General features: G+C 33.3%; 1 protein-coding gene and 1 pseudogene across 1 annotated transcript; one reads left to right on the top strand and one right to left on the bottom strand.

The window, feature by feature from the left end:
* Window positions 1-30,696: 30,696 nt before the first annotated feature.
* Window positions 30,697-95,762, bottom strand: LOC123667973 (homeobox protein invected-like). The gene is made up of 5 exons (XM_045601799.1): window positions 94,730-95,762; window positions 93,711-93,785; window positions 36,070-36,075; window positions 31,555-31,658; window positions 30,697-31,073 (listed from the first exon to the last, which is right to left on the bottom strand). Exons 1-5 carry the CDS (start codon window positions 95,760-95,762, stop codon window positions 30,810-30,812), a joined length of 1,482 nt encoding a protein of 493 aa, XP_045457755.1. The 3' UTR covers window positions 30,697-30,809.
* Window positions 74,209-74,327, top strand: LOC123668024 (annotated as a pseudogene).
* Window positions 95,763-144,179: the final 48,417 nt, after the last annotated feature.

Here is a 144,179-nt window from a genome sequence, read left to right as displayed (position 1 = left end):
CCACACTTGGGATATCTCGTTTCCAACAAAAAAAGAATTATCAAAATCGCTCATAAACGACGAAGTTATCCCCGAACATACATAAAAAAAAATTATATAAAGTCGAATCGAGAAACCAAAACAAAAAAGGAGGCTTTTTTCCCTCAAAATTCAATCTCGTCAAATGAGCACTTATCTTTATTTGATCTAAATCCATAGTGCAGCAGTATTGTGATCCTGTGGTGGGTAAGGTGGCTAAAATTTCAGAGGGTCGAGGATTGGCAACGCGCTTGGCAATCAATAATTTTAACAGTTAGAAAAATTATTTCCAAATTTTACGCTTTATCGATAAATTTTTATATATATATTTCTTGTGTGCGTGTGTATGTCACTGAAGTCCTCCTAGACTTCTTCGGCTTCACCGATTTTGATGAAATTTTTTGCGTGAGTTCAATGGGATTCGAGGATGGTTTAGGTCCATTGGAAAATGTTTATTTAACTAATTTTTCATTTATAAGTAGTTGTTAATTTTGGAATGTTTTACATTGGATCCGGTAGACTGCGCTACCATCGCAGCATCAAATATTAAATATTATTCTATTTTAATTTCAGTTTGTCCCGACAGTTGGTGCTGCGATCAAATTGAGAAAAATATTTGAAATGTTGTGTTATGGCAAAACAACGTTTGCGGGGTCAGCTAGTTTATTTATATTATTTAATGCACTAAGTAATTTTACAATAGTAATTATAATAGAGGAAGTTGGCAGTGGCGAACTTATCTCTACTAGAAATCTCTTCCATTCAACCCACGGTAGTGAGAAGTTATATGAAAGTGGGGCAAAGTAGTGCAGAAATAGAAGAATAACAGATATTACAATATTTTAAAGTAATTCCACCAAAATAAATTTTAAAATTTTTCCAAAAGGTCGCGGTTACGAAACCAAACTAGCAACGTTTATTTTGCAGTAAAAAATAATTATGTTTGTTCCAATTAAATGTGTTAAAAAAAAAACATTAAACTGTCATTAACTTTGCTAGTAATAATATGTGAACATTATTCATTATATCAAGGTAGCCGATGTCAATTAATTCCAAAACCACACGTTAAATCTCGATCGAATTAGAATATGACCACATGGCAAGCATCAGCTTTCAATTGCAAAATGAATGTTCAAAATCGTTACACCCAGTATGTCATGAAATGCAAACATAAAAAACTACAGACAAATACGCTTTGGTATTGTGGTGGGTGAGTGAAACACCGCGGTTTGCGGGTTCGATTCCCGCTCAGGATGGATATTTGTGTTCTTTACGGTTTGGATATCTGTCTATGTGGGTCCCACCGTGAACGTATGTTCATGACACTTTGTATGTAGCTTACCGATGGCGGAATAACCATCCAAATGTTGGGTTTGAAATACACAGGCCGGATGGGCAGCAGCATCTTCGGTGCGATGAAGCCAGTCTTGCGATCACCAACCCGCCTGCGTTCAAACCATTTTTGGCGCGAACTTGTGGAGGCCTATGTCCAGCAAGAGACTGCGCTATAGGCTGAAGTGTGAAGTGCCTTTGTATGGCCTGTCTGAATTAAATATTTTTTTTGCAACATGTTTCAGTATTATGAAATAATTAATAATTCCGACAAATTACAGAGTGAAAGAGAGAGAGTGAACCAGTAAATTTTCAATTTGTGATTATTAATAGATAATAGATGTACATATAAAATTGGTGAAATTGACTATTATGTGAAGGGGGCGTTGGAATTTTGTTTATTTGTAAAAGAGGTGGTGGTCCATAAAAGGTTGGGAATCTATGCAGTTGACGAATATACCTCGCCCACTATTAGGATATCAAAATCAAAATCAAAAATCAAAATCAAAAATAGCTTTATTCAAATAGGCTCCAAGAGCACTTTCGAATCGTCATTTTACAAATTAAAACTTTAGAAATTAATTATTATTTTTGTAAAAGTGAAGCTACCACCGATTCGGAATGTAGATTCTGCAGAGAAGAATCGGCAAGAAACTCCGCAGGTAACTCCGTACAAAGTCCGCAGTTAAATTGCGGTACAACCCCTTTTTACAACATAAGGTTCAATTCTTCTAGAATTGAGCCGAAAGAAAAAAATCCAAAATATTCAAAAACCAGAATAGATCAAATGCTAAAAGTCTTTGAACAATTAGTCCCAGGTTCGATTCCGAGTAGTGAACAGTTAAATCACTACACGCGTATGAGTTATAACGTTGGTATGATTTATTTTGACGTTCGTTATTTATTATACGTTTCAAAAATAGTGCCGACTATTTACATCTGTACGCAAGTTCATGTTATTTTGAGCCAATTTCTGATGTTGCTGATAAATTTATCTAGACCATAAGTTGATGATAGACTACATATCTTTATTGGCAGGCACGGATAATAATATAATACACGTATCTGATAGAAGATGTGGAGTTTAAAAAACATACTCTTATATGTTAGATATCGTTATGTCAAATAACTATCTAAAAGTCTATCAGCAACATTTAAATGTGCTTTTAAATTGTAATTACATACGTGTTAAAGTAGCTAAAATTAAAGTAATAAATGTAATACTGTACAGCATCTACTAATGATAAAACTGTTACAGGTTCAATTAATTCCGCACACGTTGGAGATATTTCGAATGAAAATATTTTAGGAATCTCTATAACTCTTAATGAAATAAAAACTCTTGTTTAAAAAAACTAAGTCGGCAAACAAGCGTACGGCTCACCTGATGGTAAGCGATGACCGTAGCGTATAGATGTCTGCAATATCAGAAGCATTACAAGCGCGTTGTCGACCTTATCCCCAATCCCCTTGGAGCTTTCAACCTCAACCTTGCTCACACAGGAACACAACACTGCTTGAAAGCAGTATTATTTATCTGTGATCTTCTGTAAGGCCCACTGTGCCCTATCTAAGTATAAATATGTATCTATTTATCTATATAAATATATTTTTTACACACACACAGCAGTCTGCTGCTAGGGTAAACAACTAAAGCTCAAATATTAAGAAGAGGCTTATGCCCAGCTGTTGGACGTATACAGACTGAATATCAAATACAATAAAAAAAGTAAAATATAAAATTATTAACTTACTGATAAAAAGCCTTTAAAAACACCGCACTTCGCCCTAAACGTATCAAAACATCGTGACCGATGTGTGTGTCTATCTCATTACAACATAACTCCTTAACTACCAAACATACAAAAAAAAAACTAAAACAAGAACATCATTTCTCCAAACAGGAGACGTTAAAACGTTATGAACACATCAATATTGGTACAGCATTCATGACCGATCATCGGAAGTAATGTTTGATCGGGAAACTCGACGCGTGCTAATGAGTAAACTGTATCATTTTTAGTTTAGCAATTATTACCTCCTAAGTGCTTCAGAATGCGAGCTTTTTAAGTGTTTAATTGTTTTATTAGAACTTTTAGGTTTTATACAGACTGTTGTAGGAAAAGATGATATACAGCTGTTCAAAAAAAATGTATGTTTGTCTGTTACAATAATATTGGGAACTACAGATATAATTTTACCTTTTTTCACAGTTAGGTTCCTATGAGTTACAGTACGAGGTCTAACGGCCTATCGCCCTCCTCAATTATTCTTCGAATTGATTGCACATACACACAGACGCGGTATTCTTAAATATTTTGATGTCATGTTGTAATTTTCTATAATTATAAACATTGTAGAGTTAATCAATTAAAGTTTTATTTTGTTATGTAAACATTGAAAACAATAATAAATTACCGATTAACGAAATCGTAACGAAAATTTTATTTTTAATAAAAAGCATACTTTACTGTAAGCCTGAATTATGTTGATAATATTATTTTATAACAAGCTTTAAGTAAAAAAAAAAAAAAATACAATCGAATTGAGAACCTTCTCTTTTTTTGGAAGTCGGTTAATTGTTACGTAAATAAAGCCTCAATCTCTGTTGAAAAATAATAAGTAGAGTATAATAATGCGCTAATAATATAAATTTTGCAAGACAAATATACTTTAAACTAAATAAAAAAAAATTAATAATAATAATAATGGGCGTTTATTTCAGACGTGAACATTCATAGTGTATTAGTGTGTTAGTAATAATATTTACTTATAATCTATGTCAGTTATCGTTAGTAAGATGATAATAAAATAAAATAATCATTTTAGTTGGCCCGTCATTGTTTCTATCCAATATTTTTTTTTTTTTAATAATAAATCCACGAATTTTTTTAACGATTCGTAAAAAAGAAAATAAATTTAAAAAATAACTATTTATATATTAATACGTGAAGCAAAAACTTTGTACCTCTTTTTACGTGAAATTGCGCGGACGGAGGAGTATGAATTTTCGCTCACTTATAGTTTATATAGCGAAGGAGTGCAGAATACTTAATATTTCTTTTTAATTATGCATATTTTTTTTTTATGTTACTAGGTCGGCAAACAAGCGTACGGCTCACCTGATGGTAAGCGATTACCGTAGCTTATAGACGCCTGCACCAGAAGCATCGCAAGCGCGTTGCCGACCCAATCCCCAATCCCCCCAGGAGCTCTGGTCACCTTACTCACCAACAGGAACACAATACTGCTTGAAAACAGTATTATTTAGCTGTGATCTTCTGTAAGGTCGAGGTACTACCCCAGTCGGGCTGCTCCATATTTTGAGCAGGAAATTCCTGCTGTGCCCTACCTCAGTTACAGTACAATCAATAAATAAAAAACATTACATACACTACCATGTTGAAACACACACACACATGAATACACACACGCACACACACGCACATATATATATATATATATATATATATATATATATATATACCTATATATTACTCTTTTGTTTAGTGTTCAAACTTATAATTTAAATTAATTATGGTTGAGTTTCGACCACTGAGCGTCCAGTAGTTTCATTAAAATCGCTATATAAGTAATTTTTAAAATATGAATTAGTTAGAATATCTATTTTCTTACACAAATTAAAACTATATATTTTCTTTTTTAAACATCTGTTATATATTAGGAGTACATTTATTTGAATTTTATTCATAATTAATATTTAAATTGGAGCGCAGTAAATAACGATTTATTAAATGTTAATAAATAATTAATTATCAAAGAAATGATATGACTTATATGTAAAGCTTTACAATATAATAAGTTTAGTTCGAAACGAAAGCACAACTCTGCAAGAGCTGGACCACACACGAAGCATACGACAGAATCGGGTGGATATTACTAAAATTATTTTATTTGGTTATTTTTTATAGCAATAGGTCGTAAAAAAAACGGCTTACTTGATGGTAAGCGAATACCGTAGCTTGTAACGCTTGAAGCATCGCAAGCACGTTGTCGACCCTACCCCCAAACCTTCATAGAAGCTCTAGTCACCTTACTCACCAACAGGACAACACTGCTTGAAAGCAGTATTATTTAGTTTTGATCTTCAAATATCAATATAAAATCCAATATTTTAATAATTGTTAGAATTACAAGTTTAAATACTAACATTTGATTGTGATCCTTACTCATGATAAGAAAATTATTCGCCATACCACAATATAGGAGCGTAGTGAATTAATCTCCAACCCTTCTCCTGTATCAGATTATATGCCAAACGGTGGGACGTATATAGGATAATTATGTAATAAACATAGTATATGTAAGAAAATATATCGCTGAATTATATGCTCAAAATTCGAGAACAATTAGACCGATTCTAGCCGAGGTTTCCGTTAACTTTTTGGAACAAAGTTCCTTACGGCAGGCAGGATACTAAAACCGTAAGAAAGATATATAACGGAAGTGACGTAATATTAGTCACACGACTGTATAATATGACGTTTGTAAAACTAAAATATTACTAGTAAACTTTTTTTAAAATCATTTATGTAATTTTATACTGTCGACAAAAATAAATAAAGCCATATGTTTTTTTATTTCACTTAATAGTTTGAATTATTATTATTATTATTATTTTGTTTGATTTATTTTATTTTACGGTATTTGTTATTTTCTAAAATAAATTTCCTAAATACTTTTATATACTTAATTAAAAACCAATCAACAAAAAAAAAAAAAATCAAGAACTAGAAAATATATATAAAATTCAACATTTTTTTTCAAATTGTTCTGCTTCTATACTATCCGAAGGAACTTCGTTCCTATCTGTTTAATATATTGGTTATTGGTATGCAAAGAAAAATTAAGAAAAACTTGGGCGGGTAGTTGAAAAATTTCGAACGAAAACGTAACGATTTAAACTGTATTCATACGATATTCCGTCTTTACTCGTTTGTAGGTTCGTAAACACCTACACGGAGAAAGAAGCCATGTATATGTCGGCACCTGTGCTGTCGTAGGCAAATTAGCAAGAGATTTACAAACAACAGACGCACCACTTAGCATATCGTTCGATATTCACCTACCCTCACTCATTCTATTACTCGAGTCATTCGGACGTGTATAAAACGTCCGAAGCAACCGCGGCTAAGGCAGAGCTGGCTCTAGCTTGGCACGGTGGATTTCTTGTATCCTGCTAGTAGCTTAACCTAGACTCTTTCAATAATTAATTTGTCCAAACGAATTAATTGTTACATATTATTATATTACGATCTATAATTTAGCGAGGTAGAGCGGACAACTCGAGCACTCAAGGTGAGCGTTGATGTACACCTCATAGTGTGCCTCCTTAAACCTACACCTAGGTCGCAAGTCCTAACTGCTCTGAGTTTTTCCCTCTGCCACTCGATGGAATCGACACCCGCGCGGTTAATCCATCGAATGGTAAAAAGTTAGTCTTGACCCCCTTTCCGTTAACTAATAACTACCTTGTGTTAATTATTATCTTACATTGTAATTAATCAGTGTGTCCACCTTACTTCGTACACATTGTTTAAGAGTATGTTGATGCAAAATGACTTTTCTGTTGTATCAGAAAGTAAAAAATTAAAATAATAAATAATATGATAGTCTTATCCATATTATACCTACTTCAGTCAGTAATACCACTAATGACGCGACCGGGCGATGCTTGCATTATATTCAATACTCAATTTATTTTATGACATGATATGATATTGTCAAAGTGACATTTTATTTACATAATGATTCTCACCCGCGGCTTCGTCTGCGTTGATTTCTAGTTGATATTCACATTGAAATTATATCTCGTAATTAATTTAGATTTTTTTGTTGAATGTTTTTTTTAAATATAATACAAGTATTTTTTAAGGATATTAATTGTATTATATTAAATCACAAATTAGAATATCCACCGGATAGCGAAACCGACCGACATAGTCAATAGAATTTTATGTATTTTGCATATTTTTATGTAAGATCATCACTACAGCCTATACAGTCCACTGCTGGACATAGGCCTCCACAAGTTTACGCCAAAAATAACGTGAACTTATGTGTTTTGCCCATAGTCACCATGCTGGGCAGGCGGGTTGGTGACCGCAGTACTGGCTTTGTCGCACCGAAGACGCTGCTGCCCGTCTTCAGCCTGTGTGTTTCAAAGCCAGCAGTTGGATGGTTATCCCGCCATCGGTCGGCTTCTTAAGTTCCAAGGTGGTTGTGGAACCTTGTTATCCCTTAGTCGCCTCTTACGACACCCATGGGAAGAGATGGGGTGGCTAAATTCTTTAGTGCCGTAGCCACACAGCATCGATTATTAAGTAATGTAAGATATTATTACTAAATTAATAACAAATTTTATTTATTTTATTTATTTATAAAAAAACAAATAAATAATTGTGTTTGCTCGCAAACGAAAAAAAAATAACAAACTCACTAGTCATCACTACGATTTTCGAGGGCTCCCTTCGATTTCAGTAAGACCTCATCATCAGATCCTGGTTTCCTTATCATGGTACCACCCCTAGGATATCTCGTTTCCAACAAAAAAAGAATTATCAAAATCGGTTCATAAACGACGAAGTTATCCCCGAATATACATAAATATGTATATACACGGTCAAACTCCTCCTTTTTTGAAGTCGGCTAAAAACAGTTTTAAAATATTAACTGTGAAGTTTCTTGCCGATTCTTCTCTGCAGAAGCTACACTTTGAGTTAGTACACTTTACTTTTAACTATAATAAAATTAATTTACTAAGAACAATATAATTTTATATATTACTTAATATAACATAATACGACAACGACACTAACGCATTAGGATAATATCCTGTAATGTTAGATGTAGGATGGAATAAATAAATACATAAATAAATAAATAAATAAATAAATAATAATCATCATGATTTCAGCCTATCACAGTCCACTGCTGGACATAAGCCTCCACAAGTTCGCGCCAAAAATGGCGTGAAGTCATGTGTTTTGCCTATAGTAACCACGCTGGGCAGGCGGGTTGGTGACCGCAGGGCTGGCTTTTTGCACCGAAGACGCTGCTGCCCGTCTTCGGCCTGTGTATTTCAAAGCCAATAGTTGGATGCTTATCCCGCCACCGGTCGGCTTTTTGAGTTCCAAGGTTGTAGTGAAATTGTGTTATCCCATAGTCGCCTCTTACGACAGCCACGGGAAGAGAGGGGGTGGTTATATTCTTCATTGCCGTAACCACACAGCAATACGTAATCGAAAGTAAACTGAAATTATAAATGTTTATTTGTGTACATACAAACATACCTGGCGAACTTTGTACGGACATTTTTCGGTCGATTTTATCTTTGAAGTAAATCTTCCTTACGCATGCTTGACTTGGGGAGTAACCTGGTGAATGCGTGACGAGAGCGTTACAAAAAGTGTGATCGGTTTAGGCGAACGGAAGTTTAGAGGGAGAATATAAGTTAGTGAAGAAAGAAAGAAAGAGAGTTAACTTCAGTCATGTGGTCTAAAGCACATTGGTTTTTTAAATTGTATTTCCGTTAGTTTATTGATTTAGATTAAAGGTTACCAATAGCGCCAAAACTGCAATCGAATTACAATTTCACGTGTAATGGAGAAGATAGAAGGGGATTTTTCTGAGGTCGAGGTAACAACCTCAATAGGGTTCTAAGACCATTGAAATAGTGGGTATTTCTTGGCTAGTCCATAACCTAGATTTTGATTGATTGGTTTAATGGCTTTCAGTTGTGCCAAAGTAGCACGGTTGATTCCACCAATGTCACGTAGAGTGGAGAACACACGAAGGAGATTAATTGGTCGGTGCAGTAGAGATAACATCATCATCATCATCATTACAGCCTGTACAGTCCACTGCTGGACATAGGCCTCCACAAGTTTACGCCAAAAATAACGTGAACTCATGTGTTTTGCCCATAGTCACCACGCTGGGCAGGCGGGTTGGTGACCGCAGTACTGGCTTTGTCGCACCGAAGACGCTGCTGCCCGTTTTCGGCCTGTGTATTTCAAAGCCAGCAGTTGGATGGTTATCCCGCCATCGGTCGGCTTAGGCAGTAGAGATAACAGTCTCTATTTAATTTTGAAAACAGGCGAAATAGTCAGACTTTCATTGTTACACCATAACCTAAAACAACACAAACATTTAATGTTAAACTAAGACTACAGCTGTTAGTAACTAAACTATTACAAACTAATTACACTAGGACAGACACATGATTTATTTATAACTTAATAACCTAGATTTTAATTTTCTGTCTTTAAACCTGACATTGACAAACGCGTAAGAAAAGGTTATTAAATTCGGTGCAGACGTTTGGAAGTTACGCGCGTACATACATTTCGGAATTACATTTTTGAAGTTATACTTCTTGTGGAGCATCAGGGAAAAATAATGAAAGAAAAAAATTATGATGCACTCACATACCGTCAGAAAAAAACCGACACCCTGAAGTTAGCTAGTCAACGAAGAAGTTAGCGTAGCTTCTTACGTGCGTACATAAGTACACACACGCACTTTTTGATTTTTATAGATTAAAAGAATAATTATAGAAAATTACGTTCAGTATTCTGTTTTTAATATTAATCATAAAGTTTTTCATTTAAATCTATTCGGTAGTTTCGATGTGCTGCTGTCAAGGTACAGACAGACTGACAAAAATGGAAGAGGAGTTTAGTTTTTATTTCAGCATCAATCACAGAACTTTCAAAAGATTTTTTTGTTATTTTCAGTGTTTAGAATTGAATAAATTATTGAAATAATTTAAAAAGTATATCGACAAAGTTAACAGATAAAATTAACAAAAATAAACAGCTACCTAAGCTCTAAAAAAATTTTACTAATCACTTTTATTTTTAGCCAATATTCATTATAAGTACCCATAACTATTGACTAGCCCGTTGGCGCTGTTTGTTGTGACCCTACTTTTTGCTCCGAGGGTTGTGGGTTCGATTCCTACCCCGAGTTTGGGTGTAATATAAATATTTATATAGTATATATTTATATATATTTATTTCCTTATTTAACTATATTGTAAAAGTTATATACTTCAAATAATAAAATGACGTTTACAGTCGTTGGTCTGACTGAAAATCTGGTACTGGAACTGACTGCAGTACTTACTAAGTTAAACCTAGTTTTCATACAGGAAGAATCTTGAAAAAAATCATAAAGAAACAAGCGGAAGAGCAGTCATCTGCAACACCAGAAGCATCGCAATCTCATTGCCCACCTTACCCCCCCCCACACCCTTTCCAGGAGCTCTCTACCTTACTCACCACAGGAACACAACACTGCGTGAAAGCAGTATTATTTAGCTGTGATCTTTTGTAAGGTCGAGGTACTTCCCCAGTTGGGCTGCTCCAGATTTTGAGCAGGAAATTTCCTCATAACCTACTCCACCACCTTACCTTTCAAAACAAGCCATTCACAAACTACCGCTAATAACATGTTCGTGTGTATGCAAACATTGTCCGTCCGTCTGTCCACCTTGTTTCGGAGGTAATCAAAGCAGCACTTGATCAGTCAGACATATTATCATACTACGATTATCCACGGCGAGGCGTTAAGCTAACAGTGGGGGAACACACGGGAGAATAAAGTGGGCGTTCACGTTGTAAGCAATAATTGCGTTTAGTTTAAAATAAATAACTGACTTCAATATAAATCGACGAGTAATAAAATGTGAACAATTACAACGTAATCGTAGTTAATCGAACTTAAACACTACTTGTCAGATATCGCTTAAATTTAAATGGGATCACATCACATTACAGTCGAATTGAGCACCTTTTTTTAAGTCGGTTTTAATAATCAAAACATTTATATACAATATGAATAATAAAGTTGGAATTGTTGAATTATCGGCACATATTATGATAGGGATGTTTACAGCGCTAGATCCAGGCAGGTCCCAATAAAGCCAGATTCCGTCGCGTACGAATATTGGGAAGCTGGAAACCGTACTTAAAGCAAGCTCTTGATGGAAAAATCTTGGCCACTTGGTGATGTCTGTGCAAGTACTCAGTGTTAGCAAGTGCGGAACAATCCGAAAGCACATGCCTGAGTAAGTCATTGAGATGACGACAGGCTCGAAGTCAGGAATGCCATCCTTCGGGATGTACCTTCGTTTTCACCAAAAAGGTCTCCGAATCACAACCACTGCAAACAGGCCTCACTGTCTACGTAAAGCGCGTAGATGGCCTTGTAAAACCATTCGTGCAGTTCTTTCTCCATCCATACGGTCTCCCGGTCATAGGTGCTCAGTACAACCGGTTTCTGCCAATCCTCTTTGGCAAAGGATAGTGAAGTGAGTTCTTTGTCACACACTTTTAATCATTTTTTTCATCATTTCATATTATTATTTTATATTTTATATTATTATTTTATATTTAGTTATTATTATTATTATTATTAAATAAAAATTATAGTGCGTTGCGTTCACGCCTGTTCCCCGTGTGTTTCCGAGTCCCCAGTAAGGCGAGTACAATCGAATCAAAAAATGTATTGCTCCACTATTACCGTCGTGTAGCGCGATATGTCGCTTTGATACTCGACTCGCGAACGATTTTGATACTTTAACAATTTATTTAAATTTTTATTGGTATTTATTTTTAAAGTAAAACCTCTTTACGCATGCTTGATTTGGGGAGTACGCTGGTGAATTTATGACTAGAGCGTTACGAAAAGTGTGATCGGGTGAGGTGAACGGAAGTTGAGAGGGAGTTATGTTAGTGAAGATAGAAAGAGAGAGAGTTACGTTTTGTAAGTTATACTTCAGTCGTGTGGTCTAAAACACTCGTTTTTTTTAAAGTTATGTTTACTTAAGGGATGTATGTTTTTTTAGGTTTTAATATAAATATGTTTTTCTTTAGATTTAAACTGTGCTTTTAATTGACATAAGCACGAAACTAATTTAATTAATGATATATACATACTAAATTAATTTAAATTTCAATCAATGTCATGATAATAGCATCTTAGAAGGTAAGCTAGACTTTTGTATGATTTTTTACAGCTTATTTTGCCAAAAGCAATTTATATATCGAAAAATCTATAAAATTCTAAGTTCTAATTTTTGAAAAACCTTCAAAATTCTAAATTCAACTATCAATAAACTATGACAATTCTAAATCCAAACATGTAAAGCCTAGAACATTCAAAAATTCAAAATCGAAAAAAAAAATCGCGAAAGAGAAAAAAACTATCAAGACTAACTAAGCGCTATCAAAGAACACGAATACCGCATCAACTTGGGTGGTCCAACTATATCAGATATTTCTGTCTTTTCCTAACATATTGCCATCGTAATAAGCTATCCCTTTCACTCTCGTCAAAGATTATGACAATTGCTAATTTAGATTTTTCAAATGAAAATCGTTTAAATTGTAAATAGATGCGTTCTACCTTTTTTTTCATAAATAATATATTTTTTAAAGATAGATATAGACAAAATATTTTTTTTTTATGTATCCGAAGCGGAATTTTATTATTTTTAAGCTTGCGTTCAGAAAATTACTATACAATAAAAATGTTTATTGTGTACCTAGTATTATAATTGTATTGTTATTGTTGTTCAGTGGTTGACCGATGATTTCATAATGATACTGTTTTATTCACTACTGAATAAGATAACTAAAAATAAACAATATTTATAAAGTCACTTGAGATAAAATATGTGTTTTTTGTTGATCTTAAACTATGTATATCTTTAAATATTAAAAATATGACTTACGCCGAGTCGCACGAAACAAAATTAAAATTTAAGTAGAGATTAAACTAATTTAATCACAAGAATTTCATACAATTCTTGCGATTAAATTAGTTTAATCACTACTTAAATTTTAATTTCTATTTGTGCAACTCGGCGTTAATCAGTCAAAAGCATCGAAAGCGCGTTGCCGGCCCTACCACCGACTTTGTCCTGGAGCTCTCTACCTTACTCACCACGGGAACACAACACTGCTTGAGTGTTATTTAGCTGAGATTTTCTCTTAGGTTGAGGTACTTCTCCAGTCAAGCTACTCCCTATTTTGAGGAGGATTTTCCCTACCTCAATAGTAAGGAAAAATTGGTACTAAATATACCTTTTAATGCCTTGTATCATATCTACGTACTTACTCTTTGATATTCACCTTATATCGTTAGCCTTTTTCGATACGCCTGTCCTTTTCACTCTTATATATCTCTTATCTTCCGTCTCGCTCACACACTTGCACTTGTGACCTCTCACAGCCATCTTCTATCTCTGTCACTCGTATGTGAGTAATTTTCTCTCTCTCTCTTCGTATCTTACGGAATGTGATTTTTTATTTCTTAATTCTAACTCATTACTAACTGATAATACGATATTTGAGTTTTTTTTTTGTTTTTTCTTTTTAAAAGTGTGATATTTTTCATGCTACTGTAATCTGACCATACGACTGAAATAAAACTTTATAACTAACTTATACCTCCCTCTCAAATTCCGTTCACCTGGCCTGATCACATTTTTCGTAACGCTCTCGTCACGCATTCACCAGCTTACTTCCTAAGTCAAGCGTGCTTCAAAAAGTTTTGCTTTAAAAATGTTGGATTTGGAATCGCTGTGCTGCTTCATAGTGGATTATAGTCGTATACTGAGAAAGTTTGTTTACAACGCTGTCATTTCTAACCTTCCCTAACACTAATTTAAAGAAATACGAAAAAGAGTAAAAAATGAATTGATAATATATAAAACTCAGTGCAGGTTGAAACGCGCGGATATTTAATATATTTGGACGTCAAGGGTTCTGATCTGGTGTAATATTTCAAAAGGTTCCACTGACGTCACCAGTCGTGGGTTCGATTCCCGCTCTAACGGCTGTACATAATTGTAACTGTTTCAATATATTTTTTAGTCTCAATCTTTATCTCGGCGCCTCGGAGAGCACGTTAAGCTGCCGGTCCCGGTCATTATCATATACACATGATAGCGATCATTACTCACAGTAGAAATATGTTCGCCACCCCACAGTGAAGCAGCGTGGTGGATTAAGCACAACAGTATGCTTTAGAATTTTTTTCGAGACAATCTTTTGACAGTGTAATATTTAATATCACAAAACGAGATGAACTTTTTAAATGAAATCTTCTGAAAATTCAGTATCCACATAACGTGTGACATAGTAACGTATTTGCGGGAGTGGATTGTTTTGTTGACAGTCGTCGGTTCTGGTCCAGTATTCCAGGATTCCGGGTCCGTTTTGGCACTAGATTACTATCAAGCTAATTTTCAATGGGTAGCGTCATCGTGATAAGACGCCCAACACTTCGCTGTACGAAAACCCTCGATTGTGGTACACAGTTTTTTGAAGTACATTTACTAATTGTTATTATGACACCAGGCCAAAAAATAAAATAATAGGTACTTATTTATTGTTTTTAAATTCCTATATTATTCCAGTACCTTTTTATGATTTTTTTATATAACTAGGTCGGCAAAGAAGTGTACGGCTCACCTGATGGTAAGCGATTACCGTAGCTTATAGATATACCAACCCTATCTCCAATTCCCCCTAAGAGATCTGGTCATCTTACTCACCAACAGGAACACAACACTTTTATGTCACTAGGTTGGGAAACAAGCGTATGGCTCACCTGATGGTAAGCGATTACCGTAGCTTATAGACGCCTGCAACACCAGAAGCATCGCAAGTGCGTTGCCGACCCAATCCCCAATCCCCCCAGGAGCTCTGGTCACCTTACTCACCAATAGGAACACAATACTGCTTGAATACAGCATTATCTAGCTGTGATCTTCTGTAAGGTCGAGGTACTTCCCCAGTAGGGCCGCTCCAGATTTTGAGCAGGAAGTAAATTAACTACTATTCCTAATATGAAAAAAGAAAAACTTAAAATTTACGAGATAATTGATAATTAGCTAAATGACTTCATTGTCAGTTGATGTAATTTCTTGCATTAATCAAGAAAAAACTAAAATTCAATATTTATTATGATACGTTGGCGCAACGGTCACAGCACTAGTTTGCGGGTGATGCGCTGGCGGTCGCGCGTTCTATGCCCGCACATGACAAACATTTGTATTGGTCATACAGATGTTTGACGTGGTCTAGTTGTTTCTGCAGTCCTTGTGAGTCTCCCCACCGTACCTCGGAGAGCACGTTCACCTCATGTACACCTGATAGCGGTTGTTACTCGAAGTAGGGAATATATCCGAAAACCTGCAGAGGAGCAGCGTGGTGGATTAAGCTCTGATCCTTCTCCTACATGGGGAAAGAAGCTTATGCCCAGCAGTGGGATATACCGGATATAACAGGCTGAAGCGAGTAATATTTATTTATTTCAATGATTACTCATATAATGTCCACCATCCAACTGCTGGCTTTGAAATACACAGGCCGAAGACGGGCAGCAGCGTCTTCGGTGCGACAAAGCCAGTACTGCGGTCACCAACCCGCCTGCCCAGCGTGGTGACTATGGGCAACACACATGAGTTCACGTTATTTTTGGCGTAAACTTGTGGAGGCCTATGTCCAGCAGTGGACTGTATAGGCTGTAATGATGACTCATATAATGTGTTTATATTTTCATTAATTTTAATACTTTTTGGATTATTTACAAATTGGTTAAGGGGCTATCCATAACTACGACACACGAATTTCACGATTTTCAGACACCTCCCCCGTCCTAGTCACAGATGGTAAATTTTGAGATCCCCTACCTAGTGTTATGTAATTTTATAATTTTACGCAAATTTTTATTCGTTAAATTAAAATATTAGTTTCGATATTATTTTTATCACCCCTTGAACTATTTTTCAGTAAAATGAACATCAATTCAATATTTTGATTCCCAGTACTAACTAACAATTAGATATATTATTAAAGTAGTGACCTCTGTCCGTCCATATTTTATTACACGATAAGTAATCACCAACATATCATATACTTAAACCTTCTCCGGAACACGTTGCATCTTATGGTGTAAGTATTATTCCAATCGGTTCAGTAGTTTTCGCAGTATAACTGAACTAAAAACCGGCTCTCCATTTACTAGTATCATCATCATCATTACAGCTTATACAGTCCACTGCTGGACATAAGCCTCCACAAGTTTACGCCAAAAATAACGTGAACTCATGTGTTTTGCCCATAGTCACCACGCTGGGCAGGCGGGTTTCTCACCGCAGTAATGGCTTTGTCACACCGAAGACGCTGCTGCCCGTCTTCGGCCTGTGTATTTCAAAGCCAGCAGTTGGATGGTTATCCCGCCACCGGTCGGCTTTTTAGGTTCCAAGGTGGTAGCGGAACTGTGTTATCCCTTAGTCGCCTCTTACGACACCCACAGGACGAGAGGGGGTTGCTATATTCTTTAGTACCGTAGCCACACAGTATTATTTTGTAATACAGTATTATTGATTTACTAGTATATATTACATTATTTTTATTTAAATTACTTTACCGAACAATAAGTTACATAAAATATGTTTATTTTCAATTTTAACAGTTTTAAACAAGCATACTCTATTAATATTATTAATATTACTACAGGTAATAAAAAACTCACACAAAGCTCACATCTCAACTAAAACCAAAATCAACTCTTAAAGCTCGTACTGATAACGCTAAGATCAATTAACCTGATAACGTTCGTGACGGCTATATTGTGACAGCTTGACAGGTGTGCCAGAGCCGGTCACGGACGAACACTTGTGACATGACATGACATTTATTATATACACACCTATATTATTAGGGACAATAGACTAGCTAAAGATAGTACTGATTTTTTTTATTCACACACACACTTCAGCCTATTGCAGTCCACTGCTGGACATAGGCCTCAACAGGTTCGCGCCAATAATCGCGTGAACTCATGGGTTTTACCCATAGTCACCACGCTGGGCAGGCGGGTTGGTGACCGCAGGGCTGGCTTTGTCGCACCGAAGACACTGCTGCCCGTCTTCGGCCTGTGTATTTCAAAGCCAGCAGTTGAATGGTTGTTACTATAGCAAATAAACAAATAAATACATATAAAACAATTTTATTCATACAGATTCAAATAATAATTACAGATATAGGACTCTGTTCTCTTGTTGTACTGATTTAAGTCGTAGCGTGAAGTTTTATAGCTTATTTTATAAATGGTAAAGCTGTCGAATGATATAGGATTAATTAGAATCAGCTTAAAGCTTAAAAACAAATTATTTTGGAAGTGAAACTGTATATGTGTCTGGATAACTCAAAGAAAAACGCGGAAACTGGGATATTTGGCACGAGCTTGGGGAAGCTCTTACACAGCTGTGGTGTGCGATAGGCTGGTAGGATATAGAAGAATATGTGGCTGTAGTAGTATTAGTAAGTAGTTAGTATGTAGTAGTAGTGTGTATGTATATATCTGCAGTAGCGCTGTTCCATGCAAGTCTAAATTAAATTTATAACACTTTTGAAAGAGTAACTGCGAAATTTCTTGTGGATTCGTCTCTGCAGATTCTACATTCAGTATTAGTGGTAGTTGTACTTCAACTATAATTAATTTGAATTAGTAAAATTAAGATTGAAAAGTGCTTTTGAAGCTTACTTGATTACAGTAATTTTTGATTGCAAGTTATCAAAGTGATAACCTCTTATGGGAGGCTACCCGCTTCGTTACGTAACGCGTTGCTGGGTGCCGTGTGGTGTCGGCCGAGTAGAATAGCACCACCCCCTTTCTTCCTGTGGGTGTCGTAAAAGGCGACCGAAGGATAAACCTGGCCCAAAATAATCAGGGTCCTGGAGAAGGAAAACTTCATGATGGGGAAAAATTCAACATGGGGTCTCCGTCGAGCGTTCGTGGCATAGCTCGAAATGCGAAAGACTCTTGCAGCCGAACTGGCTCCACATGTATCGACTCGTCGTTCCTGTGGGCCTAGCCAGTGGGGTCGAGAGGGTGGCGCAGAGCTTAGATAACTCTGCGTTTTCTTGAAGAGTGACTTAGGCGACACAGTGTCTGTCAGACACTGTCTAAATTGTCTGCAATAGACGGACTAAGGTCAGTGAGACGTAACACGTTACGGCGCCAGTCTGTCTGGCTTCTCTTTCTCTCACGCATACGGCAGCGGTAGACAAACGCCTACTCTCTCACTCTAACCCACAGTGCTAACCGTATTTTGGACAGTTTGATTCATTACTTCTGTCGGGTCTCCCGAGATCCACATGCTTTATTTGGTAAATTCTCTAATAGCTAACGATGACAACCAAGATCAACGGCTCTAGTTAACGCTACAAAGCACAGTGTTGAGATTGTCTGACAACTGACACACCCACTGACACACAAGCACTATCTGTTATTAAAACAATGATGAAAATGTTTACATCTGTTTATTTACATTTGAATATTTATAAAAGTAGAAATTCATTTAATATCCAAATCAGAAATATAGATTATTTAAAAAGTTATAAAATTAAGACAAACTTTTTTTTTTTAATCTTATTTTGAATGAAACGTAAATTTCGTAAATCGAAGAGAACTATCAAAGAGAAAAAATATTTTTAAATACTTAACGAAGGAACTTTAACTGAGGTAGTGCACAGTGGGAAAATTCCTGCTTAAGATATGGAGCAGCCCGACTGGGTTAGTACCTCGACCTTACAGAAGATCACAGCTAAATAATACTGTTTTCAAGCAGTGTTGTGTTCCTGTTGGTTAGTAAGGTGACCCAGAGCTCCTGGGGGGATTTTTTTAAATATAAAATGAAATACATCCACGGTCTTTTGAACCCCATATCCTTTTTTTATTCCTAAAACGTGCTATTTTTTATCAAATTAGGCGTTATTATTTTGGGGGGGCGGGGGGGGGGGGGTAGGATAGGCTCAGCAACGCGCTTGCGATGCTTCTGGTGTTTGTCTGGTTTGCCGACCTAGTTGTATAAAAAAATACTTACTAACGCATACAAAACCAGAAGTAAAGCATATATCCTAACAATATTAAAAGTGAAATATAGTCTTTATTAACGTTTTCCAAGCGAATGCTAATTACATACAAATGTAAATGAATCAATTAAATTAATATGCAAAACTTATTCAGTTTATATTTGCGTAATGTTTTACCACTACAATGTTGCCACTATTTACCGCTACTGACCACTTAGAGCCTGTTTCATCAGTCGCCGTTAACTCCTTATGACAGATGACGGTTATCTAACAGATAGCAATTTATGATATATTATTAGTTTACACAATCCAATGGCACTATTTTTTTAAAGTGGCTAATAGGTCGGCAAACAAGCTTACGGCCCATCTGGTGGTAAGTGGTTACCGTAGCTTATAGAAGCCTGCAAAACCCAAGCAATGCAAGCCCATTACCTGCCCTACCCCACAAGCCCCCAGGAGTTCCGCTCAGGACAGGTCAGAGATACTTTTTCACACGATTTCACTCCCCATATTGTTTTCATACAACAGATATTTCATCGTTTACTGAAGAACAAAGTTCAAAAAGTATGTGGTGAAATTTAGATAAAGCTTTCATACAAAAAAGTCAGTCGTTTGACGAACAACAAAGTTGGTTATAAGCATATTACCAAAACGTATATATAACTGATGAAACGTATTTGACGAACGTAACTGAGGTAGCAGGAATTTCCTGCTCAAAATATGGAGCAGCCCGACTGGCGCAGTACCCTCGACCTTTGAGAAGAGCACAGCTAAATAATAGTGTTTTCAAGCAGTGCTGTGTTCCTGTTGAGTAAGATGACCAGAGCTCCTGAGGAATAGGGTCGGCAACGTGCTTGTAATGTTTCTGGTGTTGCAGACTCCTATAAGCTACGGTTACCGCTTATCATCAGGTGAGCGTTTGTTTGCCGACCTAGTTATATATAAAAAAAAAAAACAGTTTAATACTACAAGTATCTACATCACCAATCATATATAAGTTCTGTTTGTGCATATTAGTTTAATTAATTAATTTTCATACTTTATTGTTCATGTTATCAATGTACCCTCTACTAGCCGATCCGTGTGACGCAAATATATAGTAAACTTTTCATCACGCTCGCATTCCTCCAATTTGATTTACATATATATACTATTATTTTTACTGAATTTTTTTTTCAATAACATATACATAACATATACATAGCCTATATCACTTCTGAATAGTGTAGCTTTCTCTTAGTGAAAGAATTTACATGATCGAATCAGTATTCCCGAAGATTACCCTCAAAAAACAAAGTTAGAAACTTTACCTCTTTATAATATTAGTATAGATTGAGAGAGATTGTCTGTATGAGATCACTATTAGTGATTAGACCGCCATTTCACTTTTATATTTAAGAATATTATTAAATAGTATAAAGATATTTTAATTTTTTTTTTTAATAATATTTCAATATTATGTGAATTTACAATAAAACGTTGAACCTTGCCTAAAGGGACTCCTTTTAATAAAAATTTTTAGTTATTATATTATGTATATGTATACTTAAGGTTTTTTTTTTAGTTTAATGTAATTTATCTGTTTAATATAGCTTATTTACAAACTCGTTTAATGTGTATTATGTATAAAATTGTTATTTTAATTGTACAATACAGTTTTCAATAAATAATAAAACTAATAAAAGAGGAAAATTGTAAACAAGCAAAACAAAAAAAATAAAAAGCCATGAAAAATAGTCATTTAACTCTTAGCTCGTAACATTCACTCAAATTATGCTAAGTGTCATTCTATACATTCAGTAGTTGAAACGAGATATGCGGCTATGACACGGTGAGACACAAATTAAAATTATTGTGTTTATTCCCTAATGAACAAAAAAAAACTACTGTTTAATTATACTGCTTTATAAAAATAAATTTAGTGTAACATAAATACACCTTATTTGCCATAAGACCGCCTTTGTACATCTATCATTGTATGTATCACTTTTTTGTAATGTTTCTTTGTGGTGTACAATAAAGAGTATTTATTATCATTTTTATTATTATAACTCTATCTCGTCCAAATTTTAATGGGACTCCAAACCTAAGCCGGCACACTAGCTTTCAAATTAAAAAAAATATATAAAAATTTCGTAAACACAGTACAAAGTTATTAGTAGTATATTATTTATTGTAACATGAAAAACTATAAGTGAGGATGGATGAATATTTGTTACTCTTTCAGGCAAAAATTCTTGAACTTATAGTGATAAAACTGTTGACAGCTGGAGATCCCGAATAACACAGGCTACTTTTTATCACGAGATTCCCGCGGGAACGGAAATTCAGTGAACGAAACCGCGAGGTATATCTAGAGTCTAATAAAACAATGTTAAAATTAGGACAAAAGAGATTAAAATTGCAACCAATTAGCGAAAATGGCTGACTATTTAAATAATTAACACACGAGTGCCGTGTTTACGTATAATTCGATAAAAATCTAAATTGTAAATTGATATATTAAGCCGCGACCACCCATATCGCCATGTTTGTTTTTATTTGCGCGTGATAGATTGCGTTCGCGCAGGTCGCTGATTGGTCGGCGGGTAGGGTTGCTACTATCATAATTATGTTGAATAATTTATAATAAATAGTAATAACAGTACCTTAGGCTATACGGAAAAAAAATATAAATGTACAAATTAAAAATGTGCTGGCTTGCAAAATAAAATACGAATTGAATTACATTGACAAGTAATAAATACAACGTCGGTAGGCGGAATAATGGTCAAGCATTATTAAAGATAGCTCAAAAAGTACTCAGGTCTCGATCAAACTTAAATGCTATTAATATATTTAATTAACATTTTGTAATGATTTCTATTTCGTGAACACAACATAAAAAATAAGACAATATATATATATATTTTTTTTTGTATAAAATAAAGTTAAATTCTAAAAATTAAGAAACTAACGCATATAGAAACACGTATTCGAATGTAATTTTTTTTTTTAAATAAATAATATTTTAAAATTAATTGTTTATTTTTAGAATCCATCTCCTACACGAAGAAAGATGCCTAAGGCCAGCAATAGGATGTTACAGGTTGAATCGTATCGTTTCGTTAAGAATTCTTGTAAAGCAAAGCATTGTAAAGACGAGCGAACATACACATACCAGTCTTATTAATCACGCTTAATGCAATAAGGTACCTACATATGGTATTTATGTAAGTAAATTCACGTTTTTCATATAGCTAAGTATATGTATTCCAGTAAACTAATAAATATTAATAATAATTAAGCTTGACAGCTTAATAATCTTGAACCGGCTGTTTATTTAACTTACTGGTTTAATATTGTGGATTTATGACTAAGTTTTAATTAACAACTCACTTAATAGTCTAGACTTTACTACCTAGGTTCTAGACTAAATTTATAACTTAAGCGTTTATTGATATAATGTACTATATTTCAAAACAAATTGTGGTTTTACACGCTTTGTATTATTGGTTCTTGCTCCAGTTTTGTGAGTCATATCGAAGTATTTTATAGCCTAAGTTGTGAATGATAATGATATATGAAGTATAATTATGGTAAGTTTTATTAAAAATTTAGCAGTTTTAGAAATTATTAAGCTTAAAATGATATACATTCTTAAAATTTTGCAACCGCAACTTAAATACAACACAATTTACTGTTTTTTTTTTTTAATATAATAAATTTGTTTTCTTTTTTTTCACTCAAATAATATTACTAATACTAAGCAACCCTGTAACTGGCACCTTATACATTCTATTTTCAAAATTCCTCATTGAATTGATCGCGTTCGATTGCTTTGAACTAATTACTAGTTTTTTTTTAATAACCAAAGTGATTGTAAACTGTATTTTATAACAGTTGTTATAAAGTTCAATCTAAATGTACCTATATCAATATTGATTATTATTTTTTTATATCTTGTTTATTTTGAATATTGATAGGAATTGACGTGGCGCTAAATTATTTTTTTTCTATTTGATAGCAAAGGAATTGTATTGCACGGAGTTCAAAGTTTTATTTTTAATTATTAAAAGAAGATGGTAATTGTTCTGGTATTTTAATATAATTAGTTAAAAATATTTTGTTTATTCTGAAAAAAATGTATGATATAATATGAATTATAAAATACTAAAGAATTATACAGTACAGGTGTGACGTCGAAAGTTATCGCCGGGGTGAATGACCTTTTGACGGCGAAATAAAAATGGCTGACCACCCACGTCGCGGGTTCACTAACCACCCAATTTATTTAGAAACCGCATCGCAAACTATTTACATACAATCAGAGATCATCCTCATTGGTTTGTGAACTAATTTAAATCGATCTCATCTCACATACATTTTCGTTTAAAACAGAGATCTTTCTAAATTGGCTATAGTGACCAATTAAACTTAAACTCGCTTTAAAATATATTTACTTCATTTAAAAGCTCTTTATATATTGGTATCAGTCACCAATATAATTTGATCTTTTTTTGTAAATGTCTTATAAGAAATCGTGGTTGTTCTTAGTTTGGATGTTTATAGGTAATAGAAATTGCCTGGCCACCCAGGTTTGAATATAAACACTAAAAGACTTGACCGCAAGACTTAGGTATTTAGAATTTACATTATTTTAATTATTTTTCCGTTAGGCCGGTGCGTCCTAGAGTGATCTTTTATAGCCTAGTGTTACTAATTTTTAATATGTAAAAAGTATTATTAAATAATTATAACGATTGAGTTTATATGTTAATTATAAAATTATTGCAAAAATATTGTGGACTTAAAAAAAATGTTGAAACATTTGTAATGAATTATTAAGGCTAAGAGTGATTTGTAAAATTGAAATTATTAGGTCTTGCTGAGAAGGGTCGTCAAGAAACTCAACAGATACTCATTTAAAAACTGTCAAATATCTAACGGTCACGAGTTCAATTCCCGCTAGGGCTAGATTAGCTGTTATGTGTATTGTAGGTACAAATATTTTTTTCTACTGTACATCTTTGTGAATATATATAATGTGCCTCAGAGAGAATGTAAAGCTGTCGGTCCCGGTGTTATCATATACACCTGATAGCGATCTGATAGGAAAGGTACTTTTAAAAAAAAACTCAATTTACTGCTGCAAATTAATTTAATTACTGACAATTATTCTGACACAAAATCGGACTCCAACTGAACTATATACGACGCGGAGCGAAGCGACGGGGGTTTATCTCTGACTTAACAATTTTGCATGAATTTCCCAGGCATTATACGTTGCACTTTGTTAATATAAAATATAATATTTGTTCATAACAGATCGTTACTCATATTCGAGCACTCTCCAATAGTCAAGGATGGCCATTGTCCAGTTGCAGTCCATGTCCATTGTGTACAGGCTGTTCTAATTCAGTTACAACTACAAGACCTCTATAAGATCATGTAACTCGCTTTGAATGTCAAATAAGCAACCATTTCTTAGCGTTGATGATAATATATACCTAATACAGGGAGGTTTTACTACGTTTCGATCTTCGATTTACACTTGACGCCCCGACAGACATCGCCCTGTAATATCCCACTGTTGGGCATAGACCTCTTTCTTCATGTAGGAGATGGATTAGATCTTAATCTCGCTACTCCACTGCGGGTTGGCGGATATATTCCCTACTATGAGTAACGGTCGTTATCAGGTGTATATGATAACAACCGGGACCGACTTTACGTGCTCTCCGAGGCACGGTGGGGAGATATTTCATTTCTTACTCATTAATTAAATAAATGTATTGATAAACATACTAATTTATTTATTAGATTTTGCTTCTGATTTTCGTTAAATTTAGCACGTGTTTATGTTCGGAGGGATGAAACGTGCAAATATAGCAGACAGGGCCACTCTCAGCGGAATGTTTGGAGACGATTAAGGGTTGGTTTGTATGGGGTTGTTTCTGATCGCTTGTGATTATTATTTATTATTTGCGGACAGTTTTTTAAACGACTTCTAATAAAGAAGGAGGTTCTTAATTGTATTTTTTTGTTACCTCAGAACTTTTAACTGGGTGGACCGATTTTGATAAGCAACATTTAATCGAAAGATAGTGCTGTCATGTGGTTCCATTCACGCTGACGCGGTTGACGCAACGGTTACAGCCATGGATTGTACCTGTTGCGTTGGCGGTTGCGGGTTCGATCCCCGCACATGACAAACAGGCGTTTGCCGTGGTCTGGGTGTTTGTACAGTCCTTGTGGCTCTCCCCACCGTGCCTCGAACAGCACGTTAAGCCGTCAGCGATAGCGATCGTTATTCGTAGTAGGGAATATATCCGCCAATCCGCATTGGAGCAGCGTGGTGGATTAAGCTCTGATCCTTCTACTACACGGGGAAAGAGGCCTATGTCCAATAGTGAGATATTACAGGCTGAAGCGATGTGGTTCCATTCAAATCTAATCGAGATCTGACAAGTACTTTTTGAGGTGTATATAAACGCGAATTTACTTGATTATTATTTCGTCTACTTACGTTGTATTACTTGTCGATATAATTGAAGTCTGAAATACGAATAATACTTTAATTTGTAAATCGAAGCCTACTTGAATAAAATAATTTTTGATTGGATTTGATTCAACCGTTTAGTTTGTTATCTCATAACTTTTTTCTGGATGTACCGATTTTGAATATTTTTTTTTTGTCACCTAAAAAGATAATATATGAAGGTGATTGGTGAGGTTGGGATTACAATCTCAATAGAATTTTCGGGACCTTAGAAATTATAGGAGTTCTAAAGTTAAACCTTAATTTAAAACCCTCGTTTTTCTGACTTCTAATAATAGATACGTGTATATTATGATACTGTAAAAATAATTTAGCGATTTATTTTTATTAACCTACATATTAGCTGACCCCACGTTCTTTGTGTTATGACCTTTTTATTCATAAGTAAATCAATTTTATTTTCAATTTTTTTTATACAAACTTTGTCTTGAAAATAACGAAAACAAAAAAAATATATATATACATACATTTCGGCAAATAATTTTTATTTATATTACGTTTCAACCTGTAACATCCCACTGCTGGGCATAACCTCTTTCTCCATATAGGAGAGGGATTCATTTATATAGATTTAGTTAATCTTTTAAAATGTTTTCACCATATCATAGTTATGTAGCCTCACTCTTATCAAAGGCATTTCAAACGCCCTCGGGTTTAAATTAACTACTTTTTTTCACTTTCGCATCGATTCGAGACGCTGTGCTGTTAGACAATTCGATATTGCTATTTCGATGACTTTGTTTTTTTTTTTTTTAAATTAGCAAACTGTGGTAGATTAAAAATTATAACTTACGTGTTAAATTTACTGTCAATAGATTAATAAATCTAGTTTCTTACACTTAGTTTAATTTTTAATAGTGTAACACAGTCAAAATTGTAAAACTAAGCTGCCATTTTTAGGTAAACACTTAGTATAATAATAATAATAATAAATACGTAATATCTGTAATAAATATTATAAGTATCCATAATTGGTGGGAACACACAATTTATATGAAGATAAAATTAATATTATATCTCTATTTCCATATATGTTCCATACAAGTAAAAATAAATTATTACAGATAATTTATTTTAATAAATAAAAAAATAATGTAGATTTTTTTTCTTTCGGAAAATTCTAAACAAAAATATTATGTATTTTACGGTTCAGTAATATATAATGTTTTTAAAATTGTACCCTACAATATCATTAACTGCTGTTACTGAGAGTTATAAAAAACAATGCAGTAAAACTAGCATCTTTAATTACATCAACTGAATCAAACCACCCTTCCGAACTCACCCCCTCGCCCTTAAAAAAACTTATCGAATCGAATTCCTGATTCGTAATGCCGCCGCAAGTATTTCAATAAAAAATTCCGAAAATTCCAATAAAGTACACCCCCCATACCCTCTGAATGTGCCAAGGGGTTGAATCGCTTAAATGTAATATACTTCACACTACAAACAGTAAGCTTTTTAAAGTATAAAAAAATTACTAAAATGAACTTTTTTATAAAATACTTTTTATTGTAACATTAATATTATAATAAATTAGCAAAGAATGAAGGATTGTTTTTAATCTGTAGGAATGTAAAAAAAAACAACAAACAAAATAGTTTTGTAATTATCTTTTTAATACTTTTTTTTTATAAATCGCTACTTTTGTTTATTGACAGTATTTTTAGTAATTAGTTAATTACGATTTTAAAATACTCACAAACATAAAATTTGTAGTATTATTATAGTTCTTAATAAATATTTTTAAAAATACTGTCATTAAATAACTCTCATCTAACTAATACTGCTACATTGCACAATAAATAACTTAATTATTAATTTTAATTTTTTGTTAAAAACTGTTCTCTAATTAATATTTACATTGAATTTATTAATTATTTTTACAATTCAAATGCGAACATATAAGTACAATGAACTACATTACAATAATAACGAATTTATATGATGGCAAGTTTATAATTGCAAATTAATGACAAGTGTTTCTATAATAATATAATTACAATAAATACACGTTACGATAATTTTTAAAAAATAAATATTTTACATTATTTGACAAGAAAATGTTTTACAATGATAATAATTACACATTTATGCAATTTAATGATTATGTGAATACTTTGACAAATAATGATTTATTTCAATATGATTTGCAGTTATTTTAGTTAATGTTATGCGAAATTTGTTTATAATTATAAAATGATGTTTGATGTGTCAGTTCGATTTTATTTATTAATGATTTATATAACTATCGCTCGCTTCAGCCTGTAACACCCCACTGCTGGGCATATGCCTCTTTTCTCGTGCAGGAGAAGGATCAGAGCTTAATCCACAACGCTGCTCCAATGTGGATTGGTGGATATATATATAATAAATATATATAATTACAGTTATGTTTAAAATAGTAGCCTCGTGTAAGCAACTTGTAACATATCTTGTGTTTTAGTAACATGAATGACTTTGTTTTTAGGTACAGTTACTCCTATATTAGGATGTTTATGAGACGGTGTTATCAAAGTGTGATCGTTCAAGTAGTAGGCACTTTAATTACGAAATGACATACATATGTATATGCATATTATATAATTCTACTTGGCAGATGTCTGTACATAAAATATATTTAAGAAAAACTAATTACACGAGACTTTATTTCAGAATAGGAACAAAACATTGATAATAATATTATTTTTATCTGTCTGTATGTTTGTTCCAGATCATCTTCTGCATGAAATCGGATGCTGCGATGAGTAGGCGTAGAAAAAAACTACAAAGGGTATCGTGACAATCTTTTAGGGACTTTTTATATAAAAAAATCTAATGTGATGTTATCGCTTTCGCTCTATCACAGAGGTGTAAACAATAAATTCGGGGGCTATTTCATATAAGAAACATTTTGATATTCTTACGTCAAATACAAAAAAAATACTAAGTGTTAAATACAGTTCGGTGATATTGAATAGAAAACTTTTTATATGTGCACGTGTGTAGAAGTAGTCTATGTAATATAATATATGGAGTATGGACAATATATCATATGTAAACAAAACATTTAATAAAAATTAGAATGTAAAATATGATGATATGTAAATGTTGCCGCCTTTTGTACAAGCTTGTATTGGTGTACTTATTGTACAGTAAAGAATTTAAATAAATAAATAAAATAGGTCAGGTCTATATAATCGTATCAATAGGGGTCTATTTTGAGGGGGTATAGTTTAGAATTATGTTAAGGGTGTTGGTGCCTGTCTCTTCGCAAAGCTGCAGTCGATTATTGCAAAGTGCAATTTGGGAGGTTTTCGGGGTTGTAGAGAGTCGTGGGTTAAACTTGGGGGTTTGTGCCCCTTGAGACTTTTGATCAGCACGTTGAAAGCTACCCCTATGCAAAATTTCAGCCAATTTAGCCAAGAGCCATTTTCCATACAAATTGTGCGGGGTCATTTGAACTAATATAACATGTATCTACGCTCACGAGCTGTCTAAACTAATAATAAATTATTTTTTTCGCAGTGTCTAATTTATTAGCTAATGTTAATGTAACGTGTAATATATAATTATATATGTTAATATTATTATGTAATGTGCTGTGTGGCTACGGCACTAAAGAATTTAGCCACCCCCTCTCTTCCCGTGGGTGTCGTAAGAGGCGATTAAAGGATAACAAGGTTCCACAACCACGTTGGAACTTAAGAAGCCGACCGATGGCGGGATAACCATCCAACTGCTGGCTTTGAAATACACAGGCCGAAGACGGGCAGCAGCGTCTTCGGTGCGATAAAGCCAGCCCTGCGGTCACCAACCCGCCTGCCCAGCGTGGTGACAATGGGCAAAACACATGAGTTCACGTTATTTTTGGCGTAAACTTGTGGAGGCCTATGTCCAGCAGTGGACTGTATAGGCTGTAATAATAATAATAATAATAAAAAATATGTTAATATTATGTAAGTATAGTTTCTTGAAAATCATCACACTTTGACAACACCTACCTCATAAGATATCTCATAGCTATTAACAGTTTTAGGACCAATTTAGCTGTTTGCTGATAATGTTTATTACGCACATTAGTTACTGATAGACCTCATCAATAAGACGTGAATCCTGAATTAAGATTACAAGTTTTTGTTTCACAGTTTGCGAACAGAAACATCTGCATGATAGAGGTTGATAGTGAAACAAGATTCACATATCGGATACTTTTATCTTTAGGATACGAGTATCTGTAACGTTATCAGCGACCGGCTTAATTGATCCTTAATTTATTGTTATATTTCGAGATCGATATTTTGAATTTTGCTGTACACTTAAGTGTACAGCAAGGACTGGACGTATATAGGTATCCAAATCTATTATTTCAGACTCAAATAAATCCGGTATGTTTGTGTTGATGTTCAAACCGTGTTGGTATTATCTCCAAAAATGTATACGTAAAATATAAAAGACATTTATGAAGTTATATTTCTATTGGCGCGTTAGAGAAAAATGATGAGGGTAAGTTTATGATGCGCGCGCATCGTTACAAGAAATCGACACCCTGAAGTTAGCCAGTCAATGAAGAAGAAGTTAGCAACGCTAGCCAATGAAGTATAACTTCTTACGTGCGTACGTAAGCTTTTAATATCGACGAAGAATTTATTGTTATAGTTACTTTGTTTAATCGCGATTGTTTTAAGCCTATTATGTAATTATAGGCTATATCACTCTATGACTCGGGACGATCATCTATGTAGTTTTCAATAACTTTAACAATAACTCGCTTTTATATTATTTTCCATTTAATAGGAAACTACATTTTTAATTTCATTGTTTTTGGAAAACTGAAGATTTATTTATAAATACGTGTAAACGTGTGCAAGTGAGTTTGTGATACATATAATATATTTACAAAAACTCAATAAAAATAAATTATTTATTACATCTACTATAAAAGCCAATTTTATTTTCATTATTTCAAAGGTGTCACTCTACACTTGTATACATTTTTGAAGAGTTATCATTGATATGCACTAAACTCCTTGTCTATTCTGTTCTCTTTCTCTTGCCTTCATCTCTAGTTCCTCTTCTTCTTTCGTCAGTGGTATCGTGCTATGGTTGTACAACCCTTGGGCCATCAATTGTAAGGCCAGCGGGTTCCTCTGTCCAGACGCCTTCTTGATCTTGGCTCGTTTGTTCTGGAACCAGATCTTGATCTGAGCTTCCGCCAGGCCGAGCTCAGCGGCGAGGGTCTGTCTCCGACGCTCGGTCAGGTAACGGTTCTCGGCGAACTCGTGCTGTGTGGAGATTAATATTTCTTTTAAGTGGGAAAACTAATGAAAATCTCACTACAAAGTATACTTTGTTTTCAAATTAACGCTATATTTATATAAATGAAAAATTAAACCATGAAAAAACGCTGAGTCGATAAAAATAAATGTTGAGTAAAGGCTATAATATCTATTATTTTGATATAAAAATTATTATTTTTTACTATACGAAATAATAATATGTTGCTTAATTGTAATAACAATGCAAATACCATATTTTTGGTAAAGTACTCGTAATAAAAATAACAGAATAAAAAATGTTACATTTCGTGGTAAGACATATGTAGGTAACTAGGTAAATTGCAAAATAATGACGGATACATTAAAAATAATGATGGACAATCATTGTATTTTTAAAAATTAAAACCAACGTGACTAAATTGCGAAATAATGATGGCTACAAAGTAAAAATAATGATAACAGAATTATTATTTAAACTTCATTTAACCTTTAGTCTAGCAAGCTGCGGTCCAGAAAATGCAGTTCTAGGTCTCTTCTCGTCTGTTGGGGTTCCGTCCCCGGGAGGTTTCTTTGGCCTTCTGGTGCGAGGACCTGCATGGAAAAAATTATTCATTAAAGTAACTTACTATAAAAACCTCACAAGGGTTAATTGATCTTATTTATCAGGCTGTTAATGTATGACATAAAAATATTCTTCATGTAACAAGGCCTGTTAATTGAAACAAGTTTTACGAATATTATCACGGTTTATTAAGTTTTTTTTAGATGCCCTCCGTGACCGTTCTCCCGTGACCATGGTTGCTGTAAAGTATCCGAAATCCCGTCGGGCATCTAATAAACGTTTCATTATGTGTGAAATTCGCGTAAACATTAGAAAACAATAAGGCCTGTTAATTTTGTCAGAGAATATTTTGTCTTTATTCGGTAAGGGTTACAACTTGTAACGCTTCACCGTGGCACCGTGGGTTACTGATCAACTTTTTTACCAAAATATACAATTACTAACAGGTATTTATGAGAATAGCAGAGATAGGCTTTGACATAATTCCAAACCGTAATATAGAGATTGATAAGGACAAATAGTCAGACAAGTAAAAATATACATGTAGCTACCCATTGTGGGGTTTATATATAAATATAAATTTCGTCGTGTATTTGAAAAAAAAATCGTCGAATTTTTTAAAATAAAAAGTGACCTATTTTACTTCTAATACCTCCAAGAATATGTGTACAACATTTCATGATGATGAGTTAAGTAGTTTTCGCGTGAAAGCGTAACAAACAAACTTACATTCACATTTATAATATTAGTAGGGATTGTAATCTTCAATCCTCACATCTAAAAAGATTGTATATACATAGTTCAAGTTGTTTATTTAAATATTAAAAACATATAAAATGTGAAGCAACAGCAAGCTTAGAGAGAGAAAAAAATTAATATTGAGATTTTTTTTCTAGATTGTCAATTTTCATCGTTTTTTTTTTGTTACTTTAATTAAAATCGCTGTAGTTGAATTCCTTAACGAAGAGGCTCTTAAATGCAAAGAGACTTCTAGTAATATTGATCGATTCGGTTCGTTGTTGTTGACAAAACAAAACAAATATTTTGCTCTACTAAAGTGTAATAATAATAATAACGGTAACGCACGCATATTTATTTTGCAAGAAAATAAATAGGTAATAACTATATGTACAGTGATTAAGAAAACATTCTTTTGTTATTTATTAATATATTCTTATTATTTTATTATATGTTATTATATTCTTTTGTAGTTATAAACGCGTATTTTTTATTTTCAGAAAAAAAAAATCGACAATTTAAGTTTGTTCTGCTTGGATTTTAAAAATATTGAGATAAGAAGTAGTTGTATACTTAAATTTTAAAAATAATTTGTTTAAATCAAATAAATCGCAATGTTTCTTAATTATAATAATCTCAATTCGACTCAGTTGTATCACACAAATAAAACCATCAATTCTACAGTTAAAACACAAAATAAAATGTTACACACACACAAAACAAATGTTAAACAAATACACAAACAGCACACACAAAGCACAAAAAAAAACAGGCACATCCCCGCAGGCATTCCCGTCAAGCGGACGATGCAATATCTTAACCAATTCATACATAGCTATCTAATTTTAAAATTGGTCAAAATATTGCACCGACCGCCTCACGGGTCCTCCAAACTGCTCCTGTAAAAAACGTTAACAGGCCACATGTCATTAAATGACAAAGAAAGTGCGTGTACTCTCTTTGTCATTTAATGACACACCACTAGGAGTTTAATCATTAATAACGATTACCGTCATATTTAAAAACTAGCGACCATCCTCGGCTTCGCACGGGTGCAATGCTAATAAAATGATACTAAAATACACTACAAAATATAAAATTAATATTTGCAATGTAAGCGCAAAAAATGTGTTTATTTACGATATGCCCATTCGAAACCTCTAAAAATGTCAGTATTCCTACTATATTATGCATGTATTAAACCTTCCTCTGGAATCACTCTATTTACTAAAGACAACCGCATCAAAATCCGTTACGTAGTTTTAAAGATCTAAGCATACAGACAGCGGGAAGCGACTATGTTTTATAATATGTAGTGATATATCTGCCTCTTTCTCTTATTAAACGTTGCAAGGAAAACGTCACGCGCAGAGCAAATCAACGTTACTGTTGCACACAAATTTACTTCTCATGTTCGTTTCATATACGCGTCTTACATCGTTTGTTAATGAGTAAACTCCTATCATGATAATGACTACTAACATAATAACAAACTATACAATAAAGTAACAAAAAAGTACACATTAAAATAGTTAAAATGTACACAAAAAAAAATATCATATTTTTTTTTAACACAAACAAAAATAATAAAAAAGGTACAGTTAGTTACATAAGTACCTTTTGATAATAAATATTCTTTAATAAATATTGTTTCCTAATAAACCTGTTTTTAGGACACTGTAAGTTGATGGTAAAAAACTGAGTTGAATTGTATGAATAATTTCTAGATATAGACATTTTATATTTCTTTAACAATCAGTTAAATAAAGACTTCGAAATAAAACTTCTGAGTATTACGTAGGAGTATTGGCTGGCATGGCTTTTCAACTACCTACTTACTACTTCGTCTAACTCACTACTTCGTCCACCTACGTTGTATTACTTGTCGATGTAATTGAAGTCGGTATTTTTTCGTTTCCAAGCAAATAATAATTAAAAAGACGATTAATAATAAAAGTAACTTATTTTCAGCTTTATATTACAATTTTTATATTTCGTTTCTCCATTATTAGATGTAGGTATAACTAGCTGATCAGACACTTTTTCCCCTCTTACCAAAAGTAGTAAAATATTTTAAATTATCGTTGCATTTTCAAAAAAAAATCCAAATTCTGTATCATTGTCCTTATTTTTAATTCTGCAAAAACTCTCTGTAAAGTATAAAGAAAAATCAAAGAATTTTTGTTATCTGAATTAGTCTAGTCGTTCTCGAGTTTAGCACATAACAACACATTTAGCGATTAATTTTATTTATATAGATTTAATGACAGTACCTGCAACTTCAGAACTAAGAGAGTTGAATAATAAAGACAGACGAACATCCTAGCTTCTTATTTACGAACTAGCTATTTAATTACGTTCGTCATTAAAAAAAAACAGTATTATTTTTGTCATTATTTGACAAATTTGGTTTGTAATTAATTGTATCATAATTATTTATTACACATACTTGTATACTACATATACACAAGTTAGCTTTTTTCTGTCTAATACTCAACATAATTAAAAAAACATTATTATATAATATTAATTATTTCATCGTTATTTTGGCATTTTTTTTTGTAAATGTATTTTTTTTGTATATGTATAGTAATTATTTATTACAAATATGGTTAGGGCCAAAATACGTCGTTTATAAGTCTTTGAAAAATAAATTAACACAATTTTAGATATTTTGAAAAATTCACGTTATTTTTGGAAATTTATACAGAACCATAGTAACATTTCTAAGATAGAGTCAAGAATGACTCTACATTATAAACTAACAATGATTAATGATTAAGTTCACCGACCTTTAGTTTTTTGTGGCGGTGACAGTTTTTTCTATTCTATTATAGGTGCTTAATTTGAAGCTTTTTTTAAAGCTTTTTTTGAAACTTTTTTCTCTCGAGTCACGCTTCATAGCTCGATAAAAAGTTGTGAGTAACTTTGTAGCTTAGAATTTAAATTTAGTTATTTATCTTCTGAAGAAATAAAAATTATTCGCTATATATATTGTGTTGCTAAATTTAAAACTAAAGAATGGCTGGGCCAATTTAGAAATTTTTATTGTATTTTTAATGCTTTGTACAAGGTATCCAATGAACCTAAAAATAAAGAAAATCGTGCAAAAAGAAATTAGTACAGTTTCAGAAAACTCAACACTGTTTAAACTTCTGATGTTTGAAAGTTTGCAAGAAAGGAAAGCGTCTTTCGGGTTGGATAGTCATTATTAAAATAATTTTAATGTATTAGATGTTTTGGATTCTTCTGGAATAAGGTTGTCTGGAAGAGATCGCTCTTTCAGCGATAAGACCGCCTTTGTACATCTTTCATTTTTGGTTATTTTTTTTTTGTTGTTTCTTTTAATGGTGTCCAATAAAGAGTATTATTATTATTATAATTCTGGTAAATTTGATCAATCTCGGACTTCAAACGCGATGATTGTGTAAAAAAATATATGTCAATATTTATTTATTTTGTTAATATTATTAAGTTAATATTGCAATTTTGATATATTTTACGACATTTTTAAATTTAATCAAAAATTTTTATAATTGCAAACTTTACCTAAATTACATTGTAAACCTAATTTAGTCAGAAAAGTAACATATGATAATGTTAGCTTATTTACGAGAAGATTTTCGTAATAAATTTATAAATAAGTTATAAAATTAAATCATTGTGCCTCACGTTCTGTCCGTGAGCGCGCCCCGTACTTACTTCGTCCTGAAACAATAGAGAAAACACCATTAAAAACGACACAGAAATACAAAACAAACATACAAAATAAAATCATAATTATACAAAGTTTACATGTAAGATAAAAGGTCATTACTCCGATTATGTGTGTCGTGATGAGATCTTTTCTAGCCAATGTTCAATAATAAACAAGCTATCCAACATAAAAGGAATTTTTGGGATCGGATTAATAGTGTCCGAGACAAATGTGTTGAAACGTACATTATTTTCTTTGTAATAGTTTAATTAATAAATATACTTAATATTATAGACGAATAAAAAAATTATCGTTATGCCTACATTAAAAAAAAAAAAAAAAAAAACAGAGTGCTTGGACTTGATTCTTATTTTATTTTATATTATTGACAGAATATTTACGTAAGGCAGTTACTAATTAGGTGGGAAAAGTCGTAGGAAGGTAGGTGGTTGTGATTTGCTCTATCGACAATGCTGGTCTCATAAAAAAGGTTGTAAGCACCATATGCAAAACGCGTAGCCTACGCGTTTGTAGCAGTGATGTATTCATCATTCTCTCCTACAAATTTATGTGTTTCTTGCTTTATTGTAACGTATTTTCGTTTCATCGAATTTCAAATCACAAACAAAGAGGTTTCACTTCGAAAATCATAACGTATAAATAAGAATTAAAAACTGTTAAAATAATTCCCGAGCTACAAGGACAGGCGGAGAAATAAACGTTAATGTGTAGTAACGTCTTAATTAGCGTGTCCGTGGGTGGTCTGACGTCACGACCTGCTCCTGACACATACACACATACGCGATATCTTAAGAACTCTGGAAACGATTTACATATATGACATACTAGCTTTGTACTGTGACTTTGTTCACTTACGAATCTTCATATTTATGTCATGCTCGGAAAATGTTAAAATTATTGTTCACTTTTTCTCGCTTCGTATTGGTCATAGCATAATGTAATGTAGCCTATTGCGTTGCTTGATAAATAGGCTACGTAATGGTTAAGTAATTTTTTAATTCGAACTAGTAATTCTTGAGATAAGCGAGTATAAACAGCCTCTACAACTTTATAACATTACATACAACATACTTAGTAATAACAAAATTGTATGTATGTGTGTGTCTTAATTATATGATGAAGTACAAAACTTTGTATGTTCGTTACTCTCACGCTAAAACTATTGAATCGATTGTTATGAAACTGGGTACGTAGACAGCTAGAGTCATCCAGAACAGCACACAGCCTACTTTATCATTCTCAAAGTATACGAATTTGTGCAGTTAAAATCATGAGATGCAGCTAGTTTTAAAATATATATTAATCTCTTACAATAAGAATATTTTATATAAAACTAAAAAGATTTGGCGAGTTATTCTCCAATTCTTAATAAGTACAAGAGATCGTTGTTCAGCTGTGAATGTTAAGAGAAAGTTAATTTAATTGAAAACTCATTCATATGTTTACTTTTTAAATGCTTTGTAAATATAATACCAGTTAAATTGTTTTTATTTTGTCCTGCGGTTAGATTTGTGTTACAACCGCAAAGCTTGATATCCAAAAAAACAGGTTTATTAATTCGTATCCATGACTTGAACGTGCTTTTATTTTATTTGTACACAATATTGGGATGTTTGTTTTAGGCTACACATAAAAATATATAAACTACAGTTTATATTTCTTTTTAAATATAATAAAAAAAATTAGGCTCTATTGAGTTAATCGTTTGGTTTATAATTTCTTCGTACAAAAAAATAAAATAAAATAAAAAAATCGAATATTTTCTCTATCGCCCATCTAAGAAATTCCTTTTTTAATTATTTAAGAATTTAAATTTCAAATTTCGAAAGAAATAATTTAACAATATTCCATCAAATAGTTCCACCGTGAACAGCTGGGTCTTTTTACAAGTCAATGCCACCAACGAAGTTGTTTAATGAAGACATTTCGCTCCGATACAACTAATAACTGTTTAAATGATAAAGAACCTAATGATGACGTTGTATGATAATCGACGCTGTTCTTAAAAAGTTAAAGTTCAAATTTGTTTTATAATAAAATGGAATGTTTAATTTGAAATGTCTTATTTGATATTTCGATACTGTAAAGGAATTTCGACTTCATTATGTTGTCAATAAGATCGATTTTAAAATAAAGAATATAAAATCAATTTTAAATTGTAATTATTTTTGTCATACAAATTTGAACCTTATTTTGTATAGTTAAGGTACTTTGTTTTAGTACTACACATATAATGAGTTATGAATTTAATTCATATTTTTGTTAGAGAACAATGTTCTTTATAATTCAATTCGTAAGGTTGTGTCTTCTATGGTTGGTTTTTATTAATTAAAAATTATAAATAAAATCAGCAATTAAGGGGTATTTATGTCGATATGTTTAGGGCCTATTAAGGATCAAAGGCGGCTTACGGAAGTCGGTGTTTGCGTGCAAGTATTTCCGGTGGACTGACCATACGTAAAAAAATATAAAAGAAAAATATATTTAATCTGTTATTAAAACGTGAAGTGCATTAGAAAAAAAAACACATAAATCGTAAGGAAAGTGTTAACAAAATAGTTTGCAAATAAAAAATACTATAATACTATATATAAATCATGAAACAGGCACAATAAAACTGCCATTTAATATCTAAAATACTAGAATCAAGATATTATGCAAATAAATTGTCAGTGAAGTATAATATATTATGTCATTTTGACGTTTATTACTTTATTATCTGTGCTACTAATGAGCGGCCATATTGGTGTAAAAAATTCAACGTATAAACATATTTATGATAATTTTCTCGCGTTACTTACATCATAGAGCAACACGGAGGGGAGTAGCCATTGCGTCTGCTACCGATACAAAATAGTCTGTCATTTTTTGCGGGGGGAAATTACACACATGCACACTTTATCTAATTCCCACACAAAAATAATCGCCTGTCACTACGAAACTCACACAAACTAAATTAAAATCACACTTACATTTTTCACACACACATAGATACATTCTGTGTCATTACAGTATAATGACACGCCGCAACTACACTGACAAGTTTCTTACAGCCATGGTTGTAACTACTGTCGATATCCATTATCGATAAATTCAAGTACTCGGTTAGGGAAATAAGGTTTTTTAATTTGATATAAAGGTAAGATGTTATTATAAAAATAGGCTTAATTTATTATATACTACAAATCAAATATCTTCATGTAAAATAAACGATTATAAAGAGTAAAGATTTGATTGTTTGTTTGTTAGCATAGAATAGGCTCCGAAACTACTGGACCGATTCAAAAATTATTTCACCGTTGAGAAGCTACATAATCCTTGAGCGACATAGGTTATACTATATTTTCAAAAATATTAGGGATCCTTACTAAAACTCCAATAATGTAACCCAAGGGATAAAAAAAATAACCTAAAAAATTCCTTACATTGCGTGCGCTGCAAAAACTAATGATAATAGAAATATATAATGTAGTAAGACTTTGTACAACACATCATTATCTACAATAATTGTATTTGCTCGCAAACGAAAACAAAACTGCCTTCAATTACATCGACAAGTAATACAATATACGTAATATATACGCGTTATCAAAGGTTACTCAAAAAGTTGTTATCAGATCTCGATGAAATTTAAACGCGACCACATGATAAACATCAGCTTTCTGTTAAATTAAAAATCATCAAAATCGGTTCACCCAGTCAAAAGTTCTGAAGTTACATACATAAAAAATACAGTCGAATTGAGAACCTCCCCGTTTTGGAAGTCAGTTAAAAAGTGTCGCGACAGCCTATGTCTAACTATTATAATTATGTCACAATATGTTTGGTGCAACGATGTTGTGCCAAACAATGCCATTCTACAATAAACGATTTAAAGTTAACATAAATTTTGAGGAGTTGATGATGTACACGGTGATGTCAACGAATAGGGAGTAGGGAGCGTAACACTAATGGCATCATAAGATAATTAGCTTGTCATCTGCTAGATTTAATGATTTTTTGATGACTCTGAAAGGATGGACATTGTTCATTTTCAAAGTTGATAAATCTAAGCTTCATTTCACTACTATGACTAAGGTGAACCATATCTTGATTACCTTGTACATGAGACAAAAAAAAACTTACGGGACAAAAACAGTGTGGCGTTAGTGTTGGTTTGACTCGACTAATCCTTCTATTGTTCGCCAACACTTAAAAGTTAGTGGTATTGATATGATCTGAACAAACTACACTATTTTTTGTGTGCGTCCAGGTTAATCTGTTATTACTATTTTTTTCCATGAGTCCCTTAAATTTGGATTTTTAGAAAACCTGCCAAATTTTTATATAAAACATTATGGTGGAAGTTTACATTAAGTAATTCTAGTAAAATGTATTAATACTCATAATACGTGCATTATATTTAATTTAATGCAATATTATTATATAACTATGTTTATTAAAAAAAGCTAGCAACATAATATTTTATATAAATCAAAATCTCAAAAATGTCTGTCTCCTCTTTTGCTTTTGCCATTTTTATCGATAACCATTTACAAACAAACCGGTAACAACACTATCGCTCGGCGACAGTGACTTCTCGGAAATAGACTCCGATCAGTCGCTCGACTGATCCGCATATTGTATGCGGGCGAGCGGCCTGTGTTGGTAAACAAATCGAGTCAACACGAACGATAATATTTGTAATTTTTAAGTTTAAAAAAGGTTTAAAAGAAGTATACAAGTAATAATGTGATTAAAAAAATATTTACGTATGAAAGGTAACGCCATGTTTTAGTAAATTTGACGTGGCAGATCTTTTTTTGCAGTAAAAAACAGAACAATTTGGCATTTTTTGAAGGACGTTGATTCAATCGCGCAACTAGATTTAGTCTAGTGATCAGTGCGGCGGCAACTAGTTTTATTGTTTGCATATGGCCATTTGGCCTTATACCTTGACAGAGGGGAACGCCTGTACATGGCTACTCCCCTCCGTGTTGCTCTTTGACTTACATATATTAACAAAAGTACGGTATTTAAATATATATGAATCCTTAATTATTGAAGAATAACGAATATTAAGGTGTTTTGATTATAAAAAATTGAAAAAAAACACGAAAGCAAAAACCAATTTAAAAAATAAAGCTTTGTATCTATTCTAGTATAACCATTTTTATTTGTTTTCAGACAGAACCAAAAACTAAAAATTTAAACGCATTAGAAGTTAACTAAATTTTTCAAAAGTCGCTTAAATATTCGCTTGATGATACTTAATTAATCTTAATGCTAAGCCGATACCGATGGAATTCTCAGTAAATAATCATTTGAAAACGCGAGGAATGCGCAAGCGTTCGCTCTGATGTACCGTTTACCTTTAATAAGTATTAATAATTACATTATTGCCTTTAGTTAGTAGTTAGTATCTTTTATTATTAATATTACAATTTTTTATGAGTCACAGCATGCTGCATTATGGCCTATATTTACCGAAATGGATAGGCTACATTATAATTTCTTTTAATTTTCACTAATATATACCTACTCGTCACGTTATTGTGATTCATACGCCTATGTCACGATTTTTGGTTTTCGAATATACAAAACAAATTTCAAATTTGCATAATCTTGTTGTATCTACTAATATTATAAAGTGGAAAGATATGTGTTTTATTTTGTGTAATGATTATAAACTCAAAGAGTAATAAACAAACTATACTCAGGTAGGGCACGGCAGGGAATATCCGGCTCAAAATCTGGAGCAGACCGACTGGGGAAGTACCTCGACCTCGACCTTACAGAAGATCACAGCTAAATAATACTGTTTCAACCACGCTTGTTCGCCGACTTAGTAATATGAAAAAATAACACAAGTTTTTACTCGACCGACAAAAAATGTGTGATGTTTTTATAGATGGGTGTCACGTGTTTGTTTAATGACAACTTGTTAACCCCTCGACTGATTTTGAAGTCTTAATTAGGTGACATTTAGGATAATATTCGCAGGTAAAATTAAGTTGTTTTTTTTTTTCTTTTTTTTTAATTAATTAACTAGTGCCTGTGAGACTATCAGCGAGAGAACGAAAGTAACTGACATAGCCCATAGAATAAGCAAGTTAAAGTGGCAGTGGGCTGGTCACCGGTGTCGCAGAACCGATGGCCGTTGGAGCAGACGGGTCCTGGAGAGGCAAACGCAGTGAGGGACGTCTCCGGTCCGTTGGACCGACGATCTTCGGAAGATTGTCGGTGTGGGCTGGATGAGGATTGCGGAAAACCGGTATTTGTGGCGCGAGCTTGGGGAGGCCTATGTCCAGCAGTGGACTGCAATAGGCTGAACTGACTGACTGACTAAGGCTTCCACTAAGATTATCTCCTGTGTCTGTGGTCCGGAAACACACACAATACACAAGCACAAACTCCCAGACCACGGCAAACATCTGTATGCCTAATACAAACGTTTGCCATCTGTGGGGATCGAATCAGCAACCGCCAGCGCGACGGTCACAAACCAGTGTCACAAACCAGTGTAGCGCCCACGCGTCTTTAAGTGTATGAAGTCAAAGAAATTAGTTTTTGAAGTACATTCCTTAAATAATTATATTTTTTTTTTTATAATTTCTGTAGTATAAAAATATGTAGGAAATGAAATGGAATGAAACAGTAAGACAGGGCAGTGACGCGGCCTTCCCTATGATTGATGTTCTACCGCGGACCGTCTCTTGCATATATGTACTTAAATCTCTTGAGGGATCCGTGGATCGAAATTTATTATTTGACAAAAATACTAATTTATTTTTAATATTACAATAGTTATACACTTTATTCGTTATAATCTGAGATTCTTCTTGAGGAGTCCGTAGATGGAGCGACACATAATCGGTAAGCGGACATGACACGGAAGAGGTAGAGTGCTGGGTTGCCCGGTCTAGGACATCAAAAAAATAAATAAATTAAATAATTATAAAGTATGGCCAGCTCCAACAAAATCAACACATTTTTTTACAAAATTTATGTTAATATATGACATTATTTTTAATAGTTCTCGCTGCCTACGGAATACAATTTTTTTTTACAAAACTTCATTTTTTTTAATACAAAGTCAAGTTAATGAAAAATTCACGTGTCTTAAACATCTATACTAATATTATAAAGCTGAAAGGTTCGAAATAAAAATTATTTTTGTGTTCAATAGCCTATTAACCAATGAAGATTATAGGCTATTTTTTTTCCTCATATTAACGCATGCAGCCACGAGCTAGTAATATATATATGTATAATGATTACATCAGATCATTTACTACAATCCTAACGAATTGACATTGATTGATTGAAAAACAATTTATCAAATTAATTTTACAAAATGACGTAATTTGTACGTGTGTAATAAATAATGAAATCTTTAAAAATATATATATCTTCAATTATAATTTTTTGTCTTAGTAAAATCTTATATATAAAATTCTCGTGTCACAATGCTAGTTAACATACTCCTCCGAAGCGGCTGGACCGACTTTTATGAAATTTTGTGTGTAAATCGGGTAGGTCTGAGAATTTGCCAATATCTATTTTTCATACCATAAGTTTTTAAGGGGGTTAGTAACATATATGGCAAAACAACGTTTTCGGGGTCAGCTAGTCTATACATAAAGCCATAAAAGTCTCGTGCCAAGATGTTTATCCAGGCTAATATCCGGAACTACTGAACGGATTCAACAGAAATTTCGCACAGACATGTACCTAACTTTGTCCAACTCAAAATATAGGCCATATTTTATTTCGGTTATATGTAATTACTATATTCATGAAAAGAATTAGGCGGTACGAACTGCACCAGATCAATTAGTATCTTTATCATTGAGTTTTATACGTATTTTGAAACTATTCTAGAAACACAGTGCAGTTAACAGTAACAGTAGATTTGATTTGTTGCACTGCTTATCATATTATTGGTATTTTTTAAATAACTAAATTAAAAATAGTTTATACTAGCATCCCGCCTCGGCTTCATACAAGTATTTAACAAAAATATTTAACAAAATATTAAAAAAAAAAAAACATTTTATTGAAAATGTAATATAGTCTATGTCATCCGCGCGGTAGTGTAGCTTCCAAACAGTGAAAGAATTTTTCAAATCGGTTCTGTAGTTTCGGAGCCTATTCAATGCAAACAAACATACATATCTTTCCTCTTTATAATATTGGTATAGATAAATGCATATTATGTAATCATTTGATTATTGCTGTATTTCATAAAAGATAGGACAAAGTTTATAAAATGCAGATTAAAAAAAACTGTGAAGTTTTTTGACGATTCTTGTCTGCAGACTTTACATTCCGAATCGGTGGTAGCTTTACTTTATCGATAAATAATTTATAAAAAAAAATAATAATAATTTTAATTTATAAAATGACGATTCTATATTGCTTTTGAAGCCTATTTGCATAAAGTAATTTATGATTTTTTATTTTGATTATTTTGTTACGACTACATCTCTAATATATAAAAATACTGTGTCATAGTATTTGTTACCAACCTCCAAAACGGCTTCACCGATTTTTATTAATTTTTTGCGTATATTTAGTACCTTAGGTTACAATCGTGTCCCTATCTATACGGCACAATAACGTTGTCAGCTGGTTACCGAGAAGAATATCAAAATCTGTTTATATTCTAAGTCTTAGTATTGAATATGAACAAACAGTTCGTACCTAGTTCTAAAAACATCTGAAAGTCTGAAAATATCTTAAGCGCAAGTACAGTGCGCTGGCGCCTAATTCTCATACAAATGTAGGCCTGGGTGGTCGGCCACCCATGGCGTATGGGACATAGAGACGATACTTTACTATATTTAATTTGTATATTTTACTTTTTATATATAGAAAATGAATTAAAAAATATATATTACTAGCTGTACCCTACGCGTGTTGCTACGCTTTTTTTTTATTTTTTATTTTTTTGGTCGTACCAACTCAGAAATCTTTGTGGGCGCATGCACAGCACTTTGCTGAAGATCATGACATGATCAAATGCATAGTTTACGATTCTATAAAAGACATACAGACAAATATTCATTTTTACATATATAGAAGAAGATGAAATAGGCTCAAAACTTATAAAAAAAGGTTTCGTTGGATTTTTTTCTAGTTGGAATATTTTTGGTTTTAAAAGAGATTGCTTAGTGTTATGTTTACGGTCAGTATTTTTATGACAATGGTAATTATATCGGTAAGTAGTTGATTAAAATTATCCTATTTTTATATAGGCATATTAAATACTTGTTATAAGTTTATTTAAAGTTTGTTTATCATATTAGGTTATTAATCTATTAAAAAAAAAGTTGTGTTTTCTGCGTCGAACTATTATTAGGGTATAAATAATAACATATTAATTTAATTTATAAAAAAAATGTAATTTTTTTTCATTAATCACGTATAAACCATGGATAATTTCCCGCGACAGTTTTTTAACTATTTATTTAATTAATATTTTTCATTCATTTCGACTCCAAGTATCTCTATCCTCGCGTCGTTTGCTGTCACCAAAACATTTCAAAGTTAGAGCTACAACTCAAAACAACGCTCTACATTCAAGTAACCACCTTATCGCGAAATATTAAAGCCCAAATTAGCATATCAAATCACATTTTAAACACACTCCAAATTGCGTCATTAACAAGTGAAAATAACTCATAAACATGCTCATATAGAGTTGATAATTGATTGAAAAATATGAAGAAAGGATTACGTTCAAAGAGTTACTGTAATTTTTGAATTCATTTTAAATATTTTATTTGCCTTACTGTTTAAATAATAAGGCTTGAATTTGTATGTCACTATTTAAAATAAAATTATAGATTGAACTCTATTATTATAATAATACAGTTCAATAAATAATTAAGCGCATTGACAAAATGGCGGACATGTAAAGAATTTGCTTTAAAATGTATCATTTAAAAATTGTATTCTAATTACTTGTAATATGGTTGAAATTTCTTTGTTTTTTAATGTTTCTATTTGTAACCCGAAGTAATTGAGTTGTCTTCCGTTTATGCTTTTTTTTGTCTGTCTGGTCAGAGATCTCGCGTTTAGTAATAATGATTTTTTAAATCTTTATGAGTCTTGATAAATCCTTTTTTGGTTTTATCTGGAGGTTATAAATTTAATTGTATGCTATTACGGTTTTAAGAATGTTTTTTGATGAAATACTGTGGTTTTATTTCAAGTTTATTAAGTTTTAAATTTTGTTATTTTTTTTTATTATGTAGAATTTTAACCTAGAATAAAGTTTTAACACATAATTTTTTTTTTAGCAGAGCATTATGTTTCACTTAGGCTTTATTTGTATGAAATTTGTGTTCTTTTAACAACTATTTTTGTAATAAAAATCTATGTCGTAAGAAAATATACCTTGAAATAAACTGGACACTTGTATCAATATTTATTAATTGTAACACTATTCTCTTTGATTAAATTTTAATAATGCATTATCTTAAATTTGCTTATTCACTAATTATTTCATTGTAAATATCGAGATATGTAATTAAGATGCAAAAGAAATACAATCTTACTCCACAAGTAACAATTGTTAACATAGCCTTTTGCTTTATACTTTAATTTCTGTCTGTAATCGTTCCTTTTTGGGTGTGCTGGAAGAAATCTCTTACAGGGATAAGCACACCCATTATACGTGAGTCTCCATGACAAAATATTGTGTATAATCTTGTACGTATAAAAAATTGTTAAATAAATAAATTAAATAAATATTAATATTTCATACGAGTATAATCGGCGATAAATTTGATAATGCCTTGGCGCAGCGAAGCACAGGCTGTTGTGCTGGCGGTCGCGGGTTCGATATTTACACGACACTCACGACAGATATTTATATTGGCCATATAAATGTTTGTCGTGGTCTTGGCGTTTGTGCTTGTGTATTGTGTGTTTCCGAACCTCCGACACAGGAGTTAATCCTACTACGTACCGTTGAGTGTGAAGAGTTTATTATTATTATTATTATAATCAAATGTACCATATGGACTGACATACCATACATACATTTTATGTGTACATCTCTTGTTATATAAAAACGTATGGTATTCAAATTGTGTCACAGTGGTCGTCTATAGATCGTCACTTCATCTTAATAGTTGTTGACAATTGATAGTACCTACTTCATTGCATCAAAACAAGTAGTGACTTTGTAGTGGGCAAAGAAAAAATGTATCAAAGGGAAAATTTTGGCCATGACTTTAAGGTTAAAAAGTTGGGTTGTTAATATTACTGTCGCGAGAAAATCGCTAGCTGTCATTTTGACAGTTGCTAACAGTGTTGTGTTGCTAGAGCTGTTATTCGTTCTTTGTTTGTAGGGTGACCGGACGTCATCCTGGTGAAGTTTAAATGTTCGTATGGAACCAAGATATTAAGTGTTCGAGGATGTGAAGTTCTATAGAAGATACGTTGTTACGTAGAAGTAGGAGCGTAAAAGAAAAACTACAAAGAACAAATTGTATATGTATATAAGTATTAAAAAAAAAAACACCAATTAGTCTAAGATTATTTACATTAAATAATGTTATATTTTAAGGGAAAAGGATTTGAGGGGATTTTTTTCTGCCCCTTCTGCGTATTAAAAATACATTCCAACAATGTATTTAAGCGTCAACTATATTTTTAGTACATAAAGACAATGAAATATTTGTCTGTCTGGGTGTCTGTCCTTGTGGGTCTCCCTACCGTACCTCGGTGAACACGTTAAGTTGTCTATCAGCCCCGGTTGTTATCAAAGATACCTGATAGCGATCGCGCGGGTTGGCGGATATATCTCCTAATTCGTAACGATTGCTATCAGATATCTAAGATAACAACCTGAATATGTATTTATTCATATCATATTACTGTGATAGAATCACAGTACACTCCATAATCTGTATATTTTGACTACTAATTGACATTTTTTGGTATTTTTAATCTTTATAAAAGCTTAATCTGTCACATAATCCAGCTACCATGACTCATAATGCCACCCAAAGAGTTGACTGTTCTCTTTCTCGGTCCCTCGTATAGCTCTGTCCCGCTCGCACGGTTTTTTACCGCCATTGAAGAGTTTGCTGTCAAAATAAGGATTATAAAAGCATTTGGATGGTATTATGCGGATGGATCTAATTTTTATGTACATTAAAATTGTATGTAAACTGAGGTAGGGCCCAGCAAGATTTATCCTGCTCAAAATTTGACTGGCGAAGTACCTCGACGTTATAGGAGATCAAATAATACTGCTTTCAAGCAGTGTTGTGTTCCTGCAGTAAGTGACGCTTGCGATGATTCTGCGATTGGCGATCTAGTTGTATAAAAATATATCATAAGTTGTTCATATAAACTAAATAGCATTTGATTGGACTTCACACGAAACCAAAATGTATCACAATTAGTTATTTTTTTGAAAATTAATGTTGTTATCTGTAAATAAAATTATACTTGATGTTTGAATTAAAAATTATATTTAATATTCTAATATTTTTTTTTATTTTTTACTAGCTGTGCCCAGCGGTTTCACATGCATTAATTTGAAAAAAAAATAGCCTATATCCTTCCTCGATAAATAGGCTAAAACTGAAAGAATTTTTCAAATTGGACCAATAGTTCCTGAGATTAACGCATCCAATCAAACAAAGTCTTTAGCTTTTTAATTTTTTTTTTTTTTTGTAAAAATAATAATAGACAAAAAAGTTTATTTATAGCTCTTTATTATACAACAAAATTCAATTTTGACATATCTATTAGACGGACGAAGGACCCAATATTCTTTCGTATACCTTATAAAATATTTTAATAAAATGTTCTAACAGAAACTACACTATAGAAATAATCCTAATCACCGCATAACACATTCCATGGTGGTATTTATAAAAAGAGAACAGAAAGCCGTTGTGAGTGATGACTTAATTTTTAAACCACCGCCGTGCGATGTAACCCGAGATGCACGGGCGCAGGCGATACTTACTTTACTTAGAAAATATGTTCAAACTTGATCAAAATTTTATTAATTTACTGTGTGAAAATTGTGACTTAATTTGGCATGTTATTGGACATAATCAGATTTTTTGAAATTGATATAAATTTTTTTCCTCTTATATTATTCCTGATTCCATACGAATTCTACAATTTAAATAAAACTATTTGTTAACTTTTATCTCCAGTTATCTTAATGCAGAGTTTAATCGCAATCGATTGTTCAGTATAAGCAACTTTTTTAACGCAATGGACAGATTTAACGGGTTTCATCAAAGCATTTGGATTTGAATGCATGTATGCATTTGCAAGTGTATTGTTAAATTGCGTTAGCTTGTTGAGAAAGGAAAAAGAATAACATAAAAAAAGTAAAATATTTTTCAAAAATCAAATTTTCATTAAATAATGAAATAGATTAAACTATATTTTAATATTTAAAACCAAATTATCACATACAAAATAAATCCATAACGAATTTTTATATTAATTAAAAACAAGTCCAAACTGTTGGTATCAGCTGAGCCTGTACAAGACAAACACACAAGTGATATATGCTATCAAGGCAGACGACACACGATACTGTTATTATACATTGTTTTTAATATTAATTGCACGGACAGGCATACTATATATTTATATATTGATATAAATAAAAATAAATCCCAGAAATGTATGTACACGCATTTCTTCCGCACACAAGCATCGAATTGGGTAATTCGATTTTTTGTGTTTGTTATTGTTACATCGATCACGATTTGGCCAGTGACATCCCACTGCTGGGCATAAGCCTCTTTCCCGTGTAAGAGAAAGGTCAGTGTTTTATCTACCACGCTGCTTCGCTGCGGGTTGGCGGATATATATATTCCCTACTATGAGTAACGAAAATCAAAAACAACATTGTTCAAATAGGCTTTAAAAATACATTCGAATCGCTACAAATTAAAATGTATAAAGTGATTATTATTTTTAAAAGTGAAGCTACCACAGATACGCAATGCAAATTCTGCAGAAAATAACCGGCAGAAACTCCGCAGTTACTCTTTTGAATATAGAACATAAACTGTGTTTGAGAACAAAATTAGTAATATCTTGCATGAAATACAGCGTCACAAGTCCGCACATCTTTATAAACTATGTAATCCTGCACCGAATAACAAGCGTTATATATTAATTTCTTTAAATTAAACACTTTAAATTTATGTTGAAACGATTCCAAAATTGTTTGTGGGATTTTATCATACAGGCGCATATCATAACCCAGAAAGGAGACGTTTACTTTGCGCAGTCGGAAACTTGGACGATCACTATCAAGTATCAATATTTTACTTACATGCTACTAATTATAAATACGAAAATTTGTGAGATCAAAATCACTAAACTGATTCTAATAAAACTTGATACGTAGATAACTGGAGATGCAGAATAACACATAGGCTATTTTTATCCCGCTATTACGAAGATATCCGAAATCACACGGACGAAACCGAGTGACGCGGGTGGTATATTACAAATTTTCTGTTTAATCGATTCGCGGTAACAGAAAGACGAACTGACGTAAGTGGTCACGTCTTGACATGCCAATGTCAACTACAATTTGATCGTAATTACAAAACATTTTATATATACTTAATCTCAAATAGTTTTTTTTATAAATACTGGCTTTGCCCAGCGATTTTACTCGCGTGAATATGAGAATTTCTTGTATACTTTTCCGTAAGACTAACCGTTTACGATTTATGGCCCATTTGACGACGCGTTGGCGCAACGGTCACAGTACTGACTGTTGCACTGGCGTTCGCGGGTTCGATCCCCGCTCACGACAGATATTCGTATGGGCCATGTAGATTTTTGTCGTGGTCTGGGCGTTTGTGCTTGTGTATTGTGTGTGTTTCCGGACCCTTAACACAGGAGGAAATCCTATTGGGGGCCGTTGAGTGTGAAGCGTAAAAGTGTAACTGAGGTAGGGCACAGCAGGAATTTCCTGCTCAAAATATGGAGCAGCCCGACTGGGGTAGTACCTCGACCTTACAGAAGATCACAGCAAAATAATACTGTTTTCAAGCAGTATTGTGTTCCTGTTGGTGAGTAAGGTGACCAGAGCTCCTGGGGGGATTGGGGATAGGGTCGGCAACGCGCTTGCGATGCTTCTGGTGTTGCTGGCGTCTATAAGCTACGGTAATCGCTTACCATCAGGTGAGCCGTACGCTTGTTTGCCGACCTAGTGACATTAAAAAAAAAGCTCTTATTTATTTATTTAACGAATAGTTTTATTATTATTAATCCATTATTCTAAGGGTTACCGGTTGAGGTAGAAAACTAAAATTTTTATTCTCTGCAATAATTATCTCTCAATAGCTTTTGGTCTAGAGTTCATAGTTTTCGGGTTATCGGCCAAAAGCGGTTTTTTAAGATGGCGCTTGAAGATCCTGCATCTGTTAGCATTTTGCGATTATATGCTCAGTAAGTGATTCTAAGCCTTAGGAAAAAAATGGGATCGAAAATTTAAAACGGTTATTTTTACTGGCTTATCGCCTTTCTCGATAAATATAATATCTAACTCAAGAATTTTTTTTTGTTCGAACCAGAAGTTCCCGAAATTAGTGCGTTCAAACAAGCAAATAAACTCTTCGGCTTTGTAATATTCGTATGAATACATATTTGAAAACTTCGTTTTAACTTATAAATCAACTTCTTTGTCTGTATAACATTACTTTATAGGCAAAGATTTAAATCTTTGTTTATGGGTATTAAGATAAAATTCTAAAAGAAAAGCAAAATATTTTGAATTGAAAATCATAAATTAATATTCTCTGAAACTTACATCCTAGTGGTATTACCGAATTTAAACCAAATTTTTCAAATACCAATAAAATGTCGAATCTCCCGTTGACGAATCAAAACGAACCGCCATCTTGACATTAATTTGACAGCTGTCAAAATAGCATTTTAACAGACATGATTGATGACGGTGCTTGCACTAGATTAATGAAAGTGAAAGATATAATCGTTTTTAATTTTTATGAAAGTGTTTAGTGAAAAACGGTTTAAACTGTAAAGTCATTTTTGTGACGATTTCTTTTTAAAAATACAGAGAATGGAATAATTTTTATATTTAGTAATGATTCCACAGATGCTAATAAGGTAGGTAAATTAATATAAAAACTAGTAGTAAAGTAATAGTAAATAGTAGTGTTTTATTATAATAAAGTGAATAGTTATTATCTAATAAGGTAATTTTTACGCTTCATGTTATATATATGTTTTTATGTCCACATAAGGGTCTTTCCAAATGTAGGAGAAGGATCAGATGTTAATCTACCATGCTGCTCCAATGTGGGTTGGCGGATATATTCCCTGCTATGATCGTTGCGTTAACGCGTCAATATAAGGTAATTAATAAGGTAATTAATTACATATCATTGAGACTTTAATATTATTCGAATTTTATAGCAGCCGAATGTACGTTAAAATCTAAACATATAATATTACAATGATACATTAAGGAAAAACTGAACTTTGAAGTAATAAAACTTCTTTACGTACGCTTGACTTGAGGAGTAAGCTGGTGAAAGTGTGACGGAGCGTTACGAAAAGTGTGATTGGGTGAGGCGAACGGAAGTTGAAAGGGAGATATAAGTTTATGATATAAAGAGTTTAACTTCAGTCATGTGGTCTAAAGCACACTCGTTTATTTTAAAATATAAACAATCATGCAAATATACTGAACACGTAATGGTTAAAATGAATTATAGCTACGACCGCATTTACTATAAACATCGCAAAATATAAAAATAAAAGTAATAAAACCTTCATGATCGGAACCCCACCAGCATATCGAATATTTTTTTTAATCTATTAATTCAAAACGATGACTAATGACGAAATTAACCAGAACCATCATTATAAAGTTAGCTCATAACTAATAATTTAAAATAATTGACTTCAAAGCAAAAATAATACAGCTTTTAGCTTACAGAAGTTAATACTGCCCAGTAATCATAGACTATTATTTTTAACTAGCCATAAGCCGCCCACGGACAATTTAAAACTCGAAAACGGGTTCCCGCCAACTTTTAATTTGTTGACAACACCAACTGCCTATCAATTAACGACAAGAAAAAAAGAAATAAGAACAAATTTGTCCACACGCTAATGGGGAATAAAACGACATTTATCTCGAGAACGAACCGTAATGGTGACTATTTAACAGTTATTAAGTCGAAAATAAACCTTTACAGACGTATCTGTCGCATAAATACGTTCGCGGCTAAGTTCCACAGACTATATATTAAAATTTTAACTAAACGAGACGTGAAATGGAACATTCTCGAATTGACAGCTGCGGTTGGCGCCAAATTCGCCGTCATTTTGACAGTTTCATATGATTTACGCGGGCGAAGATAAAATAAATACGCTACGATTAAAAGCGGACGAATAAAAAGCGATCCGAATTAATAAAATTTAATATGACCGACCACACATCGCGATGTTAACGGATTGAAGATGATTGTTTTCATTTCTGTTAATATTGTTTAGACTTCCTGAAGAATGTTTAGTGTTTGTTATTTTTAATCTGCTTTTTTAATCGCTTCGCTTACGAGTGTTTAAAAAAGGAACAAGGGTTCGCTTCTTAGCTTTTTTTTAAGTTCATTGACAAATCGCCTTTGATATTTTTAGGCCGATTTTAAAATGAAACTTGATTGAAAGCCATAATAGCCGCATTAATATTAACTTAGTTAGACAAATGGTAGTCTATCGTGAGTATTGAGCCTTATCAATCGTCAACGATTTCACAGATTATACAATGACAGTTTACTTTTTAATTTATTACAACGTCAAATGTCTTGATTATGTTTATGGACGTCGTAAATGCTAAAATTTAAGTGATTTGTTTATTGCTCTACACTAATGGATATTTCTGTCAAGATTTTTTAAATAAACATCATTATAAAATTAACGTATATAGCGATATTTAATTTATTTTTGTGTGAGGATTAGGTTTTTTTTTGTGTGGCAAATGATATATCTTTTTCATCCTACTCGTACTTATATTTTAATTGACAAAGTATTTTATTTATATTGATTGATATATGGATAGGTTTTGGCTATAAAACTGCTAAGCAATTTATAATGAAACTTATTTTGTACAAAGAAGTAAAATTGTGAGGTAAAATCTATATACTCATACAATGTTTTTGTGATTTTTTTAAACATGATAAATTGACTAGTAAAAAAAATATATATGTATTTAGCAATATCATTCGGCTGTTTCCTATACAAGGATTAAGTTGATTACCTTAGCAACAGACGGCCGTGTGTGTACTTGTGTTAAAGACATGATATATAACATAATATTTAATTATTCAAACTTTGTTTAAAATATTTTTAAATAGCACTATTTCTGTGTCCAGTAGAAAGAATGTGACAAACATATTAATATAATTTTATTGCCATATTACAAATTCGGACAGAAGCGTTAGAATTTATGTATATTTAAATTGAAAAAAAAAACTTATCTGACGGCCATCTTAAATTTATCATAAATACGCGAAACTAAATATAAAAAATTAGTTTTATCTCCTAAACTATCTGGTCATTTGTTAAGCTTTTGATTGATTCGGTCAATTATTCATTTCCCGGAACCAATAAATTACATGTGTTTAGAGATTCGTCGTGAAATTGAGAAAAACCTTAAGGGAAAAGTGGTTAATTAATTGTTAAATTAATTGGTACTATTTTGATAGTGTTTCTAGAAAAAAATTAATGAGTTTTATTCAAAAGATTTAGACGTTTGTTATCATATAGACCTAATAGCGATCGTTACTCATAGTACGGAATATATTACACATATACACTGTGGAACAGCGTGGTAGATTAAGCTTCGAACCTTCTTCAACATAGAGAAAAAGGCCTGTGCCCAGCAGTGGGATGTTACACGTTCAATCATCGAAGGATGACAATTAGGGTAATATTTAAACAACGTCAAGTATTATTTGAAGTAGTTGTCTATACTCAAAATAAAATAAAACTGTAGATTGCAATTAAAGATATTTGTAACAAAAAAAAAAACTTTTACATACAGATAAATTATACGGAACCAATGTTCAAAATTCGATAGTTAAATATCATGATTTTCTTTTTTTGTATGACGCGACCAGACGGATGGAATTACATGTTTTTTATTAGTTGTTAAAAAATTCTCGAAATTTCTTTTAAAAGTGAAAATTGTATAAGCGCAAGTGTGTACTTATTATTAAAGTTATCCACTAACCCGCAGTGTAGCAGCGCGGTGGATCAGGCTCCGATCCTTCTCCTACATAGAGAAAGAGGACTATGCCCAGCAATGGGACGTTACAGGCTGAATCATACTCGTGAAATATATAGTTTGATTGACTAAAATATTATTTAAATGTCTTATTCGGTTTATATATCAGTATGAGAGCAAAAAAGCATACGGCTCACCTGATAGTAAGCGATTACCGTAGCTTATAGACGTCTGCAACACCAGGAGCATCGCAAGCGCGTTATCGATCCTAACCCCAATCTCTCCAGGAGCTCTGGTCACCTTACTCACCACAGGAACACAACACTGCTTGAAAGCAGTATTATTTAGCTGTGATCTTTTGTAAGTTGAGGGAGGTACGTCCCCGGACGAACTGCTACAGATTTTATACTTTTTCGTCTAGTGGATGAAAATATAAGTTCTGCCTCTTATAATATATAATATATACTGTTATACAGACAGTCTGATTTAAAAGTAATCCAAAAAGTATTCCACGTGTATAAATAATGTTAGGTGTTAAAACGGCCTATAATAAATCATACTAATGTTACGTTAGTACGTGGGCGGACCACACAAGGAGATAAACTTGTCAATGATATCTTATACTAGGCGTACCGCGTGGATTCGTCCGCATTCACGTCTATATTACCTTATATGAAACATAGCGTGATGTTTTATAGCCTAGATTTAATAAAGCCTTTCTTGTTTTAAGTGATGTAAAAATTGAGAGAGAGTAGAAGAAAAGTCTTCAGACGGGGAATCGAAGTTCGACCGAAATCGAGTTTTTACCAGCTACCACTACACCAACCGCTGGTTTTCAAACGGGTTAACATAAATGGTTTATACTATTCGTCAAAAAATCTATATATCAACTAGCTGACGCCGCAAACGTTGTTTTCCCATATATGTTATTAACCTTCTTAACCCCCCTCCCCTTATAGCTTAGGGGTATGAAATATAGATGTTAGCCGATTCTCAGATCTACCCTATATGCACAAAAAATTTCATAAAAATCGGTCCAGCCGTTTCGAAACTAACATTGTGACACGAAAATTTTATATATAAGATAAGCTTAGCTATCTAAAATTCTCACTTCGGGTACGTCAAGCCATCATATATCATCTGTACTAATATTATAAAGCTGAAAAGTTTGTTTGTTTGTTTGCTTAAACGCGCTAATCTCAGAAACTATTGATTCAAATTGAAAAATTCTTTTTGTGTTGGACAAATAAATAAAGTATAATAATAAAATAAGTAGGTAAATAAAGGAAGTAATACATAAAGGTAGATAAATATACAGACAATGTGAGTACTGAAAATAGCTCCCTAGTCTCTTTACATTGTATTTAATATTTTTAAAAGGCTCACGTTTCAGTAATAATTTATATTATCATTTATATTCTCTTCAAATGTAAACTAGGGTTGCTTCTGGTTTTTCCCTATATTTTTGTATGAAATCAGCAAAGTTAGTAATGACGAGTAGTATCGCCTTGTATTATAAGGAATGTATTATATGGAATGTATTATAAGGAATAATAATAATAATAATAAAAAAAAGAAAAAAAAACAGAAATTGTACCATACATTAAAATAAGAACCGGTCGGTGGACGCACGTCTCTTTTGGAGACATTAAAAACATAGTCTAACTTGAACAGCGATGTTGCTGAGTAACGCCTACCTTGAAAAAAAAAAAAAATGCATGTTTTTAGAATAAAAAAGGACATGGGTTCTTACTGTGTACTGTGTGGCTACGGTACTGTGTGGCTACGGTACTAAAGAATTTAGCCACCCCCTCTCTTCCCGTGGGTGTCGTAAGAGGCGACTAAGGGATAACACAGTTCCGCTACTACCTTGGAACTTATAAAGCCGACCGATGGCGGGATAACCATCCAACTGCTGGTTTTGCAATACACAGGTCGAAGACGGGCAGCAGCGTCTTTGGTGCGACAAAGCCAGCCCTGCGGTCACCAACCCGCCTGCCCAGCGTGGTGACTATTGGCAAAACACATGAGTTCACGCTATTTTTGGCGTAAACTTGTGGAGGCCTATGTCCAGCAGTGGACTGTGATAGGCTGTAATGATGATAATGATGGGTTCCTAAGCCCGTGGATGTATATCAGTTGTAAAAAAAAAAGTATCGCCTTGTAAAACAGTCTACAAACGCCCCACAGCTGGGAATAGGGACACCATATAGGAGAAGGATCGGAGCTTATTCCACCAAGTTGTCTTATTGCAAGTTGACACATATAAGGTTGCCTGGAAGAGATCGCTTTTTAGCGATAAGGCCGCCCTTTGTACCTAATGAATATATTGTCAATATTTTCTTTCTTTCTTTGATATGTATTATTTCTGTTTTTGGTGTACAATAAAGTGTATTATTATTATTATTATTATTATATTCCTTACAAGTAACGATCGTTAACGTAACGACCGACTTTACGTGTCCTAGAGAAAAAACACAAGGAAAAACAAAAAACAAATATTTATATAGATCAATTTGTTAATCAAATCTGTTTCAAGTGGGTTAAGAATATTTAACCTTTGCAGGTATGTATATAATATAAACATGCATGCACGGTCGTTTGTTCCTAAGGTAAGTAACTTAATGCTTGTGTTATGGGTAACAGCTAACTGACATAGCTACATTTTGATCTTAATTGGACAAATAAATTACATATAAAATGTTTTTGCCCAGAGAATCGGCATAGCGATTCAACGGGGAAATGCTGCCAGCATTCTTGGCACAATTCCACGCGGACATGATTTATACCAAAACTATCTGTAAATATTTAGTTCTTAAGTTGTGAATTTTAAATATGTATAATGTTACATATAAATAAATGCATATTACACGTGGAATAGGGAAAATAAATCAACTTCAATTTTGTCGATCAGTATTACAACGAAGGTAGATGAAAAAAATTTTCAAGTAAGTAAGCCTTACGTTACCGTTAGATGTTCATTAGATATCGATCATATTTAAATGGGACCACATGACAAGCGCCAGCGCATTCGATTAAAAATAGGAATCACCGACATCGGTCCATCCAGTAAAAAATTAGAAGGTGAAATCCGTAAAGAAACAAAGTCAAATTGATAACATCCACCTTTTTTGAAGTCAGTTTAAAGTGAAACTGTACCGAATTAGATATTTTTTTCATGTGTTCGTTATTTAAAAATAAATCTTTAAAAAAATATCGGCATATTAACGAAAAAAAAATCTATTCCATTACGAAACTCGCCAGATCACTTACTTAGCTTAACATAAATTTAAGTAGTAGTAAATAAATTATATTCAATATTAAAAGCTAGCACCCCATTCCGCGCCGTCAGTCAAGATCAGCATCCAAGCAGGTTGTTCCCCCGAGATCTCGGTCCCGGACGAGCTCGACGTATGTTTTGACAAATTCATTTTGCGTCCGCCATACTGGTAATTATATTTTATCATAGGGCTGGCACGTGGTACAGTATTTAAATTAATTTACAATCGTATTCTTTGTGCATTTTGTTTTTTAAATCTTAGTAAGACTATTTAGTCGATAAAACTGTTTGATGTATAGCGGTATTAAACAAATAAATATTTTAATATTTTTGAAGTAAACCTTCTTTACGAGCGCTTGACTATGGGAGTAAGCTGCTGAATGTATCTAAGACACAGTGCACGCTTATTGTGCAGGACTATTGCTAAAGAAGTTTGACTTCAGTCGTGTCTAAAGCACACACGTTTTTTTTATCACAAAACTGAACTTTATCTGAGAAATAATTTTATTCGAGACATGGATACCAAGGCTCAGTTTGTTAGTTGAGGTAAAATTATCTTTACTTGTAAACAAAAAAAAAAACTAAATTTAGTTTACATCGATCGATCTCAACTAAAGTTAAACGGAACTAGAAGACAAGCATCTCCTTAAAAAAGAAATCATCTAAATCGGACCTTCCGGTAAAAAGTTATGAGGTAACATAAATAAAAAAAAAATTGAAGTTGATTAAAATTACACTAAACTAATGCTACTCATAATAATGTTTTAAAAGGCCAATTTTAATACTTTTTCTAAAAAAAAGGACATATTTGGTTATAATATTTTGATCTGTATTTTAGATTGGTATTTATATTAAACTAGTTGTGCCCCGCGGTTTAACACGCGTTAATTTGAGGAAAAAAAAATAGGCTATAGCCTTCCTCGGTGAATGGGCTATGCAACACAAAAACCTCTTTTAGTGTGTTTAAACAAAGAAATAAACTTTTCAACTTTATAATATTATTATATATTAGTATTGTTCTTTATTACTTTAATTAATTATTTCGTCTATTTTTTAATACGAAATGGCAACCCTACCCGCCCCCTGGGTGGCCCGCGCATCTTATGCCGTGGCAGTAAAACAAAACTAAGAAACGAGCGAGCGAGACAGACTATCATGTCTTCCATTCTAAAACTCGTATCACTATTCAATTAGTATTAAAACATTTTAGCACTTCTTTTGACAATAAGGACCTGTAAAAATGTCACTGTTTGGCAAAATATTCTTAGAAGACCGAGAATACGAACAAAAATCTTATTGAAAATTTTGAGTATAAGAAATATGGGAAAATTAAATAGAAACTAAGGAAAATAAATCCTGATAATATTATTAATGCGAAAGTTTTGTTATAATTTGTTCATCTCAAAAACCAAAAGAAAACTCGGTAAGCACACAGCTGGAAATCCAGAACAACACATACTTAGGTTACTTTTTATATCGAAACTAGCTTTCACTCGCGTTTTCACACAAAACCTGTACCTACCTAGATAAACATTACTTATTTTTTTTTTTTCATTCCAGTAAAATTGAACTGAGGTAAGGCACAGCAGGAAATTTCCTGCTCAAAATATGGAGCAGCCCGACTGGGGTAGTACCTCGACCTTACAAAAGATCACAGCTAAATAATACAGTTTTCAGGCAGTGCTGTGTTCCTGTTGAGTAAGGTGGTCACAGCTCCTGGGGGGAATTGGGAATAGGGTCGGCAAGACGCTTGCGATGCTTCTTATGTTGCAGACATCTATAACCTAGAGTAATCGCTAACCATCAGGTGAGTCGTACGCTTGTTTGGCTATATAGAAAAAAATATGTAAAAATTTTAATAATTAATGTATTTTTTATTTGTTTCTTATCAATTACATCTATGCCCAGTACCTTATTATATGTTCATAAATCATTGGAAAATGGTATTGTAACGAATGAATATTCAAATCAGTCTGTACGAAGTTAGCACTCAGTCAGTCATTGTATACAGCCGTGTTGTCGTGATCATTTTTAGCAGTGTATGGTATTTAATGTTAATGTATTATTACTTATTATTTTTTACGACAATTGCGCGGACGGAAGAGTATGAAATTTCGTACACTTATAGTTTATATTGAGGTGTGCAGAATGCTAATATTTTTTTAGTATTATGCATAAAAATATGTAAAATCAATAAAAAAAACATTACGCACGCTACCATGTATTTGACACACACACACACGCAAATTATACTCTTTACCGACTTCAAAAAAGGAGGAGGTTACTCAATTTGACCGTATATATACATATATATAATAACTTCTTCGTTTATGAACCGAATTTGATAATTTTTTTTTTTTTTTTTGGAAAGGAGATGTCCCTAGTGCGGTACCATGATAAGGAAACCAGGAGTTGATGATATGTTCGAGATCCCAGAGAAATCGAGAGAAAATAGAAAATCCGCTCAACTTTTTACTGGGTATACCGATTTTGATGATTTTTAATTTAATCGAAAGTCAATGTTGATCATGTGGTCACATTTAAATTTCATCGAGATCTGATTACAACGTTTGGAGTAATCTTTGATTATGCGTATTTACTTGACTAATTTTTCGTCTAGGTACCTACGGTGTATTACTTGTCGATATTAATGAAGTCGGTTTTTTTCGTTTGCCTGCAAACAATTATGTTGATTGTCAGTCTGTAGTCAAATTGAAAAGTTTGAAAAAGGTTCTTTATTTTCATAATTTATTGGTTTTCTTTAATTTAGATTTTTAATTATGGTCGAATTTCGACCTCTGGGCGACCACTAGTAAATTTAAAGACCTTTTGAAACACCATTACCACTATATTTTATGACAGTAAATTCTTTTGAGAAATATAAGTAGGAAACGCAGTAGTAAGGTCCAGTTTCAGCGGTTATAGAATTAATTACGATAAAATTGGAACTGGAATTAAGTTTATTTTTATTTATTTATTTATTTTTTAGGACAACTTACAAAACATACACTAATACAGATTTTAAAAATAAATGTTTACAATAATTTGCTGAGTGTTGTTTTATTTACAAGTTGCCACGGCGTGCTTAAGGACAGTTCCATCTAAGTAGTAATTATTTTATTTATTTTAAATTTATATAAATGTAAAAACCAAAAACCTAAAAACTCCAAATAACTAATTCTTACATAAATTAAAATTTACAAAAAGATAGAAAGAAAAAAAAATACAATTTATCTATAAACAATAACAACTTAACGTTAACTATAATTTTTTTAAAGAGAAGAAATGTACACACTCATACATCTCATGAAAAACATACAGAACATGATCGATATTGAAAGACATAGTGATGCATTTAATGTCAAGATAGAGAAGTAAAGCTTGCAATAAGTTTATTTTTAAATTTTGGGAGGCTGTCTGAAAAAATATCCACATCAATGTCGTTGTTTTTTGTTATTCGGTTATACTGTTCAAATAATCTATTCATGGTAGCGTTCTGACCTAATTTTGTTTTTGAACGTTGAATCGAAAATGGAACGTATTTACTTACACGGGGAAATCTGGTGGGCGCATTTATATATATTTTTTCTACAAGATCGGGGCTGTCCAACATACCGTTAACCAATCTATACAGCAAAACCTGATCCAATAAATGTCTCCGGTCGAACAAACTATTAAGTTTAAAATGTTGTAAATGACTATGATATGTCGGCAACTGTTTCACTTTATTACACTGATAAGAAAGGTGCCATAGAAAACGCTTTTGGACCCTTTCAATACGCTTTATATGTACCTCGTAGTGTGGTGACCAGATCTGAGCACAGTACTCCAAACCAGATCGAACCAGGGCCGCATAAAGGCTAATCTTGGTCTGCGATTTTTTAAAATTTTTACTGTTCCTTATTACAAAACCCAGCATTTGAAACGCCTTAGTTGTTATTCTGTCAATGTGTGTGTGGAATCTAATTTTACTGTCCAAACTAACTCCCAAGTCTTTGACAGTAATCACCTCCTGCAACGTCTCATTATTGATAGTATAAGACTGCGAGTTCGGGTAAGTTCCACGTGAGAATCGTATATATTTGCATTTACTGATGTTCAGTTCTAAACCGTTTCTCTCACACCAGTCGACTAAGCTGTTTAAGTCCTCTTGTAAAAGGATAGTGTCATGTTGGTTTTTTATTTGTTTTGCAATTTTGAGATCGTCGGCGTAAAGAAAACATTTGCTGTGTTTAAATATTCCTACAATATCGTTCACAAATATATTAAATAAAATAGGCCCCAGAACTGATCCTTGGGGAACACCTGATTGGGTTAAAAATGTTTGAGACGAGTATCCACTGACAACTACCCTAGAACTCCGATTGCTCAGATACGAGCGAAACCATTCCAACAAGTTACCTGCTATACCAAAGGTTGAAAGCTTGTGAAGAAGAATAACGTGGTCCACGGTATCGAATGCTTTGCTTACGTCTGTATAAATTGTGTCAACTGGGATATTAGAATCAACTGAATCGGTCAAAAAGGTCACAAATGAAGCAAGGTTGGTGGTTGTGGATCGAGCCTTGAAGAAACCAGACTGTTGTTCCGATATCATTTGTTTTATATGCCAGGAAAGTGTGGGTCTTATTAGTCTTTCAAATACTTTACCGAATACAGGTAAAATAGAAATAGGTCTATAATTTTTTATGCACGCAATATCCCCAGATTTTGGGATGGGTACAACCCTAGACTCTTTCCAAGCAGCAGGAAAATATCCAGACTTTATTGATCTGTTGTATATTATTGAGAGTGGTAACGAGAGCGCATCACAACATTCCGTTGCAAAGAGAGATGGTATACCATCAGATCCAGCTCCTTTATTTCGGTCCAAGTGTTTCAAACCAAGTAATACGTCATGTTGTGAAAAGAATAAACTTGTCAGACAATTTGCAAATGAAGAGGTTGGGAATGTAACGTCACTATAAAATTTTGAAGGAGAAGAGGGTGTCCTATAAACGGATGCGAAAAATGACGCAAAGAGATCGCAAACGCCAGAGCCGTTAGAAGCTCGTCTATCGTCCAGATACATCGACGACGGGTACGTACCTTTATTCTGACGCTTATTTTTTAGGTAAGTCCAGAATATCTTTGGATTTTTGGATAAAGAGTCCTCTATGCTATCAATGTAGTTCTTGTAACATGTTTCGATTAACAATGAACAGCGTTTTTTAGTAACAAGAAAGACAGCTCATCCAAAGGATTTTTATATTTGCGATATCTTTTACGTATCTTATATTTTTCCTTTAGTATATGTATAAGTTCCTTACTGTACCAACAGGGATATTTTTTATGTGTAGTTTTACTTAGTGGCACGTGCTTCTTGATTGCCTCTTTAATTATTTTATACAACATGTCCACCATATCATCAACATTAGTCAAGGTTGAGAATTCATCGACCCACGAAATAGAGTTAAGTTCGCCCACAATCTTGCCAAAATCCGCCTTGTGAAAATTAAACTTGTCACTGGGAATCATGGGAGGAAGACCAGGTGCATCGTAAAATGACAGAACAAATTCCAAAGGCGGGTGGTATGGGTCAACATTGCTGAGTATGTACTTGCTTACTTGTAAATGATCAACATTTTCGGTCGAAAGAATTAGGTCTAGAATCTTTCCTTGGTTATTGAGGACTGTGTTTTGTTGCTTTAAATTGTTGAGAGCTATAAAGTCAAGTAACTTGCTACAGAGTGGGTCACGTAAAGAAGCCGGCAAGATTAGAGTGTTATTATTGCTAGGCCATGTTATTGAACTTAAATTAAAATCCCCTAATATTAGTGTGTTATAGTGAGATTCTAAGATACGATTAGTATTGTCAATAAAATGTTCAAGAATGTGCGTTTGAATCGGTGGGGGTAGGTAGACTGCACATAAGTATAACTTATCTAGGAATGTTCGGCTGCGACACATATCTAGTTCTACCCAAAGGTCTTCGCAACCACTCTCGAACTGGGTTAGTCTACGCGACTTAAAGCGTTTAGATATAGCAATTAGGACACCACCACCCGACTTATTTTTATGATATTCACTAGTCTCTCGATCACGTCTATATGTCTCATAGCGATCATTAAACAATTCTGAATTATATATAGTATGGTTTAGCCATGTTTCACACAGCACAATAACATCATAATCACAGCATAATACATTTTTATACAAGTCCAAAGTCTTAGTACGCAAGCCTCTAACGTTTTGAAAATATACATTTAAAGAAGAGAATTCTAACAAAAGTGTAACATTGATTAAAGATGAATTCACAAAAACAAAAATCAAAAATCAAACTAACTAATAGACAATTTTTCTAAGGTGGCGGCATTACGAACAAAGATGTATTCAGATGTGTCTGTTTTACGCATATATATACGACCGCTGCGCACCCAAACATGCTTGTAGTTTAGTTCCCTGGCTTTAAGTCGCGCTGCAGCGTGAAGTGACTTGTTCTCGGGTGATAAATTCTCTGTCACATATATTGCAGACTTCTTATTCTCGCTGAGACCCAGATGACTCGAGTTCAGCTTATCGTTAGGATGTTGCCTGTTATACTTTATAGTAGCCGCCAAGAGCGTATCGCGTAGACGGGGACTACTCAGTGTAACTAGGATAGCACGAGGTCGTAGGCTTTTAGGATCTTTTTTAGCAATTCTACTACAGTAAGATATATCTGAGTCGTTTATGGGGCATGCTACCACTTTACCCAGTTGCTTTACAACTGTAATTATGTTTTCCGTTTTATGTTCAGGTACGCATTGAATTTCCAGATTCGATAAACGCATTAGTTGGTCTAATTGGATACAGCGAGCAGAGGCAGCCATGAGATCATTTTTAAGAGATTCGTTCTCTTTCTTAATACGATCGATATCACCCTTGTATGCCTTTATTTCGGCATTTAGTTTTTCGAAGTGACTGTTCATAAAAGCAATCGAATCGTTAAAATTTCTAATATCATCTTTCATTTCACGCAACTGGGCATTGATATCACTCTTAAAATCAGAAATACAGTTCCGCAGTTCATCCTTTATAATACTACGAAGATCCGAATGCGACAGACAAGAGGGTATGCAGCAAACACTCTCGCTCTCATTATCGCTAAGTTCAGTAGTACCGCGCTTAGCCACGTTAATATTTGAACGGGAGGTAGGCGACAACAACGGCCGGACTGGCGTGTTTGAGTTATCATTCTTAGGTGCTTTACAACGACAGGCAGGACATAACCATTTTGATTTGGTATCAGTAGTGAGGTTCTTAAATTCTTTACGTATGTTACTATTTAATGTTTGTATTAATACGTATGTTATGTACTTTATGTAAGTTACGAATAAAGTTTAACAGCGAGAGGTAGGATAGGTCATTAGTACCTGTTTCTCCTCAATTAATCAACTACAACTCTTGAATACATATTTGAAGACAGAAATCAATACTAACATTATAAAACTGAAGAGTTTGTTTGTTTCAAATATTATAAAACTGTCAGCTCATTCAGTCAGTCAGCTCAGCCTACTCCACTACTGGACATAGGCCTTCCTTAGTTCGCGCCAAACATCCCGGTTTTCCGCAATCCTCATCCAGCCTACACCGGCAATCTTACGTTGATCGTCGGTTCAACGGGCCGGAGGGCGTCCCACACTGCGTTTGCTGTCTTCACTCCAGGACCCGTCTGCTCCAACGACCATCGCTCCTGCGGCACAGATAGCCGCAGGACCGATGGATTATAAAACTGAGGAATCATCAAATCAGTTTGTTTGAATGCGATAATTTCAGGAACTGCTACTTCGATTTGAAAAATTATTGTACGTGCCACTTAGGCGCGACGACCGATTCGTTCATTCGCTGACTCGCTCGCTCAATCATTCGACGCGAGCGCCATCTCGTGCCGCAAGTTCGCGACAAGACGTTAACGCGTGAGGAGATTTTTCGTTGAGCGTCCGCGATCTCCGCTCGTTCTCGCTCACTAGTCTCGTTATCTTTAGTATATTGCTGGCCAGTGTCTAATCGGGTGATATTAAATATAAACATCAAGTGAACATTAAGTGCTTCATACACGCGCGATATCACCAGCCCAGCTCCATCGAGTGCAAGTGGCCGCTGCGCTACTACCATCCGCTCATCCTGCATCTTAAGTAAGTCCAAGTCCAGTCCAAGTAAGTCCATCCTATATATTTCCTAACCTACCTATCGTTGCGTGTGACCGTCCCAAGCTGTTGAAATTATTTTTATATTAGATAGTAGATTCAGCTTGTAACATCCCACTGCTGGGCATTGGTCTCTTTCTCCATGTAGGAGAAGGATCGTGGCTTAATCCACCTTGCTGGTCCACTGCAGGTTGGCGAATAAAGGCCTTCTTCTTTTCCTCAAATTAACGAACTCAAAACCGCAGGGCACACGTAGTATGCTATAACCCAATACCATAAATAAAATCTAGTTTTTAAAATAATACCATAAACTAATATTTATTTTAATTCATTAAAATAACTAATTCAAAATTCGCAACAAACAAATTAAAACCGTTATTTTAATGTTTTAACACGTTAAAAACATTACTAAAATTTTAGAGGGGCAGTTGAACATTTTATCTCAAAGTAACAGATGTAAAAATACCCCTTATCTAAATTTCCATATTAACTCCCACCCCCCTATTTCTCTCTTTCTCCAGTCTATTAATCTTGTAAAACACCATCATGCAATAAAAGATGTACAATGCTATACCGAAATTGATTCAACTGCTTGTTGTAGATAAACGTAATTCATTCCGGATCATTAGTTACCCCTGTGAGGGTGATTTTATTGTTGTTTATACATTTTTACACTTTTGAGGGTGTTTGAGGGTGGGGTTAGGTTTAGTGGGTAGTTTAGATTAACTTAAGTCACGGTTACAAGTTCGGACAAGATAAAAATGTGTCGTCTTTGTCGGTTTTCAACATAGGACTTGGATAGGATCTCAATCCGCCATGCTGCTTCACCGTGGATTGGCGCATAGTTTCTCTACGAAACGTAATTATTACAGATCAATCAGACAAATTCTTTATGAGCTCTCCAAAGCAAAGTAATTTGCATACCCGTAAATTATTTGGACTAGCTGTCATTTTAAGTATATAACACTAGATCGGATGTCACATTATCATAAGTAAGAACAATATTAACTAATTAAAACATAAAACAGCTACATTATTTAGGCTTTAAAATATCAAATTATAGCTCGTATAACTAAAAAATATTTACTAATCTCAATCCACATAAAACTATTTTGCCAATCTTAGTAGAAAAAAAACTTAATTTTTAACGGTTTTTATTTCTTTTTTCTTTTTTAAGCTAAATTGGGTTTTAGTACCACAAATGTCAAACTTTATTTTAAAAAAAATAGTATCAACACACGTTTAAAAAAAAGTAAGCATTCCAAATCAAAGAATTCCCATTCGAAATTCGAACGTTGAAATATTCGCCGAAGCAATTACATTTCAATATCGATCTGTTCAAAGACGGAGGGCGCGAAACTCGTAACTGTCAAACTGACAGCGCGCCATCTTGGAGTCTCCATAGCGCTCCTTGATAATTACTTTAACGATTAGTCAAGTTCACTTTAAGTTTGTTTACACCGTATTGCATTTAAATATATTGTTATACATTACATACATTAAAAATATACAGGCGAGCTATTTTGTTAAGTATTTCATATATAATAAGGAGGGTAGTTTCCTAACATACTATGTAAAATCGTTTAAATAAGAATATAAACACTATACATTATGAGCTAATAACTACTTTAATAATGTACTTATTTATGATTTTTATCATTTCATCACAGTAATAATTTTCATTTTTTTTTCTTTTAATTGTAAAATTACTAAAATTACTTAGATAATATATACTATTATTATAGTAAAATTATATTTTACTAAACTTACTAAACCATCATTCCCACAGCCTTAAAGAATTAAAAAGAAATTTGAGATTTATCTTTTTGACAGAAACTTTTAACAAAGATAGAATATCCGTACGTAAACTTTTAAAAGATTTTGTAAATTTTATAAACTAAAAATTATCACAGCTAATAGTTTTTTAATTTATATAAATATAATATAATAATATTTTATTTCATATAAAAACTCCTTACTCATAAATCTCGTACGGTGTAAAGGAGGTGTAACAGCAAGGAGGTTACTGTAGTGGCATCTGTTAATTACTCCATTTTACTTATTACCGTTTAAATGACCGGACAGTTTGTCTGTGTGTATTTATAACGGCTTCCGGTTTCTTACGTTTAATTATCTACATTTATCCCGATACTAGGTGTAACTCGCGGTTTTACTTGTTTTGTGGTAATAGCTTTGTTGCAGTGATTTATTGTATTAGAAATGTGTTTGTTCTCAAATAAAAAAATAAAAATAAAATTTAAATACGCATTATAAGAAATAAAAAAACATAACCCTTTCTTGGCAGTCGGGTAAAAAGGATCATCAAAATCAGTGCACCCAGTAAAAATTTATGAGGTAACATACATAAAGAAATAGTAGAGTAGTTTTATATTCATTTTGTACTTAACTGAAGAGAGATTTTTTTTAAATTGTTTAATTAATGTTATTTGTATATTTTTTATTTGTATCTGTTTAGTACTAAAACTGCCAGAAACGATGACGGTCGCGGATTTGATTCTGCTTCAGGTAGATCTTTGAAGTTTTATCTGTTGTATTCTGGTCTCATAAGTTACGTTTCGTAAGTTTTACTTCAGTCGTGTGGTCTAAAGCACACCTGTTTATTTATTTTATTTTATTTTTTAATTTTTGTAGTAATTATTCACATACGTGTGACGTCGGGTAGTCGTACTATAGATATTACAAGTAAAAAATTGGCTAAAGTAAATTAGCTATAGTTACGCCGTAGCTAACACGCTGCCGGTGGTCTGAGCAATTAAGTTTATGTTTTAATTGCCTTAAATACTCGTACACCGCCATCTTGTTGTTTATTTGTTCGTGTAGCTTTAGCTTTCAAACAGAATAGAATAGAAAAGAAATATCTTTATTATCGAATTAGGGTTGTTGGTTATAGGTATTAGGTACTAAATATAAATAAATAATAAATAAATAAATAACTTTTAACATACACACTAACTAACTAAGGGATAATACAGTTACACTACCACCTTGGAACTTAAAAAGCCGACCGATGGCGGGATAACCATCTAACTGCTTTCTTTGAAATACACAGGCCGAAAACGGGCAGCAGCGTCTTCGGTGCGACAAAGCCAGTACTGCGGTCACCAACCCGCCTACCCAGCGTGGTGACTATGGGCAAAACACACGAGTTCACGCCATTTTTGGCGCGAACTTGTAGAGGGCTATGTCCAGTAGTGGATTGCAAAAGGCTGCTGTGATGATGATGGTGAACATACACACACGATCGCCTGTTCCTAAGGTAAGCCAACTTAATGCTTGTGTTATAGGTAACTTCCGCTGATATAACTATTTTTTATTTATTCATAAATATACATAGAAATAGTTTCATATATAAATATAATTATAGATAATAATATTACACAAAGACTCAGGCGGGAATCGAACCCGCAACCCGCGGAACAGAAAGCAAGGTGCAGTGTTCGCCTACTTTTCGCTATAAGTGGAGATAATCTTTTTTTTTATATGGCTTCAATTCAATTTTTGACATGATATTGATGTTTAGAATCCCTAATATGTGGGTAACACAAAAATAAAATCATACATATTAAAAATAGCATGGTGTCGTCTCCTGTCAAAGATTTTCATTGTAATATGAAACTTTGAATAATTACGGGTCTCTGTAAAGAGCTCACTATAGACGGCGCCACGGTTCGCTTAAACCGAAAATAAAAATTATCATATTAAAAATTAAGCTCTAGCGGGTACATCGTTCCATAGCTTAATTGGCTAGAGCGCCGACACGGTCAGTCGGAGACGCGGGTTCGAACCCCGCTGGAGCGGTCAATTTTTGATATGATATTCAAAAATGTTTAGAATTCCTAATGTGTGGGTAACACAAAAATAAAATTGTACATATTAAAAATAGCATGGTGTCGTCTCCTGTCAAAGATTTTCATTGTAATATGAAACTTTGAATAGTTACGGGTCTCTGTAAAGAGCTCACTATAGACGGCGCCACGGTTCGCTAAACCGAAAATAAAAATTATCATATCAAAAATTTCGCTCTAGCGGGTACATCGTTCCATAGCTTAATTGGCTAGAGCGCCGACACGGTCAGTCGGAGACACGGGTTCGAACCCCGCTGGAGCGGTCAATTTTTGATATGATATTCAAAAATGTTTAGAATTCCTAATGTGTGGGTAACACAAAAATAAAATCGTACATATTCCCTAATATGAGTAACGATCGCTATTAGGTGTATATGATAGCAACCGGGACCGACAACTCGGTAATATATTCATAAATACATATTGCAGCCAGACTCGGTGCGGGAAACGTACCCACAATTCTCGTAGCGAAAAGCAGGGTCATTGCAAACTGAGCCTACAGACATAATCATACTTTACCGTATTTTTACGTATATTATAATTGAATTTCATGCGTGTAAAGTCGTAAGAAATATTTCGTGATACCATTAATTTTCTATGACTTTACTCGGTTCAATAGTTATTCATAGTGTTTGATTATTTTTTATTAGAATTTGTAACCGAATTTTTTTAAGTGTATTACCTCAGAACTTTTTACTAGATATACCGATACCGATAGGTATACCGTATACCGATTTTGATGACTCTTTTACTATATCGAAATGTCGTTAAAATATGATCGCAATTTTGATAAGTAATTTTTGAGTTATTTCTAATAATGGGTGTTTACTTGACTATTTTTACGATTGCCTGCACTGTATTACTAGTTGATGTAATTGAAGGTAGTTTTTTTTCTCGTTTGCAAGCAAACACTTTCGTAGACAGAGATTTATTTTCTGTATGTGTGTTTTTTTTTTTTTAATTTCGTTCGTTACTATTATTGTTATTTTATTGTCTTTACCGCACAAACGAACTTTCGACCCGAATATTGTGAACGTGCAGATCAAGACTATGCCTTTTTATAGAGACTTTTGATTATTATAGCCTTAATAGCCGGAAAATTTGATTAAATCTAGCGTATGGTACAAGATTTATCAATCGCGGAAGTGACTGTACGCGCATTAATTCCGAATAGCACAAAATTAGTTAATTCTCATTATTGTTAATATTGGTATAAGAGAACATTAAATAAATTGATATAGTCAGGAAAAAAAATTACAATACGTAGTTTGCTAGGCCTACAGTCGTTTTTTGTAAAGGTTTGCGGGGTGATAGTCTCCACTGGTGACGGATGACCAGGTCACTTTCTACCCAGAGAGAGGGAAGGTTGATACCAGTAAATTATACCAGTCATCATTATCATCATCATTACAGCCTATACAGTCCACTGCTGGACATAGGCCTCCACAAGTTCACACCAAAAATAACGTGAACTCATGTGTTTTGCCCAGAGTCACCACGCTGGGCAAGCGGGTTGGTGACCGCAGGGTTGACTTTGTCGCACCGAAGACGCTGCTGCCCGTCTTCGGCCTATACCAGTAATTAATAATATTCTAGTACCATTTAAACTGAGTCCGACTGGAGAATTACCTTACCGAATATCACAGCTAAATAATACTGCTTTCAAACAGTGTTGTGTTCCTGATTGAGTAAGGTGATGAGAGCCCCTGGGGGGATTAGGGGTAGGGTCGGTAATGAGCTTGCAATGCTCGTGGTTTTACAGGTGTCTATAAGCTACGATAATCGCTTACCATCAGGCGAGCAGTACCCTTGTTTGCCGACCTAGTTGCATAAAAAAAGCATAAGTACTACATGTGAGGATAATAATAAGCACTTGAATTCCCTACGAGTTTCTACATAATTATATGGAACTAAAAGACAAAGTCGAATTGAGAACCTCCTTTTTTGAAGTCGGTTAAAAGTTAGTAAAAGTCAACAAAAACGTTGGAGCTTAATCCGCCATGCTCAAATGTTGAATTGAATTATTGCACCTTATTCCTTTAGATACGATATAAGGCCAGTAATACATAGCAGTGACGTTGAAATCTACACCGGGAGTCGCTTTTGACGCCGCAGTCTCTTGCGAGAGTGAGTAAACTCCAGTTCAGTTTCGGAGTTAACACAGGAATTTTTATTGTTTTGTTATATTGAAGTAAAACTTCCTTACGCACGCATCACTTGGGGAGTAAGCTGATGAATAAGTCACGAGAGCGTTACGAAAAGAGTGACCGGGTGAGGCTAACGGAAGTTGAGAGGGAGATATGAGTTAGTGAAGAAGGAAAGAGATAGTTACGTTTCGTAAATTTTACTTTATTCGTGTGGTCTAATCGCGACGTCTTATAACTTGTGGCAATCAAAATAAAGGTGTTCGCTCGATTGTAACCAAAATGGCTACCGCGTCGAATCGGCTACAGGTTTATTCTAAAACAAGATTAGATTTTAATGTTTATATCGACAATTAAAAACCGTCTGCGTTTATCGTAATTTTTTTTAACTAAATCGATTTTGATGAAACATTGATTTTAAAGTTATGTTTTTATAACTTGTGATTAATTTCCCGTTTATGTGTATCGTAAATCTCTTGTGGTATTTCTGTGATATTTTTGAAAAAATTTACTTTTAAAAGAATATTTCTAAAATTTCAATTAACTTATAAATGATTACTTACGACTTCAAAAAAAGAGGTTCTCAATTCGATTGTATTTTGTATGTATGTTACCTGAGAAATTTTGAATGGGTGGATCGATTTCGATGATTTTTTTTACATGAAAGGTGGAGCGTCTCAATCTATATATATAAGTGAAATTAATATTTTTCTAGCTGTATCTAATAATGCGTATTTACTTGACTATTTTTTCATCTACGTACGTTGTATTACTTGTCGATAATTGAAGTCGATGTTTTTTTTTTTCGTTTGCGAATCAACACAATTATTGGTTATATAATATTTTATTACGTTTTTTTATAATTAACGCGGGTGAAGCCGCCGGGCACAGCTAGTGTTTATATATTATATCCATATATACTTTAACTAGCTGCGCCTTGCGGTTTTAGACGCATTAATTTGAAGAATAAAAATGGCGTATAGCCTTTCTCGGTAACTAAAATTCAAACAAAAAAAACTTCAATTGTTATATAAATAAATAAATAATTTAAACATAATATAACTATATAGATATATCAAGAGATACAAACGTTTATCTGTACAATTTCGCTACCCTTAATTGTCCCTACCCTTAAATTTCGATTGTAGCAACTTTACTAATTAAAAGTCAGTCAGTTGTCAGGAGGAAGAGCTTTATTAACCGAATGGCATCCGAGCTTTCGAAACTGTTGCTATTTGATATTGACACCTGACTTTTTACGGGTTTATAGATATATATTATCTATTTTTAAAGGAGGTAATGTTTATTAGTTTTTAATTATAATTATAATTTTTTTTGAAGTGAAACTTCTTTAGGCATATGAGGGGTAAATTTTTTACTAATCAAACGCGTCACGGCGTCACGAGTCACGAAATTTTAAACGTTCATATAACGTTGAATACACCGATTCTCGTCCGATCACCGAAGTTAAGCAACGTCGGGCGCGGTCAGTACTTAGATGGGTGACCACCTGGAAACACCGCGTGACGTTGGCTTTTTATTTCAATTAGTTTTGCAAAAGAAGTTTCGCTTCTGACATGTGTACCTGTACAACACGCAATTTTTTTTTTTTTTCGATTTTTGGAACGCATTCGCATTCAGCCTGTAACATCCTAATGTAGAAGGAGGTTTTTTTATGTATGCCTCATTATTTTTTACTGGGTTTATCGATTTTAATAATTTTTGGTATTCGAAAGCTGGTGATAGTCATGTGGTACTAAAATTTAATCGAGATTAAACGAGTAATTTTTGAGTTATCGCTAATGATGCCTATTTACTTGACTATTTTTTCGACTAACTCACATTGCACTTGTCGATGCAAATCGAAGTCGGTTTTTTTTGTTTGCGAGCAAAAGATAAAAAAGTATTTAATTTTTTTTTTGTATAGAAGAGGGGGCAAACGGACAGTTGGCTCACCTGATGGTAAGTGAAAAACAACATCCACAGACACCCGCTACATCAAAGGATTAGCAGGCGCGTTGCCGGCCTTTCAAAAAGGAATATGCTCTTCTTTTGAAGGTTCCTAGGTCGTATCGGTTCGGGCCTTTCCTTCCAGATGACCACGAAATTGCACATTGCTCGATATATCGACGCCAAGTATCCTAATACTGGCCGAGGCTGTTAGGGGAGTGCCTTCAAATTTGAGAGGAACGACGAAGGGTGATTTATTTTTTTAAATAAATTATATTAGAAATATAAGTTAAAGTAATAATTAACATTCACATTGAAGAATATTTAAAGTACCTTTAAGGTGTCAAAATAAATTCACAGATACGTAAACGCTAACTCGACAAGTGGCATGTCGGATCAAGTACCGGATCTCCCTTCTTATAGGCTATTACGATTTTGATACAGCTATTAAAACTGTGTTACTAATTTGATTATATTAAACTATACAAAACGAACTTTAGAAATAGAACAATGTTTTTTTAATAATTATAAAAATAATACCTTGAGTAGAATAAAGTTTGCACTCATTATAATTTCATTAAAAGGGGAATGCCCATACGTGGTTTCCTCCTTCCACGTCGTTGTGCCTAAACCAAATTAATATTAAAAACTAAGTTTTTAATTTACACTAGCCATCGTAAAATACTTAGCCATAACTTCGACGGATAAGAATCCACATATTAAGCAGTAATTTATTCATTTCCGTTTTACTAGCAATTCCCAAGTATTTTTTGTTATGACATTTGAATCCTCAGTATTGCCATTTTCGTACGAGCGTATCGACTCACCAAAGTATAATCGATACACTTATATTTATTTTATTAAAATATCGAATTGGCAGTTCATAATAACATGTTAAATAATAAAGAAAATCAATTTTTATTTGATAATAATATGAGTTTATTTGATTAATCTATCTGAAAGTATCCTGTTGTAGTGTTTTTCAATCATAATCGATTAATCGATCTACAACTGGCAACAATGCGACATTTACTTGAAAGATGTCAAATAAGTCAAATGTGAAACTGTTTCGTTTTACTGATTGAAACTCTTTTAGCCATTAATTCTAAATTCATTCATTTTACTGACGTACCTTGAGTTTAAGCAAACTGAAGCATTAACTTACATGCATTCAGATCATATTCAAACATTTACAGATAGTTAAAACTTCAAATGTAAATAAAAATACAAAATGAATGAAAGATAAGAAAACCACTTTTGTTGTGACTTTTTTTCATTATACCCGTCGAGCTAGAGAAACAGCGTTTTTTTTAATTAAATGTACACTAAGGAACCTACAAAATGTGGTAAATATCATCATGGCACAAAATTTTTCAAAGCGAAACTAAAGTCCATACTGCGGTGGGCATTCTCCTTTTGATTAATTTTAAGTGTAACAAAATTTAGTACAAGTCATACATATGTTTGGCGAATTCTGTGTGCTTGTATTTGTTGTGTTTTTGGACTCCCGATACAGTGTTATATCCTATTTCGAACTATTGTGTCTGATACTTTTTTTTTATTATCCTTTGAATCATGGTATGACAAATTATAATCTAATATTTAAAAACATCGTGTCATAGTTTTTAATGATCTCCTCTCGGCTAGATGGATTTTCATTTTTTTTTTTGTGTATATTTAATAAGTCTGAGAATAGATCGTAGACCATTTTTTTGTACTTAGGTAATACAATGGTTCAATAATTATATTATTAATAGGCACATTAAAACATCTTTAGTTTATGGATGTATTTAATAGAATACACGGTGCGTTGAATACAGTTCACACTAATTTGTGAAGTTTGATTTCCTCTTTTTAGTGGTTATTTGTCGCAGTCGGGTTTTTTTCATAATAATTATTTTTAATGATATCTATTGCAAAGCACATTCGTTCGGAACGGGACTTGCAGTGTACTGTCACTTTTACATTCAAGTAATTAGAGGGAGACGAATTATTAGCAACTTAAAATTAATTACCAAGCTAGACGCTGTACTGTTATTATATTAATCGATTAACTATTTAACTGTTCAGTACGTTTCAAAACCAAATATATGCTCGCGCAGTCCCTTCTACTACCTATCCTTGACTATGCCGATGTATGCTATCTGGATGTGACAGAGGAGCTGCTTAGAAAATTGGAGCGAATTCAGAATCTCGCAGTACGTTTCATTTTTGGCCTACGAAAGTTTGATCGTATCTCTCACTTCCGTGCTCAGATCAAATGGCTCCCTATTCGCCTTCGCCGTGATATGCATATCCTTTCTACTCTCTTTAACATCATATGTAACCCAAACTCTCCTTCTTGTCTTCGATCCCGTTTCCACTTCCTACCCTCTCCTAATCGTTCCAGGCGCCCTGGCATTACACCAAAGCTGGATGTACCAAAGTGCAATACCAAATTCAAACTGAATTCATTTGCGGTACGCGCCTCTTTACTCTGGAACAAACTCCCAGAAAGCATTCAAAAGAGTCCTTCCCTTGTTTCCTTCAAACGTAAATTAAAGGAGCATTTTATATCTCAACTCAATTTACAATCATCTACTTAATGAATATGTAAGTATATAACCTATAATATTATATCATATATTTGTATTTATGTGTGTACGTATATATATATATATTTATACCTGTAAGTATGTAATATATTACAGTCATTTAGCTTTTACGTTATTAATTCTTGCACTGTGTTCCCCGCTATATGACACTCTCTCTCATGAACATTGGTTGACTGGAAGAGATCTCTTCTAGAGATAAGTCCACCTTTGCCATCAACTTTTTGTATAATTTTTCTGTACATTATTTTTAGTGCAATAAAGTATATAATACGTTTCACACTTAACTATAATTATGTTGTAGCGTTCTTTTACAATAAATATTAATGTGTATTTTTGTTATAAATAAAAGTTGTTATTGGCTAATCGATATTATATTATAATATAAATGTCCTTGTAAATACGTTTGGTTTTATATTTTTGTTTGCACAGCTACGTACCAAGATGTTGCAATTCACTAAATATTTCCGTAGTTTTATTAGTTATAGGGTAAGGGTAATCTATTATTGTTATAGCTATCATTAGGTATTTAGAACCATTAAAGTCAGATTTTACAATGAAGTGTAGTTCGGCAGTTTACCTGAACAAATCGTGTGCTCTACCGCGTGACTTGTCCAGGTGGGGGTAGTAGAATAAAAGCAGGCCGGATCACATAGCAAGACTTGGCTTAGAACCCTGAACGAAGACGTATGTAACTGATAATAATATAAACATATGTTTATTATCACCAATTGGATTTTATACTTCACTACAGACCTAACACACACAATAATAGTTAAGTTATTATTACGGTTTATTTAAACGATTTTATGGTGTAATATATTTTACAATGCTGAAAAGTATGTGTTTTAAAATCGTCCAAATTATGATGTTTTTTATAAATTTTCGGGATATGTTCGTGATTTACTGAAATTAAAACAATTGTAGTCTTTTAAATAGGCTTTTAAGTTGTTACCGCGCAATAAATTTTAAAACATTCACGGATAATATATTACGCTTACTACACGGGACATACCGCGATTTATGTTTTCAAATTCTCGATATTTAGGTGGATTTGCAGGCGCCATAGTCGCGGTTATAGATAGGCAATACGTTTGGAATCTGCGTCTTTGGTGCGACAAAGCCAGCCCTGCGGTCACCAACCCGCCTGCCCAGCGTGGTGACTATGGGCAACACACATGAGTTTACACATTTTTGGCGCGAACTTGTGGAGGCCTATATCAGCAGTGGACTGCAATAGGCTGGAATGATGACGTTTGGAATCTGCCAAATCTGTTCTTAATCTAAGCTAATTTCAACTATAAACAACAGATGAATGACTCCATCTTTAAGCTAACTAAATAAGCGCTATGCAATAAAACCGCTGAAGTCACTTTGAAACGCACTCAAAAACGCGCGTTTTTATCTCGACAAGTGTGAAAAGTACATAACGTCATTACGGTAAAATTCTTTAAGTTTAATGTTTTCAAATCACGCACATTTCTAAGTAACCTATTAGAGCCTATATATAGCCCATAGATAATGTATGGGAAGCCATTGTTTAATCTAGCTGTGTTATGACTTTTCCGTTATTAATTTATCCGATATTATCATATTGTGAGGGTGAAAGTGTGTATTTACATACAAAGATTTTATAGAAAAAAATAAGTGTTAGTGTGTGCTATTACTCGTAAATACGAAAAATTTGAACACTTCAACAAGTGAACACTTACAGTTAAATTACAGAAAATTACATTCTTGGCACAATTCCACGCGGACATGATTTGTACCAAAACTATCTGTAAATATTTAGTTCTTATGTTGTAAATATGTGTAATGTTTAATAAACTATTGTTATTTTTTATTATAAATACAAAAATAAAGTATAGGAAACTACAGAAAATATTGCAAATTACAATAGTGCAAAGGTGGTCTTATCACTAACCCATAAAACACACTGAAATATTATATAGTTACTATAGCTGACTCGGCAAACGTTGTCTTGCCGCTAAACGCTATTTAAAAATAGGGGTTGGTGAAGGTTGAAATTTAGGGTTGTATTTTTCAACGCCAAATCATAATAAAATAAAGAATAAATAATTTATCTAAAAATTAAAAAAAAAATTAGAGGTGGACTACCCTTAACATTTAGAGAGATGAAAAATAGATGTTGTTCGATTCTCAGACCTAGCCAATATCCACACAAAATTTCATGAGAATCGGTCACGCCGTTTCGGAGGAGTTTAACTACAAACACCGCGACATGAGAATTTTAAATATTAGATTATATAGCCTTCGTCTGTAAATAGATAATCCAATACAAAAAGGATTTCTCAATTCGAACTACAAGTCCGGAGATTAGCGCGCTTAAACAAACAAACAAACTTAGCTTTATAATATAAATATAGATAATGATATCTAAAAGATAACCCTTATAATAGTAAAAACATTTATAATATAATAATCTATACTAATAAAATGAGGGCCAATGTTTTTGTTCGGTTATACAGCAAAAACAACTGAACAGATCGGAATAATGCTTATACCATAAGATGCGGCGTGTTTCGGAGAAGGTTCTAGTATATGATATGTTGGTGAATGCTTATCGTGTAAAATTTGAAATGGACGGACAGAGGTCGCAAGTTAATTAATATAACAACAATAAGCTGAATTCTTTTTCTATTTATATTTTTTTTTATGTCACTAGGTCGGCAAACAAGTGTATGTCTCACCTGACGGTAAGCGATTACCGTAGCTTATAGACACCTGCAACACCAGAAGCATCGCAAGCGCGTTGCCGACCCAATCCCCAATCCCCCCAGGAGCTCTGGTCACCTTACTCACCAACAGGAACACAATACTGCTTGAAAACAGTATTATTTAGCTGTGATCTTCTGTAAGGTCGAGGTACTACCGCAGTCGGGCTGTTCCATATTTTGAGCAGGAAATTCCTGCTGTACCCTACCTCAGTGACATCATATAACATACACATTTGGGTAGCCCCTTTATATCTTCAATTAACGCGTGTGGAAAAGCGGGGCACAGCTAGTGTATAGCATAAATATGAATATATGTACAGTTGATTAAAACTTTTGACTGTATATTTGCGGTGAAATATCTATAAGGTAAGATATTTAGTAAAACAACTATAGTACAAAAATCTTAGCACACTCAAGATATACGATAATTGAAAATAAAGTACACAACGATAATTAAAATCAATCTGAATCAAACATTAATGTACAGATGTAATTTCTCTTATTTGGTGTGAACTGTTCCGTGGTAAGGTGTTCCATCCATTTCAACGCTAAAGCTATACTTTAACTATAATTTAAAAAAGGTTCTATCAAAGAATAAGGGCCTGCTCCACCATTTGTGGTTAAAGTTGAGGGAAATTTAAGAGGATCCTCCACATAAATTACGAATAGATTTTAACAGCAGGAAATAAAAAAGGTCATTGACACACACACACACACACACACACATCAGCCTATCGAGAATAGTGGGGCTGCTGGGAATTAAGGGCTACAATTCTTAGTGCGCACTCATGAGTTTTGCTCATAGTCACCACGCTGGGCAGGCGGGTTGGTGACCGCAGAGCTGGCTTTATCGCACCAAAGACGCTGCTACCCGTCTATGGTCTATGCATATGAAATCCAGCAGTTAGATGGTTATTCCGCTATCGGTCGGATTTATCACTTCCAAGACGACAATTGAACTTTGTTATCCCTTAGCCGCCTCTTACGACACCCACGGAAAGAAAGGGGGTGGCTATATTCTTTACTGCGTAGCCACACAGCAGATTGGGGGATTGTTTCATCTTATTTACTAATCTACACCTTTTAGATTCATAATTGCGAATAGAAATATCTCATATATGTGTAAAAAATAATAATATATCAAAAACCGTTGGATACCGTCATCCGTCAAATAGTCTTATTCGAGGCCGCCGAAATTTTTTAATACGCAAGTTCAGATAATAATACGTACATTTGTCATCGATGAATTTCTCAGGCAAGGATCAAATGAGGTGGAAATTTAAATGAGCTGGCAAGCTCATGTCAAATATTTGTACTGGCTTGTGTTGTGTTTTAAGCTCACTACGCATTGTTACACTACATTTCTACTACAAATTTTATTCTGCCTAAAATTTTGCTTATATTTTGAAAAATAATATCGCTTTATATATTATAGCGTAGCATTTAACTGTTGAAATTCTTTACAGCGTAATAATTTCACACCTATTGAAAAACTATACGAGATACATTCGTATGTAATTAACACCAAGTTACCTCAGAGCGATAATTATGACAAATTGTATAGTACTGGGTCTCGGTACCGAAATGTATGATTGTGATTGTGTTTTTAATTAGCTGTTTTTTATTATTAAATTATAATTTGATAGTACGATATTTGGATTTGATTTTTTTTCTTCTAATTATAAGTAATTGGTTTGAATACTAGCTGTGTACAGTTTTGCAGACATTTTTAGAAAAAATATAGCCTTCCCCAGTAAATGGGCTATCCAACATAAAAAGAATGTTTCAATTCGAACCTTACTTCCTGAGAATAGCCTGCTTAAACAAACAAACTTTTCAGTTTTATCTTATATATAAAATTCTCGTGTCACAATGTTAGTTAACAAACTCCTCCGTAACAGCTGGACCGATTTTTATTAAATTTTGTGTGCATTTTTGTGCGCAGAACTTTGTGGCCAACATCTATTTTTCATTCCCTAATTTATAAGAGGTGGAGGGGGGTTAAGGGGGCTAATAACATATATGCCAAAACAACGTTTGCGGGGTCAGCCAGTATTAGTATAGATATTTAGTCTGTACACTGTGTCTCCGTCTTACTGGTGCTCTCTTTTACTAAGCGCTAGCTTTGGATGTGCGTCACGTTCTCACGTGTATAACTCATAGGTACCAGGCAAATATTATATACCAATATGTGTCCCGTGTCCAGTTTAATTAACTTACGTACAAAAATAATTGCTCTCAACTCCTCGTTCTAAGTAATAGACACATTATTTCTATTTACGGCTTTACTTATGTGTAAATATATGGCAATGTAAGCGAGGTGGCAAATGCATGTGCGATGTCAATGGCATTCCCATAAATGGCGATATGGTTTATCGACCTAACTGGTTCACTAATTTTCTTTTATAGAAATATTACAATTAATTAAAAGTGTTTATTTTATAAATTAATAATTATTAAAAAAAATATAATGATACATTTTTTTCGGATTTTTTCGTATTTTATCGCGGTTTTTTTAGGTTTTTAAATGCCCGACGTTTCGGATTCTTTTTTTTTATGTAACTAGATCGGCAAACAAGCGTACGGCTCACCTGATTGTAAGTACTACGGTACTGTACGGTACGTGCTTACAGACGCAACACCAGAAGCATAGCAAGCGCCTTGTCGACCCTATCCCCAGTTCCCCCCAGGAACTGTGGTCACCTTACTAACCAACAGGAACACAACACCGCTTAAAAGCAATGTTACTTAGTGATCTTCTGTAAGGTCGAGACTACCCCTGTCGGGTCTATATTTTGAGCAGGAAATTTCCTGCTGTGCCCTACCTCAGTTAAGTACTTTAGAGCTACCACGGTCACGGGAGGACAATTTTTTGTTGTTATTTATAAAATAGAAACCGACAAACTTTCTACTGTCATGTTTTTTTTGAAAATGTATCAATTTTTTTTTTTTTTAGTTTTAACGAACAATATTAAACAATAATTAAAATTAAATTAATATTAATTAACGAACAAAATCAGATTTTAATTTAAATATGAACTAAGAGAAGTATATCTTAAAGTATGCAAAATTAATTATTTTCAGCCTGTAACATCACACTACTGCGACCGAACCGGAAAGAAATATTTGTACAAATGTAAACATTCATTCCGGAGGAATCAAACCCCCAAACCGTCAGTGTTTTTGGCGACAACACGCACTACTACACCAGGGCGGTTGTTAAACTGTTTATATTATAAGTAAATGTACAAAAAATATATAAAAATACACTTTCGAATTAAGGTTAATTTCACTTGACACCCTAAAATAGTGTTTAATATATTAATGCAACCACTTTCATAATAAGAGGGTAGAAAACTGTGCTTAGGCATCACTGCGAAGAGGTAAAACATATGTCGGTAATGTTTAGTGAGGGGACATATTTTATCGATACATTTGATTTTATTTTATTTTATTATTTTTTTTTTTAAATAAAATAAAATAAATCGATACTAATATTATAGACGCCGCGTTGGCGCAACGGTCACAGCCTTGGATTGTACCTGTTGCGCTGGCGGTTGAGGGTTCGATCCCCGCACATGACAAAGATTTGTATTGGCCATACAGGTGTTTGCCGTGGTCTGGGTGTTTGTGCAGTTCTTGTGGGTCTCCCCACCGTGCCTCGGAGAGCACGTTAAGCCGTCGGTCCCGGTTGTTATCATGTACACCTGATAGCGATCGTTACTCATAGTAGGGAATATATCCGCCAACCCGCATTGGAGCACCGTGGTGGATTAAGCTCCGATCCTTCTCCTACATGGGGAAAGAGGCCTATGCCCAGTAGTGGTATATTACAGGCTAGGAAGGCTTACAGGAAGCGAAAAGCGAATAGAGATATAGAGTTTGTTTGTTTGTTTATTTATTCATATTTCTTATTTTTTTTTAATAAAAGAGAAATACTTTAAAAATTAAAAATTCTAACATGAAACTTAGAAAAACTTGAAAGCGAACAAAACCGCGCATCACGCATAGTCAATAACAAAAAAAAACACGTAACGAATTTATAAATAATGCAAATAGCAGTTTTATAATTCAAATCTTAATTAGAATCGAATCGATCGTTGTTTATTTAATTGAATTATTAATGTTGTTAATTGATTTATTAGGTGTTGTTTTTGTTTCGATCTGTCGAGGTCGACGGGAGGTTGTTGAATTATTGAATACTAGCTGACCCGGCGAACTTCGTATCGCCTAACAGTGACTTTTAAGTATTATCACAAATCTTTTGTATGGGAGTATAGAAAAGTGTTGTTTTTAGACTTTTTAAGGAAATTTAATTATTTTTTTTTAATTTTTCTCTCCGTAAGAACCATCCTCGTACTTCAAGGAATATTTAAAAAAAAGAATTAGCGAAATCGGTCAAACCGTTCTCGAGTTTTGCGCTTAGCAACACATTCAGCGACTCATTTTTATATTATAGATTGTGTTTCTGTGTACGTCGATGGATATCGTAACTGTAATATCAACTGTAATTGTTTCATTTTATTTATTATTAATGGGGTTTTTAAGAATCACATAAATCAGAGAGTCATCTAATCTTTAAACTTTTAACTGAGGTAGGGCACAGCAGGAATTTCCTGCTCAAAACATGGAGCAGCTCGAATGAGGTAGTACCTCGACCTTACAGAAGATCACAGCAGAATAATACTGTTTTCAAGCAGTATTGTGTTCCTGTTGGTGAGTAAGGTGACCAGAGCTCCTGAGGGGAGTGGGGATTGGGTCGGCAACGCGCTTGCGATGCTTCTGGTGTTGCAGGCGTCTATAAGCTACGGTAATCTCTTACCGTCACGTGAGCCGTACGCTTGTTTGCCGACCTAGTGACATAAAAAAAATAAAAAATAAATCTTTAAAATTGGTGTATAAACTATTTATTCATTTTAAAATATATTAGGTATAGTTGACGTGAAGACAATACAAATATAATAATATAATATTATTATAAAGCCGACCGATAGCGGGATAACCATCCAACTGCTGGCTTTGAAATACACAGACCGAAGACGGGCAGCAGCGTCTTCGGTACGACAAAGCCAGCCCTGCAGTCACCAACCCGCCAGCCTAGCGTGGTGATTATGGAAAAAATAATACATGAGACACAAATATAATAATATAATATTATTATAAAGCCGACCGATAGCGGGATAACCATCCAACTGCTGGCTTTGAAATACACAGACCGAAGACGGGCAGCAGCGTCTTCGGTACGACAAAGCCAGCCCTGCAGTCACCAACCCGCCAGCCTAGCGTGGTGATTATGGAAAAAATAATACATGAGACACAAATATAATAATATAATATTATTATAAAGCCGACCGATAGCGGGATAACCATCCAACTACTGGCTTTGAAATACACAGACCGAAGACGGGCAGCAGCGTCTTCGGTACGACAAAGCCAGCCCTGCAGTCACCAACCCGCCAGCCTAGCGTGGTGATTATGGAAAAAATAATACATGAGACACAAATATAATAATATAATATTATTATAAAGCCGACCGATGGCGGGATAACCATCCAACTGCTGGCTTTGAAATACACAGGCCAAAGACGGGCAGCAGCGTCTTCGGTGCGACAAAGCCAGCCCTGCAATCACCAACCCGCCTACCCAGCGTGATGACTATGGGCAAAACACATGAGTTCACGCCATTTTCGGCACGAACTTGTGGAGGCTTATTTCCAGTAGACTGTATCAGACTGAAGTGATGATGATGAACGTAAAAAGAAACAGACAAATTTACTATTTCTATATATAAATTCACGAGCTACCGTTTCCTCGTCCGCATAGTCGCCTAATCGAGCAAAACTGGTTTGCGCAAATAAGCGCAAATCGATAATAGTCCGTGCAAATGGACTTGCACATTACGATTGCATAAAAAAATTAACATATAAAAATTAATAGTCTAAAAATATCCGTTATTTTAAACGTTCATAATTAAATATCACGTTATGAATATTTGTTGTATGAACTGGGATAGTGGATGTATTTTTAATTGATTTTATAATTGATATATTTTTACACTAAACTTATTTACATTTATCAATAGTAATGGTCATCTAGTGGTCGAAATTTGACCATAATTTAACCACAGACTTTAACAGGAAACAAAAAGTATATATATGCGTGTGTCAAATACATGGCAGTGTGTGTAATGTTTTTTTTTTTATTATTGATTTAATGTATTTTTATTCATAATTTAAAAAAAATTAGCATTCTGCACTCTAAATACAATAAATTTCAATTGCAAAATGAATGATGAAGGAGTGCGAAATTTCACACTCCTTCATCCGCACAATTTACGTAAAAAGGGGTACAAAGTTTTTGCTTCACATATTAATATATAGATTTTCTACGATCGAATTAGACCAGAGTAGGTGCGAGTACAGAACACGTAAATTGAAAACAAGTTCAGTTTGAGTTGAGTTTTTATGAGCAATATTCTTGAAATTTTCCTACTGTACTACGAATCACTCAAAACCCCGGTCGTTACCATAAATGCATTATAACGATTGAATTCAGATTTTTTTTAACCGACTTCCAAAAAAGGAGGAGGTTCTCAATTCGACTGTATTTTTTTTTTTTTTTTTTTTTTTTTTTTTTTATGTATGTTACTTCAGAACTTTTGCCCGCGTAGACCGATTTCGACAAATTTTGTTTTAATCGAAAGGTAATGTGTGCCAATTGGTCCCATTTAAATTTATTTGAGATCTAACAACTACTTTTCGAGTTATATCTAATAATGCGTTTTTACTTGACGCTTTTTTCGTCGACCTACGTTGTATTATACCGCATAACTTTCTACTGGGTGTACCGATTTTGATAATTCTTTTTTTGTTGGAAAGGGGATATCCCTAGTTTGGTACCGTGATAAGGAAACCAGGATCTGATGATGGAATCCCAGAGAAATCGAGGGAAACTCTCGAAAATCTGTAATAACTTTTTACTGGGTATACCGATTTCGATAATTTTTAATTTAATCGAAAGCTGATGTTTATCATGTGGTCACATATAAATTTTATCGAGATCTGATTACTACTTTTTGAGTAATCTTTGATAACGCGTAGTTGCTTGACTATTTTTTCGTCGATCTACGTTGTATTACTTGTCGATGTAATTGAAGTCGGTTTTTTTTTTCGTTTGCGAGCAAACACAATTATTTTTAATAAAACTTGCTAGAATCTCAATAACAACAAATTTAATATTGTTAATATATTTATTACTAAATTTAGTCATACGTGCAAAATTAATACATATAAATATGTTATAACATTATAATTCACAGCGTGGTGATTATGGGCAAAACACATGAGCTCACGCCATTTTTGGCCTATATTTGTGGAGGCCTATGTCCAGCAGTGGACTGTGATAGGCTGTAATGATGATGATGATGATGATGATATGTTATAACATAACCGTGTATGTACACGGTTGTCTGTTCCTAAGGTAAGCAACTTAATGCTTGTGTTATAGGTAACAGCCGGCTGATATAGCCATTTGTTATAAGAATACATCCGAATACATGTATAAATAAATACATATATTACACCCAGACGTAGGCGGGAATCGAAGTAGGCTAGGCTAATTAGCGCTAGCGTTACTAAACAAGCTATCAAATATAAAAATATTTCCAAATCGGTTTAGTAATTACAGTGAACAAACGATTTCTTCTAGACGTAAATTAAAATTTAAATTGTCAGTGAGACACTAAATGTCACATACTAGGCGACAAGCGACAACTTTCATAAATTGCGTTCAAAGCTCCGCACACTAAATGACAGAGACGCAGAGTCGCGACGACAAGCTATGGGAATCGCGCGCGCTCGCTACTCGTCGCCGCGCCTAGTCGCCTTGTGTACGCGCACTGACGACGACAGTCGCGCAACAGCGCAGCGTCAGTCTCGCTGTGTGCGCTGAAGTACAGACAAAGTCGCCCAGTGTGCGATGGACCGTAATGATACATGAATGAACCCAATACCTAATAAGGCCTAGGTTACCTAAGCTAATGGCCACTTTTTTACTCTTTCCCATAGTCCCGCTGTGCAGAAATGCGTTGAAACCGACCTTTTTTTCCATACCATTTATGGAAAATCTAAGTATTCTTTGTTAATTGAAAACAGTGTGTGTATGTGTGTTTTGTTTTATTTTATTGCATTTGTGGTAGTTTAATATATAAAATATATAAGGAGTTATATGATAACGGTGAAAAAAAATCAATCGAAGAATGTAACCACGATTTACCTAAATCTTAGTAAAAATTAAGTGCAAGTGATATTACCAAAAATAAAATGTCAGAAGCAATACTCACAAGCTACTTAGGAGCAATATTATTTGTCCATGATCTTCTGTAAGGCAGAGGCACTTCTCGGTAGCCATAGATTTTGAATGAGATATTTCCGCTCTACTTTATAATGTATTAACATTACGATAGTTATAGTAAACGAAGAGCCAGGGGAAAAAGGAGTTAAGTCACATTTTTGAAGTAAAACTTCTTTACGTACCCTTGACTTGGGGTGTAAGCTGGTGAATGCGTGACGAAAGCGTTATGAAAAGTGTGATCGGGCGAAGCGAACGCAACTTGAGAGGGAGATATAAATTAGTGAAGATAGAAAGAGAGAAAATGACGTTTCGTAAGTTTTACTTTAGTCGTGTGGTCTAAAAAGTATACAGGTTTGAAAAAAATAGCTTTTGATTGATTGTTATAGCTCTTAACGAGCACTATCATGTGGCATAGCAGTAAGTATATGAGAAAAGATAGTATGGTATAATATTTATGTAACGGTCAGTTTCAATATTCTATGGTACAATTTTATATTGGTACAGTGATTTATTTTTTGGAACTTATACGTATTTTTTATATTTTTACTCTAACATTAAACCTTTTTTAATGGCTTTCAATAGTACCAAATGAGTACAGATGATTTCGCCAATGTCACGTAAAAACATTAAATCTTTAAATGGCTCTAAAAAGTTTGCTTAAAGTGACTTAACCCCTTTCGCCCCGGCCCTCCAATTGTCATTAAAATAAATTAATCTTTACACTTTATACAGTTTTTAAGGACTTAAGTGTTTACTACTGAGAAATGACTGAGTAGTTGCTCTATAGAAATGCTAATGAATACAATTTCGTTGATTACAGCCTATTAGTTAGAGAAAATTATGGCGCTATTATGGCCTATCCATTATCTACGATCAGCGGAATACTTCTGGCGATCTTTCTAGAATTTCTCATTTTTTTTCTACTTTACTCGAATTGCTATGTTAAGTAAGGTAATGTACATAGTATATCGTTTGAGTTCCCAGATAGACCGTTTTGCGTGGGGAATCCCGATTATAAGGCTATAGATGCACGTTCCGATTTTTCATATATCGTGTTAAAACGACCAATTTACTAATATTTCGAAAACCATCCTAAACTTTTATTAGTAACTAAGCTGGATGTTTTATTTAAAAGTATATAAAATGATTTATAATATTATATTTATTTTCTGTCTAAAAAAGCTATGTGCACATATAAAAAGCAAAAATAATGTGCCTAGCAACTCGAACTTAAGTTATAGCCAGAAAATAACAATGTATGTAATAGTTATCTATAAAATAAATAACTTATAAGCATTTAACTTACAAGTCCTTTGTTCGTCAAGATTAAAAAATTTAATGTAACAAAATATTTTATGAAAAAAAAGCTATTAATTACTGTTAATTTTATATACACACAGATATTGTGTGATCCATAAAAGAATATTATAATCAATTTTTCGTTAAATGGACTATCCAACACAAAAATTACTTTTCAATTTGAACCAATAGTTTCAAACAAATAAACAAACTAACAAACTTTCCAGCTTTATAATATTAGTATAGATTATACCTATAAATAAAACATGTAAAAATATTATTTTATCGATATTTAAAAATCGTAAAGGGACATCACTATTACAGCGTATCCCTCGATAGCGTCTGATTAAATATTTATAAGCACTTTTGTAGAAATCACTAATTTGATTAGATTTATTTTATTTGTTTGTTTTAGTTAACTTTTCTCTTTAAATTTGGAAATAAATACTAATATTATATATATTATATAACTAACATTATATACTAATATTATGTATATTATATATATATTATATGGGTATGATGGTGAGAGTGGTCATCTTATCGTCTTAACCTCAACGGTAGTTATTGTTTGTTTCTAATAGGTATATGCCCTTGTGGGTCTCTTCACTGTTACTTGCACAACAACTAAAAAAAGATGCTGTAACTACCTTTAAGAGGAATTATATGTATATATTTAATACCTTGGCATATAAGTGATTGTAACTTTTTTTAAACGTGTAATACTATTGGTCGTTCTTACTAAATAAATAAATAAATAAATACAAGGGTCCCATGAGAAACGCTCCACTGTGCCTTGGAGAGACCTAAAGCTTAGGTTCGAGTTATTATCATAGATAACTGATAGCGATCGTCACTCATAGTAAGGATTATATCCTTCAATCCGCAGTGGAGCAGCATGATAGATTAAGATATCCATCTCCTAGGTGGAGAAGAGACTTTACCAAGTAGTTGGACATTTTTAGACTGATTTAGTTCAGTTTAACTCGGTGCATATATTATTTTAATTTTTTATATAAATATTTGTGTATTGTGTATAAAGATACTATCATTAATCGAAATTATTGATTTCCAAAAACTTCCAACAATAGTAATTTAATAAATTAAGCTTATTCATTATTAGCACTTTTAGTTGATGTGGCTTTCTAGAAGTTTTGATTAAATTAATTTATACAGTTTCAGAGTTTGTCAATTACAAACAAATCATCCCTCTTCACGATGTTAGTACATATAGACATACTAAATTACTAACCCTTGCTGAGATTATAACGAAAACAATTTATAAATACCCGCAAAACAGCCCTTCATAAAATCATGTACCTCATAAAATCCTTATCAATTTCACAGCTTAACAACCCCTAAATAACCCCCGGAACACGCCCCTTGTATCTCGAGGAACATCCCTTAGCGACACTTATCAAATTATGATCCTTCTTACTACATTAGATTTTAGGGTTGCAGTTCACTGTGTCCATAGCGGTATATAGGCTATGTTACGAGTATACGAATATAATAACATACAAACGCGGTCATCTGTTCCTAAGGTGTGTTTTAGGTATCAGCCGACTTATTTTAATACATATTTTATATAAATATAAATATTATTAGGTTGTTATTTAAAATTTATTAAAAAAAATAATTATAATGAAACTACCCTCGGTTTGAAATGTGATTTTAATAAATTAAATAATTACTTCTTAAAAGATAAATAAATCTGTCAGATAAGAGCTTATATCAACACTTGATAAAGTCTGCATCGCACCCAATATTGATAGGCTATCTGTAAGATCAATACTATTGTCTTTTTAAAATTATATTTACATCAGATGAAAATTGGTAAAATTGAATCAACCATTATTTCTAAATAGTTTTTAAACCAATTCTAATCGTCATTTTACGAATTATAATTTACTTCAGTCAGTCAGTCAGTCAGCTCAGCCTATTATTGCAGTCCACTGCTGGACATAGGCCTCCCCAAGTTCGCGCCAGACATCCCGGTTTTCCGCAATCCTCATCCAGCTTGCACCGGCAATCTTTCGTAGATCGTCGGTCCCACGGGCCGGAGGAGACCCACACTGCGTTAATAATTTACTTATCTTTAGGAAATGCGATCATCGATTCGTAATGCATATTGTGCAAAAAAGAATCGGCAAGAAACTCCGCACTTTTCTCTCCTAGCTCAGCTATCGGATTTTGTGTAGTATTTCAATTAAATAAAGTTTAATATAAGCCAGATGTAAAGTACGCTTTGACAAAGTTTTATACAAGTATCGCATAGCAAACATTGGACGCTGAGCTTAAGAGGATATTTTATTTGTATTTCGAGAGACGGAAGCTTAAATCTCTGTTTATTAATATTTAATATATACAATAAGATATATAGGCTTTATAATTAATTACGTTTTATTCTGCATCATCATCATTCCAGCCTATTGCAGTCCACTGCTGGACATAGGCCTCCACAAGTTCGCGCCAAAAATGCGTGAACTCATGTGTGTTGCCCATAGTCACCACGCTGAGCAGGCGGGTTGGTGACCGCAGGGCTGGCTTTGTCGCACCGAAGACGCTGCTGCCCGTGTTCGGCCTGTGTGTTTCCAAGCCAGCGGTTAGATGGTTATCCCGCCATCGGTCGGCTTCTTAAGTTCCAAGGTGGTAGTGGAACTGTGTTATCCCTTTGTCGCCTCTTACGACACCCACGGGAAGAGAGGTGGTGGCTATATTCTTTGGTGCCGTCGCCACACAGCACTTATCCTGTATGGAGGTTCTCAATTCGATTGTTTTTTTAATTTTTTTTTAATGTATGTTATCTCAGTACTTTTGACTGAGTGGGCGATTCCATTTATTCTTTATTTAATCGAAAGGTTGTGCTTGTGAAGTGGTCCATTTAAATTTAATCGAGATCAGATAAGAACTTTTAGAGTAATCTCTAATAATACGTACGTATTTGACCATTTCGTCTACCTACGTCGCATTACTAGTCGATGTAATTGAAGTCGGTTTTTTCTTTTGCGAGCAAACACAATTAAATGGTGACTACAGACTTATTTGCCTTCTTTCCGACTCTTCTCAGTGAGATCTACCCTCTTAGGGTAGGGGGTATTGGTGTTAGCTTCACTTTAAATGTAATTTGATTTTGACGTTCCTATACATTTGATGGCGGTAACGAGATGGATACTAAAGATCACAGAAAAAAAGGAGACTATAAGGTAGGTATTAAAAAAAATCATCAAGTAGACATAGAAACCTCCCCTCTCCTACGCATGCGCATTACAAATCTTACCCCACTTCTTTATGCAAGAAATCACGTAGTAGTGCGTGTAAAAATCGTTGTTTCCTAAAGTCACTAACTTTATATTATAATAGATGTATTAATTAACTTCGTACCACCGTATATTGTTTTCGTGAATATATAATAATTATTGTTTTTTTTTTCATCTTTGAAACTTTTCTTTTTAGTTACGACAAACATTAAGGGGGGTGGGGGTCCACTCAGTGTGATAATAATAATAATAATATTCTTTATCGCACACCATTAAAAGATACAAACCAAAGTAGTACAATTAGAGGATAATGTGGGACGAAAGAGTGGGGTATCCAAAATTTTATGACATCACATTTGAAAATATAAATGGAAATAAATATAATGTCGAAACAAATGTTCGAATTGATTAAATAAGAATTGGTAATAGGTGTAAAATTACAAAATATGTGACGTCACACCAAGGTTTGGTTTGGGACACAATTAAGGGGGGTCTCATAAATGTTACCATCCGTGACAAGGACGGGGGAGGAGTTCAAAAATCGTGAATTTCGTGTGGTGTACTTAATTGATTGGCCCCCAATCGTGAAATTGTTAGTAAAAAACACTTATATATGTGTTATATGTTAGTAGATAATATGTTATAGATGAAATGTGTAGTTTTCCGTACGTGTAAAGTAGACCTCTATTGTTTTGTTTATATAAACAATGCTTAATACAAAAACTTACCGGAACTCGGTCGATCGCTGTACCTTGTACAGTAAACCCACGCGGGCCACACCATCGGACCGTCGCTCGTTGTACCTGAAACATTTGTAACATTTAGAATCTATTTCATTGCTTCCTGATAAAGTTTCTGATAGTTTTAGTTCGTTTAATAGTAACCAAGACATAAAACTTTAAACTACACTTTATTTGTCAGATATTTCATTTCCTAATTGGACTTGGATTTGGATTTTTCAGATTTAACGATATAAACACACACACAAAATACAAAACTAGACAAAACTGGATGATTACTATAAAAGTTTGTTATGTCCCAAGCTGTAAAACTGTATATGCAGTAGCAACTGACAGCTAAAAATAGCCAATTGCTATCACGTCGGTTTTACTCATATATGTTTATATAATTTGAACTCGAACATTAAAATACTACAATAATATTATATATTATATCTATACTAATATTATAATAAAGAAAAATTTGACTTTTAGTTTGTTCGTAAATAATAAATTCAAAAAATGCTAGTCCTAAAGTATGTAATATGGGCCCATTCACCCCGTAGCTATTTTGATAGGAGAAAACACAAAAGCTAAAATTGCGTAATCCACGTCTCCAATCTTTAATAAATCAAAAAGTATAATTTATTGAGTTAATATAACTTAAATATCATTACAGCCTATACAGTCCACTGCTGGACATAGGCCTCCATAAGTTCACGCCAAAAACAACGTGAACTCATGTGTTTTGCCGTAGTCACCACGCTGGGCAGGCGGGTTGGTGACCGCAGGGCTGGCTTTGTCGCACCGAAGCCGCTGCTGCCCGTCTTCGACCTGTGTATTTCAAAGCCAGCAGTTGGATGGTTATCCCGCCACCGGTCGGCTTTTTAAGTTCCAAGGTGGTAGCGGAACTGTGTTATCCCTTAGTCGCCTCTTACGACACCCACGGGAAGAGTGGGGTGGCTATATTCTTTAGTACCGTAGCCACACAGTACAACAATATAACTTAAATAAATGACTATATATACCTGGCGTTGAAGAAGCGTTGCTCCCACTGTCATCACCTTTAGACAGATCTATAGCCCCCTTATCCCCGGGTTTGATTTCCGGCACCCTCGCCTCAACATCCTTTGCTGGCGAGGTTTCTTTAACAGGAGAAGATTTTATTTCAAACTGTCTAGATTTTAAAGTTTTCCTCTTAGTCAAGGGATCAGTGATTCGCCTACCGAAATCAGCTTTTAAAATATTATCTATACTAAATTTCAGACAGTTTTGATTTATGAAATCTCTTTCGGAAGCATTTTCCGGTGATTTAGGGGAGAAGTTCTGATTTTGACGGCGATTTTCGTCGGTACGATTCATCGATTCATGATTCTTTCTCACGAAATTCATATTGAACTGTTGATTTATGCTCAAACTGTTTTGTGGTAACGCCATTCTCGGCATGCCAGTTTTTAAATCAGCTTGGCTCATCAATGGGTTTTGGAACAACAACGGTTGGTTTAGGAACATTAACGGGTTGGGTGTTATTGGATTTGGTCGTAAAAGGATTGGTTGATTGATGTTCAAATTCTGGCTCAATTGTGATATCGCGTTCAAATGTGTTTGTATGTGCTTAAAGGAGGTGAGTCCTTGTGTGTCTTGTGATTTGTCACTGTGATAATTTGAAACTGGAGCTTCATTCCCGACTGATAGGACAGTGTCATCGCTGCAGCAAGAATTGTCATCAACGCTTATCTCTGCTCTATCATTATTTTCATCGTCTATCCTCGGACTGACGCTTTCTGAATGTCGTGATGTATCCTCGAAATTAGGCGTGTTCTGCAGTAACTTTTCCGTTGAAAAAACATTTTCAGGACTAATCGTTTCTCTCTCTTTCTTCAAGACATTGTGGATGGAGAAAGAAGACGAGTGTATTGGTCTCTCTTCCTGTTTTTCTTCATCGTGATAGTCTGGTGTTATCGTGTCTCTCGTGTTCGGCGAGTATGGGTCCTGGTCATCATCGCTGTGATCCTGGATCTTGATCTGATCTTGCATGTGAGCGGAGGAAACCGCTGCCATTATTGCTTATGTTGTTACGCCATCTGTTGGTGAGAAAACAAACCTTTAAAAAAAAACATCCAATATACAATTATCGTCATAAAAATATAGAATTATCTTAAACTGGCCCCGATCAATAAGGGTAGGAATATATTAAGATAAAACGTTAAAATTTTGTGTAAATAAGATAATCATATAATAAATTATTTTCATTCAGCCTATTACTAATTGTAACTGTAAGGTAGAAATATCGATTCAGCCTGAAGGTGACAAAACAAAATTTAATTCTCGCTCTACGTAGACCTTATTTTGTATCGGAGTGTACGTTTCTACAAATTCCAGCATTCTTTTGTTACAGTATGATTGCATTTTAATTTCAAATGGGTTGCCATTTTTGTTTATTTACTTATTTTATTTATTACATCAAAAACGCCATACAAAAATTGCAATTACAGTAGAAGTGGTAACTTAATAGGGGATAATAGAAATAATTAGGTTATAACTGCTATGTATCTCGACGTATGAATATCGAGTAATAGATATATTACTCTAACTTTAGTAGTTTATTAACGTAATATAAAAGGAATAGTAATTAAATAGTGCAACAATTACCGACAAATTTTATGTAAAGGATAGATTCCAGCGGCGGAATTCGTTTCTTTTTTTATATAATTATAAATATGCGAAATATGAACAAAATGGTAAATTCAATATTAAATTACAACTGAATGGAAAATTACATAAATTAGAACTGGAAACAAGTGCAGCAGTTACTACATGCTCTGTTGAATATTACAAGACAATTTTCAGTATCCTAAAATTGGAAACCAGTAAAGATAAAAACTTACACGAGAAACACTACACCAATGGGGAACGCGTACTTAATAATGATGTCTAACAACAACATACGAAGAATTATTTTAGAAAACAATAACCAACTTAATGTTCAGATTTTATGGTCTGTCCTGATTAAAACACGCAACAAATATAAAAATGAATTTTCACTAGACACTAAGAAATAATACCACATTCAAGTATAATGTACTCAACGTTGAAAAAACGTATTTTACTGCCTTGAAAATTGTCAGATCCTCTGAAATAACTTAAACGTAAACATCATTGAAGAACCGCGTCAGAAATCGTAAAATTATTATAAAAACCGATATATTTATTGTTTATGAAATACACGAGTTAACCACCGGTTGTGGCAGCCCTGCGGTCGACGACAAAGCGAGTTATGCTGGAAACACTTGACGTATGCTCTACTTGGATTACATTGTTAATAATTATCTGTGGTAACGTGTCGTGATTGATTATATTCACACTTTTTTGCAATGAGGTTTTAGTTTTATTTTTATTTAGGTTTTTCATGCGGTATGTTCAATTTTTTTTTATAAATAAGGTTTAGAGTTTTTTATGTCGGCTGTTACCTATAACACAAGCATTAAGTTGGTTACTTTAGGAACAGACGACCATGTGTATGTGTTGTGTAGATAATTATATATTTTTTATTTATTATATGCAAATCGTCCAGCGTCCCACTGCTGGGAACGTGTCTCTCTCCACGTAGGAGAAGTGCTGGAACTTAGTCTACCACGCTACTCCACTGCGGGTTGGGGTTATTACACATTCATTTCTATGGGTAACGATCGCTATCAGGTTTCTTTGATAACAAATTGGACATACAAATTAGTGCTCTAAGAGAGACGATAAAATGACCCACAATAACAGACACCCACACCATAAACAAATAAAGTAAAAATACAAATATTTGCCCCGAGAAGGAATCAAACTCGCGACTACCGGTGTATTAGACCACTATACGCAACACTACATCATAATTTTTGACTCGTTTAAATAACATGAATTAATATATAATAAACCAATATCAAATATCAAGACTAAATTTTAAAAAATGTGACTCAAGTATCAAAACGCGAAATACCAAGAAATCATTAAACAAGTCGAGCATACTTCCCTAACGCGTCGACCACACACGATGCGCACGCGTCTCTCAACAAACACGACACAAAACACAACACACGCATAAACACAACCTTATAAAAAGACACATAAAGTCTCCTTGGCTGTAAATACAAGTTTGCTTCGTAACAATTTATAATATCGATTATAGTTAACTATTTTCAACTGTATGTTATTTGCAATAAAGGTTTATTTAAGTGGATATACAACTTTGTTTTTGAAGGTATAATGATACTGGTTTTAGTACATTATTTTGAGATCTACACTCTAAAGAATAAGGTTGTATTTTGTGTAGAGTTATGGTCGTTTTATTTGCGATATAATACCGCAATTTTCAGGTGTTACAGATATACGTTATGGCGATTTTTGATTCCCGTAATTGCACTATTAATATATAAATCATTTTTTGAATCGTAAATTTTGTATGAAGCGTTATTTCGTTTAGTACTTTTTGTTTTATTGGATGGTGCCAATTATACTATTAATTTGTGATTTTTACTCGATGCAAAAAGAGAATTGAATTGGAGAAGGATTTACTTGTCTTTTTTTTATACTTCCTACCAGAGAGGTAAATGTACTAACGGGAATATGGAATATTTTTTTTCTCTTGGAACTATACTACTATACTATGCTATACTCCCAGTTTGGTTCTAATTTTATTTAAACATCAATTAGGTACTACTAATGGTAAATGACAGGAGATGATTGCTTTGATTAGTTATTGACGACCATAATTAATAGGCGAATCATCACTTATAAAAATTAATAAGCGAATAATATATACAATAACTAGCGACCCGCCACGACTTCGCACGGTTGCAAAAACTATCAGTGTTCCTCTACTTTATTATACATGTATTATACATATAAACCTTCCTCTGGAATCACTCTTTTTACTAAAGAAAACCTCATCAAATACCGTTGCGTAGTTTTAAAACGAAAAGCGGGAAGCGGCTTTGTTTTATACTATGTAATGGTATCATTTAGAGTTGTAAAATTGTAGATATATAACTAAACTGGACTGGATATAACTGGATATAAATGGATGTAAAATTGACAGAAGGCTGTAAAACATTAGGCTTTGATTAATATGATAGAAACATTAAAAACAAACTTTTTTTGAGATAGATCGATATTGAATACAAGTGGAACCGCATGAGAGGCTTAACTACACAAAATTAACATGATTCTACCCAGATAATATATATATGTACGACACTATTTATTAAAAAAAAACATTTAAAAACATATGCAAATTTTTAAATTTGTTATACATTGTAATGTATAATTAATTTAAAATGTACAATTCATAAAAACAAACACAGATTAATAACGCATCATATATAATATGTCATAAAACGAATGTGTCTAATTTACATTTCCCGCCGATCGCGACAAATGTCAAGATGACAGATCATATAAAATTTTCTTTTTTTAGGATCTTCATAGCGGGTAGATGATGACACATAAATGTTTTATAAAGAGTCCTCACTCCGTATAATAAACACGGACGACAGTATAATTGTCATTTTTTAGTAGAATACTTGTTTTGATTGCAGTTTAATATGGTTGGAAAAGTATTATAAATCTATACTCCTATAGATATTAATATAAGCAGTACAAATTGTATTATATTGTCACAAAAATATTTTAATATTTATAAAAAATGGTAATACTTCAATGTAGGTTACAAAACAAAATACTTGTCCCATAAAATAAATTAAAATGTCGAATATAATTTAAATGTAAAATAACATCTGTATAATAATAGTCCTAATAATTCTTATTATTACCGGAAACGGACGTATCTTAAATTGAAAAAAAATATTTATTTTCCTCTTTCGATTATTGTACAGGATATATTTTTTTTTAACTTATCCATAACAAGGCAACGGTTGTAACCCATTCAGCCATATTTATATACAAACCAATACTTTTGTTTTATTCTCATAATAGGTAAAGATGATCGTTATCGAACGCATTTGCAATATTTATTTCCCTTTGTTCGATCAAAGGTGTTCACGTGTTTTCTTACTAATATAGGTATATACTGTGGGGTTATATACTGTTGATGTTATTAAATTAATAAATGGAAAAAAAATCTTTATTATTATAATTTTTTTAAATCTTTGTTTTTTTTTTATGCTGTATTATAATACAATCTTTGCCTATTGTTACGAATTTGGCATTTCATTTAAAACTCGTTTGTCAAAACAAAAAAGACTGAATGTCTACAGTTAATAAAAATTATTTTTCATGAAACAAAAAAAAAATTATTTATTAATTTTAATTACATAACATATCCCTCTCCTGTTCATTGTTACAGAAAACCTTGTAAACATTTTATCAATATAGATAAATGAAACTAGCCCTATACACAAGAATACTTTAAATATCGATCGATTGCAGATAAAAATTTCACCTTCCTGTTCCCATATTCAGTATTTTTATTTGACATTACTAATCATATCATTATTTTTATGGCAACACTTAATAAATAATACATTTATGTAATCAAGAATGAATATCTGTCAATTGGTCATATTTAAGTTTATACGTTAAAAGAATCGACTTAACAGACATAGATTGATTCTTAATTTTCAATAAATATTTTTTTTTTTTTTTTACCTTCGTGCATAAATTAAAATTTTATTTCTGTTCTATTTCCAAGTTTGGTTGTGATAGCTTGTTCCTAAAATATCTAAAGAAAAAAGCCTTACTAATGACAGCCATTGTTTTACTTACGGCTAAAACTATATTTTACGACCACTGCTGGAAGTCATTAATCTGAATGAATGAATGAATATATTTTACGAGAAGCACCAGCTTTCGTTTAAACAAAAAGAGTCATCAAAATCCATACAACCAGTAAAATGTTATGAGGTAACAAACATACAAAAAAATAGTGTCGAATCGAGAATCTTCGTCTTTTGAAGTCGGTTTAAAATATGACATTTATACGTATCGAGTAATTCTTATTTATAAAACAAAGGATGTTAGTTATTTGTTTATTATTATTTTTATGTTTTATTCGCGTCAAGAATGTTATTAATTATTCCGTTTAGAGTAAAAAAATCTCGTACTGTTGTTGTATCGTGTAATCGTTACTTTTAATGATCTTATGAATAATTAATTATTATATATAATAATATTGAGATAAAAGTATTAGTCTGTGTATAAATAGTAACAGTTGATCAATTATATTATACACTTTATGATTTAGGGCACAGCAGGATATTTCCTGCTCTAAATATGGAACAGCCCGACCGGGGAAGTACCTCGACCTTACAGAAGATCACAGTTAAATAATACTGCTTTCAAGCAGTGTTGTGTTCCTGTGGCGAGTAAGGTGACACAACTCCTGGGCGGTATTGGGGTCGACAATGCGCTTGCGATGCTTCTGGTGTTGCAGACGTCTATAAGCTACGGTAATCTCTTACCATCAGGTGAGCCGTACGCTTGTTGGCCACCTCCAGTGGTATTAAAAGCGCACTTGCTATGCTCATTCCCTGCTCAAAGGTTGCCTGTCAGTTATGATAAGGCATCTTACAGCTTTAGCAACTTAATTGTTTTAAATTTAATTTATTGATAGTATTTTTTATTACTTTATGGAACTGTTTCACCGTTGGTCAATCAAGTTTATCCTGCAAATAAGCTGCTAATAGACACAATTTTCACAATTTACAGCGGGAGGTAAAATAATCCATTAAGAGCTGTTTGTCTCAATTAGCATTCAGCCTGTAACATCGCATGCCTGGTCATAGGCCTGTTTCTTTATGTAGGAGAAGGATTGGAACTTATTTCACCAAGCTGCTCGACAGCCGGTTGGTGTAAATGGTTCCTACTATGAGAAGCGATCGCTTACAGGTATTTATGATAACAACCGGGACCGACGGCTTAACGTGCTCTCCGAAGCATGGTGGGAAGACCCACAAGGACAGACATCCAAACCGGAAAGAAATATTTGTACAAATGCAATATATATATATATATGGTTTCACATGTTTATTTGTTATAAATCAGTTCATATGTTCTACTGAGTTACTAAACTCACAAATCTATACCTACTAATATTATAAAGCTGAATAGTTTGTTTGTTTTAACGTGCTAATCTCCGGAACTACTGCTTTGAATTGAAAAATTCTTTGTGTCTTGGATAGCCTATTTACCGAGGAAGGCTATAGGCTATTTTTTCCTTAAAATAGCGCGCGTGAAACCTCGGGGCACAGCTAATCATATATAATATAATTTTGAAACGAAAATATGCTATACGTTCGTCTGTTAAAAAATATAACAAATTTATTTCTTACTAGCTCACCCGGCGAACTTCATATCGCCTAACACAAACTTTATCGTATGGTATTAAAGTTCAAATTGACTTTTAAGTATTATCACAAATCTTTTGTATGGGAGTATAGAAAAGTGTTGTTTTTAGACTTTTTCAGGAAATTTAATTTTTTTTTTTTAGAATTTTTCTCTCCGTAAGAACCATCCTCGTACTTCAAGGAATATTTTAAAAAAAGAATTAGCGAAATCGGTCCAACCGTTCTCGAGTTTTGCGCTTAGCAACACATTCAGCGACTCATTTTTATATTATAGATAAACTCAGTCACATGTCCCACTGCGTTACTTAACCCATACACACATAAATAAAATATAAATTCTATATAATATTATTTATATATTTGTTGTATATGGTATGTAATAAAATATTACGAGCTGTCGAGTCGACACCTTTGACAATGGTATAAAAACGTTATTAACATTAAATATAATGTGCTAATTCATGTCTGTCCATTTTTCTAACTTTATTTCATCGTATTATTATCTATACTAATATTATGAAGAGGTAAAGTTTCTAACTTTGTTTGTTTGTAGGGGGTAATCTTCGTAAATACTGATCCGATCATGAAAATTCTTTCACAATCAGAAAACTACACTATTCAGTAGTGATATAGGCTATATTTTATTGTTATTGAATAACAAATTCTATGAAAAATGATAGTATTTGCAAGTCAAGTTGGAGAAATTCGAGCGAGATGAAAACTTTACTATATATTTGCATGACAAAAATATTTAACGCCAAACGAAGTGTAATACAAAACATTGTTGCATTTAATATAGTATTTAGCAAAATTAATTAAAATTTTATCAAAAATGACAATATATAAATATAATTGTGTAAAAAAATCGACTTCAATTACATGAACCAGTAATACAACGCAGGTAGACGAAAAAATAGTTAAGTAAATGCGCATTATTAGAAATAACTGAAAAAAGCACTTGTTAGATTTCAATCACATTTAAATGGGACCACATGACAAGCAACAGCTTTCGATTAACAATAATTGTGTTTGCAGGCGAACGAAGAAAAACCGACTTCAATTATATCCACAAGTAATACAACATAGGTAGACGAAAAAATGTCAAGTAAAAACGCATTATCAAAGATTACTCCAAAAGTTGTAATCAGATCTCGATGAAATTTAAATGTGACCACATGATAAACATCGACTTTCGATTAAATTAAAAATCATTAAAATCAGTTTACCCAGTAAAAAGTTATGCGGATTTTCGAGAATTTCCCTCGATTTCTCTGGCGACCCCATCATCAGATTCTAGTTTCCTTATCATCGTACCAAATTAGGGATATCTCCTTTCCAACAAAAAAAGAATTATAAAAATCGGTTCATAAACAACGGAATTATCCTCGAACATACATAAAAAAATATATGCGGTAGAATTGAGTAACCTCCTCCTTTTCTTTTAAGTCGGTTACAAAGAATTTCGAAATTGTTCAGCCAGTAAAAGTAACATACACCAAAAAAAACAGTCGAATTGAGAACCTCCTCCTTTTTTGGAAGTCGGTTTAAAATAACCACTGGATTTACCAGTAAAAAAGTAAATGTTTATCAAATAATAAATTTAATCCTACTTATATTATAAATGCGAAAGTTTATGAGGATGGATGTATGTTTGTTACTCTTTTACGATTACGCGGGTGAAACCGCGTGGCGCAGCTACTTTATAATTATAAGTTTCATAGCTAATAATAAATTATCTGCATAAATATAGTCTTAAAAATAATAGTCTTTACTCAAAAGCAAAACGAAACTAATTAGCGATTCAAAAAATCGGCCATATTAACACCTTTGTCACAGAACGAAAAAAAAACAAAACGCAAAGCCACTGCGAGTTATTAAAAATATTCGTCATTTCTCCATAAATAAATTTAGGTATTTTAACCTTTATGTATAAGAAGATAAGGTTTATTTTAGTTTTAATTTCAGTGGAATTAATTAACAACAATGCTAATATCATTGCGTGGAAAAATAACAGGGAGGCCGGCGTTCGATGGCGAACGATAAGCTATATAGCTTGATATATTACTGGGGTTGAAAATTATATATAAAAAAATGTTGTGTGAATTATTTATAGGTTTTGAAATAAGTAAAATTGTTTTCGACGCTAAATAGGTAATTTTAATTATGTATTTTTTAATTGTTTCGTTTGGGTGAAATTGTAGAGAATATACGTGACTTTTTTTATTAAATTAGTATTTTTTAAATAAACATGTTTGGGGTGTAAAAAAATGTTGTGCATTAATAATGTTTGCACAAAATAACTCTTTTAGTCAATAAAAATTAATAATAGCGAAGGTAAGTATTTTTTTTTAATGAGAAATAGAGCGTAAACGAGGTGAAAATGTTAGTTTGAAAACATCAATTAATTTTAAATTTATTAAATTTTATGTAGGTACATAATAATAATTTAAATCGAGTATATTATTATGGGCAGAACTGAAACAAGACTACTTTCACGATAGCAGTTTACTTAAAATAAAAAAGGCGTTTTTGGAATTAAAGAAAACAAACTTCAGAAAAAATATACATGATAATGTATCAACTAAAACCAGATATAACGTAAGTATACAGTAAAATCCGACAGCCCACAGTAGAGAGGCACGGTGATTTAATCTCCGACCCTTCTCCATATATAGAAAGAGGCCAATGCCCAGCAGTGAGATGTAACAGGCTAAATCGATTCAGTTCAGTAAAATACATAGAAAAAATGAATCAATTTCTACTAGTTTTGTTTTCTAACATAGTCTACCTTCACATATACAACTTAACCTTAAATGACAATAAAAAAGTAACATAAATACCATATTTGTCTTTCTGTTAACACGGAATGCATCGATGATTATTTTTAAAACAAGCCAACTGTATCATTTTTTTTTAAATATCTTCTTTATGTACAAGTAAAGTGATGTGTGTTAATATAATGTGTTAATATTCTGCTTTAAGCATTTTTCTATTACATATATAGTAATAATAAGACACCCTGTGCGGTTTTACGCACAATAAATTTGACTTTTAAGGACAATGTTGTACATAATTTTTAGAGACACCACTTTTTTCGTTTCATTTGTTATATGTGTATTTTGATTTACAATAAACAATATTTATATTTGTATTTGTATGAGTTATGTCGTAATAAATTACAGCCTATTCTGTTTTTCAATAAGCAGCCTATCTCGATACAGACAATATTTTTAATCGGCTGTGAAGTGGAACAAATGAATGCTTTCTTTTGTCTTGTAAGTACAAACGTATATAAAATATACCAGTAAATTCATTGATATGTGAATGTCTTTAACGGCCTCTTTTAAGCCATTTTTTACCAACTTTAAAAAAGGTGGTCGAGTCAGATTTTTTTTCACAACGTAGAACACCGATTTTGCAATTTACTACAAGTCCTACTTTCCTGTTTAGGTAAAAGGCGAATTGTCTATAATGAGTAGGATATCAATTTTCTAGATATTTTTAGGTATGCTGAAAATTACACAAGCTCAGGTCACTTGTCTTAGAGTACTTCTCGGAAACTATTTAGTAATCGCTAACTTTTTAGTATTTAATTAATGTGATGCTTATTATAATTTTGTTCGCGACTACACTTATGTTAATAAAAGTTTTTGAAAAGAGTAACTACTGAGTTTCTTGCCGATTCTTCTAACTTGTCTGCATTCCGAATACTTATTTTTCTTTTATAACTGTTTAAATGAATGTCGAGTTTTTTGATAGTTAGCCGTGATTGCACTATATATTGTTGTATTTGACTATTCTCATTACTAAAAATATGTCGTTTAATTGAAAAGGTTGCTCCACTATACGCTGGGAGATCCTTATCAAGAACACAAACAGACCGTTACCCGGTGTTTATCACAACAACCGTGACCGACGTCTTTACGTCTTTTCAATGGCGCGATGATGAGACCACAATGAGAAGCAATAAGAAAAACATTCTAACCAGACAGACATATTCGTACAAACATAAATCCACTCCTAAAACATTGGAGTTGTTAATAGAACCTTTGTTATCGCTTTTCGTTATCAGAATGGTTAAATTTTTATATGGAGTTTTCGTAAAATTATATCATTTTAAAGGCACCAAGACTGGTAGAGAGACTGTACCAAGAGTGTCTTTGCAGTCTTCCTGTCATAGTGTTAGTGACGATCACGTGTATAAAAGTACATAAAAGTAACAAAATAATGGATTACAATTTACCATTAATCAATAATAATTATTGTTTATTTAACACATATGTAGTTTCTTTATTCATTCAATTTTCATATACATTTTGTTATATATATTCTTTTTTGTTTTATCTGTTGTTTCATTAAGTTATAATAAAATAAATAACTTTACTTATAATACAAAAGAAGATATACACAATTTCATATTTTTAGTATGTTTGTAAGTTTGTCATGAGCTGTAAACGTCATGTCATTAATATTTTCAAAACGTTAAACCAATTGTAATTCCATACTTATTATGTACGACATCAATTTTCGATAACTCTAAATCTACTCTCAAATTTGAACTAGATCTAGTGAGATTGCAAATGGAAATCGTATGTAAAAAAAAACTAAATTGGTAAACAGGATTTTTATTCCTTAATAAATATTATTTTATAACATAGCTAAGAGTAGGTACAATATTTCACACAAATAATTGAATTTAAAGTATAGACACAGTAAGTTTTCTTGTTATCTATTATAATATATATATTCATAAACAAGAAATATTTCCTTATTTGTTTGTTAGAGGTAGATAAACTTAAAAGCTAGAGAGCCGATTTCAAAAATTCTTTCAACAGTAAAATGCTACGTTTTTTTATTTTATTCTTATTTTTTATAAATAAAAACACAATATGTAGAATAGTCTTGGTCAGTGGACTCGCGTCGATTTTTAGAGATTCTTCTAGGGCTTCTAAGGCTAGTTATTAAGTTTTCTAAAGTTGCAGTGAAGTAACTTTGCGTGTTTTAAAAAAAAAATAAAAAAAAAATGGAATAATAAAAGCACGGGCATTATAAGCCTGTGGATATATCACTTACATAAAATAAAATAAAAAATGCTACGTTATCACTGAGTGACGTAAACTACTTTTTAATTTTATTGCCGCTCATTAGAAATATTTCCATGGGTTATAAAGTTCATCGTACATTACGAACTTGCATATTTAATGTTTTCGTTTCCGGATTCCAGCGACAGAATCTCACATCGATAAGGTAATAATAACGTATTATTTACGAAAAGGTTCCTTTGTTAAAATAAATGAAAAAAGTATAAAAAAATGACGTAAGTACTAGGAATATAATGAATTGAAATATTAATTGTAATCGATAAATCAAAACAGTTATCAAAACCCAACCTAGCTAACCGCGAATATTCTACTTAAAGAAAATTTAAACCAGAAATGTGTTTTAAATAAATATTTAATATTTTATATGAATTAAATATATAATATTTTAGCGTCTTCGGTGTGACAAAGCCAGCCCTGCGGTCACCAACCCGCCTGCCCAGTATGGTGACTATGGTCAACACACATGAGTTCACGCTAATTTGATGCGAACTTGTGGAGGCTTATGTCCAGTAGTGGACTGCGATAGGCTTAGTGATATAATATTTATTTATTTTTTTATCAAATTTATATACAATTTTACCTCCATAAATTAAATTTCGTTACTGAAATATTATAACAAAAGCGAGATAGCTCTATCGCTTAGCATAACCAATAAAGCTTTATTCTAATAATTTCAGCGTCGGTACGAACAGAATTAAGATCTAATCTTGTCAATAGCGATTTGTAATTCAGTTGTATTTTATTTAGGTATTAAATGTTTTAATGGTAAGCCCCGTAACTGCTAAATAAATTACAAAATGAACTTTTCATTTCATTATTTTGTAGAAGTCTAACAAACTTCCTGATGTAGTGTTGTTATGTGTAGTCGTCTAAACACAACCGATCACGTTTTCGATTCTCACTTGGTGCAATTTATTTTCGTATCTATTTCTGGTCGAGTGTATGTTTTCTATGTCTTTGTAGGTTGCTCTACCGTGCTTCGGTGAGCACGTGAAGATGTCATGACAACCCACAAGAGCGGTGTGGTGGACTAAGCTCTAAAGTTTCTCCTGAATAAAAAAAAAGAGGACTTTTCAGTCAATTTAGTCGTCGTTCCATCAATGTGTTTTCATCAAATGCGTCTTTCATTAACTTCGACAAAGCTCAATCCGTCAATGTATCAATCGAGAAATCCATTCGACAAAAGATTTTGAACTGATGAACACCATTGTCGTTTCTATGTATCAAAACTCAGTTTAAAAAAATGTAAATTATATTTTAGAATATATTACATACATAATAAAAACAATAAATGTCGAATTTTTTGTGTTGATTACTACATTAAAACGAAACACAAATAAAAACTAACTAAAAAAGTAATACCAACGCCTTTTTAGCATTATAATAAACATCCATCTAACAAAATTAAACATATACCTAGTTTAATAAAATTATAATTTATTTGAATAGATATATCACTAAACCCGTGAATACCATTAACTATTAAAACACATAAAAACACCATAAAAACAAGTCACAGAAAGCAATGAAACAAAATAACGTTTCAAAATAGCGATTTTATCGTAGGAATCTTTAAATATGAATAGTTTTAAAGACGTGAAAATTCTTTAGTCTTTATTTCATTGATCTGACATTTTTATTATGTCAAAATAAGAGAGTGCTGCTCATATGTGCTGTACAGGTGTCTGTCGTGGACTGAGCGTTTATGTTCTGTGTTTGTCTCACAATACACAAACACAGACCCCCGAAACGAGAATAAAGTCAAGTGAGTGTGAGGCGCTAATTTTTTCCATTGACATATTCAGAAGTATATGTAATTTTTTTATACAATTTGGTTGTACCATAGGTCACAGGATTAAAATCTAGTAGCGGCGTTTTAAGTAAGGCGTTTGTTTATTTATGTATTTCTTTTATACTACTGGTCACCCAGTGGTCGAAATTCGACCATAATTTATTTACATTCACACTACATTTAAATACATTATCATACATGTGTCAGATATGTATAATTATAATGTATATAAATGTAGTGTGTAATGTTTTTTTTTTTTAATCGATTTAATTTATTTTTATGCACAATTTTATAAAAAAATTGTACTCCTTCTCTATATAAGCTATAAGTGTGCTAAATTTCATACTCCTCCGTCCGCGCGATTTTCGTAAAAAGGGTTACAAAGTTTTTTTGCTTCACGTATTAATATATAGAAGATGTACATATGTATATATAATGCAAGTAAGTACATGCACAACTTCTGATTTTGTTACTATTTTATGTTCATCATTGGCAGGGTAAGATTTATATATATAAAAAAAAAATTTAAAATACTCCATACAAGTCTAAAAATATGGCGGTACAAGATATGCCGATCAGCAAGCAAAAAAAAGACATAAAAATATACAGTTACTATTGAATTTAACAGCTACGAGTGGAGCATACAGTTATAACTGCTTAATAAAACTCTAGCACAGACATCACTACTAGAAAGCTCGTTATTACCAAAATGTTTTTTTTTTTTTTAACTAATCTTCAAATGTAGTGCGTTTCCTTAAAATCGATTTTATTAAATTAAATGATTGTAGCATCAACATTTGACTAGCCCGTTGGCGCAGTTTGTAGTGGCCTTGCTATCTGTTCCACGGATTGCGGGTTCGATTCCCCCTGAGTCTGTGTGTAATATGTGTATTTATATATTTGTATATTATTTATATGCATATTCATCAAAAAAATATATTTAACTATAATAGTCAGCTGTTACCACACACATTAAGACATTATTAAGACAAGCATTAAGTTTAAGTTGCTTAACATGTGTGTATGTTAAATTAAAAAAAAAACAATTGAACGGATTAGGGTGAAGTTTGATCCAGAAATATATTATAGTCTGGAAGAAAACTAAGATATTGCACTGGAAATATTTTAATTATTTATTTATTTAATTTTGAGGAGGAACAACAGCTAAAATACTTTCACAGATACACAATTTACATAGAAACATAAAGCTAATAATAGTTCCACACACATAGAAACAGAAATTACAACAAAAATACATCGCTAACCACATATCACATTTTATCTCTAAGATATCAATGTATCTATAATAATGTGTATATATAAAATGTATCTATAATATGTATGTTTTCTTTGGAATAACTTACTAACCGACTAATAATTGTGTTTGCTCGCAAACGAAAAAAAAATCGACTTCAATTACATCGACAAGTAATACAACGTAGATCGACGAAAAAATAGTCAAGCAACTACGCGTTATCAAAGATTACTCAAAAAGCAGTTATCAGATCTCGATAAAATTTATATGTGACCAAATGATAAACATCAGCTTTTGATTAAATTAAAAATTATCAAAATCGATACACCCAGTAAAAAGTTATTGCGGATTTTCGAGAGTTTCCCTCGATTTCTCTAGGATCCCATCATCAGATCCTGGTTTCCTTATCATAGTACTAAACTAAGGATATCTTCTTTCCAACAAAAAAAAAAATTATCAAAATCGGTACACCCAATAAAAAGTTATTGCGGATTTTCAAGAATTTCCCTCGATTTCTCTGGGATCCCATCATCAGATCCTGGTTTTCTTATCATGGTACTAAACTAGGGATATCCCCTTGCCAACAAAAAAAGAATTATCAAAATCGGTACACCCAGTAGAAAGTTATGCAGTATAATACAACGTAGGTCGACGAAAAAAGCGTCAAGTAAAAACGCATTATTAGATATAACTCGAAAAGTAGTTGTTAGATCTCAAATAAATTTAAATGGGACCAATTGGCACACACCACCTTTCGATTAAAACAAAATTTGTTGAAATCGGTCTACCCGGTCAAAAGTTCTGATGTAACATACATTAAAAAAAAAAAAAAAATACAGTCGAATTGAGAACCTCCTCCTTTTTTGGAAGTCGGTTAAAAAAAGGAAAAGGCTCTCAATTCGAATGTAATTATTTTTATAAATGTACCTCATAACATTTTACTGGGTGTACCGTGTAAGGTGATTCTTTTATTTTATTTGAATGTTGGTGCTTGTCTTGTTCCATTTAAATTCGAACGAGTTCTGACTAGCAGTTTTTAAGTTAGGTATCTCTAATAAGGTTTTTTTGGTATGTTTAGTGAGAGACGCTAATCGATTTGGTTTGTATAGTGATAGCTTATAATATAAAACGTACGTAATTCATTCATTCATGTATAAAATAACAGAATTAAGTCACGGTGTACGGTTTTAATATAGCCTTTCATCCCGGAAAAACACATATCCTAAAAATAAAACTAGTGTGCTTTAGACCACACGACTGAAGTAAAACATCTTTAGTTACCCCTACAGTGATATACGAAACGTAACTCTCGCTCTTTCTATCTTCACTAACTTTTATCTTCCTCTCAACTTCCGTTTGCCTCGCCCGGAACACTTTTCTTAACGCTCTCATCACACATTCACCAACCACCAGCTTATTTTCCAAGTCAAATGTGCGTAAAGAAATTTTACTTAAAAAAAAAAAAAAAAAAAAAAACAATAAAAAGACGGTAGTTAAGGCTACAGCTAGACTCAGCTCTTAGACCTTCCACAGATATCAAAAAATTATAATGACATTTCATTTTCGTATTATAAGTTTTATCTTTTTCCTTTGAATTTAATTTTAAAACAGAATAAGTAATAATAATAATCATATATTCCTTATTGTACACTTTTTAAAAAAGCAAAAAAAAACAAGAGTAGTAGAATTAGAGGAAGATGTACAAAAGCGGTCTTATCGTTAAAAGATCGATTTCTTCCAGACAACCTTTGGATATAGGACAAGGCATTAAATCCTGTAATATCATTTTTAACCCTTAAATGTAAAATGTTAAGTGTACTATAGTCTTAGTTATCCGTAAGGGAGATAGCGAGTCATTCACAATACAAGTGTCTCTGACTACTTACTGGGAAGTCTCGGTGATGAATTATACCAGAGATTATAGATTTTTTTTTTATTTCAAGGATAATAGGTTAAAAGGTCAACCCTTGAGAGATTAACGCTTAGTGTCCAGATCTTATAAATATAATCTTTAAGGAGATGTACATAGTATAATCTAATTTTAACCCTTAAAAGTTTAAAAGGTTGATTAACCCTAAGGTGAAAACTTAGAGCCAGTTTCACCAGTTATGTAAAACGCTATCTGATTTTGAATTTTTATCTGTTGGATATAGTTATCCAGCAGATAAAAATTTTGATGTATTATTTTTTTCACAATCGAATTCCGCTGTATTTATGAGATATTTATCTACTCACAAAAACGAATCGAAAATCCATAGTTTATTAATTGAGGCGAAACGAGCCCTAATGGCTTATTCCACCTCCTGCTGTTAAAGTTTAATCGTAACTTATTTGCAGGATAAACTTAATCCACAACTGTTGATACAGGCTGTTAGTGAATTGAAGGGCTCAGCTATTGTTATAAATGGGTGATTTCAAAGGGTTAATTCCATTAGAGTTGATACCCGCATCAATTGAATCATATTTCTAATTCAATTATATTTATAGACTTTTAGAGATAAGTTTATATACAATACTAAACGTAACACGCGGTTTTACTTATATATTTACACTTTTTAAATAGAAAGTTCTTTAAAATCGTTGCGATTTTAAGCTCGATGAAACGAAAATGCGTCACGCGAAACAAACGCATAAACGTATAGGAGAGAAAGAGATGGAATACATTAAACAGTATTTTATATTTTCGGTGAAAAATATCTCTCGCAGGCTACTTTTCAGAAGTTACACGCAGAATTGCACACACACACAAACTTTTTAATACTTTAGGTTAATCTAAATTACGATAGGTCAAATTAAACAATCTTCACTTTTCTTTGTTTCATTACTCATCATCATCATCATCACATCAGCCTATCGCAGTCTACTGCTGGACATAACGAATAATCAACATCCACGTTAACGTTCATACAATGATCACGAATACGATATTTTTACGTATTTGTACCATACTAACGCCATCTAGTTAACTAAATGGAAACTATTCTTGATCGATTTGGCTTTCTTATTAGAGAACGAAGTATAAAGGAAAAGACAACCACACACGTCTCTGTTAGGACGAATGGTCCATTGGGCCTGTGCTAATTGGACCTGGTGGTAGCAAGACTTCCAGTGAGGAATTACCCGGGCAAATAGAGGCCTGTACCCGGATGGACCGTGTAATACATCAGAAAGAACTGCACAAACGGCTTTCTTGTTCAACTAATGTTTTTAAAGTGCAATAAAAAATATATGTATATTGATATGTTTTCTATAAACACTAATATGACTTGAAATTTTTGATAATAGCAAAAACTTTAGATTGAACATTTTTAACATAAAACTTTCATAATATAAACATACAAACAAACAAACAAAATTAAAGCGATACAATCACAGACAATAATAATATAAATATTATTTTATTTTATTAATACGCTAAATTGTAACATTGTGTTATTTATATGAAAAAAAAAATACAAGTTCATAGAAAACCTGTATTTTTACCGCTATTACTTTTTTTCGTCAATATATCTTTTTTTATTGTCTTTCATTCAAAACCTTGTACCTTATGTTGATAATACATTACAGCCTATACAGTCCACTGCTGGACATAGGCCTCCACAAGTTTACGCCAAAAATAACGTGAACTCATGTGTTTTGCCCATAGTCACCACGCTGGGCAGGCGGGTTGGTGACCGCAGTACTGGCTTTGTCGCACCGAAGACGCTGCTGCCCGTCTTCGGCCTGTGTATTTCAAAGCCAGCAGTTGGATGGTTATCCCGCCATCGGTCGGCTTCTTAAGTCCCAAGGTGGTTGTGGAACCTTGTTATCCCTTAGTCGCCTCTTACGACACCCACGGGAAGAGAGGGGGTGGCTAAATTCTTTAGTGCCGTAGCCACACAGCACACGTGTTGATAATAATGAACACAAAATAGAATTACCCAATTTGGTGCTGTCGTTTGGAAGTTATGCCATTTTTAACAGACTTAACAAAAGGAGGAGGTTACTCAATTCGACCATATATATATATATATGTTCGGGGATAACTCCGTCGTTTATGAACCGATTGTGATAATTCTTTTTTTGTTGGAGATATCCCCGGTGTGGTACCATGATAAGAAAACCAGGTTCTTATGATGTGATCCCAGAGAAATCGAGGGAAACTCTCGAAAATCTGCATAACTTTTTACTGGGTGTAGCGATTTTAAAGATTCTTAATTTAATCGAAAGCCGATGCTTATCATGTGGTTACATTTAAATTTCATCGAGATATGATTACAACTTTTGGAGTAATCTTTGATAATGCGTAATTATTTGACTATTTTTTTACCTACGTTGTATTACTTTTCGAAATAATTGTAGTCGGTTTTTTTTTTGTTTGCAAACACAATTATTATTATTTATACGAATTTTCTTTATACAACTAGGTCGGCAAACAAGCGTACGTCACCTGATGCTAAACGATTACCTATACCTATTACCCTACAGCGAGCGTTTTTTGTTACAATAGGATAATTATAAGATTTACAAAACTATGTTATGGATAAAAATATCAATATTACAGAAACCAATAATGTCATACAATTTAAGGGTTAATTAACAATACGCCCAACTCTGGAAAACACGCATAGGTAATAGAAAAATAATTAACAACAGAATAAAAAAAAATCCAATTCATTTTTTTTTAATTTAAACACCACCTTCGCCGTGTTATAATAGAAAAAAAAAAACAATAAAAATTCTCGTAACATAAAGAAAATGTTAATTATGAATTAAGTAGCCATATAATTATAATGTACGCGTAATGAGCGGTAATTAATATAGATATGTAGGTATGTAATTTGATTTAATTAAAAATGATATTTTAGGGAAAACTTATTATTTTTATAATTATTACGTGTATTGTCGTTATTAAGAAACAGTAGGTTATGCGTTATTACATTCGTGTATTGGATAGTCACAAATGTCCGCTTACGAGAGTGACTTCTTATATTATTCGTGATATATACATTAAAACTGGCGTATCTAGCTTTTGATTACGCTGTGTGGCTACGGCAGTAAAGGATATAGCCACCTCTTCTCTTCCCGTGGGTGTCGTAAGAGGTGACTAAGGGATAACATAGTTCCACTACCAACTTGGAACTTATAAAGCCGGCCGATGGCTGGATAACCATCCAACTTCTGGCTTTGAAATACACAGTCTGAAGACGGGAAGTAGCGCCTTCGGTGAGACAAAGCAGGGCTGACCCTGCGATCACCAACCCGCCTGCCCAGCGGTGACTATGGGCAACACACAGTTCACGCCATTTTTCGCGCGAAGTTGTGGAGGCCTATGTCCAGCAGTGGACTGCAATAGGCTGAAGTGATGATGAGTAATAATAAAGTAAAGTAAAAGTAATGTTTAAACTAGTTAATCTAGATTTCCGCCATTTTTTTTTTCGGGAATGAATCGTTTTTTTTTTTTTTTTTTGTTACATTTTCTTTTATAAAAACAGTTCAGACAGTAACGAACACAAGTAATAATTCGATTTGGTACAATCGTCCGGAAGTCATGCGTAAATACATGCGGACAATCGTTTTTATTTATTTATAGACAACTAGCTGACCTGGCGAACTTCGTATTGCCTTATTTTTTTCTCAAATATAATAATAACATATATCAAAATAAAATATGGTATGATCGGATGATGGTTTGGCCATGTCGAGAGAATGAGTGAAGAACGATTGACGAAAAAAGTGTACAAGGCAAGTGTGAATGGAAGGGTTGGAAGGGGTAGACCTGGGCGGACGTTCCGAGATCAAATAAGGGACGTCTTGAAAAAAGGCCAGGTCAAGAGTACCCTAAACCGAAGAGCATGTATGAAGGGAATAATGAAAGTGGACGAAGTGAAAGAAGTATGTAAGGATCGTAGCAAGTGGAAAGAAGTGGTTTCTGCCTACTTCTACGGGAAAGAGGCGTGATTATATGTGTGTATGAATGTAAAATAAAATATAACCTATCTTTCAAGTTGGATCTAACTGCACACGGTGTGCAAAATTGATTGAAATCGGTTTAGTGGCTTAGGAGTCCATCGCGGACAAACAACGTGACGCGTAATTTATATATATAACGATTATTTAAAGACCACCTAAAATCAGAGGGTACTTGAGATCGATAAAGCGCTGTTATGTAAGAAAAAAGCGAAGTAGTGACAGAGGTGAGGCACAGCAGGTTCGACTGGGTAGTAACCTCTACCTCACAAAAGATCACAGCTAAATAATACTTCTGTCAAGTAAGGTTGTGTTCCTGTGGTGAATAAGGTAGCCTGAGCTGATGAAGAGGGTTAGCAGTAGGGGAAACGCGCTTGCGTTTCTTCTGCTGTTGCAAATATCTATTGGACAATAGCCCGCTGTACTGTGCGCTTCTTAACTATATTTGCTTCAGCCTGTAATATCCCACTACTGGGTATAGGCCTCTTTCCCCATGAAGGAGAAGCATCAGAGCTTAATCCACCACGCTTCTCCAATGCGGGTTGGCGGATATATTCCCTACTACGAGTAACGATCGCTATCAGGTGTACATGATAACAACCGGGACCGACGGTTTAACGTGCTCTCCGAGGCACTTAACTATATAGTGGTATAAAATAAATACAGTCGAATTGAGAACCTCCTCCTTTTTTGGAAGTCGGTTAAAAAGAGACGCGATAGATACGACTTATCACAACCATTTCACGTTTAATGATTTAACATACCATTGTAGTGTAGCTTGTTTTTCTTTTATACAACTAGGTCGGCAAACAAGCGTACGGCTCTTCTGATGGTAAGCGACTACCGTAGCCTATAGACGCCTGCAACACCAGAAGCATCGCAAGCGCGTTGCCGACCCTACCCCCAATTCTCCAGGAGCTCTGGTCACCTTATTTACCTCAGGAACACAACGAAAACACAACGAAAATTATTTAAAGTGTCTATAACAATATTCGCTACGGCTCGGATCGCGTAGCGTTTACGCCGCTGGCGTTGGTTAGTAAAGTAATTTTCCGTTTGTTTTTCATCTGTGGTGTCGTTTTTTTTCGTAATGAAATGAAATATTTTACGCGGATGTCAATGACGTTTTCAATATCAACAAATGCTTAAAGCTATATCGTAAAAAAAAGTACAAGTATACCTAACAGTTGCGTCTGTTCGTTCAATTTAGATCGACAAGTTATAATACACTACGAATTATTAGGGATAACTCAAGAAAAAAAACCTGTCAGATCTCAACCAAATATAAATGGGACCACACGACAAATACCAACACGAGTGAACACATCCTCCTTTTTTTGAAGTCGGTTAAAAAAAAGAAAGACAAAAAGTATAAAAAAATTGCCCTGACCTTAATATAAACTACATAATGTCGACATAGTTTAGTTTCTACATACTCAATAAATTTAGAATAAAGGGCATGAAATTAAAATTAACTTAAAAAATAGTATAGAATTGTTGAAATATTGTAACGGTTAACCTGGGTTTTCCCTATCTCTTGTAGAAATATAGGGAAAAACCAGTAGCAGCCCTAGTTTACATTTAAACAGAATTTGAATGATAATATTAATTATTACTGAAACGTGAGCCTTTTCAAAACATTAAATACAATGTAAAGAGACTAGGGAGCTATTATCTACCTTTATTTATATTACTAGCTGTACCCCACGATTATATACTTTAATTGAAGAAAAAAATCAGCCTATAAGCCTTCCTCAGTAAATGGACTATGCAACATAACGAGAACTTTTCAATTCGAGCCAGTAGTTCCTGAGATAAGCGCGTTCAAACTTTTCAACTTTATTATATGAGTATATCGAGTTTCCCAACTATACCTACATAATAATGGTGTGTGTGCCGTGTAGGCGTCTACCAGTGGTCGCGGGATCGATTCTTGTGAGTCCCCACTGTATCTCGGAGAGCACGTTAAGCTGTCGGCCCCGGTTGTTATTATATAAACCTGATAGCAATCATTGCTCATAGTTGAGAATATACCCGCCAACCCGCAGTGTAGCAGCGTGGTGGATTAAGTTCTAACTCCTCTTCTACATGGAGGGAAAGGTCCAGTATCATCATCGTCCTGCCCTTATCCTACATAAGTAGGATAAGGGCAGGACGATAGGGTCGGCACAACATGTTTTCCTCTTCCATTCCTCTCTATTATTCGTCACTTCAGCGCTTACTCCTTTCTTTCTCATATCCTCACTCACACAATCCATCCATCGCTTTTTCGGTCTGCCGATCGCTCTTCGTCCTTCGACATTCATCCCTAACATTATTTTACCAACATAGCGTTCATCCCTCCTCATTACATGCCCATACCAGAAAGAAAGAAAGAAAGAAAGAAAGACATTTATTTGAGACACATACACTGCTTACAGACATACAACAAACACAATGAGAGCACAAATACATTAAAAAAGTAAAAAGAAAAAAAAAAAAAAGAAGTCAAAATTAAGTAAAAATGTAACTAAAAATTTAAATATTTGATTTAAAATAAGAAAAGTAAAATTTTATCAAATAAAAAAAGAATTAAAATAAAAAATAAAGCGAAAAGAGTAATAATAAAAAAAAAAGCAACAAATTCATCTACCAAAGTTATTTACACCTGTACAGCAGTGCACCGTCACAAAAAGGATGGCCACTCAGCACTTGTGGAAATACGGGGACCATAGTAAGATCCCTAAATTTCACACGCTGATTTTCAGTAGCCACCTCGGGTACCATGCGAACGACAGCGGCAGCAACCAATAAATAGCATCCAATAATTCAGCAAGACCATACGTAGTAACCAAACAATATCAAATATTATAAAGTACACATATAATAAATATACATCCATACACAGATACACATATAGATACATCATGTACACCCACATACACATCACACATCACACACTAAACATCCCTTTCAGTCATTCTTTTATTTTATTAAAAAATAAGTAGGTACCGGTGGTACAGTCGTTTATCATTAATCGGCTCTTACAAGTTCTGTACCTGTTCCTTAATTAGGTATTTTTTGTATATTGTTTTAAAATTGACAATCGATGCCAGCTCCCTTAGTGGCGGTGGGATATCATTCCAGATTTTGGCCGCAGAGTATTTAAAGCATCCCCGGTAAGCGGCGGAGTGATGTCGGGGTATCAGCATCAAATAGGAGGTCGCTCTAGTATTATACTTCTTATTACAATCTTTTGCCCAGTTTAGTTTCGAAAAAAGATATTTAGGAACTTTACTTTTAACTATACCAAACAGCAATGTAGCGAAATGCAGTTGCCTTCGACCTTCCATTCTCAATAGACCCTTTTCATTGAGATATGGTGTTACATGTGTGCGCGGGGGAATGTCAAAACAAAACCGAGCACATGCATTCTGGACACGTTGTACCATGTTTTTCGTGCGTTTTAATAATCTAGGGCCTATCACAATGTCAGCATAATTCAACTTTGACAAAACTAGCGCCTCGCATAGCCTTACTCGGATTTCAGCCGATACAAAAGGTCTGATCTGATATAAAACCTTCAATCTGTAAAAGCAGTTTCGTACAGTTTTAAGGATTTGCTCTTCGAATCTAAGATGTTGATCCATTATAACGCCCAAATTCCTAGCCTCACTAACCCGTTCTATGTCTACATTGTTTATTTTAATTATAGGTGCTTTACATGTTATCTCTTTAATCTGTTTGGAGGTTCCCAAAATTAAATACTTCGTTTTGTTTGGGTTAAGTACCAAACCGTTACTTTCTGACCATGCATATATATTTCCTAGATCATAATTAAGCTTGTCTACTGCACTTAAAGTGTCGTCTGCTTTAAAAGAAATGTAAACTTGTATGTCGTCGGCATAGGTATGGATACTTGCTGCACTCACATGCTTTTCCAGGTCGGCACAATAAAGTATAAATAATAAAGGACCCAAAATTGATCCTTGCGGAACACCCCTGTTTATAAATCTAGGTCTCGAGTGAACTACAGTTCCATCTTCATCCATTGTCTCCACTACTTGTGTTCTATTCTTTAAGTAACTAGAAAACCACTCGACAGCATCTGAAGAGAGACCATAGTAGTGCAATTTAGAAAGCAGAAGCGGTATATTTATGGTGTCAAATGCACGTGAGTAGTCTAGTAGCACTAGAATGGTTCCCTCCCCTTTATCTTGCGCATTCAATATGTCATCTACTACATCTATAAGCGTTGTTACGGTGCTATGATTTTTACGGAAACCTGATTGTTTTTCTGGGAGAATATTGTTGGCTTCAAGAAATTGTGAAAGCTGTTCATGTACAATTTTTTCCAGAATTTTCGACATACATGGTAGGATGCTTATAGGTCGCAGATCTTTTAACTTTAAGGGGTTATCGGTTTTAGGGATGGGACGAATAATCGCTTTTTTCCATATGGATGGAAATGAATTCGTTTCAATTGATTTATTTATTATATTCGTTATCACGTTTAACGTACAGGGGAGGGACATGATCAACATGTCTAAAGAAATTCCATCGCATCCGATAGCATTTGACTTCAGACTCTTTATCGTTCTCAAAACAGTGTCACTATCAACGACAGAAATGCTAAATATATTTGTAAAATTACAATGTGACTGAAAATACGTAATATCAAAAATAGAAGCCACTTGCCTGCCTGGTACATCCAAAAAGTAGCTGTTGAGTTTTTCGGCGTCTCTAAGACTTGATGGCAAAATATGGCTTTTTTTAGTCTTAAATGCTACGTAGCGCTTTAGATTTTTCCATAAATATGCGGAATTTTTCAAGTTATTGTTTATAAAAGTTTTGTAGTATACACATTTCTCTCTGTAAATCGCACTTTGAACCGTACGTTTGAGATTTTTATAAAAAACAATATGATTCTCAGATTTAGTCGCCCGCGCCCTCTTGTGAGCCTCGTCTCGTTTCTTCATCATTAACTTTATGTTGTATGTAATCCAAGGATAACCAACGTCTTTAAAATGGCGTAGTTTTAATGGTGATAATATATCAAATACCTTTAGTATCCTGTCATTAAGATCTGATGTCATGTAATCAACACCTTCTGTCGGTTGCGCCTCAGGCCACCCTATGATATTCATTAATTCAGAAAATTCATTATCGTTTATACCTTTTAGTTGCCTAAAGTAAATGCAATTGCTATGTTTTGTATCTTTACGGACACCAACTTCACAGGATAGTATAGCATGATCACTAAGTGAGCACACATAATCCACTCGTACTCCTATTGGCTGTGTATTAGAACATATGAGGTCGATCAGGGTCTCACTATGACTGGTAAAATGTGTAGGGGAATCTACATATTGTTGCATGTTAGTAACTTTCAAAAATTCATATAACATTCGAGTCAGCGAACTGCTTTTACACAAAATATTTATGTTAAAATCACCAAGCAGGAATATGTGGTCGTAACTTGTCAGCGAAGCAAAGGTATCTGTGAGTGCGTCCAAGAAGATACGTGCATTCAACCAAGGTGGCCGATAAGCGGTGCCGACGATGATACGTTTACCTTTAACTCTGGTACTTACCCACATCTGTTCGACGATCGGGTTTTCTGGATGCGATATTACCTCTACAGACATGCCTTTTTTAATATAGTATCCGACCCCACCCCCACGACTTCGGGATGCTGCGACGGGCCGAGGCTTGTGACGTAGACGGTAACCAGGAACTATAGGCGCTCGTCCCTCCTCGCCCTCTTTAAGCCAAGTTTCATTTAATGCCAGTATATCGAGTCGATGACGATCTATTGCCACCACGAGCTCATCATGGCCCGTCCCAAGCGACCCAACATTTAAAAAACCAATCCTAAAATTTTGTGATTGCATCATCACTATTCAAATGAACAAAACTTCCTGTGTTGTAAAAAGCAAGCTTTAAATATATTTAAAAATGTGTAGCTAGGCAATATGCAAATAATACTATACCCATAGCACGTATTTAGTATAATTTTAAATATCTCATTTAATTTATATAATAATTCAAAAAATATTTTGTATAAAAGATACATACTACATAGTATTGTTTCAGTATATGGAATATATAATATGGCTATAACGTAAACAAAATTTACCATAATACGTTTTTAGATTAAATGTAGAAAAACAAAAAATATAAATAATAATATATATTTTATACAACAGATACATATCCAATAGTATTGTTCTATTTTTAATATATGAGTTATGTAAGGTGGGTATAATGTAAACAATATTGTACTCACAGTATTTATTTAGGTTAAACGTTAGCATAACTTTAAGTATAAAAAATATTCTATACAATAGATGCATATTTATTGGTATTATTTTAATTTTAATATACTGGTTATATAATGTGGGTATAATGTTAATAAATTTGTTTTCATATGTAATTAGTTTAATTAGCATAACTTTAAGTATAAAAAATATTTTACACAATAGATGCATATTTATTGGCATTGTTTTAATTTTAATATACTGGTTATATAATGTGGGTATAATGTTAATAAATTTGTTCTCATATGTAATTAGATTAAAAGTGAGCATAACTTTAATATTAAATGGTTCAATATGTGGTTTATATAAGATAGAAAGATTGCTTAAACATGCTACTCTGTAATGATGAGATAGTACACTGCTGCACAGGTGCGACATGAACAAAGTATAAATACAAACACAATAACAAAACATAAACACTATTGGTTTTAATACAATATTAATTATAAGAAAATCTTGTCTGGAATTTTTATAAATAAGAAAAATGTTGCAGTAATCAATAAAGTTTACAATAACAAAAATTTTTTTAGCATATTTTAAGAGTAATGAAAAAAAGTATGTATATTTAACAATACCACGCTAACCTATTGCTCCTCATTTTCTCCGTCACGGGTGCTACTTTCAAACTTCTTAAATACTCATTTCTTAGAATGTCAAAGGCTGAATCAATCATAAATCCTTGGAGTATTTATATTTTTTTGATGTGGAATTGATTCAAATTTTTTTTTTTTTGAATTCATTTTGACAAACATACTTTATTAAATATCTTTAACATACACACAAGGTTGTCTGTTTCTAGACTAGGTAATTTAATACTCCTGTTTTACATGACTGTCGACTGATATAGGTACATATATTTTTGTATATAACTAGGTTGGCAAACAAGCGTACAACTCACCTGATGGTAAGCGATTACCGTAGCTTATAGACGCCTGCAACGTCAGAAGCATCGCCAGCCCGTTACCGATCCTATACCGACCCCCTATACTATATAAAGCCCCTCAGGAGCTACCTTACACAGGAACACAACACCGCTTTAAAGCAGTGTTATTTAGCTGTGATCTTCTGTAAGGTCGAGGTACTTCCCCAGTCGGGCTGCTGCAGATTTTGAACAGGAAATTTACTACTGTTACTTAAAATAAGTGTACAGTACATACATTAATATTACAACAAAAGACTTTCTTTGGTAGGTACGTCAAACGAAAATAAATTGACCTCAATGTACATAGAAGTACGTAATATATATATAAAAAAGTCAAACAAAACTCCGCTAAAGTCTAGATAGCCATTGCAGTTGTAGCAATAAATACTTTTTTTGTCCTTTTTCTTTCTGTCTGTTCGTCACGGTCGATTATCTCAACGAGTATTGTAATAACAAAATAATACAGATGTACTTTTTTACATAGATTTCGTTTTTTTATAAAAACTCTATCATTATTCTTTTTTAAGTAACGTTGGTTCCGTACAATATTTAATAAAAAAAGAAACAGTTATAGTAATACTAGCTGACCCCGCAAACGTTGTTTTGTCATATATGTTATTAACCCCTTAACACCCCCCTTGTAACTTAGGGGATGAAAAATAGATGTTTTCTAATGTTTACGCGAATTTTACTCATTTGATGAAACAACTTTTTTCGGATTTTATCGCGGTTTATTATTTTACAGCAACCATGGTCACGGGAGTCCTCCCGTGACCATGGTTCCACCAAGTATCCGAAACGTCGGGAATCAAAAGTTAATAATAAACCGCGATAAAATCCGAAAAAAGTTGTTTCATTAAAATAGATGTTGTTCGATTCTTAAACCTACCCGATATGCACACGAAATTTCATGAGAATCGGTCAAGCCGTTTCGGCGGAGTTTAACTGCAAACACCGCGACACGAGAATTTTATATATTAGATTACAAATGAAACATTTTTTTTTTTTATAGTACTAAGTACAAAGACGGCAACGAAGCGTACGGTCCACCTGATGGTATGCGGTTACCAACTACGGAGTTCTCTACCCTACTCAAACAGGAACACAACAGTGAGAGCAGTACTATCAAGCTGTGATCTTCTGTAAGGTAGGTTCCATAAATTAGTAACATATCAGAGATAGATATCTCTTCAATATTTCGCGAGATATAATCTTACACTTTAGAATATCTTGAGAGATAACGAGATTGCAAATAATTAAAATGGTGGATTCAGCTCTAATCCTTATCCTACACGGGGAAAGAGGCCTATGCCCAGCAGTGGGCTGAAGCGAGCGAAAATGATTATCCTTTTTTTTATTGACAAATAATAAGTAAGACTAAATTCAACAAAATAAGTAGAGTGAGAGGCTTTTTTTTTGATATCGCAGGGTAACCCAATTACGGGTGATATCCAGGATGCCCAGGTAGGTATTCCTAGACCGTATGTCGGCTTCAGCACTTAGGGGTGCAATACCGACCAAAACCCCTGCGGGAGCCTTCAGCCGCTTTAATTGGAAGGTCCTGGATCTGCAGGCAACAGGATCCCTCCAGCGACAGGCTGGCCTCGGCGAAAAGACCAGTCTTCTCCTCCATGGGGACTGTCCGGCTCACCTCTGAACAATCATGAACATCCCGGCCCGACATGGGCACAGGGGCGTTACTGGAAACACTGTGAGAGGCTAATTACGTTGTGATCTAATCAACTTAAGTGATTTTAATGTGTAGGAAATTTTAATACTCGTATGATGATTTATTAAAACTAAGATAGTCTATTGATTAGTAAACATTTTACTTTTTTTTACAATTCATTAATCGATAAAAAATAATAATAATATTTTCATAACATCATCATCATCTCTTCAACCTATCGCAGTCCACTGTTGGACGTAGGCCTCGCCAAGTTATATAATTATTTTCATATATTTACGGTAAAAAATTATCTTATCTCGTAGTATTTCGACAAGCACACTTGAGGTTAGGTGCTTTTCGAGATTAAATTTTATATATCGTGAGATCTAAATTAGTTCGGAAGTCTCGTAACTCCTTATCTAGACTTTGTATATATGTGGAGGCTAATATCCGGAATTACTGCATCTATAAATAATAATAAATATTTACACAATACACACACGGTCGTCTGTTTCAAAAGTAAGCAACTTAATGCTTGTGTTATAAGGTAACAGCCGACTGGTGTATAGCTACATTTTTTTTTCAATAAACATACTTATAAATAATACATATATAAATATATAAATAAATATTTATATTACACCCAGACTCGGGTTGGGAATCGAACCCACAACCCTCGGAGCAGATAGCAGGGTCACTATAAACTGCGCCAACGGGCTAGTCAAATCTAATCAAAAACTCACAATTACAGAATTGATTAAATTGATATAACTACATACACATATATGTATATATAATTATAGCCAGGTACATTAGTTACTAGAGAAATTTCACAAATCAAGCCTTTATCACTGTGATTCGGAGAGCGCGTTAAGCTGTCGGTCCCGGTTGTTATCATATACATATGCGATCGATTTTTATAGTAAGGAATGTATTCGCCATTCGCCAACCCGCAATGAAGCAGGGTGGTGGATTAAGCTCCAATCCTTTTCATATATGGAGAAAGAGGTCCATCCCCAGCAGTGGGATGTTACAATATTACAAGCTGATCGTGACCGTCGTATACAGAATATGAAATACAAAAGTTTTCTGTGTTAAGATATGCCTGAGTTAAAATATTCCTCGTCTCAATATCCGCCTACTGAGTGTAAACCAAAAGACGCTAACAAGATGACAAAATCTTTAATGTGTTTTTGATAAGACTGATAGTGATAAAATTTACTTTATTTAAGTCTTCAATAAGAGCACTTTTAAATCGCAACTGTGCGATGATCCGTAATTAAATCCACATCATTAACTATATCTCAGGAAATGATTAATCAGATCTCGTTTAAAATGATACATAACAAGCACCAGTTTCCATTTCAGCCAAAAAGAAACAAAATCGGTAGACCCAGCAAAAAGTTATGAGGATAACACACGTAAAAAATACAGTCGAATTCAGAACCTTCTTTTTTTTAATCGATTAAAAATACAAGCAAAACCATATGCACTAATTAGTTATAAATATAATTATCTACAACAATAGTAAATACTTAATAACAAAAATTTGCAAATAATCCGTAACAAAAGGACAGATGTGGAAAACTAGAACAAATACAAAAATTAATCATTAATGATTAATATTCTTATTCAATTGTAATGAGTTCGATTTCCTATTGATACAAATGTGTAAATTTTAATTACTTCTTTACACAAGTGATTTTTTTTTAATTATCGTTTATAAAAGTAGTAATACACGAAATATTAAAAAAAATAGCAACAAAAAACCACTAAGGTTTCAACCTGTGCTATCTTAGTCTAATTATACACATTCATTATTTATAACGGTTACAGACAATGTTCAAATTCTTTTAATAAGAAAATACGAAAACAATTTGTAATATTATAAATAAATACAATAATACAATAAAATACAATTTAAGTAAATGTTTAGTTCAAAATATTTAAGTAATGTTGTTTTAATTTATTTTTGATATTTTTATTTGAAATACTTTTGCATAAATCTACGGGTAGGTTGTTAATAAGTCGAGGCACAATATAAGCAGTTTAAAAGCAGTAATATGCTATCATCAAGTAAATCAAAATAAACGACTTATTTATTAAAGGCTTCAAACGCACTTTTAAATCTACGTTTTGCTAAGTAACTATTACTATTTACTTAATTATAATTAATTAATGCGCGGTAGGGTTACGGCAGTAAAGAATTTAGCCACCCCCTCTCTTCCCGTGGATGTCGTAAGAGGCGACTAAGGGATAACAAAGTTCAACTACCACCTTGGAACTTTAAAAGCCGACCGATGGCGGGATAACCATCTAACTGCTTTGAAATACACAGGCCGAAGACGGGCAGCAGCGTCTTCGGTGCGACAAAGCCAGCCCTGCGATCACCAAACCGCCTGCCCAGCGTGGTGACTATGGGCAAAACACATGAGTTTTAGCCATTTTTTGGCGCGAACTTGTGGAGACCTATGTCCAGCAGTGGAATGTGGTAGGCTGAAATGAATTATAATTAATATGAAGCTTGCATTAAGCTCCGATTTAGATCCGGTCATATGTTTGGTTTATTTATACCTACTCATACTATAAAATGGAAGTAATTATTAAAATATATTCTTAAGATTTAGCATTATTGTTTTTAAAGCTATCATTGTGCTTATTACATTTATCAATTTAGCCTATATAGGCTATAAAACATCATAATAACTAAATAATCAATGTATATCGAAATTATCAAGTTTACAGGACAGCAAACATACATATATACTGATATATTAATTATATATTAATTTTGATATATATTTTTATTAATATATTAATACGTGAATCAAAAACTTTGTACCACCTTTTTACGAAAATTGCGCGGACGGAGGAGTATGACATTTCGCACATTTATAGTTTATATAGATAGAGGAGTGCAGAATGCTAATATATCATTTAATTATACATAAAGTATACATTAAATTAATAAAAACAACATTACACACACTACCATGTATTTGACACACACACACATATACATATATATACTCTTTTGTTTATTATTACAGAAGTATAGTCTTTGACAACAGAACCTTAATAATGTTCAAACTTATAATTTAGATTAATTATGGTCGAATATCGACCACTGGGTGACCACTAATTTTTAAAATACTTATTTGGCGCTAGTTTATGAGTTGCGGACACGACAGACGTTGTTGTAACTCAATTAATCGTTACATTTTCTGAAACTTAGGTACCCAACTGAGGTAGGGCACAGCAGGAATTTCCTGCTCAAAATATGGAGCAGCCCGACTGGGGTAGTACCTCGACCTTACAGAAGATCACAGCTAAATAATACTGTTTTCAAGCAGTATTGTGTTCCTGTTGGTGATTAAGGTGACCAGAGCTCCTGGGGGGATTGGGGATTGGGTCGGCAACGCGCTTGCGATGCTTCTGGTGTTGCAGGTGTCTATAAGCTACGGAATCGCTTACCATCAGGTGAGACGTACGCTTGTTTGCCGACCTAGTGACATAAAAAAAAAAAAAAAAAACTTTCCAATTTTCTGCGCAATTCCCTTAACATTTTATTTCGCGAAAACTAAAAAGAATTAAACAAAATTGAAAAAATATTTAATCTGTCCAGCTGCTCTCGAGTTACACTGTACACTTATATTATACTTATATACATACCAACACTCAACACAATTAGCAATTTATTTTATTCATTAAGATAGATTAGCTTTTTACGATATTCTAGCGAGTATCAAAGTGTCAAAGACATAAATAACTTTTTTTTTTATCGATTTGTGGCCAAGACATAACAAATATATAATATTTTTTTTACTTTGTTTGCGAATACGCAATCGAGATAGGGCAGAGCAGGAAATATCATTTTCAAAGTGGAAAAATTCGACTGGGAAAATAGACTTTACAGATTACGGTATCAGCTTACCATCAGGCGAGCCGTACAACCGTACGATACGTTTATAGTAAAGAAAAGATACTTCAGCCTGTAATATCCCACTTCTAGGCTTCTTTTCCGTGTAAGAGAAGGATCAGAGTTTAATCCACCGCGCTGATCCAATGCGGGTTAACGGCGGAAGAAAAGATGATTATTTACTATTAAAATTAATTGTTATGAAAGTTGTATTTAGACAACTGAAGATAAATTTATAATAATTGGTAGATTTTTTTTTTTTTTTTTTTTTGTAGCGGTAAACGGGAGTGAAACTGAAGTGCAGTTACTAGTCAAGACTATCTTACGAATTATAGACCTGTAAATATGTTTAACAGTCTTTCATAAATCGCAGGCGAAACCGTATTGGATGATTAGTTAACGTGTAATTTACTTTTACGTTAAAAGCGTGATTTTGAAAATCGATAATTTTTATATATTTCAAAATTATAAACAAATAAATATAGGTACAAAAAGTTTTGTTCATAATAAGAAAATGTGTTTAAGTTTATATTTTCATCAATGATAAATTTTTCTCTGACGTTTTATAATTGAAAATTTATGTATTAAAATTTGTAATATGACGTCTCTTTAAAATATTTAAAACGGATATCCGGTATCCAAAGTCTAAACAATATCAATGGAGTCCATGAAATCTGAATGATATCCAATAAATTATTAATTATAAGCTTTTAAACTATTTTAATACAAAACGAAAAAAAAATGTATTTTATAACGTAAATTTTGCCGTTCTATAATTTAAAACAAATAAAAAACTTATAATTACACACTATCAAGGTAAATAAATATTAAAATCTCTACGTAGAGTTTTATAACGGATTAATCAATTATCACTACAATGATTTATCAATTAATGAATAAAATAAATATTAATAAAAACGTACCTCGAAAAAAATAATCCACGCTATTATCACTGACACATTAAGAATCTATTTCAAGTCAATGAAAACACACACACACGCACATGTTTTTTCATCTGTCAATAAAGACGCGCGAACTGTCACAAAAAAACACAGATTAAAATGACGAATTAAGAACAAAAAAATCTGAATAATATTTGACAGATGATAAAGGCCTTATTATGACAATTAATGACAGTTCAATTTGGAGAGGCTTTATTATGAAACGTTGTGATAACTGCGAAAGCGAGTATGGACTGGCGAATAAGCGTCAATCCCCTCTACGTATAGGCGGGGCTATACGAACCTTTGGAGGCGGATCCATGTTTTTTCTTCCTCTGACTTTATATTCAGTAATTCAGTTTTATTTTTCGGTTAAGTTTATTATATTGTAATGTCTGTTTGTTTGTTTCGAATGACGATTGACGTATGATGTGTGTCCGTCTTAATTTAGTGACTTTTTTTTATTATATTTTTATGTGTCAGCGTGTATGTCTATCTTTATTTAAAAAAAATGTATTGTTGTAAGTTGATTTAAATGTTTTGGAATGTATAATTTAGTTATTTTTTGTACGTATTATAAATTTAAATTATCGCTTTATTTAAGTTATTTAAATGAAAGAAAAAAAAGATTTGTCTATTTAGTTTTTTTTATACCTACCTATATCGATTTATAAGTAGGTATATAAACTTTTTGTGCCGTCACAATCAGTCACAAAAGAAAATAAATAAATCGATATACCACATTCCCTTAAGTGATTCAATAATTTTTAAAAAAATGCATAGACAATTCTCTTAAGCCGTTTTTATTTACTCAAAATTAATTAATTTACGATACCTTCTTCTTTTAGATTATTCATAAAAATTTCATTATTTTTTTTTTTTTCTTAATTTAAATTTTGAATTATGGTCGATTTTCGACCTCTGGGCGACCACTAGTTCACATTTTAAAAGAAAGATTATGTATCTACGTATTGTTAAGGAAATAAATATCTCATCTAATACATATATAAAATTCTCGTGTCGCGGTGTTTGTAGTTAAACTCCTCTAAAACGGCTTTACCGATTCTCCGATGAAATTTTGTGTGCATATCGGGTGCATATGGTAGGTCTGAAAATCGGCCAACATTTATTTTTCATACCCCTAAGTTATATGTGGGGGGGGGGGTTTAAGAGGTTTAATAAAATATTATGAAATTTTGTGTACATATCGGGTAGGTCTGAGAATCGGGCAACATTTATTTTTCATTCCCCTAACTTATAGGGGGGGGGGGGATTGAGAAGGTTAATAAAATATATGGCAAAACAACGTTTGCGGGGTCAGCTAGTAACCTTATAAGTTGTGCTTTGTAAATATGTACAATATTGAGAAAGAAGACGTAGGTAAAACATTTAATTACGTAAATAAGTTATTTGGTATTGAAACGATTACAATACGATACGATACGAAGCCTGTAACGTCCCACTGCTGGGCATAGGGTCCTTTCTTCATGTAGGATAAATTAAAAGGAAGAAAGGATAAAGTACTGACTTTAGATTTCCACATTCCTAAAAAAATATACTAATACCTACAATTAAAAAAATACATTATTTCAAGTTTTAAGAACACAAAAGTATTGTTAAAACTTTATCTATTGGAATTCTCAAATTATGTCTAAACTAGGACAATCCTAGTAAATCTAAACGAAAGAGGCCTCCCGATTTTACTTCGTATACCCTCCGATCCCGTGGGGATGTCGGGATAAAAATTAGTTCTGTGTTATTCTAGATCTTCAGCTGTCTACGTATCGAGTTTCATTACATTCAGTTCAGAAATGTTTGCGTAAGAGTTACCTACAAACATACAAACAAACTTTTACATTTCTCTATCCTAATATAAAGCAGAAGATTGTGTTTGTTTAAACACGCTAATCTCAGGAACTGCTGGTACAAATTGAAAAATAATTTTGTTTTTGATACTTCATTTCCTGATTAAGGCTTAGGCTATATACTCGTAACAACACGGGTGACGCCGTAAGGCACGACTAGTAGATAATATTAGTAGGATTACGTTATTTGAATTCTATTTTTAAATGCTGTTTTATATAATTATTTCTATTTGTATTAAATCCTATACTTATTTGACTAGCTCGTTAGCGCAGTTTGTAGTGGCCCTGCTTTCTGCTCCGCGGGTTGCGGGCTCGATTCCCGCCTGAGTTTTGGTGTAATATTTGTATTTATATATGTATGTATGTACTGTGTGGCTACGGTACTAAAGAATATAGCCACCCCCTCTCTTCCCGTGGGTGTCGTAAGAGGCGACTGAGGGATAACACGGTTCCGCTACCACCTTGGATCTTAAAAAGCCGACCGGTGGCGGGATAACCATCCAACTGCTGGCTGTGAAATACACTGGCCGAAGACGGGCAGCAGCGTTTTCGGTGCGAAAAAGCCAGCCCTGCGGTCACCAACCCGCCTGCCCAGCGTAGTGACTATGGGCAAAACACATGAGTTCACGTTATTTTTGGCGTAAACTTGTGGAAGCCTATGTCCAGCAGTGGACTGTATAGGATGTAATGATGATGATGTATGTATGTTATATTTCTATCTATATTTATAAAAAAAAAGTATTTATTTAACCAGTCGGCTGTTACCTATAACACAAGCATTAAGTTGCTTGCCGTAGGAACTGGCGACCGTGTGTGTATGTTATATGATATTTATTTATTTAAATTCGACGGCTTAAACCTTAAAGGGTCTCAGATTTTGCTAAAGCGTAGGTACTTAACGAAACGTTTCTATTTATAATAATAAACTTTGCAAAATTATTTAGGTATATACCATGCAGTATTATACATACTTATCTAATTATTATTATTTTACACAACTAGGTCACCAAACAAGCTTACCTGATGGTAAGCGATTACCGTAGCTTATAGACGACTGTAACACCAGAAGCATCGCAAGCGCGTTGCTGACCTCCCAATCCTCCACGGGAGCTCTGGTAACTTTACTCACATAGTAACACAACATTGCTTCAAAATCGTATTATTTAGCTGTGATCTTCTGTATGGTCGAGGTACTTCCCAAGTCGGGCTTTTCCTGATTTTACGAGAGAGTGTCCTGTATGAAACACAAAAATAATAGGTAGGTTATATTATCAAAACCCCTCAATAATTTTAGGTGTAGGTACTAAAATTAAAATATTGTTCTGTTGCTCATAATCTTCATGTCGTCATCAGTGACAAAGATACGTGGCTTTAGTGACGCTGTATTTCATGCAAGATGTTAATAGGCTAATAATAAAAAAATAGTTTTTTTTTTTTTTTGGTAAAGAGTAACTGCGGAACTTCTTCCCAATTCTTGTTCTGTAAAAACTGCATTCCGAATCGATGATACCTTCTCTTTGACTTCAGTATAACTAATACACACGCTAAGGAATAGTAAACACACGGCAAGTGTTTTCCACTTAAATTTTAATTTTAATTTTCATATTGTTCGCTCGTTTTTTGTTCCGTTAAGCTGATAAATAATTCCTAAGGATGGAGGATACTGACGTGTGCAACACATTACTGCTGGTGCAAGAGTCTGGGTAATATTTTTATTGTATGAATTATAATTGTGTCCAATATAGATTATTATTATTACTATTAAAAATATTTAATTAAATATATCAAATATAACTTGTAAAATGACGAGCAAAAAGTGCCTGCACTGTAAATAGTACATTTTTATGAACATTTTTATAAGAATTATAAAAAATAAACTAGATCGATACCTAAAAACGAAATTTTTTGTTCAAAATGTATCGTAAGATTGCCGGTGTAGGCTGGATGAGGATTACGGGAAACCGGGATGTCTGGCACGAACTTGGGGAGGCCTATGTCACGGAGGACTGCGATAGGCTGAACTGATTGACTAAATTTCTATATCGAAAAATTACGTGACAAAAAAAAAACTCAAGACAGATAAGAAAGATATACATAAAAAAACCCCTCTCAAGTTTTTCATTAAATTCTTTCAAAACAATTATATCGTCTGCAACCCTCTGCGAGGGTGTTTCTTTTTAATTACTCACAATTTTTCTTACGGTATGCTCCGTTTGTCTCGGCGAGCTCACTTGCACATCTTACTTTTAAAAAAAATAAACAACAATAAAAAGCTTTGAACAAAAAAAAACATGAAAAAAAATACACAATTGCGAATAGAAATGTACAATAAATAGATACATAGTAACTTAATATCGAGGTAAAAAAAAGTCACGTTTAAGTTACTTAATTATAAATAGTACCTAATTAATTCATACTTCATTGTTTTTAATAACAAAGATTCTGAGGTTTTTGATTCTTTACCAAGTTATGCCATAATTTTCCTTTATTTTTTTTTTTCTTATTACATAAACAATATTGCCATTTTTACTTTATAAAATATTTGTTACTTTTCTGCGTGGCGTTTCGTTTTGTTTTTTTTTTTTTTTTTTTTTTTTTTAATAAGTCATGCCATGTTATAAATATTTTCTCTATCGATAAAGGTTGTCTGTAAAAAATCACTATCAATATCAGTGATTAGACTGCCTTTGCACTTTTTATGAATTAAAGTATCCTTATTTTCTTCAGCGCCTTCATAAAAATGTATTAATTACTGCTTATAATTTAATTACATATATAAATATTATTGATAACTGTACTATAACATTAAATTTATATTTAATTATGATAAATTAATACGCTTTACATTCGATCAAATTTTCACTTCATATTTCATATTTTTTGCGAGAATTAATTAATCAGCAAAAGAAAAGCCAGATTTCTTTAAAAACTATTTTTAATCTCTACTCTATACTAATAAGCTGAAAAGTTTGTTTATTTGAAAGCGCTAATATCGGGAACTACTGGTTCGAGTTGAAAAATTCTTTTCTAGTGTTTACGCGGATTTCACTCATTATAATAAACATTTCCTATGTTAATAAATCCGTTAATTCCATCTGCGCGATTTCCTCTTGCAACCCCCTCTTTTCCAAGACAAGGGATAACACAGTTCCACTACCACCTTGGAACTTATAAGTCCGACCGATGGCGGGATAGCCAGCTGCTGGCTTTGAAATACACAGGCTGAAGACGGGCAGCAGCGTCTTCGGTGCGACAAAGCCAGTCCTGCAGTCACCAACCCGCCTGCCCAGCGTGGTGACTAAGGGCAACACACATGAGTTCACGCTATTTTTGGCGCCAATTTGTGAAGGCCTATGTCCAGCCGTGGGTTGCGTTAGGCTGAACTGACTGACTGACTGACGTATAGAAATATTGAGATGAAAAGTATCCTATGTGTTTGTTATTCTTGATCGACACTCTGAGTATCATTACAATTGTGGTAATTTTTGCGTGAGAGTAACCATTGTTCATACAAATTTTGAAGACCGCGTGTTGGCAAACGTAGCGTGGGACGTCTTCCGACTCGTTGGATCGACGATCTACGTAAGATTGCCGGTGTAGGTTGGATGAGGATTGCACAAAACCGGGATGTCTGGCGCGAACTTGGAGAGGCCTATGTCCAGCAGTAGACTACGATAGGCTGAAGTGAATACAAACTTTTGGATCTGTATGTATAACTTAAAATCAATCAGCGGAATATATTTATACGTGTAACTTCTGATCGTCTGCAATTTTATAATATGGTTGATCTGATTTGATCTTTAATGTCAGAACAAGTTCTGTAAAAAAGAGAATTTTGAGATATTAATCACGAAAACAAACGAGTGTGCTTTAGACCACACTATTGAAGTAAAACATCTTTAGTTACCCCTACAGTAATATACGAAACGTTACTCTCTGTCTTTCTATCTTCACTAACTTATATCTGCACAATAGGCCTGCAATGTGTTTTGGACATACGAAATGTAACTGGCTATGAGAGAAAGAGAGAAAACGTGTGCTCGCACCTCTCTCTCTTGCTCTATTCGCCTCGCCCGATCACATCTTTCGTAACGCTCTCTTCACACATTGTTAACTAATTTACAAAGAAGTTTTACTTCAAACAAAATATTGGGAAAGTACAATTTCAAGTAGCAAAACTCGTTCAAACGCAGCACGTCTCACCTTTTAAAAGTAAAAGAAAGAAAAAAACGTAATAAAACAGGAGACCTCTTAAAAACAATTTAACGCGTAGCTAGGACCGTTTTTAATTAAACTTTTTTACAAGTCACTCGAGCGAAATTAGGAGAACTATATTGTTGAAATGGAGTGGTTCTTAGAAATCGTTCATTTATACGTATGTATAAAAATACTTTTAACATTTAATTATCTTAATAGCAATCAATATTTATTTAGGGCTCTAAAAATTTAAATGTTAATATTTAAATAAACTACGTTTGTATACTTGAAGACAAGTTAAAGAATTCAATTAAAAACTTCAACAATAATTACATCTCCAGTAAACATATATCGTACAAGCAATAAATAGTTTTACAGTATCCTGTTTCTAGAACAGTATAAATGAAGTAGAATTAGAGAGATAATACAAACTAGAATTATTGGAAAATGGCTCGTCCAGCGAAGTTCGTAGCTGTTTTTTTACACATATACACACATTATTTCTCACTTTTTAAAGTAAAAAGTTCTTTAGCCGTGTTGGCCAATTTTTGGTAGGGGAAAATCTTATAGGTTCGTGTCACCGACATGCTTATGACGTCACGTGCAGCGGCCGTGTACTGTGCGTGTTAGACGCTTTTTGGATGGGCGAAAAATGTGTACTCGCACCTCGTGCGTTCTGCTCTTATTTCAATACTAAATGTTCTAAGTTATCACTTCTATCTGCAGTCACTATAACTGGCAATATTTTTTTTAAAGTTACTTTTATGTAAACCTTGAACATACAATAAGGAACATAAATAAAAGAATGATCTAATTCGGTGCTGTTGGTCAGAAGTTATGCGCAAACATACATTTCGGCGATTTTATTTGTATAGATTATCTATATGCTACTTGGTTATATTGGCTTGGTTGGCGAGAGAACGAAAGTAACCGACATAGCCCACAGAATTAGCAAGTTGAAGTGGCAGTGGGCTGGTCATCTGTGTTACAGGACCGATGGTCGTTGGAGCACACGGGTCCTGGAGTGGAGACCGCGTCTTGGCAAACGCAGTGTGGGACGTCCTCCGGCCCGTTGGAACGACGATCTACGCCGATAATTGCCGGTGTAGGCTGGATGAGGATTGCGGAAAACCGGGATGTTTGGCGCAAACTTGGGGAGGCCTATGTCCACCAGTGGACTGCAATAGGCTGAGCTGAGCTGACTTGGTTATATACAAGAAGATATTTATTTATAGCTGTGTGGCTACAGCATTAAATAATATAGGCACTCCCTCTCTTCCCGTGGGTGTCGTAAGAGGCGACTAAGGGATAACACAGTTCCGCTACCACCTTGGAACTTAAACAGGCCGAAGACGGACAGCAGCGTCTTCGGTGCGACAAAGCCAGCCCTGAGGTCACCAACGCGCTTGCCTAGCGTGGTGACTATGGGCAATGCACATGAGTTCACGCCATTTTTGGCGCGAACTCATGTTCGCACATGGTTCAAGCCGTCATGAAGCGCGTTCATGAAGCGGTTGAAATGATGATGATTTATATAATTGGTATTAAAAATATAGAAAAAATGGACAATAGTTTTACTTTTATGCTCGACAATTTTAATAACTTTTAAAATTCTTTAAAAACTCGAGGTTTTCTAAAATGGGTTGAGTTTTTATAATAATTATTTTGTATTTATCTAGGTATGAATGCAAAATAATTACTTACCTACATAATATATATTTAAAACTTAATTCCTTAAAAAATACGCCATAATCCAAAGTTCTTACAGATACTCAACTTATCTTGTATGGTTTTTTTGGTAAGTTTTCAAAATACCCCCTACCCTTGTTAATTTCTATGTCTTCGTGCTACCTTCTATCTGTTTCCATCATGACAGATATTTTATCGATCTATGCGATAAACATATTAATACCTTAATCATATTAAATTATTTTTAAAACTCTTATAACTCGCATCACAAAACACAGATATTTAAAGTCATAAATATTAATTTTTAATTTAAGCACTTAAACAGTTAAACTATAAAAAAATAATTTTACTTTTCTTTAAAGAAGAAATAAACTTAATTGTGTAAATTATGTGATATGAAAAATTACAAGAAATATAAACAACACGTCGTTTGCCTATTAATTCAAATCGCTTACATTGCTAACGATAATTGATCGCAAATTATATACATCATCAGATAATGGAACCAAAAAACTGATATGAAGCGATAACAAAGGCATAAAAACTATAAGACTATACTTATCATGATCTTGGCAAAACAATCTCTTAACCAATTAGTCGAACATACAGGCACAGCTAGCGCCATCTTTCATCGAATAGTTAAAACTAAAAGTTAGGAATTTATAAAAGCTATTTTAAAATATTATGTTAATTCTCAAAAATTGTAATTACATATGAATTCGTTTGAAATTTTACATTTTTAATAAATTTCTTTAATTATTACCAATTTTATGAGTTTTTTATAAAAATATTTTATGAAGTCCATAAAATAAAGTTTGTAAAAGAAAATGTCGCTTTTCGTAAAAATGTTTTATAGAATAAATTTTTATTACCTAGGACAAAATTAATTTTCAATTACAACTAACAAATAATTCATTTCAATTCTTCCAATAAAATTTTATGTCTATTTAGCGACATCACGTGTTGAGTAGCAATAACTTATCAAGAATTATTACCGACATCTAGCGCACAGTATTAAAAATAAAAACAGTAGGTAAAATTTAACTAGATAGCGCTATAAGCTGAGGTTAGTGACGCTATCTAATATCCTCTTGTATGTTGTTGTTTTTAAACTGTGATCAGAGTGCCTAGTGCGAGTTTTGTTTAATCCGTCTCGCAATATCGGGAGTAAATTTTAACTTCATTTGTATGGGAAATTCGGGATTTCAACCTAGTTCTCACGTTTGCCGCTAGATGACTCTGTATCGATTGTGTCGTATACTATTCTTTATTGTTTTGGCTGCACTGTTTAAATTCCTATACAAAATAATCTTCACGTAAAAACGCGTTTGTCATGTTCTTGTGAATAAAACTCGCACTTGAGACTCAGTTCAATCAGTGATTGCCGCGAATTACCGCTTGTTTCGTGCTGAACTTTCTCGGTTTTGTCTGATTTCAACTGAAATAACCATGGCACAGTAAGTAATATTTTATTTTATTTACTCATATTGATATATTCTTTACTTTTTAAGTCAAAACAGCCTTAGAACCAACGTCCAAGTAACTTTACAAATTTGTACGTGGATTTCATTTTGCCCTATTGATCGACAAAATATTAAAGCTCTAACGTATCTGCGTAATTAGGTCACTATTATATTGAACTACAATCTAATAATTCCAAAATACATGTACTTTAGTCGAAAATGTGAAAACTCAAAGATACTGAGCTCAAAGACATGAAGACGCTCAAAAGTCCTTCGGGAACTTGCCACAGATAGGAATTTTGCATCACAAAATGGCCGCCGGCTGGACTATAATATGGATAAGGCTATTGAAATTAATATTAGATTTATTGATTTTTTTTTTTTTGTTAAATTAAACAGTGATTGGATTCTATGCTAATGGTAGATTCTTTAACGAATCGATTTACTGAAAAAAAAAAAAACAAATTTTGATATATTTTATATTGTCTTTATTATGCATTTTCATTGACTTTATTGCTTTTAGCACTTACAGTTGCACTAACGACACCAATCATGGACAGTATAAGCGATTTTTTTTTTATTTTTGCTTTGTAATTTTTTTATTTTTCAATATACGTTATTTGGGATTTGGAGGTAATCGAAAAGCTCTTTTCTCAATCAGTATTCAATATTTAATTTTGGTTTAGTATTCAGTACAATAAAATATTATAGATAAAAAACACTCTTACTTAGGCACCATCAATGGACAGTAGTAATCCAGTGTAGGACCCCCAATTATGCACATTATCTAATTATGAACAACCATCAATGGACAATAATAATCCAGTGTAGGATCCCAATTATGAACGGTGAATTTTGGAAATATGAATAATCAAGTAAAGGACAAAGTATTCGTTATTAACTATGCTATATTATTTGAATAATAACAATCGAAAACTATTAATTATATCAGTTTAATATATAGATAATACTCGAAAACCGCTACGAAAAATCATCATTTCGTCTTAAGCAAAATAAATCATCCTTGTTTATTATTCAAAAACAATTAAGTTATATAGTAAAACTCAAACTTACATTAAATGTCTTACACTACTATTATTGAAAAATCTGTCTCCAAAATCACGTTATTTTTCATTGTTAACAATCTAACAATGTTCTACTTACACAAATAGGTTTAAAGAGGTTAAATAGAAGTTCCAAAATCAAAACATTCTTATTCATCAGAGATCTATGTCTTCCCTGAGTTTCAACAGAGACACAACTATTAATAAATATCAGTCTAAAAAATATGTAACAAATAATAAATAGTTATATTAGAAACTCTCAAAAAGTAACAATCTCTATAGTATATATATCTGTAATTATAAACAAAGTATTGCAATCGAAAACTTAACATATAAATGGTAAATATTTTTCCATTTCAGGTACTTTAAAAAAGCCCCTATTGTTGACAGTTTTAGGCTCTTGAATTTTTTCAATTATAGCCTATTATACCAAATTTGATCTAGAGTTTCAGGCCACCGAAATGTATTTCCTTTTGATAGAACCATTGTACTTATTTCGTAAGTATTGTTATCAATATTTTTAATCACCCCGGGAAAGTATTCTCCTTCGTATTTTATTATAACATATGTGTTTTTCTTTAGTAATTGCAAGGATATGTCTTTTAGAGGAATATTTTCATCTGATTCTAGTGATTCAGTTCTGTATTTTGCGTTGTTTATCTGGTCATCTTCAGACAACTCTAAATCTTGGTCACTTTCTTGATATGGTATATCATTTTTTTCTGCTGATGAACTAGTTGATTCAATTCTCTTCCTTTTGTTATTTACAGTTTTTGCTATTTTCTTTTTATTTGTAACTTTCTTTGTTTCTTTAGCTATTTTCTTTTTTATTTGTTGTTTTTCTTGTCTCTCTTTTATTCTTTTGTTTTTCTCTTCTTCCTTCTGTTTCTTTTGATTTTCTTTCTTGATCATATATGCTCTCCAAGTCTCACCAGTAATTGCTGAAGGAAGACGTTCCTTACTGCGCCTTTTTTAATTTCTGCTTCTGGTCAAAATAAAACACGTTTGAATGGTGATGGAATATTTTCCTTCATTACATTTTGTGGCTTTGAAGGCATGGGCTTGGACATAGTGGTATTTGATTCAAAATTCTGAACTTTATTAGGAGTAGTATACATTGCCGAGCAGGCAATATCTTTTGACATCGTTTTCATTGATTCTGTAACGAATTCAATATTTTTGTCTATTGTGTTTTGGGTATTAGAAGGCAAGGATTTCGATATAGTATTATTTGTTTCAGAAGCCTGAACTTTCTTTGGGGTAGTATGCATTGCCTGCTCGGCAATATCTTTGGAAACCGTTTTCGATAATTCTAAATCGGCTTCAGCACTTCCGATGTCCTCTTCTTGTAAATCTGGATCGCCACTATCAGTAGCATTCGTGTTTGTACAAATTTGTGACGAACTTGGTCCAAAGTACCTTCCCTGCATATTTTTTGTGGCCAACAATTCTGGTGTTTTTTCAGAGATGTGGTCAGAGACGTCCAATATGTTTTCAGGTAAACTAGAAATTGAATTGTCGGCCACGGATGCCTCAGGTGTTTGTAGTGGCAATAATTCGGATTCTCTTACATGTTCAGGTTCTGAAGAATGCGAGACTTGTATTGATCGCTCCGTGATAGTTGCGGAAATAGTCTGAGGTAAATTTTCATCCAAATAGTGTTTAGTTTTAGCCCAAATTGTATATAACGACAGATCTTCATTCGGAAGCAGGTCCTCGACGTTAGCTCTGGGTATATAGTATAGCCTGGTGATTAACTTCAATTTTTCATTTGTAAACAAGCTTTGTATTTCTGATTCCATAAACTGTTTTGTCCTTTGAATTTTGTTTTCTAATGCTGATGTGGAAACAGTAGTACGATTTTGTGAACTTATTTTGTCCATGTCGACGTATTCTGGACCAAAGGGAAAAAGCCCACTTTTTCTAAATCCATTTCTTATTGTATCTGTGGCAATGTTTCGCAAAGCTGCCTCAAAGTTTGCAGCAAAATGCTCTCTTTTCATTGTTTGTTTTGGATTTTCCCTTTTCCAATTCATCACTTGATTCTTCCACGATACCTTCAAAGGCCTAAAAACCGCAACATCCATTGGCTGAATTAGATGTGTCGTGTTAGGATAGAGAGAGATAACTTCAATCCCATTTTCTTTACAAAAATCTGATAAATGCAGGGTCATGTGTGACCTATGACCGTCTAAGAATAATATGATTGGTTTACGTATATTATTTTTTTCTATCCATGGATTGAACACATTAGTAATGTATTCATAAAAAGTTCTGGCACACATCCAGCCTGAATCTGAGCTACCTATGCACCAATCTTTTGGTACGCTATTAGCAATTACGGCAGGTAAACGCTCATAAGGGTATACTATCATTGGTGGAGCTAAAACTCCAGCAGCATTACCAGTAACCAACACTGTTAAATTTTCTTTCTCATCTCCTGATGCTGTATATACATTTTTTTCACCTTTGCGTACTATGACTCGTCCAGCTTTTGGTTGTAAGTAGAATGCGTTTTCATCAGCATTAAAAATTCTTTCAGGGTCATTCATTATTACTTCAAGCAAGCCTTTATTTTCAAGGTAACCTTTAATTACTACAAATCAACGGAGTATATCATCTTCTGTGACTTCATCTCTGGCTTTACTTAAATTTTGCGCAGTACGTTCGGAAATATCTGGATGCCTTTTTAAAAACGAAGAGTACCACTTTTTTCCTGGCCGATTGTTTGTGAATGGACAGGAATCTAATTTTTTATCAGATATTATTTTTTGGACACTATCAAGCAATTGCTCTTTGATTACAGGGAAGTGTTTTTCAGCCATAAAGGCCATCCATCTCACGATGATCCTTTCTTCCTCATATGAAAGTACTGTAGCTGGACCTAGATTACAATCAATAGGACTTTTCCCGGTGATTTTATTGTGCAAAGTTTTTCTTGGGACTCCGTACCTTTTAGCAGCGACAGATATTTTTTCTCATTTCCTTACATCTTCTATAGCCCTGGCCATTTGTTCTTTGGTATAATCTTTTCTTGGTGCCATTTCTAGGATGAAAATAAATTTGTATGTATTAGAAATAAGTTGAACCTATTATGGACACCTAGTCATGGACAGAATGTCCATAATTGGATAGACTTATTATTTATTGCAAATTTCTAGAGAAACATGAAGATATACTGGAACAGACGTATGATATATGAAAAAAAATAAAAATAAGCAAGATCATTTTATGGACACTATGTCCATGACTGGGTTTACGTGCTTGAATAATATCCAATTATGGACATGGTAAATTTTAGGATTAGAAAGCCATTGACATTTTGGGTTATAATATTAAAGTAATGTATTCTTATTAGCAAATCATTGAATACTATGACTTTCGACAACGACGATACAACTGACACAAAATAATATGTTAAGTTTACTTACTTGCATCGCGATTCTTATAAGAAATTACGATTTCCGACGCTAGATGACACAGCGTAAGTAACAACCGTTGTGGCCGCAATCAAAATGTTCGTCGGCTGTCAAAAACAGTTGGTATGACAGCTAAAATATTGGCACAACTGATCGGTGTTGACATTTGAAAAAAAAGAATTCGCGTTTACTTAATTTTGGAGGTCAATTCAAAAAATGTCCATGTCTGGTCCGCGTCCAACATAGGCGCCATTACCTTACATATGTTTATTTTGCACTTACAGTTTGTTTTTGTTGGCTTTGCTTTGCATAAAATAGGGTATTCCACTATGTTTGAAAAAGTACTTCAAAATGTTGATTTTCCAATAAAAAGCCACAAAAAAAAAAATATTTCGGCAAAATAAACACGCTTTCATGCCATAAAATTAATTTACATTTTAAACCTTTTTTATTTCCGCGAAAATGCTTTCAGTCATTTTGGTTACGTAATATACGACCGAAGTAATACCGAACTCGTTCAATACCTCAAAAGTTCAATACCTTATACATATATTCTTTGTCGTTCAACGTTATCAGCTACAAATA

This window comes from Melitaea cinxia, chromosome 29, assembly GCF_905220565.1.
Source record: "Melitaea cinxia chromosome 29, ilMelCinx1.1, whole genome shotgun sequence".
Taxonomy (NCBI): Eukaryota; Metazoa; Arthropoda; class Insecta; order Lepidoptera; family Nymphalidae; genus Melitaea; species Melitaea cinxia.
Note: the sequence above shows the minus strand (reverse complement) of the source record. Positions and strands in the feature narration are given on the sequence as shown.

Bases quoted from the DNA above. Each gene is read 5' to 3' on its own strand.
- LOC123667973 (XM_045601799.1), bottom strand. From the start codon at position 95,762: ATGGCAGCGGTTTCCTCCGCTCACATGCAAGATCAGATCAAGATCCAG. The intron at 93,786-94,729 runs GTATATATAGTC...CAAATGTTTCAG, and splicing joins CAACGCTTCTTCAACGCCAG to GTACAACGAGCGACGGTCCG. The intron at 31,074-31,554 runs GTTAAATGAAGT...ATCTCCACACAG, and splicing joins CGCAGCTTGCTAGACTAAAG to CACGAGTTCGCCGAGAACCG.